This window comes from Xiphophorus hellerii, chromosome 21, assembly GCF_003331165.1.
Source record: "Xiphophorus hellerii strain 12219 chromosome 21, Xiphophorus_hellerii-4.1, whole genome shotgun sequence".
In the NCBI taxonomy this organism is placed as follows: domain Eukaryota; kingdom Metazoa; phylum Chordata; class Actinopteri; order Cyprinodontiformes; family Poeciliidae; genus Xiphophorus; species Xiphophorus hellerii.
In genome coordinates, this window is record NC_045692.1 from 23,959,296 (window position 1) to 24,083,548 (window position 124,253).

The 124,253-nt window shown below is 37.7% G+C and overlaps 6 protein-coding genes, 4 long non-coding RNA genes and 1 pseudogene across 10 annotated transcripts in view; 7 read left to right on the forward strand and 4 right to left on the reverse strand.

Annotated features, from left to right (window-relative positions):
- Window positions 1–6,716, forward strand: part of LOC116712111 (uncharacterized) — a 10,422-nt gene extending 3,706 nt beyond the window's left edge. Inside the window, exons 3-8 of the mRNA XM_032551969.1 lie at window positions 920–1,222; window positions 1,338–1,604; window positions 3,144–3,452; window positions 3,580–3,858; window positions 5,463–5,732; window positions 5,835–6,716. Of these exons, the coding sequence (XP_032407860.1) occupies window positions 920–1,222; window positions 1,338–1,604; window positions 3,144–3,452; window positions 3,580–3,858; window positions 5,463–5,732; window positions 5,835–5,959 (1,553 nt within the window). The 3' untranslated portion in view covers window positions 5,960–6,716. The remainder of the gene's footprint in view (window positions 1–919; window positions 1,223–1,337; window positions 1,605–3,143; window positions 3,453–3,579; window positions 3,859–5,462; window positions 5,733–5,834) is intronic.
- Window positions 6,717–16,415: 9,699 nt separating this feature from the next.
- LOC116712130 (frizzled-7-A-like) lies at window positions 16,416–19,600 on the reverse strand. Its single transcript, XM_032552001.1, is given in 2 exon segments — window positions 16,416–17,877; window positions 17,880–19,600. Coding segments are annotated over 2 exon segments (1,446 nt in total). The 5' UTR covers window positions 18,997–19,600; the 3' UTR covers window positions 16,416–17,548.
- A 2,109-nt stretch (window positions 19,601–21,709) lies between these two features.
- On the forward strand, window positions 21,710–31,881 carry LOC116712191 (uncharacterized). The gene is made up of 3 exons (XR_004337461.1): window positions 21,710–21,721; window positions 24,192–24,194; window positions 31,439–31,881. It is a non-coding gene; the product is annotated as an uncharacterized LOC116712191 (long non-coding RNA).
- A 12,755-nt stretch (window positions 31,882–44,636) lies between these two features.
- Window positions 44,637–56,705, forward strand: LOC116712105 (CD276 antigen-like). The gene is made up of 9 exons (XM_032551962.1): window positions 44,637–45,024; window positions 45,941–46,249; window positions 46,360–46,623; window positions 50,546–50,848; window positions 50,965–51,231; window positions 52,790–53,098; window positions 53,227–53,505; window positions 55,666–55,935; window positions 56,038–56,705. The coding sequence occupies exons 1-9, from the start codon at window positions 44,961–44,963 to the stop codon at window positions 56,160–56,162; spliced, it is 2,190 nt and encodes a 729-aa protein (XP_032407853.1). The 5' UTR covers window positions 44,637–44,960; the 3' UTR covers window positions 56,163–56,705.
- A 2,751-nt stretch (window positions 56,706–59,456) lies between these two features.
- LOC116712193 (uncharacterized) lies at window positions 59,457–61,134 on the forward strand. The gene is made up of 2 exons (XR_004337462.1): window positions 59,457–60,383; window positions 60,942–61,134. It is a non-coding gene; the product is annotated as an uncharacterized LOC116712193 (long non-coding RNA).
- Window positions 61,135–67,233: 6,099 nt separating this feature from the next.
- Window positions 67,234–69,106, reverse strand: LOC116712306 (frizzled-7-A-like; annotated as a pseudogene).
- A 482-nt stretch (window positions 69,107–69,588) lies between these two features.
- LOC116712196 (uncharacterized) lies at window positions 69,589–94,105 on the reverse strand. The gene is made up of 4 exons (XR_004337465.1): window positions 93,961–94,105; window positions 71,356–71,363; window positions 70,470–70,474; window positions 69,589–69,599 (listed from the first exon to the last, which is right to left on the reverse strand). It is a non-coding gene; the product is annotated as an uncharacterized LOC116712196 (long non-coding RNA).
- On the forward strand, window positions 76,331–88,184 carry LOC116712108 (CD276 antigen-like). The gene is made up of 9 exons (XM_032551964.1): window positions 76,331–76,475; window positions 77,392–77,700; window positions 77,811–78,074; window positions 82,022–82,324; window positions 82,441–82,707; window positions 84,270–84,578; window positions 84,707–84,985; window positions 87,146–87,415; window positions 87,518–88,184. The coding sequence occupies exons 1-9, from the start codon at window positions 76,412–76,414 to the stop codon at window positions 87,640–87,642; spliced, it is 2,190 nt and encodes a 729-aa protein (XP_032407855.1). The 5' UTR covers window positions 76,331–76,411; the 3' UTR covers window positions 87,643–88,184.
- Window positions 90,893–92,615, forward strand: LOC116712190 (uncharacterized). Its single transcript, XR_004337459.1, has 2 exons — window positions 90,893–91,864; window positions 92,423–92,615. It is a non-coding gene; the product is annotated as an uncharacterized LOC116712190 (long non-coding RNA).
- Window positions 94,106–97,600: 3,495 nt separating the features above from the next.
- LOC116712129 (frizzled-7-A-like) lies at window positions 97,601–100,666 on the reverse strand. Its single transcript, XM_032552000.1, is given in 2 exon segments — window positions 97,601–99,062; window positions 99,065–100,666. Coding segments are annotated over 2 exon segments (1,446 nt in total). The 5' UTR covers window positions 100,182–100,666; the 3' UTR covers window positions 97,601–98,733.
- A 6,802-nt stretch (window positions 100,667–107,468) lies between these two features.
- On the forward strand, window positions 107,469–119,649 carry LOC116712107 (CD276 antigen-like). Its single transcript, XM_032551963.1, has 9 exons — window positions 107,469–107,943; window positions 108,860–109,168; window positions 109,279–109,542; window positions 113,490–113,792; window positions 113,909–114,175; window positions 115,738–116,046; window positions 116,175–116,453; window positions 118,614–118,883; window positions 118,986–119,649. The coding sequence occupies exons 1-9, from the start codon at window positions 107,880–107,882 to the stop codon at window positions 119,108–119,110; spliced, it is 2,190 nt and encodes a 729-aa protein (XP_032407854.1). The 5' UTR covers window positions 107,469–107,879; the 3' UTR covers window positions 119,111–119,649.
- Window positions 119,650–124,253: the final 4,604 nt, after the last annotated feature.

A 124,253-nucleotide genomic window follows, 5' to 3' on the forward strand; every position in this document is an offset into this window, starting at 1 on the left:
AGAAAAATTTTCCATTAATCATTGTGAAGATTATAAAGTAATTTTAAAATCTATTTTTAATCAAAATGTTAACAAACCAGTTTTTTTTCTCAGATTATTCTCCTTTAACATTAGAGCGATTGTGGCCTCCCGACTGCTAATAAGTGGATGAAAATTGAAAACAGCAGCAACCAGCTAGTTAGACTAGGAGTAAAAATGCAGAGGATAAATGTAAAAGCATCACAGTGAATATAAGTCTTAGGAAGAGATGGAAACAGAGTCTAGGCTAAAAAGGGGAACAGTCCTCTCTGCAGCGCTCGATCCTCCCCAGCCTACGATCCTCATGACCTCGACCTCCAGCTGTGTGTGATCCACTGGTACCAGAACCACGTCCCTCGGACTGGATGCGTGTTGCTCACCCCGTTTTACGTTCTTCCAGTCCTGCTGCTCTGCTAACCTGCCGACCGGATCGTTCCTGGCTGCTGCGTCTCTGATTCTACCCGACCCTCTCACTCAACTGCTGATTTGCTCCTTTTATTGCCCCATTTCTGGCTTGAACGCCATTGCAGCTGATGGAGAATACCTGTGTGAACTGAAGGGGACGTCTCCAGCAACACCAGCCTCAGAAAGAAATCAGCACACATGCAACTCAGCAACTCAAAATAAATCCAAAATGAATATATCACGGCCAAATTTAATAAATCCAAAACAGCAAATGCAAAATACATGAAAATAACTCAAAAAGGCCACATTGCTACACAATGCCTTCCTGTTTTCCTATCAGAACCAGAACTTTTGGTTCAGTGAACATAATCTGGATCATGGAGACTATTTGCTGAGATCTTGTTTCCAGGCAGGTTTTTCTATGATCCTTCAGAGGGATCTGGGTTTCCTCCTCAACACCATTCAACTCAACTTTCATCTGTTTTTATTATTTCAGAGTCTGAGACCAGCATGTCCTGTGTTCTCAACCAGGACTGCATTTTACCATGTCGGTTCAGGAATCGGGTCACCAACATGACATGGGAGCGTGAAAAATCTCTGATTGTAAGTTATGACCAGGGTAACATCAGATACTCTGAGAGCTTCAGATCCAGAGCGTCACTGTTTGAGGATCAGATCTCCAGAGGAAACGGCGACCTGCTGCTGAGAGGAGTGAAGGTTGATGATGAGGGAACATATCGGTGTCATGTATTTACAACTGGGATCTATTATAGACATTCTGTTGTCCTTGCAGTAGAAGGTAGGACATCTTTATTTGAAAACATTTAATACAAATTAGATTTTGATAGTTTGTATTGTGTTGTTGTGGGATGTTTCTTATGTGAAATTGTTCATTTTTATTATGTTATTTTCAGCTCCAGTTTCTACAATCAACATCTATAAGGATGAAAACAGGATCATCTGCAGCTCAGAGGGGATCTACCCTCAACCTGAACTCTGGTGGAAACTCCGGTTTTCATCCAACACGGCTCTGCAGAACAGAACCACAGTCCATCTGACTGAGGAGAAGCTTTATGACATCAGCAGCTCTCTGACGGTTCCAGATGAAGATCCAGGTTTGGTCTACGGTTGCATGATCAGAACCAGGAAGAGCTGGAGGACAGCATATCTAAATGATCCAGGTCAGCAGATGTATAGAAAGTTCTGATATCATTTAATAAGCTGGTATTTTTGTTTCTTGCTTCCATTTAATTTGACTTTTACTTGAAACCTCATGAAACATCCAGAAGTTTGATTCACATTCAGAGAGTGATTTTATTTTAATTCCATTCTAAATCCCATTTTACCCGTCAACATGAAAAGATGACAGGAACCTCATTTAAAATACATTCCCCTGTAAATGAAAAGTATTTGTTCCAACATTATAACTGATGGTTTACAGTGAAACGTTTTCTGTAGTTAAACACTTTAACATTCTGGAAAATGATCTGTTCAGAATCCAGTTTAAGGCTGACTTTGTGGAAACGTTTGTCAAAAATTATCAAAAAGATAAACATAAAAGCAAGATTATAAGTTTTATCCCTATGAAGATGCAGAGATAAAGAAAGAAAACATTTTCTGTAAAATGCTACATGCTAGCTGAGCTACTGCTAGCATCTCTGTGGCAGCCAAGTGTTATTATTATTACAGAAAATGAAATGAGCCAAAAACTCAAACAGTTAAACTAGGAATAAAAAAGAGAAACAATCTCAAGGGTGATTGTCAGAAACCACCTGGTTTCAAAAAGCTGATGGTTTCTAACGTTTATGATTATTTATTAACATATATTCATAAAAAATGCGGTTGGCAGCTGACAAAACCCTGCAGCTGATGGGGAACCAGCGTGAGCCACTAGGGGGCGTTTCCAGCCTCAGACAAATAAACACAACAGAAATTAATCAGCAAAGCAACATGCAGCACAAACCCACATTAATTACAATTATTTAAATAAATCAATAACAAGGGAAAACCAAATAACTTCAAAGTAACACAGCAAAGTTAAATAAATCAAAGACAGAAAACATCAAAGTAAAATAATCTAGTAAATGAAAAAGGCCATGTTGCCACTGCAGACTCTGAGGAAAATGAAACTCTGAAATGATAGTTATTCTGGATTAAAGATCAGTTATATAGCTATTAGGAATGAATTAAATGAACAAAACTGAGGTTCAGGATTTACATTTAGTTCAGTGTTTTAACTGTTAAGCAATAATTTGTTTCTTCATAGATTTGCAGAAATTAGGAAAAGAGGTTTGGATCTCATGACTAAAGATAAATAATCAAAATACCAGCAGGAGCAAACAGAAAGCTGCTCAATAATAATAATAATAATAATAATAATAATAACAATAATAATAATAATAGCTTCATTGCTGGAATGTCAAAAAATATTTTTCCACTAACTGGAAAAATTATATATTATTTTAACATTGTATTTATAAACGGTAATGTAAAATAAAAGTATTTTTCTCAAACATTTTTCCTTCTACATCAGAGTGATTCCTCCCTGTTTTCCTATCAGAACCAGAACTTTTGGTTCAGTGAACATAATCTGGATCATGGAGACTATTTGCTGAAATCTTGTTTCCAGGCAGGTTTTTCTATGATCCTTCAGAGGGATCTGGGTTTCCTCCTCAGCACCATTCAACTCAACTTTCATCTGTTTTTATTTCTTATTGCAGACGTTGTAACCAACATGCCCTGTGTTATTAACCAGGACTGCATTTTACCAAGTCGGTTCAAGAACGGAGTTACTGACATGAGATGGGAACGTGTAGATCCAGAGTTTCTGATTGTATCATATGACCATCGTGGCTCCAGATACTCTGAGAGCTTCAGATCCAGAGCGTCACTGTTTGAGGATCAGATCTCCAGAGGAAACGGCGACCTGCTGCTGAGAGGAGTGAAGGTTGATGATGAGGGAAAATATGAGTGCACTGCAAACATAAATGGCATCTATTATAGACATTATCTTTTCCTTCCAGTAGAAGGTAGGACATTTTCATTTGAAAAAAAAAAACTTTATTGAAATAAGATTATAAAAGTTGTATTTTTATTTTGTGGTTCTTGGATATTTCTTCTGAAAAATTGTTTATTTATTTAATATTTCTCTTGCAGCTCCAGTCTCTACATTCAGAATCCATCAGGATGGAAACAGGATCACCTGCAGCTCAGAGGGGATCTACCCTCAACCTGAACTCACCTGGTCCACTGAGCCTCCATCCAACACGACTCTGCAGAACAGAACCACAGTCCATCAGACTGAGGAGAAGCTTTATGACATCAGCAGCTCTCTGACGGGTCCAGACGGTTCTGATCGGATCTACAGCTGCACCATCAGAACTCAGTTGACGTTTGCCGGGACAAAATGGTGGAGAGCAACTTTAGCTGAACCAGGTCAGCAGATGTACAGAAAGTTCTGATATTTAAAATCTTTGGTACTTTTGTTTCTTTTTACCTTTAATTTTAATTTTATTTTAAACTTCATCATGAAACATGCAAATAACTTTAATTTTCACTAAAAAGCTACTTTATGCCATGATAGTTTTCATAGTGAGGCATTACATCAAGAGCATCACAAACTGAACGTCTGCAGAATGGCAGCTGATTGGTTGGATGCATTTCCTGTTTTATGAAAATGAAACATCTGGTCCATGGATGAAGGTTTCCTGTCCTGGATGGAAACAGCTGGCAGATTTTAGTCACTCAAATGTTTTTATCATCATATTGATGGAAACCAGAGATGATTGAGGAAAATATTTATTAACTGCAGCCAAATTTATTATGAAAATATTCAGCATTTATTTCAAAACTGGATTTTCTTTATTGAGCTGCTTTGATTTATTTTCATTAAATAACTTATTAAACATATTAAACACATTTAACAAGTTAGAACCTTTCAATATGATTTAATGACAGAATCAAACCTGCTTAATAAAATGCAGCTGATTTGTATCATAATTGTAGAAATATTTCCTCAGTCCGTTTGCTTTGCAGAAAGATGGAGCATATTTAGAAGCTTAATTCTAAATATAGTCTTTTATTACATATATTGATATATTTAAAATGTCCATCTTCCATCTCAGAAAGTTTTAAGTGATTCTGATAACTGAACCAGGAAGTTTTATTATGGTTGTTACAGTAATTTGTAGTTTTTTCATGAACAATTAACAATATTTTATTACTTTATTTCAGATTTGGCCTCAGACTGATTCCCGTCTTTGTGCAGAGAGCAGTTTATTACTGAAATATAAAAATGTGGTTAAAAACCACAATAACGTCACAAACAGATTTTGTTTGAACAAACATTTTTTCTGAATTTTATTTAAGCTTCAAAAAGTCTCAGTAAAGTCTGGAAATAAGTTTGAAGCTGAGCCCACTTCTATTTAATATCTACATCCTATTAGCTCATGTAATCAGATTAGTTAGCATAACTACGCAGATGATACTCAGATCTACGTTATGATGTCACCAGGTGACCTTTGAACCCAGCCAATCACTGAACAGATGCAGAGAAAAGATAAATGTGTGGATGAGAGAAAACTTTCTCCAGCTGAACAGAAACAAAACTGAAGTTATTATATATGAACCTAAAGAACAATCTATTGTTATAGATCTAGAGTTATAGATCTAGAGTTATAGATCTAGAGTTATAGATCTAGAGTTATAGATCTAGAGGCATGGCTTCAGTTACTAGAGATCAGCATTCAGCTTCTATGCAACACAAATCTGGAACAAACGTCCAGAAAACTGCAAAACAGCCGAAACACTGAGTTCCTTTAAATCAAGGATAAAAGCCCAGCTGGTTAGAGTTGCTTTTGATTAATAATAACTGGAACATTGATTAGTATATTTCGTTATTATTGATGATTTTGATGCCATTTGGCAAAATGTTTATTGCTTATTTCATCACTGGTTACTGTTTAGAGTTTTTAGAATGTGAAGCTTTTTGAACTGCTTGTTGCTGAAATGTTCTGAACTCATAAACTTTGATTTCTCAGGAGCTGAAGTTACAATCTGCTGCACATCTTCAGATTATTATGGAACCAGTTTGGTCTGGAGGTTCAACCACCATCAGATCATCCTGACCAAGACTGACAGAAACATCTCCAGCATCTCAGAGGAGTGGAGGAAACATGTGAGGAATGTTTCAGCGTCCGGCAGCCTCACCTTACAGGATGTGACCTCAGATCAGGAGGGAGTTTACAGCTGTGAGCTCAGTGGTGATGAGGAGACGATTATAACTCACCTCTATCTGAGGAGGACTGGAGGTAACAGGATTCAGGATTTAAGGTTCATTAGATGGTAAAAATCTCATATTCTAAACTACAAATGAGTCTTTAAGCTAAACTCCTGAACTTGTTTGGTTCCAGAGAATCTGGTGGTTCCTGAACTCATCAGACGGACGGTGGTTTGTGTTGTGATTGCAGCAGCAGCAGCTGGATTCATAATGTTCTACAAGAAGAAAATGGAGGAAAGTGAAGCTCTGCAGCTTTAACCCTTTCATTCACATTCAGAGAGTGGTTTTGTTTTAATGCCATTCTCACATTTTACCCGTCAAGATGATTCATGAGCTTTGATGTAGTTTCACAAAATGATCAGCTCTTCATGTTCTTCAGGTGATTCTCATGTTTGGAGACATTTCTGTTTTTATTTTTATGATGATTTAATCTCCTGCCCAGCAGGGGGCGCAGCTAAATATATTCTTTATATTCTACCAGCTAAACTTTCTCAGAACTTTATCAATAAAATGTTTATTTCTGTAGAAAATGAATTTTTTATACATCAGTTGCTGACTTATGAGCTTTTATGATTTATATGCTTCATGTAGTTTTACAATATTAGTTCTTCATATTCTTTAGTTATTCATCACATTTGTACATATTTCTGTTTAATCTAAATGTGTAGATTTTACTTTGTTTTCATCTCCTGCCCAGCAGGGGGCGCAGCTAAATATATTCTTTATATTCTACCAGCTAAACTTTCTTAGAACTTTATTAATAAAATGTTTGTTTCTGTAGAAAATGAATTTTATTACAAAAATAGCTGATATATGAGCTGTGATGTAGTTTAACAAAACAATTAGTTCTTCATGTTCTTTTGTTGTTTCTCACATTTGTAAATATTTGTTGTTTTTTTCCTAAATATGATGATTTTATAGTTTCATCTCCTGCCCAGCAGGGGGCGCAGCTAAATATATTCTTTATATTCTACCAGTTTCTCATAAATGTATCAATAAAATGTTTATCTCTGAAGATTTTTTCCATTATTTCTTATGTTACATAAATTCTTTGTTCTTCAATAAACCAGCTAAAAATTTCACTGCCTCATTTTTCTAACAATGTAACATCAATCACTAAAAGACATGACAAATTTTGTTTCTGTTTAGAATAAAAGATAAATCTTTTGACATGACATTGTTCATCATTTTGCTACAAAAAATCACTTGATTTATTTTTATTGAAACAGAAATATAAATCTTTCTCCTGTTATGAATAAATGAGGGAAACTTTAGATTCAACAACATCAGCAAACTCAGAGGAGAAACATTTAATTTAAAAGTGATGGAACAATAACAGATCACATCATAAATATGGAATAGTTAAAAACTGAAATGGTCATTAACATAAAAAAATAAAATTGGTCTTTTGTCAGATTAAGTTTAGCTGTGAAATATTTCTCAATCAGCCAAATATTAAATTTCCTGAAATTAATATTTGGTGGCTGCACAGTGGGGCAGTTTGTAGAGCTGTTGCCTTGCAGCAACAAGATCCTGGGTTCGATTCCCGGCCCGGGGTCTTTCTGCATGGAGTTTGCATGTTCTCCCTGTGCATGGTGGGTTCTCTCTGGGTTCTCCGGCTTCCTCCCACAGTCCAAAAACATGACTGTTAGGCTAATTGGTCTCTCTAAATTCTCCCTGGGTGTGTGTGTGCATGGTTGTCTGTTCTGTGTGTTTCTGTGTTGCCCTGCGACAGACTGGCGACCTTTGACCCCGCCTCTCGCCAGGAACGTTATCTGGACATAGGCACCAGCACCTCCTGACCCCACTAGGGACAAGGGTGTAAGAAAATGGATGGATGGATCCAGTTTGGTATATAACCATCAAACCAAAGAGAGATTATCTTCCAGATCCAGTCAAATCTGTTTGATTTAGATCTACAGTTTTATTTTAACTTTGAGAAAACAATCCAAAAAAAACTTTGCCAGCCAAACTAAACTATGGAGTCCTGATTGCAAACTCCAAACATTCACTATAAATGAGTATTTAGGGTTGGATCATTGATGATTTCAAATATAAATTTGGTTTCAGCTGTTGAGGGTTAACTGCATCACTTTAGTCCACTGGGAATAAAATGGAAAATATTTCTTAACAGTTTTCTTCATCACTGTTAAGGGAATCATAATGTTATAATTATCATTAACTTTAAATCTTAGACCAGCCTAAAATGGAAACTTCACCTCCAAACATCAACAACAGGTATGAGACCAGATCAACACAGCTGCCTCCCAAAGTGACCCAGAAACCAAAATTTATGTCCAAAGTTTTAATAGTCATGAAATGAATGAATTGTTTGTTCAGTACAAACAGGATGAAAGTATCTGACTCAGTTATAAAGGCTCAGGTTTGCTGCTGCGCATCAACATGTCATGATGCTGCATGGTGCTGTTTGAACCTGAGGAGAGTAAGGCGCCACCTGGTGGTGAGTTTTTGCCACATTAGGAGATCCAGAGAAATGTGTTCCTGAGTGGTGCCAATGGTTTCACATGTTGTTGATGTGCGTTACTGACTTATAAAGTAATTCTTTACTATTCATTGTACTAAGGTAGTTTCTTCTTGTGTTGTGTTGATATTTATTAAACTGTTATTAGCATGTTATATAAAGCTTTCCACCCTTGAGCACATGTTGTGTAATTAGTGAAATATTTTGGTTATTTTACTTCTGTCTCTATGTGCTGTTATTAGTATTTGTTTCTGCGTTGGTATGCCTGGCAGGGCCGGCCCAAGCCTCCATGGGGCCCAAAGCGAAATGTGGTTTTGGGGCCCTCTAGTTCTGCTGACAATGTAGACCGGCTGCAATCAGCATCCCAATCATTAGATCATTCACTCACCTTCTATAAACTTATTGCATCTCTTGCAGTGCTTTTTACATTATATACATATATATAATATAAGATACATTTATTGGCCAACTGATTGTTTGATCAGTTGATATCTGGGCACCGATTTCCTTCATTTTAGGGGATCGTGATCAGCCCATGTGAAGCCCATCTGATCCCCTAATTTTATCTTCGTTAGCAAAGTTTTAAAAATCAGCCTCTGTCTTCTTCTGCTCTGCAGTGAGAGGTTTGACTGACAGACCGGCTGACAGTTGGTGTAAAAATAATGTTTGTGTCAGGTTTGAATCACCTAGAACATCACAATACAAGACACAGGAAAGACAAAAGAGTTGGTTTCTTTTTACTGGTGAGGAGAACGGACAGAGATGTGTTTCAGTTACATTCTCTGCCTATTCTGGAAACATGATTCTGAAAACACTGATGATGTCATTTTCCAAGCCTCAGAACATCCTGAAGTGGTAAAATTATTCACAGAATTCAGACATCATAGAAATTGGAATGTAATAATGTTGACCCAGAATGTGTTTCACCAGGAGAAATTCAGCCGTACTATAAGTCTGAACAGTAATTATATGGTATTGTTTAAGAATACGAGAGATGTCAAATCTTCCCATCAGCAAAGGGACTTTTCTTAGAGAGTTTTGAAGATGCAACCAGAGAGGCTCATGGTTATTTAATCCTTGACCTTACTCCCACCTGTCCAGAACATTTCAAATTGAGATCGGGTCTGCTAGCTCAACAGTGGCCAGTCGTGTATGTACCTAAAACAAAGTAAGTCATGTCTGCACGGATCAAAAGGAATGTACACATCCTTAGGACTCTGTACCTGCCACTCCCCAGAAGCAAAAAGATATTCTTGGGCACTGCTCACCTGACTTTCTAAAAACTTTGTGTGAAATTGCTCTGAACATTTTAAAAGGTAACATTAAACTTTCAATTTCTCAACACCAGAAACTGAACAAACAGAAGATCATCAGACTGTTTGCTGACATAGAAACAGGTTTAAAATGTAAACAGGCAGCTCTCAGGAGCCAGCGAGGAGGGTTCATTCTCCCTATTTTAGCAGCTCTTACACCTTGATCAGAAACCTGGTGGGTGGAATAATCAGCAAATAAAATGTCTCAACAGATGTATCTGATCTCACCGCATCAGTTCAAGCACTGGAGTCATCCAGAGACTTCTATCAGACAAGCAGCTGAAGAGGATTTGGATTCTAAGATGAGAGCGATATTGAATGAATCAAGACTAACTTCATATGAGAACATTAAAAATATGATGCTTTGCTACAGAGATATTTGACTTTAATCAAACAGGGACAGTTAGAGGAACCTCGGTTAACTGTGACTCTGCAACGTGACCATCTTAAGGATGACCCTGTGCTTGAATCTGGAACTCGCGAAGACGATTCTATTCAGAAACCGCAAGATGAATTAGATGAAACAGCGAATGAAGTTGTAAAAGCCCTCCCTGAAAAGGAACGTAAAATGCTGAATACATTCTGAAAAAACTGTCTAGGAGTAACAGTGGTTGGACATCCAGAGGAGAGTTTGTTTATCAAGGACATGTGACCAAGGGATCTCATCTGGTTGATTTACTAAAAGCCCTTCTGCTCCAAATTAAAAGAAAACATCGAGGTCCCCCGCCTTCAGGTTGGACTTCAGGTTCTACACACTCTGAGTGAACTGATCATCCCTGTTTCTTCAGTGAATAATCCACAAGCAGGTGAACAATATCTAAATGTCAAGACAGAGTCAGATAGCATAAAAATCCCCCAAGAAGCGAAAAAAGATGATCCTTTCCCCAGCAGTTGATAGCGTCGAGCATGATGAAGCTGGAAAAGGTGCGTAAAAGGCCAGAATGTTCAGGGTGGATTCATTTTTCCTCATAAGACTCTGACTCTATAAAAGGCTCTGATATTTTTTGTATTTTATTTTGTAATATTGGTTTCGGAAGTACCCTAGGAAGTGACGTAAGTCTGAGTTAGTGCTGCGTTATCGCTCATGAGAGCAACTTAATATACTTCCGGGTCAGTTTTGCTACATTCTTAGCATGTGAGACCGCATTCCTGGTGTAGTCCTGAGAAGTGATGCTCCGAGTGTTAAGTTGATGACAGAAAGTAAGTACTGCATTTAGCGTGCTGTTTGTTTATTCTAGATTCAGTTTGTTATATGTGTTAACTACGGGAGAACGAGTATGCGATGTTGTGGGGCTCTCTGAGCGCTGGGAACTCAGTTGAACCTGCTCGGCCTTCGTAGGTTTACCTTAAATCCCATTGTTTGTAACTGCATTTCGGCTGCATCTGTTATTACTTTCCATTGAGTTATTGCAGCAGATCTAGTCATTAAGGGCATGCGCTGCCAGCTGCCGCCATTGTGTAGTGATGTTATCTGGCCACATGATGGCGCCAAAGTGCCTCTTATGCTAAACTGAGCCAAAGGGCTGTCTGTGTTCGTGTTTTCACCGAGGCTGCGCCTAATGATGTAACCTTTGCGTAAATTGAGTTATTTGTGTATGTTGTGGATTTACACGCAAATGTGGATGGTTGAGTTTATTTCTCATTAGATATTTTTGTTAGAGTTTGTATTAGTTGAACCTCTATTCCTGTAATATGTTAGACTAATGGCAATTAATTTGTTATTACAGACTGCTGGCAACACTGAGCATCAAGACAAATAAACCAGCTCACATCTGAAGTTAAAGTTTTGATCTCATGTCCTCCTTCCTGCATCCTGACCGATACACCATCCTGTTTGCTGCCAATAACTGAGAACCTAATTAACTCTGACAGAAATGCTTTTTTCTTTTAAACTTCTAAATAAAACATTTATTGATCAGATTTCAGTTGTACATTTTTTTCACAAAATTACAATGAAAAGTTAATAAAAAATAAAAATAATAAATATTACACAGACAATTTGTAACAATCTTTAAACATCTGCATAGAACATGTACTATGGTTAAAGAAGCAAGAGGTGTAATTTCTGATACATCGTTGATACTTTTTCACCAAGTTTGATACCATTACATGATTTTTATGCAAATCACTGTGGTAAGAATCTAATACTTGATGCATTGACAACCGTCTAGCCTGGTGACAGCGGCAATAAACGCAGTGCTGGCCGCACATAGTGGACATGGTGTCCTGAAGCTGTTAATTATGATCAAATATTTCTGAGGATCTCTCTCTTAAAAATGTTACAATGCTTGATGGGTAAAATTCAAAATCCAGAGAGAATCCATATGAGTCAATAAATGATGATCATCATGTTCCAAAGTCATAGCCACCCAGTTTTCTCCAGGCATATGGGAAGGAAGTGTATTGATGATAAAGTAGGCAGGTCCTGTGTACAGTACATTAAGCATTAGTATACTGCTAAAGTATTTGTTATACTGCTTACTTTATTATTTAATAGTTGTGGAGGTTTTGAATGTTGATGCTTTAGAGATTGAGAAAGAACTCACCGTTCATGCTAACCAGTTTGAAAGCTGTCCTTGTCTTGTGATTCATAACTATTAGTCTCATTGGAAGGACAAATTGAAAGATGACCTCAGATTTGCTGTCTTGGAGCTGTAACTGTAATGCATTTTGCAGTTTATAGAATTGGCAAACAGCCTTGAGCTTTCTCCAGCATTTGGCCATCTGTGATAAAGAATTAAAGATGCTTACAGATGGAGCGGGGTAGAGATGCATTTTGTTGAAGGAAGAAAAGAAACAAGCAAATGAAATATAAGTCAGTACAAGACTGGAGGTTTTTTTTTATTTCCATCCACCCACCCATCTACCCAACCATTTTTCCTCAAAGAAAATTCCCATCTTGATCATGTACCCTTACTTGTCAAATGAAAATTCCCACCCAGCCTTACAACATAAATCCAAAGTGTTATGTTATAAGGTTGTGGGTTGGTTTTACCCAACCCACGAAAAAACAAACCCATCTTCTCAAAAAACTATTTTATTGGTTGGTCTGATCTTTGCAACCAAAAAGTAATAGATCAGAAACCAATCTTGTCCACCCAACCAGGCAAAAGCCAATCCCATAAACCTACAAAACCATAAACAACAGTCAACCAAATACCAACCCCATCCCAACGCCACACAGAAAAACCAAAAACTTCCCACCAAAACAAATTTCATCCCTCCAAAACAAAAAACCGATCTCATTCCACCAAAAACCAATCCCTTCCTACCAAAACCTACTCACATTGCACTAAAAACCAATTCCATTTATTCACAAAACCAAAAACCACAATTGAACAAAAACCTAGCAGATTCTCACACTGATCCAAAAATCTCTTCTTTCTAGTCAAAATACAATCTTGAACAAAGATTGGGTCAACCAACATCAAAAACTGAAATACTCCCTTACTCCTCTACAATACTGTAACATCTACACTCTAAAATCAAATCCAAAGTCACCAACCAGGCCACCAAATCAAAAATAAACTCTAAATCCAACCAGTTTGCTTTATTAGTGTACTACTCCTTTCACATAGAGCGTCTTCTTTTCTTAATGTCTAAACATGATACAGGAAAAAAAAATGCAAACATGCGTTTTCAGTGTTCCTCTTTCCTGCCACAAAAGCAGACAAGTTATCTACTTTCAGCTTCCACGTCATTATGACTCCCCACAACTTTATTTTCTGCAAAAGACAAGATTTGGGGTCACAATTTAAATTTGAGGAATACTGATGACTGTGAACATCCCTTCAGTTTCTCGATCTTTGACCCGTCTGTCAAGTAGTCAGTGAGTACGACACCTGTGACTTTATCCGTCAGGATTCTCTCGGGCTTCTGTTTTACCAATGGTAGGTAAAACACTGGGGAAATAAACTACCGATTCCTTATAGTCGTTGTTATTTTAGATCAGATTGGGATCTCTTTTTCTCGCTCTCCGTGTCGGCTACGCTACACAGTCCATGTGTAGCGTAGTCCATGTGTAAAAATTCTTAAAATTAAAGACAACATTGCGTCTTTTTAGAAGTTAAGCTGACATTGCAGGATGTGAAAGTTGGACTCCATAATAAAGTGCTGCTGATGCCTCATTTCTCAATAGCTTAACCCTGGAATGACCTTTGTTAGAGGCATAACAGTAGCAGGTTTACTCCAACCACCAAATTCGTTTCTGTACTCGCATCACGAGTGCAAAGCACGTTGAGATGCCGTTACTTTAGAGGATGACTGCTGAATGGTTAATGCCAAGAACACTGTAAGGAGAAAACTGGTGAAACAACCTTAGAAGAAAGAAGCAGTGGTGCTGCTCACTGAAAATGGAAAACATAACTTACAGCAAGTGAAAACTTCAATACCTCAAAAGAAAATCACACTGCAAAATCTTAAAGTTATTACAAAGTTCCTCTTCAGACATTAAAAAATCCAGGGTGGCACCCAGTATCTTAACGTTCCTGATTGGTACATGTGGACGAAGGTACGTCCAACTCGTTGCAGGAATGTTGGCGTCTCTTCTGGGATTTTGTTTTCAATCTGGGGGACCTCCTTGGATTCTTCTGCCACCCTGGATTGTATATTTTCCGTCTTTAATTTTAATGCCTCAATTTCTCTCTTAAGCTCTTTGTTTTCTGTTTGACGCCAGTGTAGTTGTTTAGATTTTTCATTTAATAAATCCTCAAAATCCTTGTTTAATTCAATCTCTGTCTGTTTCAGTTGTGCATTTCGCTTTACGATAGCGTAATGTTTCCATCTAAGCTTGTAGATTTTCTCTCTTTCTTTGTCCAGGTCCAAGTTCAATGATCTAATCTTGTCCTTGTAGAACTCATTGATGTTATTAAGAACATTATTCTCAGCTTGGTAGTTGTCTGCATTGTTAGAATTTAGCTGTTCAAGTTTTCTCCTGAGTTTTTCAACTGTCCTTTGAAGCTGCGCCTGTTCTTCCTGCAGCTTCCTAAATCTCTTCTCCAAACTTTTGGTCGACAATAAATTCTTTCCTTCCATTGTAACTTTTCTTTCAAATCTTAAACTGCAAATGAATTTCTCTGTGGAATCTGAGAATACAAAGACAGTCGCCTGTGATGTCACAGACAGGATGAGTGACATCACTGCTTGACATCAAAGCCACAAGAAATCTGTTGGGTGAAGGGGGGGGAGAGGGGAGGGAATGTTTTTTTTTAAACTTTATTCGCAGACACACTGTATAACGACAGAGTTATACCTCATTTGTTCTGCCTCAAGAAAAAGCAAATACAGATAAATATATTCAAGAAAAAGAAAAAGCTAAGGGTTCATTTAAAACAATAGAGATTTCAATTGTTTTAATAGCTATTTTTTGTCTTTGATAGTCTGGATATAAAACTTAACTTCATTGTAAAATGCAGCAAGTTGAGCTTTTAGTGAGGCCAAGTAAGACATCTTCCCATAACAGCATAAATTGTGCTTCTACATTGTTGTGGATAAAGTCACATGTAACTAAACAAATGTTATTACTTCAGTGTAAAAACATTAAATTAAATAATTTCTTTGGCAATGCTGCCTAATGACAATGGCTATTTATAGAACTTGCTCCGCGGGCGACTGACAAGGTCCCCTTGGGCCACCGGGGGCCCACGGGCCCCGTGTTGGTGACCCCTGCTTTATAGTATGCAGACATATTTTTCATTTTTTAATAAGTAGTGATAAAATTAACTGAAACTGAGTTTGAATTTTCACTGTAAGATGACCAGAAATAAATGTTTTCTTTTTGATCTGTCGCATAAATAACAATAAAAAAAAATTGTAATTTGAAATTTAATTGAAAACAAAATAAATACAGAGATGTTAAAAACTGGTCTGAAATGAGAGCTTCTGATTTTGTTTCACACCAATTTCTATGTTTGAAATGTCTGGATCAATGTTGAGGTTTCAGATCTGCCTGAAGTGATAAACTTCTCCTGGATACCAGAAAGAAAACTTGTTAATTTGGACAAGTAGACTAAATATTTCTGCTCACGCTCTCTTTCAGCTGGCCATGACTCATCCCAGTCACCACCTCAACTTTGGCATGAATCCCGATCACGCCCGCAACTCGCTGTCCAACTGTGGCATCCGCCAACCGAAATACGGCGACAGGAAGGTCCACCACATGTACATGAGGAAAAAAGGTGGGCTTTACCTAATTTATGGTTGAAACCAAATCTACAAAATATGAAAAGATAACATTTTCTCTTTTGTCTGACAATAAATAATTAACTAGATAATTCTTATGTGTTTTAGGTCAATGATGGGCAATAAAATTATCTGTATTGTGAGAGAAAACCTTCTTTTAAAGTTCAGATGATTATATATATATATAGTGAAATTACTTTAATTATAAATAATTTAGATATGACCGTTTAAGATGTGGCTCTATTGACCATTATACACTGCAAAAACACAAAATCCTACCAAGGATTTTGGCTAATTTTTGGTGCAAACATCTTAGTAGACTTAGTAACTATACAGCAAAATATAGAAACTTGTTTTGAGAAAATTATTTCTTAATATTGATTAAGAAGTACTAGATCCATTTGCAGATTATTTCACTTATAACAAGACAAAGTGAAATAATTTGCCAGTGGAACTCATGCTTTTGCATCAATATTGAGGAATTATTTACATAAAATAAGCTTCTACATCTTGCTGAAAAGTTACTTGTAAGTCAGTTTGATCTTATTTTAAGTATACTAAAAACTAGACCAAAATATACTTTGTAAAATGTTGTGTTTTTGCAGTGCACGGTGAGTACTATGTACTTACTCTGCAAATACACAAAATCTTATCAAGTATTTTTGTCCAGTTTCTATTGCAAATATCTTAATACACTTGAAATAAGAAAAAATAACTTACATATCACTTTTTAGCAAGAACTAGGAGCTTGTTTTAAGTCAATAATTCTTTATTATTGATTTAAAAAGGGTACTAGTTCCATTGGCTGAGTATTTTGCCTAAATATGACATTTTTCCAGGTTCTGCCAGTGAAAGTAGTGCTTTTTCATCAGTAGTAAGGAATTATTTAAATCAAGCTCCTATATCTTGCTTAAAAATGACTTTTAAGTTAGTTTTATGTTGTTTGAAATATTTAGAGGTATTTATACTGAAAACTCAACCAAAAATAGCTATAATGTAGTGTTTTTGTAGTGGATCTAGAAATTAATGTGTTACTAAAACAGACACCCCCATTTTTGAAAAGATTATTTTAAGATGATTAGAACAACTGTCTAACATTAGCTGACTCATGTCAATGACTACCTAGTCAGTAGAGGGCGCTACTGTGAGTGAATGAACAAACGAGGAAACTTCTATACTCTCTGCCCGCGCATGCGCAGTTAATAATAAATCGCTGCCAGCAGAGCAAGGCACAACGTATTAACGTGTCTGTTCCTCATTATTCACAGATCCACAGCGCATCCTGCCTGTGCATCGCTTGTGCCGGCCCAGATTTCCCCTAGGTCTGGGGCCGGTAACAATTGGGGGCTCGTCCGGGATCACCAGTGCCACCTAGTGGGGAGAGTGGGAACTGCTACAGAGAAAACCTGTGTCCAAAGCTTCAAGGAAGGCTGTAGTGCTGTGCGTCATCCAGAGAGTAGAGGTTACAGAGGTTAAAGATGGCTACCACAACCCCGCGAAGGATGCTGGTTTTCAAAATCCGAAAGAGACTGCTTGCATTGAGTATCAGTCAACTACAGGTCATCGCCAGCGCAATTGATGACGGATCGGGGCCAGACGCTGAGGGCCTTATGGCACTGAGTGAACCAGAACTGTTTGATCTGATTGACGATTTCTTAAGAAGCGAGAAGCTAAGTGGCATGGAAGATGAAGGCATGTCTCAGATTCTTCACCTTGACGGCATGCTCGATCACCTGTTACAAGACACGAATGAAGAAGATACGGTGGGGGGAGCGAGAGCAGTCAGTGAGGCTGCACCCCCAGGGGGAGGATAGAGACATTTGTCGACGGATCAGTCCGACTACTGTATCCATGGGCTACCACCTGCTACCATCACCTGGAGAAAGAGACTTTCCCAGCCCTCAACCGACCACAGCCAGAGACGATAATGGACCCCCCAGGAACCTTTCCACCACATCGCCAGTTGAGTCCACCGCCAACAGTGTAGACCGAGCCGAAGACGCCGATCCGCACCATCAGCCTCTCCAGCTTCTCCGTCTCGGTGCCGTTGTGCTTCATGATGGACCGGACCTGGAGCAGCGACACGAAGCCGGCCAGCAGGAAGGAGGCGCCGATGAGGAGGGAGATGGAGAGCGGCGCCAGGATGAATCCCCGCAGGCCCTCCAGGCTGTAGGCTCCCACAGAGCAGACCCCGCTGAGCAGGTCGCCTCCACCCGGCCCACAGCCAGCACCAGGACGGTCTTCAGCGCCGGAACCAGCCAGGCTGCCAGGTGGAAGTACTGAGAGCGGGCCTGGATGGCCTCGTGGCTCCACTTCATCCCGGCGGACAGGAACCAGCTGAAGCCCAGGACGACCCACCACACGGAACCGGACATGCTGAAGTAATAGAGGACGACGAACAGGACGGTGCAGACGTCCTTCTCCGTCCCTTGGACCACCAGCCCGTACCCCTCCTTCCTGAACCGGGCCACACACACCGCCTTGTCCTCCAGCAGGAAGGCGGCGCTGTAGGCCAGCGCCACCATGAAGGAGCAGCCAGACAGGAAGATGATGGGCCGCTGCGGGTAGACGAACCTCCTCCTGTCCAGTAAATACGTCAGGACGGTGAAGAGCGTGCTGACGCAGCATAAAATGGACCAGAACACGACCCAGACCCGGCTGAACTTTAATTCCTCCTGGCTGAAGTGCATCAGTCCGCCGGGTCTGTCGGACTCGCACGGAGCCCCGCAGTCTTCCTCCCCCAGGAAGCGGTAGCTGAGGCGGGACGGAACTTGGAGCTGCGGGGGGCAGGAGAACCGCTGGTCGCTCCGGAGGAACGGAGGCCGGGCGGTCGGGTTTGGCTCGGCCGGACCTTCAGAATCGCTCCTGTTCTGACGCACGCAGATCTCTCCGGCTCCGTGGAGCGGGAAGTTCTGGCAGCGCAGCCGGTCCGGCCACTGGAAGCTGAACTTGTTCATGAGCTCCTCGCAGCCGTTCCGGGCCTGTTCGCACAGAGACCTGCAGGGCGGGATGGCCCGGTCCAACAACGTGCACACCGGCGCGTACATGGTGCACAGGAAGAACCGAAGCTCCGCCGAACATTGGACCTGGGCCAGAGGGTAGAACTGGTGGACCTCCAGGCCCGCGTCCTCCTGGTTGGTGTGACCCAGCAGGTTCGGCATGATGGTCCGGTTGTAGGCGATGTCGGTGCAGAGCGGGATGGAGATGGGCTGGCAGAAGCCGGGCTCCAGAACCGAACTCCCGTCTTCATGCTGAGCCGATCCCGGCTGGAGGAGGAGCGTCAGGCAGAAGGTGGACCTCCAGAACCAGCTGGTTCTCATCACAGGTGTGTAGAAATATTCAGAGAGGAGGAGAAACTTTCAGAGACCGGGGAGACTTTAGTCCTGAGAAAGTGGAGCTGCACAAATTCTTCCTGGTTTCATCCCGAATGACAGAATTTGGGTCAAACATCCAGATTTCAGCTGCTGCTCCTTCCACCCAGGACGGTTCTGGTGCCGCTCCTGCTCCATCCTCCAATCAGAGGCTCGCTCTTCTCTGATTGGTCCATGCAGACATGGAGGTGAGGCTCTGCAGGTGCAGATCAATCCTGAACTGTAAAACACAAAGTTACTGAACCGTCCAGAACTATGAATTAATCTGAGGCAGCAGCTGTCAGTGAGAGGAAAAATCTATATAATATTAGTTTGATTTCACTATTCTGATGATTTTGTGTCATTTATTAAGAACATTTGAAAGACGTTGAGTTTTGCCAATAAACCATTTTTTGTTTTCTTGATATTCATCTTAATTTTCAGGTTTCCAAACCAGTTGACAAGTGTGGTTTTACAAAATATTAACAAAAAACCAACTAACCTTTTTACTAATTTAATATGAATATTAATAAACTGTGGAAGTTGTGATTTGAGGGAGAAAAAAATATCTGTTTAAAAAAAAGAGAAAAGAATTAATAAATTGTTTTATCATATAAACAATAATTTAAAAGAAAATAGCAAAAAAAATAAATAAATTAAATCCCTTTTCCAGATGTTGAACTGAAATCAAATCTGCTCATCAGAATTAAACCCATAAATAAAAGATAAACTTCTCTTTGGTTCAGTTTTTAAATCGTCTTATTGGTCAAATTAAAATTCCTCTCTCTATTTCTGACTGGGGAAAATATTACCATTTTTCTGTTCAGCAGTATATTGTTATTTCTGCTATATTTCCTCATATAAATCATATTCATATTTGAACATAAACAATACATTTACATTTTTAAAATAAAGAAATGTATGCATGTAGGAAACTAAAAATAAAATACATAGTTTTAAAAAATAAAATACATCAGAGAAACAATATGTAGAGATAAACATATTTTTGCTAGGCATCTGATTTTAATTTTTAATCTTTGTTTCTGCTGATAAGGAGGATGAGGAAGAACCGTCTCTCACCTTCACCTCCTCGTCTTCAACTCACTTTTATTATCGACGTTTATCTGAGTAATCAGGTTTTAATGCAGACTGGATTCTGTTGGATGTTGAGGAAGTTTAGATTTAGATTTTGTTGTCCAAAGAAACAAAAAGAACTGCAGGAAAAAAAAGAAAAGTGTCGTTTAAAATAAAATTAGCATCTCAAAGTTCTCAACTCTAAGATGCTGAAAATCAAAGACTTCAGAGCGTTTTGGTTTATTAATTACTCCATTCATTGATGCATTTTATCCCCAGAAACAAACAGACAAAAACAAACAGATTTAAATATGCAGAAAACTTGTTTGGTCTCTTTCATCTCAGCGATCGATCAAACGTCAGTAGATCTGATTTTCTGTCAGTCACTGGGATCTAAGAGTTTTGCTGCCAGATAGAGAATTATACATTTATTATGCATGAACTGTTCAAAACAAAAGAGCAAAAAACTTCTGAAACTTTTGTTTTTCAGCACAAACATGAACATTTGACTCCTTTGATGAATAAAAACTACAAAGAAATGAGAGAAAAGTGATTAATTACAGAATCAGTTGTGAGAGAGAGAGAAATGTTTCTACTCTGGAGATTAGAAATATCACAACAAATAAAAATAAACATAAATGCAGTGTTGTATAGTAACGAAGTAAAAATACTTCACTACTTTACTTAAGTATATTTTGGAGTACTTCATACTTTCCTCGAGTATGAAAATTTTTGATGACTTTCACTTTTACTTCACTATATTTCCGAACTTAATTGCGTACTTTTACTCCGATACATTTTCAATGTGTGGTTTAGTTACTCGTTACAAAAAAGCGAGAGAGAGAAACGCAAGTGTTTTGACCCCACCTACTGATTAGCAAGTAGCAAGTAGGCTACCGAACAAAGTCGGTAGCCTACTTGCCTGGGCTTGTTCATCACCACCAATAGGATACACCTGTTTCGCTTCTCCCATTAAACACAAAGCAAGTCTCGCAATCAGCAGCAGCCACATGGAGGAGGAGACGGAGACCACAACGACTGCAACTACGTCGGACACGGCTCCAGGGGAACCACCAGCTGGTGATGAGAGCCCATGGCCTTATTTAAACACAATACACTCTTTCGTGGGTGTTAAAGATTCGTCGTACCGCATGCAGTTTATGTTATTCTTGCCCGAAGATGTGGAAATTCTATCTTACAAAAACTCCCCGTCCAACTTGAAGAAACACATCGAGGTAACTTCTTATGAAATGGTTATAATCCTCCTGTTTCAGTAACTATAGCTTGGTCACTAGACACTACTGTATTGTGAAATCTTGACCATAAATGAACTTTGTTTGGCATTGTTTCAGTTCCACACGTGGTGTATTTAGCTTAGGCTTAATGTTGACTGTAGCAGGCTACCTAGACTCCTCTGTTCAAGGGGGGACAGAAGCCATAGCGATAGCAATTTAGACTAAATTTAACGAATATAGGAAAGGCATGCAAGTTCAAAACCAGGTTTACAGATGCCAATAAGCTGCATTTCCCTCCCAATTCTTTTTTTCTTTTGCATAATGACCAGTTGTGTGCACCACCTACTGATTGTAGGATTGACTGATTCACTAATTTGTGAAGTAGAGTAATCATAACAGATCTTTTTCTTCATGTTGGCCGCATTTTCTGTACTATTTATTTTTCTCATTTTCAGCACTGACCTTACTTGAAGGGAAAACTTAAGGCTTACAAAAACTTTGTATTTTCTGTCCTGGAGGGTTTACTAAGAAGCTGGTTCAGTTGTAAAGCAGGTTAAGTTAACCTTGTGCTATAGGTAAAGCACCTAATTTTCTTAACTAAATGATGCCTGCAGGTATATCTATTAGCAGGTTTAATTTTGCCTGCACTTGGTTGGGTACATTATTTTAAGTGTATTTGACAAGTTTACCAAAATATAAAAAAAGTCATTCAAACTGCATTTGCCTTGTTTTACTTTTTACTTGTACTTTTCATTACATTACTTGAGTACATCCATTTTTACAGTAATTTCCATACTTAAGTACAAGAAGTTTCAGATACTTTAAGACTTTAACTCAAGTAACATTTCAGTCAGTGACTTGGACTTTTACCAAAGTCATATTTTGGAGAGGTACTTATACTTTTACTTGACTCTGAGATTTCAGTACTTTATACAACACTGCATAAATGTTACAGAAGCCCAACACAGTCTGAGCAATAAAACTTTTAAAGTTAAACTATTTTCAGAAAACTGACAGGATTATCTGAAAATAACGAATTATAGTGACCAAAGTTTAGAAATAAAAGCAGAATTAACTCGCCTGCATTGCTCCACGTGGAGACGAACATGGAACATTTTCATAAATGATTTTTTTAAAAATGTGTCCATGAAACAGGATCACTGAAAACACTGTAGTACACAAGCCAGACCATTTGGGGGCGCTGTAACACTCCTACAGAACAAAACTGAAAACACCGGACAACACAAAACGCCTCCATGTTGTGAGAGTGAGAGTAACATGCTGGTTATGGAGAGATGCAAAAAGATTAAAAGATTTTTTAAAAATGCAGCTTGTGTGTACAGATAAAAACATGAAACCAGCTTTTTGAAACTTTCCACTCAGAGACTCTGTTTCATAAATGATCGTTTCTGGACTCATCAAACAGCCGAAACAACAAAAACCTTTACAGAGGCTCCTAAACTGGCCTCGGTGTTTGCAGAGCCTGAGCCTGAAATGTGTTCATGTTTCTTTAATTGCTCTTTTACTCGTTGGCTTCAAGATTCATGGATTAAAACACAGCAGGTGTCATAATTTCAACAAAAGAAATGTCTCTGTAACAAAGTGACAACATGCATAAAATAAATCAACTTGGCCCAAGCACTGAGCCCTGTGGTACTCCACAAGGAAGCAACGTTTCTCATTATCATACAAACTTCAGTCTGTAGTTTTCATGTGTTTTAAATTACACATTTTTTTAACTGAGTGAGAATTAGACAAAGTTTCATGTAGGAGTTGGAAAGATCTGTCATGATTTGTGTTGGGAGATTTGGACCCGACTGAAGAACTTCTTCATTTAGAAAAAAACAACAACAAACCTAATGAGACGAGAGGAAAACGAAGAACGAGGAAAATTCACCAAAACCATCAAGAAAATGAGAATCAGAAAGACGAGCAAAGGATCTGGAAAGGAAACAAGTGAGTCAAGGAGGGTGATTACTGGAACCAGGACATAAACCAGAGCAGCAGAGGCAGGAAAATGAAAAATCAATAAATATAATTATACTGAAAGATAAAGTAGAAACACAGAATTAAACCGCAGAATGATTAAAACTCCAATCAGAGACGGTTTTTCCCTCCAACATGAACAAACAGTTCAAATCTACTGGATTCATCACTGATAACTTCATTTATTCCTTCAGTATTTATTAGGAAATGTGAGCTTTTCATTAATCAAGAGGCAAGTTCAGACTGCATCAGTATTTAAAGAAGTTTGACTGAATTAGTGACTTTGTACTGAAAGACTGAAACTCTGTAAACTGAACTTGAAACGTTGGATCAGCTTTGCTCCTGTTTTAGCTGTTTTGTTTTTTACAGATTAGTCTTCATTTCTGTTTCAGAGACAAGAAAAGATTTCAAGTTAAACTCAGCGACCAGGTAAAAACTCTGCTCTGTCAGTGAGCGTCTGAAGGGAACTTTAATAAATCATCAGTATTTATTCATGAAGCCGTTCAGAGACAAACATCAGAGGTGTTGTGAAGGAAAAATTTAGTAGAAAAGTTTAAATAAATTTGAATGTACACTTTATGATGTTTTTATTAAAGGTTTGCACTCAGTTGCAGCTCAACAGGATATATGCTCTTCTGACCCTCGTCAAATAAGTGAAGAACAGGATGTTCAGCAGTTAGAAATGTGAAGACATGGCTAAGGTGATAAGCGTAGATTGTAGAAATTCAGTTTCTAGTATCTGTTTAGCCATCAGCAGAGAGGCCTTCTTGGAGAAACGCCTAAAGTTGAGCTGTGAATATGTATGCAACTCTGCTCCACTGAAACTTACAGATAAGTAACGTATAGATTTTTACCTGACACTTGAGCCAGGGGGTGTGACTAAGTAATGTGTGATGTATCTAATGTAAATGAGGGGACGTTCAGCCTCAAGTCAGAACTCATCCGATTCTCACTGAGATGTGAGCTTTGTATGTTTTCTCCATTTGCAAATGTTAATTAAAGCTGAAGTTTGGTCTCGAATTTTGTGCAACTTAACAGTGTGACCAAGTCACTGTGTTGCAAGTCTCAAGTAAGTCTCAAGTCTCTGTCCTCAAGTCCGAGTCAAGTCTCAAGTAAAGACAGGCAAAAGTCGAGTCAAGTCTCAAGTCAGGAACCTTTAATTTCAAGTCATTTCGAGTCGTTTTTATTTATTTTTTTTAAATAATTTGCAATTATACATAAAATTCAAATATTAGACCATTTGTTCTTTTTAAAATATGTATTTGAGGTTCATTTGTGATCCTCTTATTCATCTGGTATTCTTTTCTGACAGATGTCAGAAAATAAATTACAGCCTTTCATGAATTACATTTGACTTCAGTTTACTCCTTCTATTCATAAATAAACATCAACACTACAACAATCATAGTTTTCAAAAAATGAAATAAGTATAAATGAAGTTATCACAAGTAAACTCAGGAAGGTCTGGTGCATTTATTTTTCTGCTTTTATTTCTAAGTATGTTAGTTTCAGTCCTCCGTAAATATGGGACAGATATTCTAAACACAAAATTTATTTGGGACAGTCACTGTATTTGGTCTTTTTTTTTTTCCCAGCAAAGCTATACTACTTGGAAATGGGTTCTGTGCGACATGTGACAGTCACGCCGGTCAGTGCATTAAGTCAAAAACAGTTGACTTAATGCACTGACTGCAGTAAACAATATATTGTCAATATAATTTCCCAACGTAGATGTCTTCAAATACACCAACCATCCTTAGATGATACTAGACCCGGCTCATCATCATGATGGGACAGAGAGACTCTGTTCCCTGTGTTCAGGTCCAGAATCTGCTTTCTGTTCCGGAGCCCCGCTCACTATCCACCGGCTTCCTGAGCTAACACGGTGCACATTATTTGTGGAGGCATTTGAAGGACCGGATTTATGGTAAATCATCACCAATTTAACCCGGAGTACACATGCTAACACGAAGTTAGCTAAAGTCAACTATCTTACAGCAAAAGAAAAGTGCCACCTACCGATCTCTGTGAAGCTTCAAATGCCGGACAAAGTTGGACGTCGTGGCATCTCCATCCGATATTCTCTTCTTGCATGTTTTACAAGTTGCAGTTCGTTTTTTAGTCGAAAGTTCATAACCTACGTAGCCAAAAGAAATTACTCGCGGAAGCATATTCCAGCGGTTATTTCGTATTTCGTTCCCTGAGCTCTGTAGCTTTGCCGCGTTTTTTTAAACGTCCAAATCCTGTTAATTTGATTGGTTGTGCTGCAGCTACGTACACATACATACATAAGGAGAGAGGAAAACCATAGTGACGGTCTGCGCATATTGATACGGAATGAGTGACATTAATTAATGACGCCACTTTATAAATAATGTGTTTTAAATTTTAAGACTTTGAGTAAAAAATATCAAGTCTTTTCAAGTAAACAGCTTCAAGTCGAGTCAAGTCCCAAGTCAATGGCATGAAAGTCAAAGTCAAGTCCGAGTCTTTGAGCATTTTTTCAAGTCAAGTCTCAAGTCGTGATTTTAACGACTCGAGTCTGACTCGAGTCCAAGTCATGTGACTCGAGTCCCCACCTCTGGTAATAATGTTGACCCAGAATGTGTTTCACCAGGAGACATTCAGCCGTACTATAAGTCTGAACAGTAATTATATGGTATTGTTTAAGAATACGAGAGATGTCAAATCTTCCCATCAGCAAAGGGACTTTTCTTAGAGAGTTTTGAAGATGCAACCAGAGAGGCTCATGGTTATTTAATCCTTGACCTTACTCCCACCTGTCCAGAACATTTCAAATTGAGATCGGGTCTGCTAGCTCATCAGTGGCCAGTTGTGTATGTACCTAAAACAAAGTAAGTCATGTCTGCATGGATAAAAAGGAATGTACATGTAACAGAGTTACAAATGTGTTTCTTTGTTAAATTATTATTTCTTATTCATTTTATATTGAGAATTTGTGAATTTTATCTTATTCAGTTATTTTTATTTATTTTGTTGTTTTTGCCTGCGGGGGTCGCCCTTCTGCTCTCCGCCTCGTTTGTGTTTCCTGGGCTTCCGTAGTCTATTCCAGCCCTCGTAGCTCCTCTGCCCCCCCTTTTCCCTCAGGTTGTTCCGCTGCTGTGGGTAAGTCAGAGGAAAGTTCGCTGCTGAGATATGTTTGTTTTTCTGTATGGATGTTGTTCATGTTGAGGTCTTTACCATATGTTGTTTATTATTGTTTGTTAGTGTGTTATTTTGCAGTTTTGACCGTCATTGTGGTTTTTTTTTATAAACAGTTTTATTATAATTTCCTTTTTATTTTGGCGCGAACGACCGGTGCTAGTCCAGCACAGCTCGGTTGAACATTGTTTTTATTTCCACATTTTTAGAGCCGGAGTGCAGGGAGAAGGAGTTGAGGAGGTTGTTCATTTGTTTTCCCTTCTTCCCCCAGGTATGTGTTTTTATTTTTAATTTATACTTTTTATCTCTGTTTATTTAACTCTGTCCCACTGTATTGTGTTGTTGTGGCCACCAGGTGGCGTTTTTCTCCTCTTGTTTTTAGTTTACGATTTTTGTGAGAAGATTTCTTTTTTTTGTTAACTTTTGTTAAGTCTGAGAGAAAAAAAAATGTTAGGAGAGCGTTGTTCTGTGCTGCTGTGGAGCCGGAGTGCAGGGAGAAGGAGTTGAGGAGGTTGTTCATTTGTTTTCCCTTCTTCCCCCAGAATAAAAAAATAAAATATCTGGTTGAGACCCACCTGAACGACTTCTGAGACTCATTGATGCCACCTGTTACATACACATCCTTAGGACTCTGTACCTGCCACTCCCCAGAAGCAAAAAGATATTCTTGGGCACTGCTCACCTGACTTTCTAAAAACTTTGTGTGAAATTGCTCTGAACATTTTAAAAGGTAACATTAAACTTTCAATTTCTCAACACCAGAAACTGAACAAACAGAAGATCATCAGACTGTTTGCTGACATAAAAACAGGTTTAAAATGTAAACAGGCAGCTCTCAGGAGCCAGCGAGGAGGGTTCATTCTCCCTATTTTAGCAGCTCTTACACCTTGATCAGAAACCTGGTGGGTGGAATAATCAACAAATAAAATGTCTCAACAGATGTATCTGATCTCACTGCATCAGTTCAAGCACTGGAGTCATCCAGAGACTTCTATCAGACAAGCAGCTGAAGAGGATTTGGATTCTAAGATGAGAGCGATATTGAATGAATCAAGACTAACTTCATATGAGAACATTAAAAATATGATGCTTTGCTACAGAGATATTTGACTTTAATCAAACAGGGACAGTTAGAGGAACCTCGGTTAACTGTGACTCTGCAACGTGACCATCTTAAGGATGACCCTGTGCTTGAATCTGGAACTCGCGAAGACGATTCTATCCAGAAACCTCAAGATGAATTAGATGAAACAGCGAATGAAGTTGTAAAAGCCCTCCCTGAAAAGGAACGTAAAAATGCTGAATACATTCTGAAAAAACTGTCTAGGAGTAACAGTGGTTGGACATCCAGAGGAGAGTTTGTTTATCAAGGACATGTGACCAAGGGATCTCATCTGGTTGATTTACTAAAAGCCCTTCTGCTCCAAATTAAAAGAAAACATCGAGGTCCCCCGCCTTCAGGTTGGACTTCAGGTTCTACACACTCTGAGTGAACTGATCATCCCTGTTTCTTCAGTGAATAATCCACAAGCAGGTGAACAATATCTAAATGTCAAGACAGAGTCAGATAGCATAAAAATCCCCCAAGAAGAGAACAAAGATGATCCTTTCCCCAGCAGTTGATAGCGTAGAGCAGGGGTGTCAAACTCAATTTCACCGAGGGCCACTTCAGCATATTGGCCACCCTCAACGGGCCACATTGACCGTATAAATCAGGAATGCCCAAGTGCAGTCCTCCAGACGGCAACTTTTAGATGCGTCCCTGCTAAAACATACCCAGGACAAAAAGTTGACTTTCCTCATTAGCAGCAACTCAGTTCTGTAGAGGCCTATGAATGAGTCAATGATCCAGGTGTGTTAGAGAAAGAACGCATCTAAAGTTGCAGAGTGATAGGTCTGGAAAACTAGACTTGGGCAACCCTAGCATAAATGTATAAAAATACAATGTTAAAAATAAATTAAACAACACCTCATATTGTTAAATAACTGATTTTATGTATTCAAGTTTTAAATATTACATTTGAGTTTGCATGGATGTAAAATTACTGCTCAGTTTAAAAATTACAATGTTTTTAAACTGCTCAGCTAAACTTCGCTCTTTAGCTTGTTAGCTTGTCGATGTTTCAGTTTTATTCGCTGGGAAAATTAATCTTTGTCTGCTTTAAAGATAAGCAGACAAAGAATAAAAACAAGTTTTGATATTAACTCTCAACTTCATTCACAAAACGTTTTTGTTATTTATTACACAACGAACATGTATTTCACATAAGAACAAAACAATGAGGTGACGTTGCCTGTCCTTGAACACAAAGCTGATCCCTCTTCACCCTGTCACCAACTCACACACATCCTCATTGTGTTGTGTTCTGTAAATAAACACAAAACAAGCAAAATCAATAAACTATATGCATATTCCAGTATACTGAGTTTTGGTTTTACATTCATTCTATTTAAATTTAGTTTGTTCGTGCTTACCAATGTTTTCCCCTGGTCAGTTCGTCGATGTCTGGTTTTAGTTCTATTCTGTGGAAATCCGCAAAACGGCGTGATGCGCGATCTGGTCTTGGTCTTGTTTAAATTCATTTTTGAAAACATCCGTTCGCACAGATAGGTGCTTCCAAACGTGGACAAAACACGAGCTGCGTGGAGTCGAAGCTGTGACATCAAATCAGGGGGCAGGAGACGGTAAAAGATTGAAACATCACGGAACTTCGCTCTTTAGCTTGTTAGCTTGTCGACGTTTCAGTTTTATTCGCTGGGAAAATTAATAATCAGCTTGAGGTGACTCTGCTGCACTCTAGTGGCGAGAAGCCGTAATGTTGGCTGGTAAGAATCAGAAGGCATTATGGGAGATGTAGTTTGTAGTCAATTCGTGCTCAAAACCTATTTTAAGTCATTCAATGGGGCTGTAAAACGGTGGTGGGGGGGAGAGGGCCACATAAAATGACGTAGCGGGCCACATGTGGCCCGCGGGCCTTGAGTTTGACACATGTGGCGTAGAGCATGATGAAGCTGGAAAAGGTGCGTAAAAGGCCAGAATGTTCAGGGTGGATTCATTTTTCCCCACAAGACTCTGACTGTATAAAAGGCTCTGATATTTTTTGTATTTTATTTTGTAATATTGGTTTCGGAAGTACCCTAGGAAGTGACGTAAGTCTGAGTTAGTGCTGCGCAGAGGTGGGGACTCGAGTCACATGACTTGGACTCGAGTCAAACTCGAGTCGTTAAAATCACGACTTGAGACTTGACTTGAAAAAATGCTCAAAGACTCGGACTTGACTTTGACTTTCATGCCATTGACTTGGGACTTGACTCGACTTGAAGCTGTTTACTTGAAAAGACTTGATATTTTTTACTCAAAGTCTTAAAATTTAAAACACATTATTTATAAAGTGGCGTCATTAATTAATGTCACTCATTCCGTATCAATATGCGCAGACCGTCACTATGGTTTTCCTCTCTCCTTATGTATGTATGTGTACGTAGCTGCAGCACAACCAATCAAATTAACAGGATTTGGACGTTTAAAAAAACGCGGCAAAGCTACAGAGCTCAGGGAACGAAATACGAAATAACCGCTGGAATATGCTTCCGCGAGTAATTTCTTTTGGCTACGTAGGTTATGAACTTTCGACTAAAAAACGAACTGCAACTTGTAAAACATGCAAGAAGAGAATATCGGATGGAGATGCCACGACGTCCAACTTTGTCCGGCATTTGAAGCTTCACAAAGATCGGTAGGTGGCACTTTTCTTTTGCTGTAAGATAGTTGACTTTAGCTAACTTCGTGTTAGCATGTGTACTCCGGGTTAAATTGGTGATGATTTACCATAAATCCGGTCCTTCAAATGCCTCCACAAATAATGTGCACCGTGTTAGCTCAGGAAGCCGGTGGATAGTGAGCGGGGCTCCGGAACAGAAAGCAGATTCTGGACCTGAACACAGGGAACAGAGTCTCTCTGTCCCATCATGATGATGAGCCGGGTCTAGTATCATCTAAGGATGGTTGGTGTATTTGAAGACATCTACGTTGGGAAATTATATTGACAATATATTGTTTACTGCAGTCAGTGCATTAAGTCAACTGTTTTTGACTTAATGCACTGACCGGCGTGACTGTCACATGTCGCACAGAACCCATTTCCAAGTAGTATAGCTTTGCTGGGAAAAAAAAAAAGACCAAATACAGTGACTGTCCCAAATAAATTTTGTGTTTAGAATATCTGTCCCATATTTACGGAGGACTGAAACTAACATACTTAGAAATAAAAGCAGAAAAATAAATGCACCAGACCTTCCTGAGTTTACTTGTGATAACTTCATTTATACTTATTTCATTTTTTGAAAACTATGATTGTTGTAGTGTTGATGTTTATTTATGAATAGAAGGAGTAAACTGAAGTCAAATGTAATTCATGAAAGGCTGTAATTTATTTTCTGACATCTGTTTACTTCTGACAGATTTGAAGAATACCAGATGAATAAGAGGATCACAAATGAACCTCAAATACATATTTTAAAAAGAACAAATGGTCTAATATTTGAATTTTATGTATAATTGCAAATTATAAAAAAAAAATAAAATAAAAACGACTCGAAATGACTTGAAATTAAAGGTTCCTGACTTGAGACTATAGAGGAATATAATTATATTGATAGTTAAAAATTATGTTTGTTGGTCGGTTTCGCACTAAGATATGTTTTAATCTAAAAGAAATGTATTGTGTCAAATGGATTGGGAATATGTAAGAGCGGAAATACTCTTTATGGAGTGTTTTGCTCTGAGGAAATCTGGCGCCATAGAAGGTCAAATTGACCTGGCTCCCAGCTTTCCTTGGCGTGCGAAGCCGAAGTGAGACGGAAAGAATGTCTGGGGAATAAACTGTTTGGATAAATAAGAATAATAATTGACTTGTTTTGCACCTTGAAATGGAGCAGATGTTGGAGGTCAATAGGTCTTAATATTTCCAAGGAACTTCCAATACACATCCAGTGTAAGACGGAGCCAAATGAACTACGTAAATGGAGGAAAGCAACGCCATTGGTCGGGGCTTTCCAATACACACCAGCAGAGCTCGGATCCTATAAAAAACTAATACCAGAAGTAGAAGTCAAGAGATTTTGGGACTACTGTAACGATGTGTATGTGATGTTTAGTTCCACAGATGTGCATTAAAATCTCTTCTCGTTTTGACTATGAGCAGAAGGAGTTCCGAGTCTTATTTAACCTTTATTTATATACTCTATGAGTTTAGGCACCTTTAAATTCCTCAATATAAATGGTGATACCCGACGTGCCAATGAGCCGATTCAGACTTAAAGGGGACGAAAAGGTGTCTCTCTCCAGACTGGCTGCAAGGCAGGGATCCGGGCCAGACACAGAAAAAGAGGTACGATTTTTATCTCTTACTTATTAAATTATAGAAAGGATTCTTGTCTGGTGGCAGTCTGAAGAGCTAAAAAGTGATAAGGTTCTTTTCTGCTCATCATCAAGCGAACCCTTAGCGCTAAGGGGGGTTGCCCAATCACCAAAGGCTCATAGTTACCTTTTACATTCTGGAAATATACGCAACCTTAAAACAAGCACCTTTGTCAGTCTGGCTTTACGCCCTTTTGACGATGTGTAACACTCTAGGAATTTCCATTCCGCGTTATAAGTTACCACATTTCAGCGAGCTGGGTGAAGCTCTTCTGAGGGAGCGCCTTCGCGAGTTGATTAATTAAAACATATCACGATTTGTTAAATACGGCGTGAGGCCGTGGGTTAGGAGAATGGCAAGAGGCCATGAGTTTTAATATTAAGCCAGCTGAATCTGCAAAGAGAGATTGAGATCTCTAGAAAAAGGCCAGGAGGTGATTCCAACCTTCCCCAGAGAAAGCGAGGAACACCTCCAAACGAAATATCAGATTTCTTGGTGAGGCCTTAGATATATGAATAAAGGGAAAGTAAAGATTGAGATCTCCATATATAAGTTGATGTAAAGCGCTAAGAATAAAGTTTAAGGTCACAAATCTTCGATTTCGACTTCGAATTCTCAAACTTTTCCCAAACAAAGAACAGAACATTCGGTCCATCACCGTTTTGAAAGTGATTGCTATGACAGATTAGCTACCCCTGTTATTAGCTAATCTTAACACTGTGGTGGTTGATTAACTACATATGAACACCTGCTCTACTGATGATCTGTCAGATTTGGTGTGTAGGTCACCTTTTTTATTTTTTAACTGAAACAAAACACGTTGAATTCCACAGCAGATCTATATTTTAAGCTTGTCAAAGTCAAGCTAGCACAACTGGACTACTTCCCTCTCCCTCACAATTGTTTACCTAATTAAAATGTTTTCCTGACCTTTATATCTAGTTGTCATAGTGTTGACAATTAGTAGCAAAGCACTGTATCCCTTTTTCTTTTATAAATCAGGCGTACATTTAAGATTTAGCGTATTACATTAATAACTTAACAGCTGAAACCAATGCTAGTCATCGTTGGCGAGCAGCTTTTTGCCCTCCACCAGGAAGGTGGGTTCAGGATCTCGCACGCTGCAATACTCTGCTTCAGTCTCCCGAAGTACCTTTGTACCTTTTAGACCAACGACTGGAGACATTTTCACTGCCTCTTCATGGAGAGGAAAAGAGATTCCACCTTTTAGTAAGATGGTTCTGTGGTTTGGCCGCCCAAACGCCTTTTTAACCAACTTGAATGTTTTTTTTTTTATGAATAAAATTAAAGGCAACATTGCGTCTTTTTAGAAGTTAAGCTGACATTGCAGGATGTGAAAGTTGGACTCCATAATGAAGTGCTGCTGATGCCTCATTTCTCAATAGCTTAACCCTGGAATGACCTTTGTTAGAGGCATAACAGTAGCAGGTTTACTCCAACCACCAAATTCGTTTCTGTACTCGCATCACGAGTGCAAAGCACGTTGAGATGCCGTTACCTTTGCTAAGGAAAATGATTATTTAATGCTAAAAATACACTTAATCTTCCCACATGTGTTAATCACTCGTATTTGAAAAAACAGGCTTTGGGTGACCCTTCGAAAGAGGCCCGAGGAGACAAGCAGACGCCTTCAACTGTCTGTTTAAGAGCATACAAAAGCCATAAAATTAGCATCTCCATGGAAACGGCAGCTGGAATGTGGTAGGAAGAAACTCCAGGAGAGTCGGCGAGATTTATAACAGGACTTCGGTGCGGGGGATATTCGTGCAAGACTGGGGGTTTCCCTCCGGTTTGCTTGGACAAAAAACAGAGCACCTTCGAAGCCATGCGGGTCTCTGAGTGGTCGAACGACAGACCGCCTTCTTTGCATATATTAAATAGGGAAACACCTTTTTAGTTTATAATTCCAGGTCCGTACCCGAGAGTTTGAGTTTTTTTCCATTTTTCCTTCACGTGGGCGCCTTTGTCTGTCTCTGTGTTTCGTGTTGTCTGTTTCTCCTTGTCTGTATAAAATGTATATCTCTGTATCTCTGCAGCTTTGTTGTCGATTGCTTTGTATGAATTAAACTCTGTGATCTGTGACGTCATTGTGCCGCGCCGTCTCCTTGCCAGCCGTGACGACATCAGTTCGGGACCCGGCTAACAGGAGGGAAGGAGAGCCATGCTTTTTCCAAAGTTTAAGCTAACCTAATAACTTTCTTCCTTAACACCTTAGAGGATGACTGCTGAATGGTTAATGCCAAGAACACTGTAAGGAGAAAACTGGTGAAACAACCTTAGAAGAAAGAAGCAGTGGTGCTGCTCACTGAAAATGGAAAACATAACTTACAGCAAGTGAAAACTTCAATACCTCAAAAGAAAATCACACTGCAAAATCTTACCAAGTATTTTTGATCTAGTTTCCGGGGGAAACATCTTGGTGCGCCTAAAATAAGACAAACTAACTTGCATGTAACTTTTCCTTTTGTTTTAAGTCAATGTTTGTTGAATATAAATAAAACATTACTTCACTTATGACGAGACATGTTCTCCCAACAAAACTAATACTTTAAAAATCAATCAGTAATTCATGCAAAAGGAGCCCAGACCAAGTATTGAATCTTTAGATCAGGGTTCACCAACCTTTTTGAGACTGGGAACTACTTCACGGGTCCAGACTAACACGAAGGGTTAGTTCCAAAGTTCCTCTTCAGAAATTAAAAAATCCAGGGTGGCACCCAGTATCTTAACGTTCCTGATTGGTACATTTGGATGAAAGTACGTCCAACTCGTTGCAATATTGTTGGCATCTCTTCTGGGATTTTGTTTTCAATCTGGGGGACCTCCTTGGATTTTTCTGCCACCCTGGATTGTATTTTTTCAGTCTTTAATTTTAATGCCTCAATTTCTTTCTTAAGCTCTTCGTTTTCTGTTTGACGCCAGTTTAGTTCTTTAGATTTTTGTTTTAATAAATCCTCAAAATCCTTTTTCAATTCAGTCTCTGTCTGTTTCAATTGTGCATTTGCCTTTACAATGGCGTCATGTTTCCATCTAAGCTTGTAGATATTCTCTCTTTCTTTGTCCAGGTCCAAATTCAATGATCTAATCTTGTCCTTGTAAAACTCATTGATGTTATTAAGAACATTATTCTCAGCTTGGAAGTTGTTTGCATTGTTTGAATTTAGCTGTTCAAGTTTTTTCCTGAGTTTTTCAACTGTCTTCTGAAGCTGCGCCTGTTCTTCTTGCAGCTTCCTGAATCTCTTCTCCAAACTCTGGTTTTTGGTCGACAATAAATTCTTTCCTTCCATTGTTCCTTTCTCTTTCAAACCTTAAACTGCAAATGAATTTCTCTGTGGAATCTGAGAATACAAAGACAGTCGCCTGTGATGTCACAGACAGGATGAGTGACATCACTGTTTGACATCAAAGCCACAAGAAGTCTGTTGGATGATGGGGGGGGGGGGATGTTTTTTTTTAAACTTTATTCGCAGACACACTGTATAACAACAGAGTTATGCCTCATTTGTTCTGCCTCAAGAAAAAGCAAATACAGATAAATATATTCAAGAAAAAGAAAAAGCTAAGGGTTCATTTAAAACAATAGAGATTTCAATTGTTTTAATAGCTATTTTTTGTCTTTGATAGTCTGGATATAAAACTTAACTTCATTGTAAAATGCAGCAAGTTGAGCTTTTAGTGAGGCCAAGTAAGACATCTTCCCATAACAGCATAAATTGTGCTTCTACATTGTTGTGGATAAAGTCACATGTAACTAAATAAATGTTATTACTTCAGTGTAAAAACATTAAATTAAATAATTTCTTTGGCAATGCTGCCTAATGACAATGGCTATTTATAGAACTTGCTCCGCGGGCGACTGACAAGGTCCCCTTGGGCCACCGGGGGCCCACGGGCCCCGTGTTGGTGACCCCTGCTTTATAGTATGCAGACATATTTTTCATTTTTTAATAAGTAGTGATAAAATTAACTGAAACTGAGTTTGAATTTTCACTGTAAGATGACCAGAAATAAATGTTTTCTTTTTGATCTGTCGCATAAATAACAATAAAAAAAAATTGTAATTTGGAATTTAATTGAAAACAAAATAAATACAGAGATGTTAAAAACTGGTCTGAAATGAGAGCTTCTGATTTTGTTTCACACCAATTTCTATGTTTGAAATGTCTGGATCAATGTTGAGGTTTCAGATCTGCCTGAAGTGATAAACTTCTCCTGGATACCAGAAAGAAAACTTGTTAATTTGGACAAGTAGACTAAATATTTCTGCTCACGCTCTCTTTCAGCTGGCCATGACTCATCCCAGTCACCACCTCAACTTTGGCATGAATCCCGATCACGCCCGCAACTCGCTGTCCAACTGTGGCATCCGCCAACCGAAATACGGCGACAGGAAGGTCCACCACATGTACATGAGGAAAAAAGGTGGGCTTTACCTAATTTATGGTTGAAACCAAATCTACAAAATATGAAAAGATAACATTTTCTCTTTTGTCTGACAATAAATAATTAACTAGATAATTCTTATGTGTTTTAGGTCAATGATGGGCAATAAAATTATCTGTATTGTGAGAGAAAACCTTCTTTTAAAGTTCAGATGATTATATATATATAGTGAAATTACTTTAATTATAAATAATTTAGATATGACCGTTTAAGATGTGGCTCTATTGACCATTATACACTGCAAAAACACAAAATCCTACCAAGGATTTTGGCTAATTTTTGGTGCAAACATCTTAGTAGACTTAGTAACTATACAGCAAAATATAGAAACTTGTTTTGAGAAAATTATTTCTTAATATTGATTAAGAAGTACTAGATCCATTTGCAGATTATTTCACTTATAACAAGACAAAGTGAAATAATTTGCCAGTGGAACTCATGCTTTTGCATCAATATTGAGGAATTATTTACATAAAATAAGCTTCTACATCTTGCTGAAAAGTTACTTGTAAGTCAGTTTGATCTTATTTTAAGTATACTAAAAACTAGACCAAAATATACTTTGTAAAATGTTGTGTTTTTGCAGTGCACGGTGAGTACTATGTACTTACTCTGCAAATACACAAAATCTTATCAAGTATTTTTGTCCAGTTTCTATTGCAAATATCTTAATACACTTGAAATAAGAAAAAATAACTTACAAATCACTTTTTAGCAAGAACTAGGAGCTTGTTTTAAGTCAATAATTCTTTATTATTGATTTAAAAAGGGTACTAGTTCCATTGGCTGAGTATTTTGCCTAAATATGACATTTTTCCAGGTTCTGCCAGTGAAAGTAGTGCTTTTTCATCAGTAGTAAGGAATTATTTAAATCAAGCTCCTATATCTTGCTTAAAAATGACTTTTAAGTTAGTTTTATGTTGTTTGAAATATTTAGAGGTATTTATACTGAAAACTCAACCAAAAATAGCTATAATGTAGTGTTTTTGTAGTGGATCTAGAAATTAATGTGTTACTAAAACAGACACCCCCATTTTTGAAAAGATTATTTTAAGATGATTAGAACAACTGTCTAACATTAGCTGACTCATGTCAATGACTACCTAGTCAGTAGAGGGCGCTACTGTGAGTGAATGAACAAACGAGGAAACTTCTATACTCTCTGCCCGCGCATGCGCAGTTAATAATAAATCGCTGCCAGCAGAGCAAGGCACAACGTATTAACGTGTCTGTTCCTCATTATTCACAGATCCACAGCGCATCCTGCCTGTGCATGGAGGTGAGGCTCTGCAGGTGCAGATCAATCCTGAACTGTAAAACACAAAGTTACTGAACCGTCCAGAACTATGAATTAATCTGAGGCAGCAGCTGTCAGTGAGAGGAAAAATCTATATAATATTAGTTTGATTTCACTATCCTGATGATTTTGTGTCATTTATTAAGAACATTTGAAAGACGTTGAGTTTTGCCAATAAACCATTTTTTGTTTTCTTGATATTCATCTTAATTTTCAGGTTTCCAAACCAGTTGACAAGTGTGGTTTTTCAAAATACTAACAAAAAACCAACTAACCTTTTTACTAATTTAATATGAATATTAATAAACTGTGGAAGTTGTGATTTGAGGGAGAAAAAAATATCTGTTTAAAAAAAAGAGAAAAGAATTAATAAATTGTTTTATCATATAAACAATAATTTAAAAGAAAATAGCACAAAAATAAATAAATAAATTAAATCCCTTTTCCAGATGTTGAACTGAAATCAAATCTGCTCATCAGAATTAAACCCATAAATAAAAGATAAACTTCTCTTTGGTTCAGTTTTTAAATCGTCTTATTGGTCAAATTAAAATTCCTCTCTCTTATTTCTGACTGGGGAAAATATTACCATTTTTCTGTTCAGCAGTATATTGTTATTTCTGCCGTATTTCCTCATATAAATCATATTCATATTTGAACATAAACAATACATTTACATTTTTAAAATAAAGAAATGTATGCATGTAGGAAACTAAAAATAAAATACATCAGAGAAACAATATGTAGAGATAAACATATTTTTGCTAGGCATCTGATTTTAATTTTTAATCTTTGTTTCTGCTGATAAGGAGGATGAGGAAGAACCGTCTCTCACCTTCACCTCCTCGTCTTCAACTCACTTTTATTATCAACGTTTATCTGAGTAATCAGGTTTTAATGCAGACTGGATTCTGTTGGATGTTGAGGAAGTTTAGATTTAGATTTTGTTGTCCAAAGAAACAAAAAGAACTGCAGGAAAAAAAAAGAAAAGTTGTTTAAAATAAAATTAGCATCTCAAAGTTCTCAACTCTAAGATGCTGAAAATCAAAGACTTCAGAGCGTTTTGGTTTATTAATTACTCCATTCATTGATGCATTTTATCCCCAGAAACAAACAGACAAAAACAAACAGATTTAAATATGCAGAAAACTTGTTTGGTCTCTTTCATCTCAGCGATCGATCAAACGTCAGTAGATCTGATTTTCTGTCAGTCGCTGGGATCTAAGAGTTTTGCTGCCAGATAGAGAATTATACATTTATTATGCATGAACTGTTCAAAACAAAAGAGCAAAATACTTCTGAAACTTTTGTTTTTCAGCACAAACATGAACATTTGACTCCTTTGATGAATAAAAACTACAAAGAAATGAGAGAAAAGTGATTAATTACAGAATCAGTTGTGAGAGAGAGAGAAATGTTTCTACTCTGGAGATTAGAAATATCACAACAAATAAAAATAAACATAAATGTTACAGAAGCCCAACACAGTCTGAGCAATAAAACTTTTAAAGTTGAACTATTTTCAGAAAACTGACAGGATTATCTGAAAATAACAAATTATAGTGACCAAAGTTTAGAAATAAAAGCAGAATTAACTCGCCTGCATTGCTGCACGTGGAGACGAACATGGAACATTTTCATAAATGATTTTTTTAAAAATGTGTCCATGAGACAGGATCAGTGAAAACACTGTAGTACACAAGCCAGACCATTTGGGGGCGCTGTAACAGTCCTACAGAACAACACTGAAAACACCGGACAACACAAAACGCCTCCGTGTTGTGAGAGTGAGAGTAACATGCTGGTTATGGAGAGATGCAAAAAGATTAAAAGATTTTAAAAAACGCAGCTTGTGTGTACAGATAAAAACATGAAACCAGCTTTTTGAAACTTTCCACTCAGAGACTCTGTTTCATAAATGATCGTTTCTGGACTCATCAAACAGCCGAAACAACAAAAACCTTTACAGAGGCTCCTAAACTGGCCTCGGTGTTTGCAGAGCCTGAGCCTGAAATGTGTTCATGTTTCTTTAATTGCTCTTTTACTCGTTGGCTTCAAGATTCATGGATTAAAACACAGCAGGTGTCATAATTTCAACAACAGAAATGTCTCTGTAACAAAGTGACAACATGCATAAAATAAATAAACTTGGCCCAAGCACTGAGCCCTGTGGTACTCCACAAGGAAGCAACGTTTCTCATTATCATACAAACTTCAGTCTGTAGTTTTCATGTGTTTTAAATTACTATTTTTTTAACTAAGTGAGAATTAGACAAAGTTTCATGTAGGAGTTGGAAAGATCTGTCATGATTTGTGTTGGGAGATTTGGACCCGACTGAAGAACTTCTTCATTTAGAAAAAAACAACAACAAACCTAATGAGACGAGAGGAAAACGAAGAACGAGGAAAATTCACCAAAACCATCAAGAAAATGAGAATCAGAAAGACGAGCAAAGGATCTGGAAAGGAAACAAGTGAGTCAAGGAGGGTGATTACTGGAACCAGGACATAAACCAGAGCAGCAGAGGCAGGAAAATGAAAAATCAATAAATATAATTATACTGAAAGATAAAGTAGGGAAACACAGAATTAAACCGCAGAATGATTAAAACTCCAATCAGAGACGGTTTTTCCCTCCAACATGAACAAACAGTTCAAATCTACTGGATTCATCACTGATAACTTCATTTATTCCTTCAGTATTTATTAGGAAATGTGAGCTTTTCATTAATCAAGAGGCAAGTTCAGACTGCATCAGTATTTAAAGAAGTTTGACTGAATTAGTGACTTTGTACTGAAAGACTGAAACTCTGTAAACTGAACTTCAGACGTTGGATCAGCTTTGCTCCTGTTTTAGCTGTTTTGTTTTTTACAGATTAGTCTTCATTTCTGTTTCAGAGACAAGAAAAGATTTCAAGTTAAACTCAGCGACCAGGTAAAAACTCTGCTCTGTCAGTGAGCGTCTGAAGGGAACTTTAATAAATCATCAGTATTTATTCATGAAGCCGTTCAGAGACAAACATGCTGATTAATCTGATGAATGCTAATGAATGCTAACAGGAAGTCCAGAGGGACCAGAGAGCAGATTTACATCCAGGAACAGCAGCGACACAGAGGAGGAACATCCAGCAGCGTTTTGTCTCTTTGTCTCTGCAGGGATTGTTTTGCCCCTCTGCTTGTCTGCTCAGGCTCATGCGTGATCTGCAGAAAACTTTAAAATAAATGTTTGGCTCACATGCCTCATGTGTTCATGCAACTTGAATTATTAATTCATTTTCCCTGTTACAACTGCTAACTGTACATTTTATATACTAGACAACCGTTACAACCCAAAGAGTCATTGTTGCCTTCAGTCCAGCAAAATAAAACTTTTTTTTAGAGCCGTTAATGTTACATAACCTGTTAAAAAAAAAAAAAAAGACAACTTATCATTTTGATCAACATAGAGCACGAAATGTTGACAATCTTAAAGAACCATCATTTAATTCCAGTTGAGGGGGTTTAAAATAATGAAAAGCATAAAATATTTGCAAAAGCAGGATGGATACATTTTCTCCAATCGGAATTTATGGATGTTTTGAGAATAAATATATATTAAAACTATTTTTTTAATCAAAACTTTAGATGAAAACTTGTTGCTGTTTTTAGTTCTGTTGTGGAAATTCAAGGCAATTATTCCATGACAAAAATGACTAAAACCAACATTTCCTAAATGTATGTATAGCTGGAAATATTAGCTGGTTCTTTATTATTGTCACTTATGTTGATAAAAGTTATTGGTGATGATATAAACCGAGTTCTGGTCAGTTATTACAATAACACTGTGTTGTTTCTCCGTCAGCAAACAATTCAACAATAACCTTTTAACGTTTAATAAACTTTCTAATTAGCTCAGAAAAGTAAAATTCAAGTGGAAAATTTTCCAGCTAAATGTATTTTAAGCTGTTTTTAGGGGTGACAGTAAATATTATGCTGCTGATTTCATTATGATCCTCATTTTTGAATAATTCTCTCCATTGAAAATGTGTTTATTTTCATCATTTATCTAAAATGATTTATACTGTGGCTCATAAATTAGCTTCAGGTTTTAGCAATAAAGACAATTTCTCATTTTTGTCTGTAAACAAAACTAAGATTTAGAGCAAATGCTTGTTTGATCAGCAGAGTTCAGTCTGGATTTAAAGAAAGATCCAGATCCTCTACGGTGAGAATGTGGAGGTTTATTCTAATAGAGGAATCATGTGTATAAGTTTACATATTTACAGAATGGATGTGATTTCTTTTCAGAAAGCCTCATTCATCCAGCTGCATGATGATCAGTCCAGGCGATCTAAACGTTAATAAACCGTCATCATCATTTCAGATCAATATGATCTCTGATCAATGGCTCCATGTTCTCCATCAGAGCCAAAGCTCCTCAGGTAGCAGCTCACCTTGATGCAGCTACTGATAAACCTGTGATTGTCTCCACACCTGATCAATAATCAAACCTGTTTGGAGTTAATCTGCTGATCCGGATTATTTTTCAGTGAGAATAAATCCATCCCATGAGCTTCGGTGCACAAACCGATGCACAGTTACATCTTTATGTGGCCAGAACTCAGGAAATGCACTATTCACCTACAAGTGAGGTTTTCACATCTTTTTATTTTATTTTGTGTGTTATGTTATTGTCTGAGGATAGATGTTATTCATTTTCATCGTTTGCATTTAAACAAAAGGTTAAAATCATGAAAAACATCTGGTTCGATTGGACTGAATGGACTCAGCTTTCAGTGCTTTTAGGTGAGATTTTGCACTTTGTAGTTTGTTTGTTAATATCCATAAAAATGTTTGCGTGGCTGCAGCACATCTTGACGACAGGTAAAAAGTTAACACCTGTTCACAAACTTTGACGCCACGTTCATTTTTATTCTTGTCAGCTTGTGTGTAAAATACGGCGCTGCATGTTATCTGTGCGTATCACACTTTATGCACAAGGGCCCTGATGCTGGAGCAGTTCGGTTCTTAAAGTTCTGGTTCTGCTGAGCTCAGAATGAAGAGTTTCTGAAACTTTGATCCATTGATGATCAATTCAGAGTCAAACAGGAACTGACAGAGTAACATGCAGCTCTCCATCTTCTTCTTGTTTTTACTGAGATCCAGTTAAAGTGAAAAGCAACATGTGAAAAATGAAATCATGCTAAATGCAGCATGATTTGTTTTGCACCTTAATCAACAGAAAACTTATTGGCTAAAACTAACAGAAAATGTAACATTTTCTTTAACATGTGAATAAAACATTATAAACTGAGAAAAAGAACAGATAGAAATAAACTCAGAAAAGAAACAGATAAAGCAGTAAAAGTTTTTATCTCCTCCATCAGACGGATCAGAAACACTCAGAACTTCATGTCAGATTTTATCTGCTGCTGAAAACATGAATCATCAAAATGTCAGGAAAAATAGAAACTTTATTTCTTCTTTCACCCAGAAAGTTTTACTTTCATATCAACCAAATTTATATAAAGCTAAAAGCTCCTTTAATCTGTTCAATTTGTGTGTTAGGACAGTTTATCAGTAGAACCAGCGTCATTAGAGGCGGTCCAAACTCCTCTGATCTGAATCTGTAAAACTTTGAGGTTTCAGCAGGAAGTCAGAGCTGCAGGTTGTTAAAATTTATCCTTTAACAAGAGAAAAATTATACAAAGATAAAGTTACTTATTGCTCTCCAACTCCATTCCTCTCAAACTGCAGTTATATAAAGTTTATTGTTGATTAAAAAAAACATTTTTAGCTGCTTAAAACAGCTTAAAGCTCAGAGAAACTTCTAGACTGAATAGTTTAGCTATTTATCAGTGATGTTTTAATCTTTATACAGAAGTTGGAAGTTTTGACATTTTCACCAACAAAACATGGAAAAAGAAAAAGAATCATAAAAATGGAGAACAGACAAAGCTTCAATGTTTCTGTCTGGAGGACAACGTGACTGAAGAGGAAAAGTGGCTGATGGGTTTTTTTGAGTTTGCTAACTTTTAAAAGTTTGTTCAAACTTGTTTGCAAGGCACCTGGTGCCGTTACTGTGGCCTGATCCGCAGCGTGCCCTGTGTGCCTCTCTCACATGACGGTTTTCTGTACACTCTGGACACGACGCCAGTCTGTCGCCGGGCAACACAGAGACAGACAGGACACACAACCATACACACACACACACACACCCCCACACACACACACCCACACACACACACACATAACCACACACACACACGCACACACACACTCTCACCTAGGGAGAATTTAGAGACCAAGTAACAGTCATGTTTTTGGACTGATTGTTAACCCACCATGCACAGGGAGAACATGCAAACTCTATGCAGAAATCGAACCCAGGACCTTCTTGCTGCAAGGCAACAGCTCTACCAACTGCTCCACTGTGCAGCCCAACAATCACATTGGACTGTCAAAATAAGAGCGACACATACACTACAAAATAAAACCTTCACATTTTTCATAGCAGGTATTTGCTGTTTTGGGTTTTATATAACTGGTTTAACCCAATCACTGTTACACATGGTATGAGCGTGGCCCTTTAAAATGAAGCTTACGGAACATTTCAAAATAAAAGCCTCATTATTCTTGCATTAACATTGGGGACATTAAACTGGGGAGCAGTGAACATTAGCAGTGCACTGCCTCTGGCTGGTGCACTGCCTTGTGCCGCATTAACATTAGCATTAGCATTAGCATTAGCATTAGCCTTTCCCTAAAATAAGCACTTCAGCAATTTTTTTTACTTAATGTCTTTGTTTATTCATTCATAAATTTGGAAAAAGTAACTGGGTGGATGTTTTTCAGGTCTTAGTTTCAAGATTTGTAGAGAAATAAAAATGTTTGAAAAAGTATTAACTTAATTTGGAGGTGAAAAGATGAAATCAGAAAGATTATATAACTGTGGATTAAGTCAGTGCAGAAGGATAAATAATGTAGATTATTAATGAATATTTACTGAAATGATCTGACAGTTGAAAACTCCTCATCATCTCTAACTAATCTAAAACATTTCTTCCTCCTCCAGAGGTTTTATCATGAAAGCTGATCAGTACATTTATCAGAACAAACTTCCTCCTTCCAACCAGAAGAAACTCTGAGATTAATGAAGCTACATGTCATCAGAGTTATTCTGGATTAAAGACATTTTCTAAGAATAATTTACATTTTTAATAAAACTGAGGAGCAGGATCTATATATAGTTCAGTGTTTTAACAATCATTTGTTTCTTCATAGTTTTGCAGCAAATGTTTGATAATTAGCAGTAAAATGATCAGAACCAGGAGATTCTTGTTTTTATTATTTTTACCGTTTTTGTGGGCTGGTTATGAAGGTGAGTAAAACATTTATTGCTGCCTTTATTTTATTATCATTCAGATGTTAACAGATTATTGCTTTCAAAGTGAGGATGAAACAGGAAATGAAGTGAAAATATTAATAATAAAGAAATGTTGAAACCTGATTGAAAGTTAGAGTAGTAACTCTGTGATCTCTGCTCTCATATTTTAGTGATAATTTACTCACCAACATGTCTCCCTCTGACAAATAATCAGAAAATTATGATTTTGTTGTTTGTGAGAAAATTTAGAAAATTCAAACACAGAAATCTATTTTAGCAAAAACATTTTTATATATTTTTTCTTTTGCCATATTCAAGAAATGAGACTTTTTTATTTGGTGCTTTCACAGATAAATCCAGAATTACTAATAATAGATTGAGGTTAAAACTAATATTTTATTTCTACAAACAAGTTTTTTCTATCTCACAGTAATATTTATATTTTATAGCAGAGCAGCAATAATCCAAACTAGAAGGTGATAAATGAAGGAGCTAAAGATTAGGGTGATGGCAAAGAGCCTCCGAGGTTTGGATTTAATCACTAAAGATAAATAATCAATACCAGCAGGAGCAACAGAAAACTGATCAATAAGAGTTTTATTGATGGAATGTCAAGAAATATGTTTTCATTAATCATTGGAAATGTTATATAGTATTTTTACATTATACTTTTAAGCAGAAACATAAATAAACCAGATTTTTAAAAATGATTTTCCTTCTACATCAGAGTGATTCCTTCCTGTTTTCCTATCAGAACCAGAACTTTTGGTTCAGTGAACATAATCTGGATCATGGAGACTATTTGCTGAGATCTTGTTTCCAGGCAGGTTTTTCTATGATCCTTCAGAGGGATCTGGGTTTCCTCCTCAGCACCATTCAACTCAACTTTCATCTGTTTTTATTATTTCAGTGTCTGAGACCAGCATGTCCTGTGTTCTCAACCAGGACTGCATTTTACCATGTAGGATCAGGAACGAGATTACCTACATGGAATGGTTTCTTTATAAAACATCGTCTCTGATTGTAAGTTATGACCAGGGTAACATCAGATACTCTGAGAGCTTCAGATCCAGAGCGTCACTGTTTGAGGATCAGATCTCCAGAGGAAACGGCGACCTGCTGCTGAGAGGAGTGAAGGTTGATGATGAGGGAGGATATGAGTGTTATGTAAAGATAAATGGCATCTATTATAGACATTATAGTGACCTTACAGTAGAAGGTAGGACACCTTTATTTAAAAACATTTTATTCAAATCATATTTTGAGAGATTTTATTTTTTGGTTCCTTCTTCTGCTTAATAATTCTTCATTTTCTCATATTGTCTGCAGCTCCAGTCTCTGACATCAGAATCCATCAGGATGGAAACAGGATCACCTGCAGCTCAGAGGGGATCTACCCTCAACCTGAACTCACCTGGTCCACTGAGCCTCCATCCAACACGGCTCTGCAGAACAGAACCACAGTCCATCAGACTGAGGAGAAGCTTTATGACATCAGCAGCTCTCTGACGGTTCCAGACGGTTCTGATCGGATCTACAGCTGCACCATCAGAACCAGGAGGAACCAGAGGAGAGCAACTTTAACTAGAGCAGGTCAGCAGATTTACACAAAGTTCTAATTTCATTTCATAAACTGGTATTTTTGTTTCTTGCTTACATTTAATTTGTCTTTAATGTAAACATTACATTAAATGTTTACATTAATATCATGTAAGCATTTAATGTAAAGCTTACATTACATTAAGTATTACTGTAATGCATAAATATTACAAAAATGAAACAACCAGAGGTTTCTTGATATTTGATCAAATTGAGAGATTTTATTTACTACTGTAACCATGGATACAGCTCTTGTTATGTTTAGAGAACCTTAGAGCCTCTTTACCAAACCACCACAGAAAAGTTTATAAGAATCAGAGGAACTGCTTGAAAATTATAAACATTTTATTTGGTTCACAAAAACCCTTTGAGCAAAAGTAGTAATTTATTTTATTATACAAAAATGACAACATTAAAAACCAGACGACTCTGGGAACATTGTAGATGAACCCAATTAAATAAAATAGACTGATTGGGGGAATAATAATAATAATAATAATAATAATAATAATAATAATGATAACCAAATACACCCAAATGCTCCCAAACAAAAACACTAACATAAAAAATCCCTACTTAATACAACAAAGGACAAAAATCTCTCCTTCCTCTCGTCTCTTCAATCTAAATAAAACATCTTGGAACTCAGGGACAGCAAAGGTCCTTTAAAATGAACCAGAGGGCTGAAATAGCAGCTCTCCTTCCCTAAACAAAACCCAAATACTTTAACTATCAAAAAGAAATAATCCTAAACTGAAACAGTAGCAGGCCAACCTGCACATAAAACAGATCAAGTTAGACAAGCAACTTAAGTAGCCAGATGTTACATGCAGTGGTGACTGCCTGCATGTTCCCCCAGTCCAGGTTGCTGCTCCTGCAGCTTCAGCAGACACAGCTGGTTCCACTCGGCCTCTTGAGGATCAGAGTATAAAGCTGGGTGGGAACTGATCTCAGGGCCTCTTGGCCAACTGGGCAGCATCTGTGCTGCAGCTTGTGGTGGGTTGATGGAAGTGTGTTCCTTTGTTCCAGGCTTGTAGCTGAGTGGGGCCTTGTTTATGAAGATGTGAAGTTCATGAAGCAATGAAGCTTTAAAACCCTTTGCTTTGTAAAAAGGTTCATTACTCCATGCTTCATTCATCACTCACTAGTGACATCTGCTGGTGAAACTGTAGCAGCCTTGTCACTCAGTTGGATCACACTTCCAAAAATTAGTAAATGCAATATTGTCACAAAGTTTTCATCAAACTCATGTTTAGTAACAGGAGAATCAATTAAATCATATTTAATTGTCATATGTTTTAATATTAAAATGATTAGTAGCCAATCTAATCCTGTATATGTTGAACATCAGTGGTTGTGTTGGGTTTTCTTTTATGTCAGAGACTGATTTGAAAATAAAGACATTTGATGTTTTAGTTTTTAGTGCTTGTTGGGGCTTTTGATTTTTCTTGGATTTCTGATTGGATCTGATCTTTTATATTTTGCTACATGCAGAATTTTAGTCCTGCAACAGCATTAAATCTGTTTCTGCTGTGTAAGACTGATATATCTTTGCTGATCAGGCTACAAATAATAGTGGAAATTTCCAGAAGGTGAGAAAGGGTTAATTATTTTTATTTAAGAAGAATTTTATTGTGAGTGATCATCTCAAAGTTTTCCCAGATGTCAGAGATTTTCCTCTTGTTGGTTCCATTTCAGATAATCAATCGAGTTTATTTGTGAGGCAGATTTCAGCAACAATGTAGTTCAAAGAGCTTTACATCATAAAATGATAAAAATATAAAGTCATAAAAAACACCATAATCAACAATTAAGAAAACCAGTAACAAACATTTTGATGAGAGCCATCATCAAATATGTTGGTCAATGTTCCTTTTATTTTGGCCACTGAAGACAAATATTCTCCTCTGATTCGCAACCAAATGACCTACAACAACCCATGAAGCAGCACGGCTTATCGTGCTTTTATTTTGAAAACCGACACGCAAAACGAAGCAGTCACGTGTCCCAGGTGATGCGAGGCGTCGTTTGTTGCCAGTCACATAGTTTTCAGCAAGGCGACACAAGCATCGAAGCCTGGCTTCAGACGTCCATCTCTAGTTCATGGTCTCTCCCAAGTTAGTTTGCTGGAGGATTGTCTCTTATTAGAAACCCTTTGTTTTGGTATTTACTCTTCTTTTTTCTTTAGGGTTTTTGCCTCCACACTCAAGATTCTTCTTGGATTATTTTAAATGAAACATTAACTCCACCCTCTTTGTTTTGCCTCTTTATTCGCTGGTCATTTGTTACATTGCCCCCCTCCCACCCAACCGGACACCCAGACTTCCTTGGGTCATAACAATTGGGGGCTCGTCCGGGATTATATTTTTGTTGAGGTAACTTGTGAGAATTAATTTTGTTTTGTGGTGGGTTCAAGTGTCCCATTTTCCATGACTTTGTTTCTTTTATTTTGTAATGGAAACGGGTCACTGTTGTGGCACAGTAGAAGGAGATTGACCAGAACTGATGGTCCTGTGAGCCGATTGGTCTGTGTGTCTCCCTCCTTTGTTCATTTTGGCTGTCCTATCACACCTTTTTATTTATTTTTACATAGGTTATCCTCTTAACATGGCATCCTTTGACTTGGTTTCTTTTGTAGCTAATTCTTCCATTAGTCAGTTGGGCAACTGCAGGAAACAAGATCTGTGGGAAATGGCTCATAATTTCAGCTCACCGTTCTCTAGTGCTTTGGACCTGCGGTTAGTTTTCACTCTGCAATCAGATTACAAACACATTTTAATATTAAATGAGAATATTAACAAATCCTAGATATTTATGCTGCAGTGGGTGTGACATACAAATGAAAACTCAGAGAAAATGTGTTGGTGTGTGGAACCACCATCTGTAACCATGACAACCTCCAAGGTCTGGATCTCATCACTACAGATAAATAATTAAAATACCAGCAGGAGCAAACAGAAAGCTGCTCAGTCATATTAGCTTCATTGTTGAAATGTCAAGAAAAAATTTCATTAATCATTGTGAAGATTATAAAGTAATTTTACAATCTGTTTTTAATCAAAATGTTAACAAACCAGTTTTTTTTCTCAAATTATTCTCCTTTAACATTAGAGCGATTGTGGCCTCCCGACTGCTAATAAGTGGATGAAAATTGAAAACAGCAGCAACCAGCTAGTTAGACTAGGAGTAAAAATGCAGAGGATAAATGTAAAAGCATCACAGTGAATATAAGTCTTAGGAAGAGATGGAAACAGAGTCTAGGCTAAAAAAGGGAACAGTCCTCTCTGCAGCGCTCGATCCTCCCCAGCCTACGATCCTCATGACCTCGACCTCCAGCTGTGTGTGATCCACTGGTACCAGAACCACGTCCCTCGGACTGGATGCGTGTTGCTCACCCCGTTTTATGTTCTTCCAGTCCTGCTGCTCTGCTAACCTGCCGACCGGATCGTTCCTGGCTGCTGCGTCTCTGATTCTACCCGACCCTCTCACTCAACTGCTGATTTGCTCCTTTTATTGCCCCATTTCTGGCTTGAACGCCATTGCAGCTGATGGAGAATACCTGTGTGAACTGAAGGGGACGTCTCCAGCAACACCAGCCTCAGAAAGAAATCAGCACACATTAAACTCAGCAACTCAAAATAAATCCAAAATAAATATATCACGGCCAAATTGAATAAATTCAAAACAGCAAATGCAAAATACATGAAAATAACTCAAAAAGGCCACATTGCTACACAATGCCTTCCTGTTTTCCTATCAGAACCAGAACTTTTGGTTCAGTGAACATAATCTGGATCATGGAGACTATTTGCTGAGATCTTGTTTCCAGGCAGGTTTTTCTATGATCCTTCAGAGGGATCTGGGTTTCCTCCTCAGCACCATTCAACTCAGCTTTCATCTGTTTTTATTATTTCAGAGTCTGAGACCAGCATGTCCTGTGTTCTCAACCAGGACTGCATTTTACCATGTCGGTTCAGGAATCGGGTCACCAACATGACATGGGAGCGTGAAAAATCTCTGATTGTAAGTTATGACCAGGGTAACATCAGGTACTCTGAGAGCTTCAGATCCAGAGCGTCACTGTTTGAGGATCAGATCTCCAGAGGAAACGGCGACCTGCTGCTGAGAGGAGTGAAGGTTGATGATGAGGGAACATATCGGTGTCATGTATTTACAACTGGGATCTATTATAGACATTCTGTTGTCCTTGCAGTAGAAGGTAGGACATCTTTATTTGAAAACATTTAATTCAAATTAGGTTTTGATAGTTTGTATTGTGTTGTTGTGGGATGTTCCTTATGTGAAATTGTTCATTTTTTATTATGTTATTTTCAGCTCCAGTCTCTACAATCAGAATCCATCAGGATGAAAACAGGATCACCTGCAGCTCAGAGGGGATCTACCCTCAACCTGAACTCACCTGGTCCACTGAGCCTCCATCCAACACGACTCTGCAGAACAGAACCACAGTCCATCAGACTGAGGAGAAGCTTTATGACATCAGCAGCTCTCTGACGGTTCCAGATGAAGATCCAGGTTTGATCTACCGCTGCATCATCAGAACCAGGAAGAACAGGAGGAGAGCATATCTAAATGATCCAGGTCAGCAGATGTATAGAAAGTTCTGATATCATTTAATAAGCTGGTATTTTTGTTTCTTGCTTCCATTTAATTTGACTTTTACTTGAAACCTCATGAAACATCCAGAAGTTTTATTCACATTCAGAGAGTGATTTTATTTTAATTCCATTCAAAATCCCATTTTACCCGTCAACATGAAAAAATGACAGGAACCTAATTTAAAATACATTCCCCTGTAAATGAAAAGTATTTGTTCCAACATTATAACTGATGGTTTACAGTGAAACGTTTTCTGTAGTTAAACACTTTAACATTCTGGAAAATGATCTGTTCAGAATCCAGTTTAAGGCTGACTTTGTGGAAACGTTTGTCAAAAATAATCAAAAAGATAAACATAAAAGCAAGATTATAAGTTTTATCCCTATGAAGATGCAGAGATAAAGAAAGAAAACATTTTCTGTAAAATGCTACATGCTAGCTGAGCTACTGCCAGCATCTCTGTGGCAGCCAAGTGTTTTTATTATTACAGAAAATGAAACGAGCCAAAAACTCAAACAGTTAAACTAGGAATAAAAAAGAGAAACAATCTCAAGGGTGATTGTCAGAAACCACCTGGTTTCAAAAACCTGATGGTTTCTAACGTTTATGATTATTTATTAACATATATTCATAAAAAATGCGGTTGGCAGCTGACAAAACCCTGCAGCTGATGGGGAACCAGCGTGAGCCACTAGGGGGCGTTTCCAGCCTCAGACAAATAAACACAACAGAAATTAATTAGCAAAGCAACATGCAGCACAAACCCACATTAATTACAATTATTTAAATAAATCAATAACAAGGGAAACCAAATAAGTTCAAAGTAACACAGCAAAGTTAAATAAATCAAAGACAGAAAACATCAAAGTAAAATATTCTAGTAAATGAAAAAGGCCATGTTGCCACTGCAGACTCTGAGGAAAATGAAACTCTGAAATGATAGTTATTCTGGATTAAAGATCAGTTATATAGCTATTAGGAATGAAGTAAATGAACAAAACTGAGGTTCAGGATTTACATTTAGTTCAGTGTTTTAACTGTTAAGCAATAATTTGTTTCTTCATAGATTTGCAGAAATTAGGAAAAGAGGTTTGGATCTCATGACTAAAGATAAATAATCAAAATACCAGCAGGAGCAAACAGAAAGCTGCTCAATAATAATAATAATAATAATAATAATAATAATAATAATAATAATAATAATGATAATAATAATAATAATAGCTTCATTGCTGGAATGTCAAGAAATATTTTCCAATAACTGGAAAAATTATATATTATTTTAACATTGTATTTATAAACGGTAATATAAAATAAAACGTTTTTTCTCAAATATTTTTATTTCTACATCAGAGTGATTCCTCCCTGTTTTCCTATCAGAACCAGAACTTTTGGTTCACTGAACATAATCTGGATCATGGAGACTATTTGCTGAGATCTTGTTTCCAGGCAGGTTTTTCTATGATCCTTCAGAGGGATCTGGGTTTCCTCCTCAGCACCATTCAACTCAACTTTCATCTGTTTTTATTTCTTATTGCAGACTTTGTAACCAGCGTGTCCTGTGTTATTAACCAGGACTGCATTTTACCATGTCGGTTCAAGAACGGGATTACTGACATGAGATGGGAAAGTGAATATCCAAAATCTCTGATTGTATCATATGACCATCGTGGCTCCAGATACTCTGAGAGCTTCAGATCCAGAGCGTCACTGTTTGAGGATCAGATCTCCAGAGGAAACGGCGACCTGCTGCTGAGAGGAGTGAAGGTTGATGATGAGGGAAAATATGAGTGCACTGCAAACATTAATGGCGTCTATTATAGACATTATGTTGACCTGCCAGTAGAAGGTAGGACATTTTCATTTGAAAAAAAAAAAACTTTATTGAAATAAGATTATAAAAGTTGTATTTTTATTTTGTGCTTCTAAAATTTTTCTTCTGAAAAATTGTTCATTTGTTTAATATTTTTCTTGCAGCTCCAGTCTCTACATTCAGAATCCATCAGGATGGAAACAGGATCACCTGCAGCTCAGAGGGGATCTACCCTCAACCTGAACTCACCTGGTCCACTGAGCCTCCATCCAACACGACTCTGCAGAACAGAACCACAGTCCATCAGACTGAGGAGAAGCTTTATGACATCAGCAGCTCTCTGACGGTTCCAGACGGTTCTGATCGGATCTACAGCTGCACCATCAGAACTTATTTGGAGTTTGTCGGGACAAAATGGTGGAGAGCAACTTTAGCTGAACCAGGTCAGCAGATGTACAGAAAGTTCTGATATTTAAAATCTTTGGTACTTTTGTTTCTTTTTACCTTTAATTTTAATTTTATTTTAAACTTCATTATGAAACATGCAAATAACTTTAATTGTCACTAAAAAGCTACTTTATGCCATGATAGTTTTCATAGTGAGGCATTACATCAAGAGCATCACAAACTGAACGTCTGCAGAATGGCAGCTGATTGGTTGGATGCATTTCCTGTTTTATGAAAATGAAACATCTGGTCCATGGATGAAGGTTTCCTGTCCTGGATGGAAACGGCTGGCAGATTTTAGTCCCTCAAAAGTTTTTTATCATCATATTGATGGAAACCAGAGATGATTGAGGAAAATATTTATTAACTGCAGCCAAATTTATTATGAAAATTGTTAGGAAAATTATCCTCCTGTTCATTTACTCATGAGTTTATTTTACAAGTTATCTTTTCATATTATTCTTTTCATATTATTCTTTTATATTATTACTCTCATATTATTCTTCCTTTTATATTTACTTAACTTCTCTTTCTTTTGTAGTATATTATTAACTTTGTTTAGGATGTTTGCTTAGAAGCTAAAAACGTTAAACATTCATGTGTTATTAGTTCCATATGTAACTGATTAGTTGTGGTCAGCCACATGCCCTTATAAGGGCATGTCCATAGGAGGTTTCAGAACGTAAAGACGGTTGGTCAATTATCTGTGTGACTGTGTGAAGAGAAGCCCAACCTCCTTTTTCTATACAATAAAGAGAAATGCAAAGAAAGAACTGGCAGAATTGAGTCCAGACAGTGTTTGACAGCGATTCGTCGCGTCTGTTCTCAATTCTCCTATTCTGCAGAAAAGAAATCAAAAGAAACCTAATCTCTGTCTCTGGCTGATTCTTTGCAGGTTGTGACAAAATAAACCTATCATTTATTAACTGCAGCCAAATTTATTATGAAAATATTCAGCATTTATTTCAAAACTGGATTTTCTTTATTGAGCTGCTGTGATTTATTTTCATTAAATAACTTATTAAACATATTAAACACATTTAACAAGTTAGAACCTTTCAATATGATTTAATGACAGAATCAAACCTGCTTAATAAAATGCAGCTGATTTGTATCATAATTGTAGAAATATTTCCTCAGTCCGTTTGCTTTGCAGAAAGATGGAGCATATTTAGAAGCTTAATTCTAAATATAGTCTTTTATTACATATATTGATATATTTAAAATGTCCATCTTCCATCTCAGAAAGTTTTAAGTGATTCTGATAACTGAACCAGGAAGTTTTATTATGGTTGTTACAGTAATTTGTAGTTTTTTCATGAACAATTAACAATATTTTATTACTTTATTTCAGATTTGGCCTCAGACTGATTCCCGTCTTTGTGCAGAGAGCAGTTTATTACTGAAATATAAAAATGTGGTTAAAAACCACAATAACGTCACAAACAGATTTTGTTTGAACATTTTTTCTGAATTTTATTTAAGCTTCAAAAAGTCTCAGTAAAGTCTGGAAATAAGTTTGAAGCTGAGCCCACTTCTATTTAATATCTACATCCTATTAGCTCATGTAATCAGATTAGTTAGCATAACTACGCAGATGATACTCAGATCTACATTATGATGTCATCAGGTGACCTTTGAACCCAGCCAATCACTGAACAGATGCAGAGAAAAGATAAATGTGTGGATGAGAGAAAACTTTCTCCAGCTGAACAGAAACAAAACTGAAGTTATTATATATGAACCTAAAGAACAATCTATTGTTATAGATCTAGAGTTATAGATCTAGAGTTATAGATCTAGAGTTATAGATCTAGAGTTATAGATCTAGAGGCATGGCTTCAGTTACTAGAGATCAGCATTCAGCTTCTATGCAACACAAATCTGGAACAAACATCCAGAAAACTGCAAAACAGCCGAAACACTGAGTTCCTTTAAATCAAGGATAAAAGCCCAGCTGGTTAGAGTTGCTTTTGATTAATAATAACTGGAACATTGATTAGTATATTTCGTTATTATTGATGATTTTGATGCCATTTGGCAAAATGTTTATTGCTTATTTCATCACTGGTTACTGTTTAGAGTTTTTAGAATGTGAAGCTTTTTGAACTGCTTGTTGCTGAAATGTTCTGAACTCATAAACTTTGATTTCTCAGGAGCTGAAGTTACAATCTGCTGCACATCTTCAGATTATTATGGAACCAGTTTGGTCTGGAGGTTCAACCACCATCAGATCATCCTGACCAAGACTGACAGAAACATCTCCAACATCTCAGAGGAGTGGAGGAAACATGTGAGGAATGTTTCAGCGTCCGGCAGCCTCACCTTACAGGATGTGACCTCAGATCAGGAGGGAGTTTACAGCTGTGAGCTCAGTGGTGATGAGGAGACGATTATAACTCACCTCTATCTGAGGAGGACTGGAGGTAACAGGATTCAGGATTTAAGGTTCATTAGATGGTAAAAATCTCATATTCTAAACTACAAATGAGTCTTTAAGCTAAACTCCTGAACTTGTTTGGTTCCAGAGAATCTGGTGGTTCCTGAACTCATCAGACGGACGGTGGTTTGTGTTGTGATTGCAGCAGCAGCAGCTGGATTCATAATGTTCTACAAGAAGAAAATGGAGGAAAGTGAAGCTCTGCAGCTTTAACCCTTTCATTCACATTCAGAGAGTGGTTTTGTTTTAATGCCATTCTCACATTTTACCCGTCAAGATGATTCATGAGCTTTGATGTAGTTTCACAAAATGATCAGCTCTTCATGTTCTTCAGGTGATTCTCATGTTTGGAGACATTTCTGTTTTTATTTTTATGATGATTTCATCTCCTGCCCAGCAGGGGGCGCAGCTAAATATATTCTTTATATTCTACCAGCTAAACTTTCTCAGAACTTTATCAATAAAATGTTTATTTCTCTTTATTTTTCTAGAAAGCAAATATTTTATTACATAAATAACTGATATATGAGCTTTGATGTAGTTTAACAAAACAATTAGTTCTTCATGTTCTTTTGTTGTTTCTCACATTTGTAAATATTTGTTGTTTTTTTCCTAAATATGATGATTTTATAGTTTCATCTCCTGCCCAGCAGGGGGCGCAGCTAAATATATTCTTTATATTCTACCAGTTTCTCATAAATGAATCAATAAAATGTTTATCTCTGAAGATTTTTTCCATTATTTCTTATGTTACATAAATTCTTTGTTCTTCAATAAACCAACTAAAAATTTCACTGCCTCATTTTTCTAACAATGTAACATCAATCATTAAAAGACATGACAAATTTTGTTTCTGTTTAGAATAAAATGATGAAACTTTTGACATGATATTGTTCATCATTTTGCTACAAAAAGTCTCTTGATCTATTTTTATTGAAACAGAAATATAAATCTTTCTGCTGTTATGAATAAATGAGGGAAACTTTAGATTCAACAACATCAGCAAACTCAGAGGAGAAACATTTAATTTAAAAGTGATGGAACAATAACAGATCACATCATAAATATGGAATAGTTAAAAACTGAAATGGTCATTAACATAAAAAAATAAAATTGGTCTTTTGTCAGATTAAGTTTAGCTGTGAAATATTTCTCAATCTGCCAAATATTAAATTTCCTGAAATTAATATTTGGTGGCTGCACAGTGGGGCAGTTTGTAGAGCTGTTGCCTTGCAGCAACAAGATCCTGGGTTCGATTCCCGGCCCGGGGTCTTTCTGCATGCAGTTTGCATGTTCTCCCTGTGCATGGTGGGTTCTCTCTGGGTTCTCCGGCTTCCTCCCACAGTCCAAAAACATGACTGTTAGGCTAATTGGTCTCTCTAAATTCTCCCTGGGTGTGTGTGTGCATGGTTGTCTGTTCTGTGTGTTTCTGTGTTGCCCTGCGACAGACTGGCGACCTTTGACCCCGCCTCTCGCCCGGAACGTTATCTGGACATAGGCACCAGCACCTCCTGACCCCACTAGGGACAAGGGTGTAAGAAAATGGATGGATGGATCCAGTTTGGTATATAACCATAAAACCAAAGAGAAATTATCTTCCAGATCCAGTCAAATCTGTTTGATTTAGATCTACAGTTTTATTTTAACTTTGAGAAAACAATCCTAAAAAAAACTTTGCCAGCCAAACTAAACTATGGAGTCCTGATTGCAAACTCCAAACATTCACTATAAATGAGTATTTAGGGTTGGATCATTGATGATTTCAAATATAAATTTGGTTTCAGCTGTTGAGGGTTAACTGCATCACTTTAGTCCACTGGGAATAAAATGGAAAATATTTCTTTACAGTTTTCTTCATCACTGTTAAGGGAATCATAATGTTATAATTATCATTAACTTTAAATCTTAGACCAGCCTAAAATGGAAACTTCACCTCCAAACATCAACAACAGGTATGAGACCAGATCAACACAGCTGCCTCCCAAAGTGACCCAGAAACCAAAATTTATGTCCAAAGTTTTAATAGTCATGAAATGAATGAATTGTTTGTTCAGTACAAACAGGATGAAAGTATCTGACTCAGTTATAAAGGCTCAGGTTTGCTGCTGCGCATCAACATGTCATGATGCTGCATGGTGCTGTTTGAACCTGAGGAGAGTAAGGCGCCACCTGGTGGTGAGTTTTTACCACATTAGGAGCTCCAGAGAAATGTGTTCCTGAGTGGTGCCAATGGTTTCACATGTTGTTGATGTGCGTTACTGACTTATAAAGTAATTCTTTACTATTCATTGTACTAAGGTAGTTTCTTCTTGTGTTGTGTTGATATTTATTAAACTGTTATTAGCATGCTATATAAAGCTTTCCACCCGTGAGCACATGTTGTGTAATTAGTGAAATATTTTGGTTATTTTACTTCTGTTTCTATGTGCTGTTATTAGTATTTGTTTCTGCGTTGGTATGCCTGGCAGGGCCGGCCCAAGCCTCCATGGGGCCCAAAGCGAAATGTGGTTTTGGGGCCCTCTAGTTCTGCTGACAATGTAGACCGGCTGCAATCAGCATCCCAATCATTAGATCATTCACTCATCTTCTATAAACTTATTGCATCTCTGGCAGAGCTGTTTACATTATATACATATATATAATATAAGATACATTTATTGGCCAACTGATTGTTTGATCAGTTGATATCTGGGCACCGATTTCCTTCATTTTAGGGGATCGTGATCAGCCCATGTGAAGCCCATCTGATCCCCTAATTTTATCTTCGTTAGCAAAGTTTTAAAAATCAGCCTCTGTCTTCTTCTGCTCTGCAGTGAGAGGTTTGACTGACAGACCGGCTGACAGTTGATGTAAAAATAATGTTTGTGTCAGGTTTGAATCACCTAGAACATCACAATACAAGACACAGGAAAGACAAAAGAGTTGGTTTCTTTTTACTGGTGAGGAGAACGGACAGAGATGTGTTTCAGTTACATTCTCTGCCTATTCTGGAAACATGATTCTGAAAACACTGATGATGTCATTTTTCAAGCCTCAGAACATCCTGAAGTGGTAAAATTATTCACAGAATTCAGACATCATAAAAATTGGAATGTAATAATGTTGACCCAGAATGTGTCTCACCAGGAGAAATTCAGCCGTACTATAAGTCTGAACAGTAATTATATGGTATTGTTTAAGAATACGAGAGATGTCAAATCTTCCCATCAGCAAAGGGACTTTTCTTAGAGAGTTTTGAAGATGCAACCAGAGAGGCTCATGGTTATTTAATCCTTGACCTTACTCCCACCTGTCCAGAACATTTCAAATTGAGATCGGGTCTGCTAGCTCAACAGTGGCCAGTTGTGTATGTACCTAAAACAAAGTAAGTCATGTCTGCACGGATAAAAAGGAATGTACACATCCTTAGGACTCTGTACCTGCCACTCCCCAGAAGCAAAAAGATATTCTTGGGCACTGCTCACCTGACTTTCTAAAAACTTTGTGTGAAATTGCTCTGAACATTTTAAAAGGTAACATTAAACTTTCAATTTCTCAACACCAGAAACTGAACAAACAGAAGATCATCAGACTGTTTGCTGACATAGAAACAGGTTTAAAATGTAAACAGGCAGCTCTCAGGAGCCAGCGAGGAGGGTTCATTCTCCCTATTTTAGCAGCTCTTACACCTTGATCAGAAACCTGGTGGGTGGAATAATCAACAAATAAAATGTCTCAACAGATGTATCTGATCTCACCGCATCAGTTCAAGCACTGGAGTCATCCAGAGACTTCTATCAGACAAGCAGCTGAAGAGGATTTGGATTCTAAGATGAGAGCGATATTGAATGAATCAAGACTAACTTCATATGAGAAAATTAAAAATATGATGCTTTGCTACAGAGATATTTGACTTTAATCAAACAGGGACAGTTAGAGGAACCTCGGTTAACTGTGACTCTGCAACGTGACCATCTTAAGGATGACCCTGTGCTTGAATCTGGAACTCGCGAAGACGATTCTATCCAGAAACCTCAAGATGAATTAGATGAAACAGCGAATGAAGTTGTAAAAGCCCTCCCTGAAAAGGAACGTAAAAATGATGAATACATTCTGAAAAAACTGTCTAGGAGTAACAGTGGTTGGACATCCAGAGGAGAGTTTGTTTATCAAGGACATGTGACCAAGGGATCTCATCTGGTTGATTTACTAAAAGCCCTTCTGCTCCAAATTAAAAGAAAACATCGAGGTCCCCCGCCTTCAGGTTGGACTTCAGGTTCTACACACTCTGAGTGAACTGATCATCCCTGTTTCTTCAGTGAATAATCCACAAGCAGGTGAACAATATCTAAATGTCAAGACAGAGTCAGATAGCATAAAAATCCCCCAAGAAGAGAAAAAAGATGATCCTTTCCCCAGCAGTTGATAGCGTAGAGCATGATGAAGCTGGAAAAGGTGCGTAAAAGGCCAGAATGTTCAGGGTGGATTCATTTTTCCCCACAAGACTCTGACTGTTTATTCTAGATTCAGTTTGTTATATGTGTTAACTACGGGAGAACGAGTATGCGATGTTGTGGGGCTCTCTGAGCGCTGGGAACTCAGTTGGACCTGCTCAGCCTTCGTAGGTTTACCTTAAATCCCATTGTTTGTAACTGCATTTCGGCTGCATCTGTTATTACTTTCCATTGAGTTATTGCAGCAGATCTAGTCATTAAGGGCATGCGCTGCCAGCTGCCGCCATTGTGTAGTGATGTTATCTGGCCACATGATGGCGCCAAAGTGCCTCTTATGCTAAACTGAGCCAAAGGGCTGTCTGTGTTCGTGTTTTCACCGAGGCTGCGCCTAATGATGTAACCTTTGCGTAAATTGAGTTATTTGTGTATGTTGTGGATTTACACGCAAATGTGGATGGTTGAGTTTATTTCTCATTAGATATTTTTGTTTGAGTTTGTATTAGTTGAACCTCTATTCCTGTAATATGTTAGACTAATGGCAATTAATTTGTTATTACAGACTGCTGGCAACACTGAGCATCAAGACAAATAAACCAGCTCACATCTGAAGTTAAAGTTTTGATCTCATGTCCTCCTTCCTGCATCCTGACCGATACACCATCCTGTTTGCTGCCAATAACTGAGAACCTAATTAACTCTGACAGAAATGCTTTTTTCTTTTAAACTTCTAAATAAAACATTTATTGATCAGATTTCAGTTGTACATTTTTTTCACAAAATTACAATGAAAAATTAATAAAAAATAAAACTAATAAATATTACACAGACCATTTGTAACAATCTTTAAACATCTGCATAGAACATGTACTATGGTTAAAGAAGCAAGAGGTGTAATTTCTGATACATCGTTGATACTTTTTCACCAAGTTTGATACCATTACATGATTTTTATGCAAATCACTGGTAAGAATCTAATACTTGATGCATTGACAACCGTCTAGCCTGGTGACAGCGGCAATAAACGCAGTGCTGGCCGCACATAGTGGACATGGTGTCCTGAAGCTGTTAATTATGATCAAATATTTCTGAGGATCTCTCTCTTAAAAATGTTACAATGCTTGATGGGTAAAATTCAAAATCCAGAGAGAATCCATATGAGTCAATAAATGATGATCATTATGTTCCAAAGTCATAGCCAACCAGTTTTCTCCAGGCATATGAGAAGGAAGTGTATTGACGATAAATTAGGCAGGTCCTGTGTACAGTACATTAAGCATTAGTATACTGCTAAAGTATTTGTTATACTGCTTACTTTATTATTTAATAGTTGTGGAGGTTTTGAATGTTGATGCTTTAGAGATTGAGAAAGAACTCACCGTTTATGCGAACCAGTTTGAAAGCTGTCCTTGTCTTGTGATTCATAACTATTAGTCTCATTGGAAGGACAAATTGAAAGATGACCTCAGATTTGCTGTCTTGGAGCTGTAACTGTAATGCATTTTGCAGTTTATAGAATTGGCAAACAGCCTTGAGCTTTCTCCAGCATTTGGCCATCTGTGATAAAGAATTAAAGATGCTTACAGATGGAGCGGGGTAGAGATGCATTTTGTTGAAGGAAGAAAAGAAACAAGCAAATGAAATATAAGTCAGTACAAGACTGGAGGTTTTTTTTTATTTCCATCCACCCACCCATCTACCCAACCATTTTTCCTCAAAGAAAATTCCCATCTTGATCATGTACCCTTACTTGTCAAATGAAAATTCCCACCCAGCCTTACAACATAAATCCAAAGTGTTATGTTATAAGGTTGTGGGTTGGTTTTACCCAACCCACGAAAAAACAAACCCATCTTCTCAAAAAACTATTTTATTGGTTGGTCTGATCTATGCAACCAAAAAGTAATAGATCAGAAACCAATCTTGTCCACCCAACCAGGCAAAAGCCAATCCCATAAACCTACAAAACCATAAACAACAGTCAACCAAATACCAACCCCATCCCAACGCCACACAGAAAAACCAAAAACTTCCCACCAAAACAAATTTCATCCCTCCAAAACAAAAAACCGATCTCATTCCACCAAAAACCAATCCCTTCCTACCAAAACCTACTCACATTGCACTAAAAACCAATTCCATTTATTCACAAAACCAAAAACCACAATTGAACAAAAACCTAGCAGATTCTCACACTGATCCAAAAATCTCTTCTTTCTAGTCAAAATACAATCTTGAACAAAGATTGGGTCAACCAACATCAAAAACTGAAATACTCCCTTACTCCTCTACAATACTGTAACATCTACACTCTAAAATCAAATCCAAAGTCACCAACCAGGCCACCAAATCAAAAATAAACTCTAAATCCAACCAGTTTGCTTTATTAGTGTACTACTCCTTTCACATAGAGCGTCTTCTTTTCTTAATGTCTAAACATGATACAGGAAAAAAAAATGCAAACATGCGTTTTCAGTGTTCCTCTTTCCTGCCACAAAAGCAGACAAGTTATCTACTTTCAGCTTCCACGTCATTATGACTCCCCACAACTTTATTTTCTGCAAGAGGCAAGATTTGGGGTCACAATTTAAATTTGAGGAATACTGATGACTGTGAACATCCCTTCAGTTTCTCGATCTTTGACCCGTCTGTCAAGTAGTCAGTGAGTCCGACACCTGTGACTTTATCCGTCAGGTTTCTCTCGGGCTTCTGTTTTACCAATGGTAGGTAAAACACTGGGGAAATAAACTACCGATTCCTTATAGTCGTTGTTATTTTAGATCAGATTGGGATCTCTTTTTCTCGCTCTCCGTGTCGGCTACGCCACACATGGACTGTGTAGCGTAGTCCATGTGTAAAAATTCTTAAAATTAAAGACAACATTGCGTCTTTTTAGAAGTTAAGCTGACATTGCAGGATGTGAAAGTTGGACTCCATAATGAAGTGCTGCTGATGCCTCATTTCTCAATAGCTTAACCCTGGAATGACCTTTGTTAGAGGCATAACAGTAGCAGGTTTACTCCAACCACCAAATTCGTTTCTGTACTCGCATCACGAGTGCAAAGCACGTTGAGATGCCGTTACCTTAGAGGATGACTGCTGAATGGTTAATGCCAAGAACACTGTAAGGAGAAAACTGGTGAAACAACCTTAGAAGAAAGAAGCAGTGGTGCTGCTCACTGAAAATGGAAAACATAACTTACAGCAAGTGAAAACTTCAATACCTCAAAAGAAAATCACACTGCAAAATCTTAAAGTTATTACAAAGTTCCTCTTCAGACATTAAAAAATCCAGGGTGGCACCCAGTATCTTAACGTTCCTGATTGGTACATGTGGACGAAGGTACGTCCAACTCGTTGCAGTAATGTTGGCGTCTCTTCTGGGATTTTGTTTTCAATCTGGGGGACCTCCTTGGATTCTTCTGCCACCCTGGATTGTATATTTTCCGTCTTTAATTTTAATGCCTCAATTTCTCTCTTAAGCTCTTTGTTTTCTGTTTGACGCCAGTTTAGTTGTTTAGATTTTTCATTTAATAAATCCTCAAAATCCTTGTTTAATTCAATCTCTGTCTGTTTCAGTTGTGCATTTCGCTTTACGATAGCGTAATGTTTCCATCTAAGCTTATAGATTTTCTCTCTTTCTTTGTCCAGGTCCAAGTTCAATGATCTAATCTTGTCCTTGTAAAACTCATTGATGTTATTAAGAACATTCTGCTCAGCTTGGTAGTTGTCTGCATTGTTAGAATTTAGCTGTTCAAGTTTTCTCCTGAGTTTTTCAACTGTCCTTTGAAGCTGCGCCTGTTCTTCCTGCAGCTTCCTAAATCTCTTCTCCAAACTTTTGGTCGACAATAAATTCTTTCCTTCCATTGTAACTTTTCTTTCAAATCTTAAACTGCAAATGAATTTCTCTGTGGAATCTGAGAATACAAAGACAGTCGCCTGTGATGTCACAGACAGGATGAGTGACATCACTGCTTGACATCAAAGCCACAAGAAATCTGTTGGGTGAAGGGGGGGGGGGAGAGGGGAGGGAATGTTTTTTTTTAAACTTTATTCGCAGACACACTGTATAACGACAGAGTTATACCTCATTTGTTCTGCCTCAAGAAAAAGCAAATACAGATAAATATATTCAAGAAAAAGAAAAAGCTAAGGGTTCATTTAAAACAATAGAGATTTCAATTGTTTTAATAGCTATTTTTTGTCTTTGATAGTCTGGATATAAAACTTAACTTCATTGTAAAATGCAGCAAGTTGAGCTTTTAGTGAGGCCAAGTAAGACATCTTCCCATAACAGCATAAATTGTGCTTCTACATTGTTGTGGATAAAGTCACATGTAACTAAACAAATGTTATTACTTCAGTGTAAAAACATTAAATTAAATTATTTCTTTGGCAATGCTGCCTAATGACAATGGCTATTTATAGAACTTGCTCCGCGGGCGACTGACAAGGTCCCCTTGGGCCACCGGGGGCCCACGGGCCCCGTGTTGGTGACCCCTGCTTTATAGTATGCAGACATATTTTTCATTTTTTAATAAGTAGTGATAAAATTAACTGAAACTGAGTTTGAATTTTCACTGTAAGATGACCAGAAATAAATGTTTTCTTTTTGATCTGTCGCATAAATAACAATAAAAAAAAATTGTAATTTGGAATTTAATTGAAAACAAAATAAATACAGAGATGTTAAAAACTGGTCTGAAATGAGAGCTTCTGATTTTGTTTCACACCAATTTCTATGTTTGAAATGTCTGGATCAATGTTGAGGTTTCAGATCTGCCTGAAGTGATAAACTTCTCCTGGATACCAGAAAGAAAACTTGTTAATTTGGACAAGTAGACTAAATATTTCTGCTCACGCTCTCTTTCAGCTGGCCATGACTCATCCCAGTCACCACCTCAACTTTGGCATGAATCCCGATCACGCCCGCAACTCGCTGTCCAACTGTGGCATCCGCCAACCGAAATACGGCGACAGGAAGGTCCACCACATGTACATGAGGAAAAAAGGTGGGCTTTACCTAATTTATGGTTGAAACCAAATCTACAAAATATGAAAAGATAACATTTTCTCTTTTGTCTGACAATAAATAATTAACTAGATAATTCTTATGTGTTTTAGGTCAATGATGGGCAATAAAATTATCTGTATTGTGAGAGAAAACCTTCTTTTAAAGTTCAGATGATTATATATATATAGTGAAATTACTTTAATTATAAATAATTTAGATATGACTGTTTAAGATGTGGCTCTATTGACCATTATACACTGCAAAAACACAAAATCCTACCAAGGATTTTGGTTAATTTTTGGTGCAAACATCTTAGTAGACTTAGTAACTATACAGCAAAATATAGAAACTTGTTTTGAGAAAATTATTTCTTAATATTGATTAAGAAGTACTAGATCCATTTGCAGATTATTTCACTTATAACAAGACAAAGTGAAATAATTTGCCAGTGGAACTCATGCTTTTGCATCAATATTGAGGAATTATTTACATAAAATAAGTTTCTACATCTTGCTGAAAAGTTACTTGTAAGTCAGTTTGATCTTATTTTAAGTATACTAAAAACTAGACCAAAATATACTTTGTAAAATGTTGTGTTTTTGCAGTGCACGGTGAGTACTATGTACTTACTCTGCAAATACACAAAATCTTATCAAGTATTTTTGTCCAGTTTCTATTGCAAATATCTTAATACACTTGAAATAAGAAAAAATAACTTACATATCACTTTTTAGCAAGAACTAGGAGCTTGTTTTAAGTCAATAATTCTTTATTATTGATTTAAAAAGGGTACTAGTTCCATTGGCTGAGTATTTTGCCTAAATATGACATTTTTCCAGGTTCTGCCAGTGAAAGTAGTGCTTTTTCATCAGTAGTAAGGAATTATTTAAATCAAGCTCCTATATCTTGCTTAAAAATGACTTTTAAGTTAGTTTTATGTTGTTTGAAATATTTAGAGGTATTTATACTGAAAACTCAACCAAAAATAGCTATAATGTAGTGTTTTTGTAGTGGATCTAGAAATTAATGTGTTACTAAAACAGACACCCCCATTTTTGAAAAGATTATTTTAAGATGATTAGAACAACTGTCTAACATTAGCTGACTCATGTCAATGACTACCTAGTCAGTAGAGGGCGCTACTGTGAGTGAATGAACAAACGAGGAAACTTCTATACTCTCTGCCCGCGCATGCGCAGTTAATAATAAATCGCTGCCAGCAGAGCAAGGCACAACGTATTAACGTGTCTGTTCCTCATTATTCACAGATCCACAGCGCATCCTGCCTGTGCATCGCTTGTGCCGGCCCAGATTTCCCCTAGGTCTGGGGCCGGTAACAATTGGGGGCTCGTCCGGGATCACCAGTGCCACCTAGTGGGGAGAGTGGGAACTGCTACAGAGAAAACCTGTGTCCAAAGCTTCAAGGAAGGCTGTAGTGCTGTGCGTCATCCAGAGAGTAGAGGTTACAGAGGTTAAAGATGGCTACCACAACCCCGCGAAGGATGCTGGTTTTCAAAATCCGAAAGAGACTGCTTGCATTGAGTATCAGTCAACTACAGGTCATCGCCAGCGCAATTGATGACGGATCGGGGCCAGACGCTGAGGGCCTTATGGCACTGAGTGAACCAGAACTGTTTGATCTGATTGACGATTTCTTAAGAAGCGAGAAGCTAAGTGGCATGGAAGATGAAGGCATGTCTCAGATTCTTCACCTTGACGGCATGCTCGATCACCTGTTACAAGACACGAATGAAGAAGATACGGTGGGGGGAGCGAGAGCAGTCAGTGAGGCTGCACCCCCAGGGGGAGGATAGAGACATTTGTCGACGGATCAGTCCGACTACTGTATCCATGGGCTACCACCTGCTACCATCACCTGGAGAAAGAGACTTTCCCAGCCCTCAACCGACCACAGCCAGAGACGATAATGGACCCCCCCAGGAACCTTTCCACCACATCGCCAGTTGAGTCCACCGCCAACAGTGTAGACCGAGCCGAAGACGCCGATCCGCACCATCAGCCTCTCCAGCTTCTCCGTCTCGGTGCCGTTGTGCTTCATGATGGACCGGACCTGGAGCAGCGACACGAAGCCGGCCAGCAGGAAGGAGGCGCCGATGAGGAGGGAGATGGAGAGCGGCGCCAGGATGAATCCCCGCAGGCCCTCCAGGCTGTAGGCTCCCACAGAGCAGACCCCGCTGAGCAGGTCGCCTCCACCCGGCCCACAGCCAGCACCAGGACGGTCTTCAGCGCCGGAACCAGCCAGGCTGCCAGGTGGAAGTACTGAGAGCGGGCCTGGATGGCCTCGTGGCTCCACTTCATCCCGGCGGACAGGAACCAGCTGAAGCCCAGGACGACCCACCACACGGAACCGGACATGCTGAAGTAATAGAGGACGACGAACAGGACGGTGCAGACGTCCTTCTCCGTCCCTTGGACCACCAGCCGGTACCCCTCCTTCCTGAACCGGGCCACACACACCGCCTTGTCCTCCAGCAGGAAGGCGGCGCTGTAGGCCAGCGCCACCATGAAGGAGCAGCCAGACAGGAAGATGATGGGCCGCTGCGGGTAGACGAACCTCCTCCAGTCCAGTAAATACGTCAGGACGGTGAAGAGCGTGCTGACGCAGCATAAAATGGACCAGAAACACGACCCAGACCCGGCTGAACTTTAATTCCTCCTGGCTGAAGTGCATCAGTCCGCCGGGTCTGTCGGACTCGCACGGAGCCCCGCAGTCTTCCTCCCCCAGGAAGCGGTAGCTGAGGCGGGACGGAACTTGGAGCTGCGGGGGGCAGGAGAACCGCTGGTCGCTCCGGAGGAACGGAGGCCGGGCGGTCGGGTTCGGCTCGGCCGGACCTTCAGAATCGCTCCTGTTCTGACGCACGCAGATCTCTCCGGCTCCGTGGAGCGGGAAGTTCTGGCAGCGCAGCCGGTCCGGCCACTGGAAGCTGAACTTGTTCATGAGCTCCTCGCAGCCGTTCCGGGCCTGTTCGCACAGAGACCTGCAGGGCGGGATGGCCCGGTCCAACACCGTGCCACACCGGCGCGTACATGGTGCACAGGAAGAACCGAAGCTCCGCCGAACATTGGACCTGGGCCAGAGGGTTAGAACTGGTGGACCTCCAGGCCCGCGTCCTCCTGGTGGTGTGACCCAGCAGGTTCGGCATGATGGTCCGGTTGTAGGCGATGTCGGTTGCAGAGCGGGATGGAGATGGGCTGGCAGAAGCCGGGCTCCAGAACCGAACTCCCGTCTTCATGCTGAGCCGATCCCGGCTGGAGGAGGAGCGTCAGGCAGAAGGTGGACCTCCAGAACCAGCTGGTTCTCATCACAGGTGTGTAGAAATATTCAGAGAGGAGGAGAAACTTTCAGAGACCGGGGAGACTTTAGTCCTGAGAAAGTGGAGCTGCACAAATTCTTCCTGGTTTCATCCCGAATGACAGAATTTGGGTCAAACATCCAGATTTCAGCTGCTGCTCCTTCCACCCAGGACGGTTCTGGTGCCGCTCCTGCTCCATCCTCCAATCAGAGGCTCGCTCTTCTCTGATTGGTCCATGCAGACATGGAGGTGAGGCTCTGCAGGTGCAGATCAATCCTGAACTGTAAAACACAAAGTTACTGAACCGTCCAGAACTATGAATTAATCTGAGGCAGCAGCTGTCAGTGAGAGGAAAAATCTATATAATATTAGTTTGATTTCACTATTCTGATGATTTTGTGTCATTTATTAGAACATTTGAAAGACGTTGAGTTTTGCCAATAAACCGTTTTTTGTTTTCTTGATATTCATCTTAATTTTCAGGTTTCCAAACCAGTTGACAAGTGTGGTTTTACAAAATATTAACAAAAAACCAACTAACCTTTTTACTAATTTAATATGAATATTAATAAACTGTGGAAGTTGTGATTTGAGGGAGAAAAAAAATATCTGTTTAAAAAAAGAGAAAAGAATTAATACATTGTTTTATCATATAAACAATAATTTAAAAGAAAATAGCAAAAAAAAAAATAAATTAAATCCCTTTTCCAGATGTTGAACTGAAATCAAATCTGCTCATCAGAATTAAACCCATAAATAAAAGATAAACTTCTCTTTGGTTCAGTTTTTAAATCGTCTTATTGGTCAAATTAAAATTCCTCTCTTATTTCTGACTGGGGAAAATATTACCATTTTTCTGTTCAGCAGAATATTATTATTTCTGCTATATTTCCTCATATAAATCATATTCATATTTGAACATAAACAATACATTTACATTTTTAAAATAAAGAAATGTATGCATGTAGGAAACTAAAATAAAATACATAGTTTTAAAAAATAAAATACATCAGAGAAACAATATGTAGAGATAACATATTTTGCTAGGCATCTGATTTTAATTTTTAATCTTTGTTTCTGCTGATAAGGAGGATGAGGAAGAACCGTCTCTCACCTTCACCTCCTCGTCTTCAACTCACTTTTATTATCGACGTTTATCTGAGTAATCAGGTTTTAATGCAGACTGGATTCTGTTGGATGTTGAGGAAGTTTAGATTTAGATTTTTGTTGTCCAAAGAAACAAAAAGAACTGCAGGAAAAAAAAGAAAAAGTGTCGTTTAAAATAAATTAGCATCTCAAAGTTCTCAACTCTAAGATGCTGAAAATCAAAGACTTCAGAGCGTTTTGGTTTATTAATTACTCCATTCATTGATGCATTTTATCCCCAGAAACAAACAGACAAAAACAAACAGATTTAAATATGCAGAAAAACTTGTTTGGTCTCTTCATCTCAGCGATCGATCAAACGTCAGTAGATCTGATTTTCTGTCAGTCGCTGGGATCTAAGAGTTTTGCTGCCAGATAGAGAATTATACATTTATTATGCATGAACTGTTCAAAACAAAAGAGCAAAAACTTCTGAAACTTTTGTTTTTCAGCACAAACATGAACATTTGACTCCTTTGATGAATAAAAACTACAAGAAATGAGAGAAAAGTGATTAATTACAGAATCAGTTGTGAGAGAGAGAGAATGTTTCTACTCTGGAGATTAGAAATATCACAACAAATAAAAATAAACATAAATGTTACAGAAGCCCAACACAGTCTGAGCAATAAAACTTTTAAAGTTAAACTATATCAGAAAACTGACAGGATTATCTGAAAATAACGAATTATAGTGACCAAAGTTTAGAAATAAAAGCAGAATTAACTCGCCTGCATTGCTCCACGTGGAGACGAACATGGAACATTTTCATAAATGATTTTTTTTAAAATGTGTCCATGAAACAGGATCACTGAAAACACTGTAGTACACAAGCCAGACCATTTGGGGGCGCTGTAACAGTCCTACAGAACAACACTGAAAACACCGGACAACACAAAACGCCTCCATGTTGTGAGAGTGAGAGTAACATGCTGGTTATGGAGAGATGCAAAAAGATTAAAAGATTTTTAAAAAACGCAGCTTGTGTGTACAGATAAAAACATGAAACCAGCTTTTTGAAACTTTCCACTCAGAGACTCTGTTTCATAAATGATCGTTTCTGGACTCATCAACAGCCGAAACAACAAAAACCTTTACAGAGGCTCCCTAAACTGGCCTCGGGTGTTTGCAGAGCCTGAGCCTGAAATGTGTTCATGTTTCTTTAATTGCTCTTTTACTCGTTGGCTTCAAGATTCATGGATTTAAAACACAGCAGGTGTCATAATTTCAACAAAAGAAATGTCTCTGTAACAAAGTGACAACATGCATAAAATAAATAAACTTGGCCCAAGCACTGAGCCCTGTGGTACTCCACAAGGAAAGCAACGTTTCTCATTATCATTACAAACTTCAGTCTGTAGTTTTCATGTGTTTTAAATTACTATTTTTTTAACTAAGTGAGAATTAGACAAAGTTTCATGTAGGAGTTGGAAAGATCTGTCATGATTTGTGTTGGGAGATTTGGACCCGACTGAAGAACTTCTTCATTTAGAAAAAACAACAACAAAACCTAATGAGACGAGAGGAAAACGAAGAACGAGGAAAATTCACCAAAACCATCAAGAAAATGAGAATCAGAAAGACGAGCAAAGGATCTGGAAAGGAAACAAGTGAGTCAAGGAGGGTGATTACTGGAACCAGGACATAAACCAGAGCAGCAGAGGCAGGAAAATGAAAAATCAATAATATAATTATACTGAAAGATAAAGTAGAAACACAGAATTAAACCGCAAAGAATGATTTTAAAACTCCAATCAGAGACGGTTTTTCCCTCCAACATGAACAAACAGTTCAAATCTACTGGATTCATCACTGATAACTTCATTTATTCCTTCAGTATTTATTAGGAAATGTGAGCTTTTCATTAATCAAGAGGCAAGTTCAGACTGCATCAGTATTTAAAGAAGTTTGACTGAATTAGTGACTTTGTACTGAAAGACTGAAACTCTGTAAACTGAACTTCAAACGTTTGATCAGCTTTGCTCCTGTTTTAGCTGTTTTGTTTTTTACAGATTAGTCTTCATTTCTGTTTCAGAGACAAGAAAGATTTCAAGTTAAACTCAGCGACCCAGGTAAAAACTCTGCTCTGTCAGTGAGCGTCTGAAGGGAACTTTAATAAATCATCAGTATTTATTCATGAAGCCGTTCAGAGACAAACATGCTGATGAATCTGATGAATGCTAATGAATGCTAACAGGAAGTCCAGAGGGACCAGAGAGCAGATTTACATCCAGGAACAGCAGCGACACAGAGGAGGAACATCCAGCAGCGTTTTGTCTCTTTGTCTCTGCAGGGATTGTTTTGCCCCTCTGCTTGTCTGCTCAGGCTCATGCGTGATCTGCAGAAAACTTTAAAATAAATGTTTGGCTCACATGCCTCATGTGTTCATGCAATTTGAATTATTTATTCATTTTCCCTGTACAACTGCTAACTGTACATTTTATATACTAGACAACCGTTACAACCCAAAGAGTCATTGTTGCCTTCAGTCCAGCAAAATAAAACTTTTTTTAGAGCCGTTAATGTTACATAACCTGTTAAAAAAAAAAAGACAACTTATCATTTTGATCAACATAGAGCACGAAATGTTGACAATCTTAAAGAACCATCATTTAATTCCAGTTGAGGGTTTAAAATAATGAAAAGCATAAACTATTTGCAAAAGCAGGATGGATACATTTTCTCCAATCAGATTTTATGGATGTTTTGAGAATAAATATATATTAAAACTATTTTTTAATCAAAACTTTAGATGAAAACTTGTTGCTGTTTTAGTTCTGTTGTGGAAATTCAAGGCAATTATTCCATGACAAAAATGACTAAAACCAACATTTCCTAAATGTATGTATAGCTGGAAATATTAGCTGGTTCTTTATTATTGTCACTTATGTTGATAAAAGTTATTGGTGATGATATAAACCGAGTTCTGGTCAGTTATTACAATAACACTGTGTTGTTTCTCCGTCAGCAAACAATTCAACAATAACCTTTTAACGTTTAATAAACTTTCTAATTAGCTCAGAAAAGTAAATTCAAGTGGAAAATTTTCCAGCTAATGTATTTTGAGCTGTTTTTAGGGGTGACAGTAAATATTATGCTGCTGATTTCATTATGATCCTCATTTTTGAATAATTCTCTCCATTGAAATGTGTTTATTTTCATCATTTATCTAAAATGATTTATACTGTGGCTCATATATTAGCTTCAGGTTTTAGCAATAAAGACAATTTCTCATTTTTGTCTGTAAACAAAACTAAGATTTAGAGCAAATGCTTGTTTGATCAGCAGAGTCAGTCTGGATTTAAAGAAAGATCCAGATCCTCTACGGTGAGAATGTGGAGGTTTATTCTAATAGAGGAATCATGTGTATAAGTTTACATATTTACAGAATGGATGTGATTTCTTTTCAGAAAGCCTCATTCATCCAGCTGCATGATGATCAATCCAGGCGATCTAAACGTTAATAAACCGTCATCATCATTTCAGATCAATATGATCTCTGATCAATGGCTCCATGTTCTCCATCAGAGCCAAAGCTCCTCAGGTAGCAGCTCACCTTGATGCAGCTACTGATAAACCTGTGATTGTCTCCACACCTGATCAATAATCAAACCTGTTTGGAGTTAATCTGCTGATCCGGATTATTTTTCAGTGAGAATAAATCCATCCCATGAGCTTCGGTGCACAAACCGATGCACAGTTACATCTTTATGTGGCCAAAACTCAGGAAATGTACTATTCACCTACAAGTGAGGTTTTCACATCTTTTTTATTTTATTGTGTGTGTTATGTTATTGTCTGAGGATAGATGTTATTCATTTTCATCGTTTGCATTTAAACAAAAGGTTAAATCATGAAAAACATCTGGTTCGATTGGACTGAATGGACTCAGCTTTCAGTGCTTTTAGGTGAGATTTTGCACTTTGTAGTTTGTTTGTTAATATCCATAAAAATGTTTGCGTGGCTGCAGCACATCTTGACGACAGGTAAAAAGTTAACACCTGTTCACAAACTTTGACGCCACGTTCATTTTTATTCTTGTCAGCTTGTGTGTAAAATACGGCGCTGCATGTTATCTGTGCGTATCACACTTTATGCACAAGGGCCCTGATGCTGGAGCAGTTCGGTTCTTAAAGTTCTGGTTCTGCTGATCTCAGAATGAAGAGTTTCTGAAACTTTGATCCATTGATGATCAATTCAGAGTCAAACAGGAACTGACAGAGTAACATGCAGCTCTCCATCTTCTTCTTGTTTTTACTGAGATCCAGTTAAAGTGAAAAAGCAACATGTGAAAAATGAAATCATGCTAAATGCAGCATGATTTGTTTTGCACCTTAATCAACAGAAAACTTATTGGCTAAAACTAACAGAAAATGTAACATTTTCTTTAACATGTGAATAAAACATCATAAACTGAGGAAAAAGAACAAATAGAAATAAAACTCTGAGAAAAGAAACAGATAAAGCAGTAAAAGTTTTTATCTCCTCCATCAGACGGATCAGAAACACTCAGAACTTCATGTCAGATTTTATCTGCTGCTGAAAACATGAATCATCAAAATGTCAGGAAAAATAGAAACTTTATTTCTTCTTTTACCCAGAAAGTTTTACTTTCATATCAACCAAATTCATATAAAGCTAAAAGCTCCTTTAATCTGTTCAATTTGTGTGTTAGGACAGTTTATCAGTAGAACCAGCGTCATTAGAGGCGGTCCAAACTCCTCTGATCTGAATCTGTAAAACTTTGAGGTTTCAGCAGGAAGTCAGAGCTGCAGGTTGTTAAAATTTATCCTTTAACAAGAGAAAAATTATACAAAGATAGAGTTACTTATTGCTCTCCAACTCCATTCCTCTCAAACTGCAGTTATATAAAGTTTATTGTTGATTAAAAAAAACATATTTAGCTGCTTAAACAGCTTAAAGCTCAGAGAAACTTCTAGACTGATAGTTTTAGCTATTTATCAGTGATGTTTTAATCTTTATACAGAAGTTGGAAGCTTTGACATTTTTTACCAACAAAACATGGAAAAGAAAAAGAATCATAAAAATGGAGAACAGACAAAGCTTCAATGTTTCTGTCTGGAGGACAACGTGACTGAAGAGGAAAAGTGGCTGATGGGTTTTTTTGAGTTTGCTAACTTTTAAAAGTTTGTTAAAACTTGTTTGCAAGGCACCTGGTGCCGTTACTGTGGCCTGATCCGCAGCGTGCCCTGTGTGCCCTCTCTCACATGACGGTTTTCTGTACACTCTGGACAGGACGCCAGTCTGTCGCCGGGCACACAGAGACAGACAGGGACACACACACACACGCACACACACGCACACACACCCCCCCCCCCACACACACACACACACACACACGCACACACACACACCCACACGCCCACACACACACACACACACTCTCACCTAGGGAGAATTTAGAGACCAGTAACAGTCATGTTTTTGGACTGATTGTTAACCCACCATGCACAGGGAGAACATGCAAACTCTATGCAGAAATCGAACCCAGGACCTTCTTGCTGGCAAGGCAACAGCTCTACCAACTGCTCCACTGTGCAGCCCAACAATCACATTGGACTGTCAAAATAGAGCGACACACACACTACAAAATAAAACCTCCACATTTTTCATAGCAGGTATTTGCTGGTTTTGGGTTTTATATAACTGGTTTAACCCAATCACTGTTACACATGGTATGAGCGTGGCCCTTTAAAATGAAGCTTACGGAACATTTCAAAATAAAGCCTCATTATTCTTGCACTAACATTGGGGACATTACAGCAGTGAAACATTAGCAGTGCACTGCCTCTGACTGGTGCAATGCCTTGCGCCACATTAGCATTAGCCTTTCCCTAAAATAAGCACTTCAGCAATTTTTTTTTACTTAATGTCTATGTTTATTCATTCACTTGATTTAGCAACAAGAAGGTTTTGGATGGAAAATGTTTCTTATTTTGCCAATTTATGGTTTTCAATTCAATATGATAAACAAATTACAGACCCTGTAGTTAACATGACACAAATTTTATACTAGTTTTAAAATATATTTTATGGTAAATTTGGAAAAAGTAACTGGGTGGATGTTTTTCAGGTCTTAGTTTCAAGAGCTGTAGAGAAATAAAAATGTTTGAAAAAGTATTAACTTAATTTGGAGGTGAAAAGATGAAATCAGAAAGATTATATAACTGTGGATTAAGTCAGTGCAGAAGGATAAATAATGCAGATTATTAATGAATATTTACTGAAATGATCTGACAGTTGAAAACTCCTCATCATCTCTAACTAATCTAAAACATTTTCTTCCTCCTCCAGAGGTTTTATCATGAAAGCTGATCAGTACATTTATCAGAACAAACTTCCTCCTTCCAACCAGAAGAAACTCTGAGATTAATGAAGCTACATGTCATCAGAGTTATTCTGGATTAAAGACATTTTCTAAGAATAATTTACATTTTTAATAAAACTGAGGGAGCAGGATCTATATATAGTTCAGTGTTTTAACAATCATTTGTTTCTTCATAGTTTTGCAGCAAATGTTTGATAATTAGCAGTAAAATGATCAGAACCAGGAGATTCTTGTTTTTATTATTTTTACCGTTTTTGTGGGCTTATTATGAAGGTGAGTAAAACATTTATTGCTGCCTTTATTTTATTACCATTCAGATGTTAACAGATTATTGCTTTCAAAGTGAGGATGAAACAGGAAATGAAGTGAAAATATTAATAATAAAGAAATGTTGAAACCTGATTGAAAGTTAGAGTAGTAACTCTGTGATCTCTGCTCTCATATTTTAGTGATAATTTACTCACCAACATGTCTCCCTCTGACAAATAATCAGAAAATTATGATTTTGTTGTTTGTGAGAAAATTTAGAAAATTCAAACACAGAAATCTATTTTAGCAAAAACATTTTTATATATTTTTTCTTTTGCCATATTCAAGAAATGAGACTTTTTTATTTGGTGCTTTCACAGATAAATCCAGAATTACTAATAATAGATTGAGGTTAAAACTAATATTTTATTTCTACAAACAAGTTTTTTCTATCTCACAGTAATATTTATATTTTATAGCAGAGCAGCAATAATCCAAACTAGAAGGTGATAAATGAAGGAGCTAAAGATTAGGGTGATGGCAAAGAGCCTCCGAGGTTTGGATTTAATCACTAAAGATAAATAATCAATACCAGCAGGAGCAACAGAAAACTGATCAATAAGAGTTTTATTGATGGAATGTCAAGAAATATGTTTTCATTAATCATTGGAAATGTTATATAGTATTTTTACATTATACTTTTAAGCAGAAACATAAATAAACCAGATTTTTAAAAATGATTTTCCTTCTACATCAGAGTGATTCCTTCCTGTTTTCCTATCAGAACCAGAACTTTTGGTTCAGTGAACATAATCTGGATCATGGAGACTATTTGCTGAGATCTTGTTTCCAGGCAGGTTTTTCTATGATCCTTCAGAGGGATCTGGGTTTCCTCCTCAGCACCATTCAACTCAACTTTCATCTGTTTTTATTATTTCAGTGTCTGAGACCAGCATGTCCTGTGTTCTCAACCAGGACTGCATTTTACCATGTCGGATCAGGAACGAGATTACTGACATGAAATGGTTTCTATATAAAACATTGTCTCAGATTGTATCATATGACCATCGTGGCTCCAGCTACTCTGAGAGCTTCAGATCCAGAGCGTCACTGTTTGAGGATCAGATCTCCAGAGGAAACGGCGACCTGCTGCTGAGAGGAGTGAAGGTTGATGATGAGGGAAAATATGGGTGCACTGTAAAGATAAATGGCAGCTATTATAGTAATCATGTTGTCCTTACAGTAGAAGGTAGGACACCTTTATTTGAAAACATTTTATTTAAATCATATTTTGAGAGATTTTATTTTTTGGTTCCTTCTTCTGCTTAATAATTCTTCATTTTCTCATATTGTTTGCAGCTCCAGTCTCTGACATCAGAATCCATCAGGATGGAAACAGGATCACCTGCAGCTCAGAGGGGATCTACCCTCAACCTGAACTCACCTGGTCCACTGAGCCTCCATCCAACACGACTCTGCAGAACAGAACCACAGTCCATCAGACTGAGGAGAATCTTTATGACATCAGCAGCTCTCTGACGGTTCCAGACGGTTCTGATCGGATCTACAGCTGCACCATCAGAACCAGGAGGAACCAGAGGAGAGCAACTTTAACTAGAGCAGGTCAGCAGATTTACACAAAGTTCTGATTTCATTTCATAAACTGGTATTTTTGTTTCTTGCTTACATTTAATTTGTCTTTAATGTAAACATTACATTAAATGTTTACATTAATATCATGTAAGCATTTAATGTAAAGCTTACATTACATTAAGTATTACTGTAATGCATAATTATTACAAAAATGAAACATCCAGAGGTTTCTTGATATTTGATCAAATTGAGAGATTTTATTTACTACTGTAACCATGGATACAGCTCTTGTTATGTTTAGAGAACCTTAGAGCCTCTTTACCAAACCACCACAGAAAAGTTTATAAGAATCAGAGGAACTGCTTGAAAATTATAATCTTTTTATTTGGTTCACAAAAACCCTTTGAGCAAAAGTAGTAATTTATTTTATTATACAAAAATGACAACATTAAAAACCAGACGACTCTGGGAACATTGTAGATGAACCCAATTAAATAACATAGACATACTGGGGGAATAATAATAATAATAATAATAATAATAATAATAATAATAATAATAATAATAATAATAATAATAATGATAACCAAATACACCCAAATGCTCCCAAACAAAAACACTAACATAAAAATCCCTACTTAATACAACAAAGGACAAAAATCTCTCCTTCCTCTCGTCTCTTCAATCTAAATAAAACATCTTGGAACTCAGGGACAGCAAAGGTCCTTTAAAATGAACCAGAGGGCTGAAATAGCAGCTCTCCTTCCCTAAACAAAACCCAAATACTTTAACTATCAAAAAGAAATAATCCTAAACTGAAACAGTAGCAGGCCAACCTGCACATAAAACAGATCAAGTTAGACAAGCAACTTAAGTAGCCAGATGTTACATGCAGTGGTGACTGCCTGCATGTTCCCCCAGTCCAGGTTGCTGCTCCTGCAGCTTCAGCAGACACAGCTGGTTCCACTCGGCCTCTTGAGGATCAGAGTATAAAGCTGGGTGGGAACTGATCTCAGGGCCTCTTGGCCAACTGGGCAGCATCTGTGCTGCAGCTTGTGGTGGGTTGATGGAAGTGTGTTCCTTTGTTCCAGGCTTGTAGCTGAGTGGGGCCTTGTTTATGAAGATGTGAAGTTCATGAAGCAATGAAGCTTTAAAACCCTTTGCTTTGTAAAAAGGTTCATTACTCCATGCTTCATTCATCACTCACTAGTGACATCTGCTGGTGAAACTGTAACAGCCTTGTCACTCAGTTGGATCACACTTCCAAAAATTAGTAAATGCAATATTGTCACAAAGTTTTCATCAAACTCATGTTTAGTAACAGGAGAATCAATTAAATCATATTTAATTGTCATATGTTTTAATATTAAAATGATTAGTAGCCAATCTAATCCTGTATATGTTGAACATCAGTGGTTGTGTTGGGTTTTCTTTTATGTCAGAGACTGATTTGAAAATAAACACATTTGATGTTTTAGTTTTTAGTGCTTGTTGGTGCTTTTGATTTTTCTTGGATTTCTGATTGGATCTGATCTTTTATATTTTGCTACATGCAGAATTTTAGTCCTGCAACAGCATTAAATCTGTTTCTGCTGTGAAAGACTGATATATCTTTGCTGATCAGGCTACAAATAATAGTGGAAATTTCCAGAAGGTGAGAAAGGGTTAATTATTTTTATTTAAGAAGAATTTTATTGTGAGTGATCATCTCAAAGTTTTCCCAGATGTCAGAGATTTTCCTCTTGTTGGTTCCATTTCAGATAATCAATCGAGTTTATTTGTGAGGCAGATTTCAGCAACAATGTAGTTCAAAGAGCTTTACATCATAAAATGATAAAAATATAAAGTCATAAAAAACACCATAATCAACAATTAAGAAAACCAGTAACAAACATTTTGATGAGAGCCATCATCAAATATGTTGGTCAATGTTCCTTTTATTTTGGCCACTGAAGACAAATATTCTCCTCTGATTCGCAACCAAATGACCTACAACAACCCATGAAGCAGCACGGCTTATCGTGCTTTTATTTTGAAAACCGACACGCAAAACGAAGCAGTCACGTGTCCCAGGTGATGCGAGGCGTCGTTTGTTGCCAGTCACATAGTTTTCAGCAAGGCGACACAAGCATCGAAGCCTGGCTTCAGACGTCCATCTCTAGTTCATGGTCTCTCCCAAGTTAGTTTGCTGGAGGATTGTCTCTTATTAGAAACCCTTTGTTTTGGTATTTACTCTTCTTTTTTCTTTAGGGTTTTTGCCTCCACACTCAAGATTCTTCTTGGATTATTTTAAATGAAACATTAACTCCACCCTCTTTGTTTTGCCTCTTTATTCGCTGGTCATTTGTTACATTGCCCCCCTCCCACCCAACCGGACACCCAGACTTCCTTGGGTCATAACAATTGGGGGCTCGTCCGGGATTATATTTTTGTTGAGGTAACTTGTGAGAATTAATTTTGTTTTGTGGTGGGTTCAAGTGTCCCATTTTCCATGACTTTGTTTCTTTTATTTTGTAATGGAAACGGGTCACTGTTGTGGCACAGTAGAAGGAGATTGACCAGAACTGATGGTCCTGTGAGCCGATTGGTCTGTGTGTCTCCCTCCTTTGTTCATTTTGGCTGTCCTATCACACCTTTTTATTTATTTTTACATAGGTTATCCTCTTAACATGGCATCCTTTGACTTGGTTTCTTTTGTAGCTAATTCTTCCATTAGTCAGTTGGGCAACTGCAGGAAACAAGATCTGTGGGAAATGGCTCATAATTTCAGCTCACCGTTCTCTAGTGCTTTGGACCTGCGGTTAGTTTTCACTCTGCAATCAGATTACAAACACATTTTAATATTAAATGAGAATATTAACAAATCCTAGATATTTATGCTGCAGTGGGTGTGACATACAAATGAAAACTCAGAGAAAATGTGTTGGTGTGTGGAACCACCATCTGTAACCATGACAACCTCCAAGGTCTGGATCTTATCACTACAGATAAATAATTAAAATACCAGCAGGAGCAAACAGAAAGCTGCTCAGTCATATTAGCTTCATTGTTGAAATGTCAAGAAAAAATTTCATTAATCATTGTGAAGATTATAAAGTAATTTTACAATCTGTTTTTAATCAAAATGTTAACAAACCAGTTTTTTTTCTCAAATTATTCTCCTTTAACATTAGAGCGATTGTGGCCTCCCGACTGCTAATAAGTGGATGAAAATTGAAAACAGCAGCAACCAGCTAGTTAGACTAGGAGTAAAAATGCAGAGGATAAATGTAAAAGCATCACAGTGAATATAAGTCTTAGGAAGAGATGGAAACAGAGTCTAGGCTAAAAAAGGGAACAGTCCTCTCTGCAGCGCTCGATCCTCCCCAGCCTACGATCCTCATGACCTCGACCTCCAGCTGTGTGTGATCCACTGGTACCAGAACCACGTCCCTCGGACTGGATGCGTGTTGCTCACCCCGTTTTATGTTCTTCCAGTCCTGCTGCTCTGCTAACCTGCCGACCGGATCGTTCCTGGCTGCTGCGTCTCTGATTCTACCCGACCCTCTCACTCAACTGCTGATTTGCTCCTTTTATTGCCCCATTTCTGGCTTGAACGCCATTGCAGCTGATGGAGAATACCTGTGTGAACTGAAGGGGACGTCTCCAGCAACACCAGCCTCAGAAAGAAATCAGCACACATTAAACTCAGCAACTCAAAATAAATCCAAAATAAATATATCACGGCCAAATTGAATAAATTCAAAACAGCAAATGCAAAATACATGAAAATAACTCAAAAAGGCCACATTGCTACACAATGCCTTCCTGTTTTCCTATCAGAACCAGAACTTTTGGTTCAGTGAACATAATCTGGATCATGGAGACTATTTGCTGAGATCTTGTTTCCAGGCAGGTTTTCTATGATCCTTCAGAGGGATCTGGGTTTCCTCCTCAGCACCATTCAACTCAGCTTTCATCTGTTTTTATTATTTCAGAGTCTGAGACCAGCATGTCCTGTGTTCTCAACCAGGACTGCATTTTACCATGTCGGTTCAGGAATCGGGTCACCAACATGACATGGGAGCGTGAAAAATCTCTGATTGTAAGTTATGACCAGGGTAACATCAGGTACTCTGAGAGCTTCAGATCCAGAGCGTCACTGTTTGAGGATCAGATCTCCAGAGGAAACGGCGACCTGCTGCTGAGAGGAGTGAAGGTTGATGATGAGGGAACATATCGGTGTCATGTATTTACAACTGGGATCTATTATAGACATTCTGTTGTCCTTGCAGTAGAAGGTAGGACATCTTTATTTGAAAACATTTAATTCAAATTAGGTTTTGATAGTTTGTATTGTGTTGTTGTGGGATGTTCCTTATGTGAAATTGTTCATTTTTTATTATGTTATTTTCAGCTCCAGTCTCTACAATCAGAATCCATCAGGATGAAAACAGGATCACCTGCAGCTCAGAGGGGATCTACCCTCAACCTGAACTCACCTGGTCCACTGAGCCTCCATCCAACACGACTCTGCAGAACAGAACCACAGTCCATCAGACTGAGGAGAAGCTTTATGACATCAGCAGCTCTCTGACGGTTCCAGATGAAGATCCAGGTTTGATCTACCGCTGCATCATCAGAACCAGGAAGAACAGGAGGAGAGCATATCTAAATGATCCAGGTCAGCAGATGTATAGAAAGTTCTGATATCATTTAATAAGCTGGTATTTTTGTTTCTTGCTTCCATTTAATTTGACTTTTACTTGAAACCTCATGAAACATCCAGAAGTTTTATTCACATTCAGAGAGTGATTTTATTTTAATTCCATTCAAAATCCCATTTTACCCGTCAACATGAAAAAATGACAGGAACCTAATTTAAAATACATTCCCCTGTAAATGAAAAGTATTTGTTCCAACATTATAACTGATGGTTTACAGTGAAACGTTTTCTGTAGTTAAACACTTTAACATTCTGGAAAATGATCTGTTCAGAATCCAGTTTAAGGCTGACTTTGTGGAAACGTTTGTCAAAAATAATCAAAAAGATAAACATAAAAGCAAGATTATAAGTTTTATCCCTATGAAGATGCAGAGATAAAGAAAGAAAACATTTTCTGTAAAATGCTACATGCTAGCTGAGCTACTGCCAGCATCTCTGTGGCAGCCAAGTGTTTTTATTATTACAGAAAATGAAACGAGCCAAAAACTCAAACAGTTAAACTAGGAATAAAAAAGAGAAACAATCTCAAGGGTGATTGTCAGAAACCACCTGGTTTCAAAAACCTGATGGTTTCTAACGTTTATGATTATTTATTAACATATATTCATAAAAAATGCGGTTGGCAGCTGACAAAACCCTGCAGCTGATGGGGAACCAGCGTGAGCCACTAGGGGGCGTTTCCAGCCTCAGACAAATAAACACAACAGAAATTAATTAGCAAAGCAACATGCAGCACAAACCCACATTAATTACAATTATTTAAATAAATCAATAACAAGGGAAAACCAAATAACTTCAAAGTAACACAGCAAAGTTAAATAAATCAAAGACAGAAAACATCAAAGTAAAATATTCTAGTAAATGAAAAAGGCCATGTTGCCACTGCAGACTCTGAGGAAAATGAAACTCTGAAATGATAGTTATTCTGGATTAAAGATCAGTTATATAGCTATTAGGAATGAATTAAATGAACAAAACTGAGGTTCAGGATTTACATTTAGTTCAGTGTTTTAACTGTTAAGCAATAATTTGTTTCTTCATAGATTTGCAGAAATTAGGAAAAGAGGTTTGGATCTCATGACTAAAGATAAATAATCAAAATACCAGCAGGAGCAAACAGAAAGCTGCTCAATAATAATAATAATAATAATAATAATAATAATAATAATAATAATAATAATAATGATAATAATAATAATAATAGCTTCATTGCTGGAATGTCAAGAAATATTTTCCAATAACTGGAAAAATTATATATTATTTTAACATTGTATTTATAAACGGTAATATAAAATAAAACGTTTTTTCTCAAATATTTTTATTTCTACATCAGAGTGATTCCTCCCTGTTTTCCTATCAGAACCAGAACTTTTGGTTCACTGAACATAATCTGGATCATGGAGACTATTTGCTGAGATCTTGTTTCCAGGCAGGTTTTTCTATGATCCTTCAGAGGGATCTGGGTTTCCTCCTCAGCACCATTCAACTCAACTTTCATCTGTTTTTATTTCTTATTGCAGACTTTGTAACCAGCGTGTCCTGTGTTATTAACCAGGACTGCATTTTACCATGTCGGTTCAAGAACGGGATTACTGACATGAGATGGGAAAGTGAATATCCAAAATCTCTGATTGTATCATATGACCATCGTGGCTCCAGATACTCTGAGAGCTTCAGATCCAGAGCGTCACTGTTTGAGGATCAGATCTCCAGAGGAAACGGCGACCTGCTGCTGAGAGGAGTGAAGGTTGATGATGAGGGAAAATATGAGTGCACTGCAAACATTAATGGCGTCTATTATAGACATTATGTTGACCTGCCAGTAGAAGGTAGGACATTTTCATTTGAAAAAAAAAAAACTTTATTGAAATAAGATTATAAAAGTTGTATTTTTATTTTGTGCTTCTAAAATTTTTCTTCTGAAAAATTGTTCATTTGTTTAATATTTTTCTTGCAGCTCCAGTCTCTACATTCAGAATCCATCAGGATGGAAACAGGATCACCTGCAGCTCAGAGGGGATCTACCCTCAACCTGAACTCACCTGGTCCACTGAGCCTCCATCCAACACGACTCTGCAGAACAGAACCACAGTCCATCAGACTGAGGAGAAGCTTTATGACATCAGCAGCTCTCTGACGGTTCCAGACGGTTCTGATCGGATCTACAGCTGCACCATCAGAACTTATTTGGAGTTTGTCGGGACAAAATGGTGGAGAGCAACTTTAGCTGAACCAGGTCAGCAGATGTACAGAAAGTTCTGATATTTAAAATCTTTGGTACTTTTGTTTCTTTTTACCTTTAATTTTAATTTTATTTTAAACTTCATTATGAAACATGCAAATAACTTTAATTGTCACTAAAAAGCTACTTTATGCCATGATAGTTTTCATAGTGAGGCATTACATCAAGAGCATCACAAACTGAACGTCTGCAGAATGGCAGCTGATTGGTTGGATGCATTTCCTGTTTTATGAAAATGAAACATCTGGTCCATGGATGAAGGTTTCCTGTCCTGGATGGAAACGGCTGGCAGATTTTAGTCCCTCAAAAGTTTTTTATCATCATATTGATGGAAACCAGAGATGATTGAGGAAAATATTTATTAACTGCAGCCAAATTTATTATGAAAATTGTTAGGAAAATTATCCTCCTGTTCATTTACTCATGAGTTTATTTTACAAGTTATCTTTTCATATTATTCTTTTCATATTATTCTTTTATATTATTACTCTCATATTATTCTTCCTTTTATATTTACTTAACTTCTCTTTCTTTTGTAGTATATTATTAACTTTGTTTAGGATGTTTGCTTAGAAGCTAAAAACGTTAAACATTCATGTGTTATTAGTTCCATATGTAACTGATTAGTTGTGGTCAGCCACATGCCCTTATAAGGGCATGTCCATAGGAGGTTTCAGAACGTAAAGACGGTTGGTCAATTATCTGTGTGACTGTGTGAAGAGAAGCCCAACCTCCTTTTTCTATACAATAAAGAGAAATGCAAAGAAAGAACTGGCAGAATTGAGTCCAGACAGTGTTTGACAGCGATTCGTCGCGTCTGTTCTCAATTCTCCTATTCTGCAGAAAAGAAATCAAAAGAAACCTAATCTCTGTCTCTGGCTGATTCTTTGCAGGTTGTGACAAAATAAACCTATCATTTATTAACTGCAGCCAAATTTATTATGAAAATATTCAGCATTTATTTCAAAACTGGATTTTCTTTATTGAGCTGCTGTGATTTATTTTCATTAAATAACTTATTAAACATATTAAACACATTTAACAAGTTAGAACCTTTCAATATGATTTAATGACAGAATCAAACCTGCTTAATAAAATGCAGCTGATTTGTATCATAATTGTAGAAATATTTCCTCAGTCCGTTTGCTTTGCAGAAAGATGGAGCATATTTAGAAGCTTAATTCTAAATATAGTCTTTTATTACATATATTGATATATTTAAAATGTCCATCTTCCATCTCAGAAAGTTTTAAGTGATTCTGATAACTGAACCAGGAAGTTTTATTATGGTTGTTACAGTAATTTGTAGTTTTTTCATGAACAATTAACAATATTTTATTACTTTATTTCAGATTTGGCCTCAGACTGATTCCCGTCTTTGTGCAGAGAGCAGTTTATTACTGAAATATAAAAATGTGGTTAAAAACCACAATAACGTCACAAACAGATTTTGTTTGAACATTTTTTCTGAATTTTATTTAAGCTTCAAAAAGTCTCAGTAAAGTCTGGAAATAAGTTTGAAGCTGAGCCCACTTCTATTTAATATCTACATCCTATTAGCTCATGTAATCAGATTAGTTAGCATAACTACGCAGATGATACTCAGATCTACATTATGATGTCATCAGGTGACCTTTGAACCCAGCCAATCACTGAACAGATGCAGAGAAAAGATAAATGTGTGGATGAGAGAAAACTTTCTCCAGCTGAACAGAAACAAAACTGAAGTTATTATATATAAACCTAAAGAACAATCTATTGTTATAGATCTAGAGTTATAGATCTAGAGTTATAGATCTAGAGTTATAGATCTAGAGTTATAGATCTAGAGGCATGGCTTCAGTTACTAGAGATCAGCATTCAGCTTCTATGCAACACAAATCTGGAACAAACATCCAGAAAACTGCAAAACAGCCGAAACACTGAGTTCCTTTAAATCAAGGATAAAAGCCCAGCTGGTTAGAGTTGCTTTTGATTAATAATAACTGGAACATTGATTAGTATATTTCGTTATTATTGATGATTTTGATGCCATTTGGCAAAATGTTTATTGCTTATTTCATCACTGGTTACTGTTTAGAGTTTTTAGAATGTGAAGCTTTTTGAACTGCTTGTTGCTGAAATGTTCTGAACTCATAAACTTTGATTTCTCAGGAGCTGAAGTTACAATCTGCTGCACATCTTCAGATTATTATGGAACCAGTTTGGTCTGGAGGTTCAACCACCATCAGATCATCCTGACCAAGACTGACAGAAACATCTCCAACATCTCAGAGGAGTGGAGGAAACATGTGAGGAATGTTTCAGCGTCCGGCAGCCTCACCTTACAGGATGTGACCTCAGATCAGGAGGGAGTTTACAGCTGTGAGCTCAGTGGTGGTGAGGAGACGATTATAACTCACCTCTATCTGAGGAGGACTGGAGGTAACAGGATTCAGGATTTAAGGTTCATTAGATGGTAAAAATCTCATATTCTAAACTACAAATGAGTCTTTAAGCTAAACTCCTGAACTTGTTTGGTTCCAGAGAATCTGGTGGTTCCTGAACTCATCAGACGGACGGTGGTTTGTGTTGTGATTGCAGCAGCAGCAGCTGGATTCATAATGTTCTACAAGAAGAAAATGGAGGAAAGTGAAGCTCTGCAGCTTTAACCCTTTCATTCACATTCAGAGAGTGGTTTTGTTTTAATGCCATTCTCACATTTTACCCGTCAAGATGATTCATGAGCTTTGATGTAGTTTCACAAAATGATCAGCTCTTCATGTTCTTCAGGTGATTCTCATGTTTGGAGACATTTCTGTTTTTATTTTTATGATGATTTCATCTCCTGCCCAGCAGGGGGCGCAGCTAAATATATTCTTTATATTCTACCAGCTAAACTTTCTCAGAACTTTATCAATAAAATGTTTATTTCTCTTTATTTTTCTAGAAAGCAAATATTTTATTACATAAATAACTGATATATGAGCTTTGATGTAGTTTAACAAAACAATTAGTTCTTCATGTTCTTTTGTTGTTTCTCACATTTGTAAATATTTGTTGTTTTTTTCCTAAATATGATGATTTTATAGTTTCATCTCCTGCCCAGCAGGGGGCGCAGCTAAATATATTCTTTATATTCTACCAGTTTCTCATAAATGAATCAATAAAATGTTTATCTCTGAAGATTTTTTCCATTATTTCTTATGTTACATAAATTCTTTGTTCTTCAATAAACCAACTAAAAATTTCACTGCCTCATTTTTCTAACAATGTAACATCAATCATTAAAAGACATGACAAATTTTGTTTCTGTTTAGAATAAAATGATGAAACTTTTGACATGATATTGTTCATCATTTTGCTACAAAAAGTCTCTTGATCTATTTTTATTGAAACAGAAATATAAATCTTTCTGCTGTTATGAATAAATGAGGGAAACTTTAGATTCAACAACATCAGCAAACTCAGAGGAGAAACATTTAATTTAAAAGTGATGGAACAATAACAGATCACATCATAAATATGGAATAGTTAAAAACTGAAATGGTCATTAACATAAAAAAATAAAATTGGTCTTTTGTCAGATTAAGTTTAGCTGTGAAATATTTCTCAATCTGCCAAATATTAAATTTCCTGAAATTAATATTTGGTGGCTGCACAGTGGGGCAGTTTGTAGAGCTGTTGCCTTGCAGCAACAAGATCCTGGGTTCGATTCCCGGCCCGGGGTCTTTCTGCATGCAGTTTGCATGTTCTCCCTGTGCATGGTGGGTTCTCTCTGGGTTCTCCGGCTTCCTCCCACAGTCCAAAAACATGACTGTTAGGCTAATTGGTCTCTCTAAATTCTCCCTGGGTGTGTGTGTGCATGGTTGTCTGTTCTGTGTGTTTCTGTGTTGCCCTGCGACAGACTGGCGACCTTTGACCCCGCCTCTCGCCCGGAACGTTATCTGGACATAGGCACCAGCACCTCCTGACCCCACTAGGGACAAGGGTGTAAGAAAATGGATGGATGGATCCAGTTTGGTATATAACCATAAAACCAAAGAGAAATTATCTTCCAGATCCAGTCAAATCTGTTTGATTTAGATCTACAGTTTTATTTTAACTTTGAGAAAACAATCCTAAAAAAAACTTTGCCAGCCAAACTAAACTATGGAGTCCTGATTGCAAACTCCAAACATTCACTATAAATGAGTATTTAGGGTTGGATCATTGATGATTTCAAATATAAATTTGGTTTCAGCTGTTGAGGGTTAACTGCATCACTTTAGTCCACTGGGAATAAAATGGAAAATATTTCTTTACAGTTTTCTTCATCACTGTTAAGGGAATCATAATGTTATAATTATCATTAACTTTAAATCTTAGACCAGCCTAAAATGGAAACTTCACCTCCAAACATCAACAACAGGTATGAGACCAGATCAACACAGCTGCCTCCCAAAGTGACCCAGAAACCAAAATTTATGTCCAAAGTTTTAATAGTCATGAAATGAATGAATTGTTTGTTCAGTACAAACAGGATGAAAGTATCTGACTCAGTTATAAAGGCTCAGGTTTGCTGCTGCGCATCAACATGTCATGATGCTGCATGGTGCTGTTTGAACCTGAGGAGAGTAAGGGCGCCACCTGGTGGTGAGTTTTTACCACATTAGGAGCTCCAGAGAAATGTGTTCCTGAGTGGTGCCAATGGTTTCACATGTTGTTGATGTGCGTTACTGACTTATAAAGTAATTCTTTACTATTCATTGTACTAAGGTAGTTTCTTCTTGTGTTGTGTTGATATTTATTAAACTGTTATTAGCATGCTATATAAAGCTTTCCACCCGTGAGCACATGTTGTGTAATTAGTGAAATATTTTGGTTATTTTACTTCTGTCTCTATGTGCTGTTATTAGTATTTGTTTCTGCGTTGGTATGCCTGGCAGGGCCGGCCCAAGCCTCCATGGGGCCCAAAGCGAAATGTGGTTTTGGGGCCCTCTAGTTCTGCTGACAATGTAGACCGGCTGCAATCAGCATCCCAATCATTAGATCATTCACTCATCTTCTATAAACTTATTGCATCTCTGGCAGAGCTGTTTACATTATATACATATATATAATATAAGATACATTTATTGGCCAACTGATTGTTTGATCAGTTGATATCTGGGCACCGATTTCCTTCATTTTAGGGGATCGTGATCAGCCCATGTGAAGCCCATCTGATCCCCTAATTTTATCTTCGTTAGCAAAGTTTTAAAAATCAGCCTCTGTCTTCTTCTGCTCTGCAGTGAGAGGTTTGACTGACAGACCGGCTGACAGTTGATGTAAAAATAATGTTTGTGTCAGGTTTGAATCACCTAGAACATCACAATACAAGACACAGGAAAGACAAAAGAGTTGGTTTCTTTTTACTGGCGAGGAGAACGGACAGAGATGTGTTTCAGTTACATTCTCTGCCTATTCTGGAAACATGATTCTGAAAACACTGATGATGTCATTTTTCAAGCCTCAGAACATCCTGAAGTGGTAAAATTATTCACAGAATTCAGACATCATAAAAATTGGAATGTAATAATGTTGACCCAGAATGTGTCTCACCAGGAGAAATTCAGCCGTACTATAAGTCTGAACAGTAATTATATGGTATTGTTTAAGAATACGAGAGATGTCAAATCTTCCCATCAGCAAAGGGACTTTTCTTAGAGAGTTTTGAAGATGCAACCAGAGAGGCTCATGGTTATTTAATCCTTGACCTTACTCCCACCTGTCCAGAACATTTCAAATTGAGATCGGGTCTGCTAGCTCAACAGTGGCCAGTTGTGTATGTACCTAAAACAAAGTAAGTCATGTCTGCACGGATAAAAAGGAATGTACACATCCTTAGGACTCTGTACCTGCCACTCCCCAGAAGCAAAAAGATATTCTTGGGCACTGCTCACCTGACTTTCTAAAAACTTTGTGTGAAATTGCTCTGAACATTTTAAAAGGTAACATTAAACTTTCAATTTCTCAACACCAGAAACTGAACAAACAGAAGATCATCAGACTGTTTGCTGACATAGAAACAGGTTTAAAATGTAAACAGGCAGCTCTCAGGAGCCAGCGAGGAGGGTTCATTCTCCCTATTTTAGCAGCTCTTACACCTTGATCAGAAACCTGGTGGGTGGAATAATCAGCAAATAAAATGTCTCAACAGATGTATCTGATCTCACCGCATCAGTTCAAGCACTGGAGTCATCCAGAGACTTCTATCAGACAAGCAGCTGAAGAGGATTTGGATTCTAAGATGAGAGCGATATTGAATGAATCAAGACTAACTTCATATGAGAAAATTAAAAATATGATGCTTTGCTACAGAGATATTTGACTTTAATCAAACAGGGACAGTTAGAGGAACCTCGGTTAACTGTGACTCTGCAACGTGACCATGTTAAGGATGACCCTGTGCTTGAATCTGGAACTCGCGAAGACGATTCTATCCAGAAACCTCAAGATGAATTAGATGAAACAGCGAATGAAGTTGTAAAAGCCCTCCCTGAAAAGGAACGTAAAAATGATGAATACATTCTGAAAAAACTGTCTAGGAGTAACAGTGGTTGGACATCCAGAGGAGAGTTTGTTTATCAAGGACATGTGACCAAGGGATCTCATCTGGTTGATTTACTAAAAGCCCTTCTGCTCCAAATTAAAAGAAAACATCGAGGTCCCCCGCCTTCAGGTTGGACTTCAGGTTCTACACACTCTGAGTGAACTGATCATCCCTGTTTCTTCAGTGAATAATCCACAAGCAGGTGAACAATATCTAAATGTCAAGACAGAGTCAGATAGCATAAAAATCCCCCAAGAAGAGAACAAAGATGATCCTTTCCCCAGCAGTTGATAGCGTAGAGCATGATGAAGCTGGAAAAGGTGCGTAAAAGGCCAGAATGTTCAGGGTGGATTCATTTTTCCCCACAAGACTCTGACTGTTTATTCTAGATTCAGTTTGTTATATGTGTTAACTACGGGAGAACGAGTATGCGATGTTGTGGGGCTCTCTGAGCGCTGGGAACTCAGTTGGACCTGCTCAGCCTTCGTAGGTTTACCTTAAATCCCATTGTTTGTAACTGCATTTCGGCTGCATCTGTTATTACTTTCCATTGAGTTATTGCAGCAGATCTAGTCATTAAGGGCATGCGCTGCCAGCTGCCGCCATTGTGTAGTGATGTTATCTGGCCACATGATGGCGCCAAAGTGCCTCTTATGCTAAACTGAGCCAAAGGGCTGTCTGTGTTCGTGTTTTCACCGAGGCTGCGCCTAATGATGTAACCTTTGCGTAAATTGAGTTATTTGTGTATGTTGTGGATTTACACGCAAATGTGGATGGTTGAGTTTATTTCTCATTAGATATTTTTGTTTGAGTTTGTATTAGTTGAACCTCTATTCCTGTAATATGTTAGACTAATGGCAATTAATTTGTTATTACAGACTGCTGGCAACACTGAGCATCAAGACAAATAAACCAGCTCACATCTGAAGTTAAAGTTTTGATCTCATGTCCTCCTTCCTGCATCCTGACCGATACACCATCCTGTTTGCTGCCAATAACTGAGAACCTAATTAACTCTGACAGAAATGCTTTTTTCTTTTAAACTTCTAAATAAAACATTTATTGATCAGATTTCAGTTGTACATTTTTTTCACAAAATTACAATGAAAAATTAATAAAAAATAAAACTAATAAATATTACACAGACCATTTGTAACAATCTTTAAACATCTGCATAGAACATGTACTATGGTTAAAGAAGCAAGAGGTGTAATTTCTGATACATCGTTGATACTTTTTCACCAAGTTTGATACCATTACATGATTTTTATGCAAATCACTGGTAAGAATCTAATACTTGATGCATTGACAACCGTCTAGCCTGGTGACAGCGGCAATAAACGCAGTGCTGGCCGCACATAGTGGACATGGTGTCCTGAAGCTGTTAATTATGATCAAATATTTCTGAGGATCTCTCTCTTAAAAATGTTACAATGCTTGATGGGTAAAATTCAAAATCCAGAGAGAATCCATATGAGTCAATAAATGATGATCATTATGTTCCAAAGTCATAGCCAACCAGTTTTCTCCAGGCATATGAGAAGGAAGTGTATTGACGATAAATTAGGCAGGTCCTGTGTACAGTACATTAAGCATTAGTATACTGCTAAAGTATTTGTTATACTGCTTACTTTATTATTTAATAGTTGTGGAGGTTTTGAATGTTGATGCTTTAGAGATTGAGAAAGAACTCACCGTTTATGCGAACCAGTTTGAAAGCTGTCCTTGTCTTGTGATTCATAACTATTAGTCTCATTGGAAGGACAAATTGAAAGATGACCTCAGATTTGCTGTCTTGGAGCTGTAACTGTAATGCATTTTGCAGTTTATAGAATTGGCAAACAGCCTTGAGCTTTCTCCAGCATTTGGCCATCTGTGATAAAGAATTAAAGATGCTTACAGATGGAGCGGGGTAGAGATGCATTTTGTTGAAGGAAGAAAAGAAACAAGCAAATGAAATATAAGTCAGTACAAGACTGGAGGTTTTTTTTTATTTCCATCCACCCATCTACCCACCATTTTTCCTCAAAGAAAATTCCCATCTTGATCATGTACCCTTACTTGTCAAATGAAAATTCCCACCCAGCCTTACAACATAAATCCAAAGTGTTATGTTATAAGGTTGTGGGTTGGTTTTACCCAACCCACGAAAAAACAAACCCATCTTCTCAAAAAACTATTTTATTGGTTGGTCTGATCTATGCAACCAAAAAGTAATAGATCAGAAACCAATCTTGTCCACCCAACCAGGCAAAAGCCAATCCCATAAACCTACAAAACCATAAACAACAGTCAACCAAATACCAACCCCATCCCAACGCCACACAGAAAAACCAAAAACTTCCCACCAAAACAAATTTCATCCCTCCAAAACAAAAAACCGATCTCATTCCACCAAAAACCAATCCCTTCCTACCAAAACCTACTCACATTGCACTAAAAACCAATTCCATTTATTCACAAAACCAAAAACCACAATTGAACAAAAACCTAGCAGATTCTCACACTGATCCAAAAATCTCTTCTTTCTAGTCAAAATACAATCTTGAACAAAGATTGGGTCAACCAACATCAAAAACTGAAATACTCCCTCTACAATACTGTAACATCTACACTCTAAAATCAAATCCAAAGTCACCAACCAGGCCACCAAATCAAAAATAAACTCTAAATCCAACCAGTTTGCTTTATTAGTGTACTACTCCTTTCACATAGAGCGTCTTCTTTTCTTAATGTCTAAACATGATACAGGAAAAAAAAATGCAAACATGCGTTTTCAGTGTTCCTCTTTCCTGCCACAAAAGCAGACAAGTTATCTACTTTCAGCTTCCACGTCATTATGACTCCCCACAACTTTATTTTCTGCAAGAGGCAAGATTTGGGGTCACAATTTAAATTTGAGGAATACTGATGACTGTGAACATCCCTTCAGTTTCTCGATCTTTGACCCGTCTGTCAAGTAGTCAGTGAGTCCGACACCTGTGACTTTATCCGTCAGGTTTCTCTCGGGCTTCTGTTTTACCAATGGTAGGTAAAACACTGGGGAAATAAACTACCGATTCCTTATAGTCGTTGTTATTTTAGATCAGATTGGGATCTCTTTTTCTCGCTCTCCGTGTCGGCTACGCCACACATGGACTGTGTAGCGTAGTCCATGTGTAAAAATTCTTAAAATTAAAGACAACATTGCGTCTTTTTAGAAGTTAAGCTGACATTGCAGGATGTGAAAGTTGGACTCCATAATGAAGTGCTGCTGATGCCTCATTTCTCAATAGCTTAACCCTGGAATGACCTTTGTTAGAGGCATAACAGTAGCAGGTTTACTCCAACCACCAAATTCGTTTCTGTACTCGCATCACGAGTGCAAAGCACGTTGAGATGCCGTTACCTTAGAGGATGACTGCTGAATGGTTAATGCCAAGAACACTGTAAGGAGAAAACTGGTGAAACAACCTTAGAAGAAAGAAGCAGTGGTGCTGCTCACTGAAAATGGAAAACATAACTTACAGCAAGTGAAAACTTCAATACCTCAAAAGAAAATCACACTGCAAAATCTTAAAGTTATTACAAAGTTCCTCTTCAGACATTAAAAAATCCAGGGTGGCACCCAGTATCTTAACGTTCCTGATTGGTACATGTGGACGAAGGTACGTCCAACTCGTTGCAGTAATGTTGGCGTCTCTTCTGGGATTTTGTTTTCAATCTGGGGGACCTCCTTGGATTCTTCTGCCACCCTGGATTGTATATTTTCCGTCTTTAATTTTAATGCCTCAATTTCTCTCTTAAGCTCTTTGTTTTCTGTTTGACGCCAGTTTAGTTGTTTAGATTTTTCATTTAATAAATCCTCAAAATCCTTGTTTAATTCAATCTCTGTCTGTTTCAGTTGTGCATTTCGCTTTACGATAGCGTAATGTTTCCATCTAAGCTTATAGATTTTCTCTCTTTCTTTGTCCAGGTCCAAGTTCAATGATCTAATCTTGTCCTTGTAGAAACTCATTGATGTTATTAAGAACATTCTGCTCAGCTTGGTAGTTGTCTGCATTGTTAGAATTTAGCTGTTCAAGTTTTCTCCTGAGTTTTTCAACTGTCCTTTGAAGCTGCGCCTGTTCTTCCTGCAGCTTCCTAATCTCTTCTCCAAACTTTTGGTCGACAATAAATTCTTTCCTTCCATTGTAACTTTTCTTTCAAATCTTAAACTGCAAATGAATTTCTCTGTGGAATCTGAGAATACAAAGACAGTCGCCTGTGATGTCACAGACAGGATGAGTGACATCACTGCTTGACATCAAAGCCACAAGAAATCTGTTGGGTGAAGGGGGGGGGGAGAGGGGAGGGAATGTTTTTTTTTAAACTTTATTCGCAGACACACTGTATAACGACAGAGTTATACCTCATTTGTTCTGCCTCAAGAAAAAGCAAATACAGATAAATATATTCAAGAAAAAGAAAAAGCTAAGGGTTCATTTAAAACAATAGAGATTTCAATTGTTTTAATAGCTATTTTTTGTCTTTGATAGTCTGGATATAAAACTTAACTTCATTGTAAAATGCAGCAAGTTGAGCTTTTAGTGAGGCCAAGTAAGACATCTTCCCATAACAGCATAAATTGTGCTTCTACATTGTTGTGGATAAAGTCACATGTAACTAAACAAATGTTATTACTTCAGTGTAAAAACATTAAATTAAATTATTTCTTTGGCAATGCTGCCTAATGACAATGGCTATTTATAGAACTTGCTCCGCGGGCGACTGACAAGGTCCCCTTGGGCCACCGGGGGCCCACGGGCCCCGTGTTGGTGACCCCTGCTTTATAGTATGCAGACATATTTTTCATTTTTTAATAAGTAGTGATAAAATTAACTGAAACTGAGTTTGAATTTTCACTGTAAGATGACCAGAAATAAATGTTTTCTTTTTGATCTGTCGCATAAATAACAATAAAAAAAAATTGTAATTTGGAATTTAATTGAAAACAAAATAAATACAGAGATGTTAAAAACTGGTCTGAAATGAGAGCTTCTGATTTTGTTTCACACCAATTTCTATGTTTGAAATGTCTGGATCAATGTTGAGGTTTCAGATCTGCCTGAAGTGATAAACTTCTCCTGGATACCAGAAAGAAAACTTGTTAATTTGGACAAGTAGACTAAATATTTCTGCTCACGCTCTCTTTCAGCTGGCCATGACTCATCCCAGTCACCACCTCAACTTTGGCATGAATCCCGATCACGCCCGCAACTCGCTGTCCAACTGTGGCATCCGCCAACCGAAATACGGCGACAGGAAGGTCCACCACATGTACATGAGGAAAAAAGGTGGGCTTTACCTAATTTATGGTTGAAACCAAATCTACAAAATATGAAAAGATAACATTTTCTCTTTTGTCTGACAATAAATAATTAACTAGATAATTCTTATGTGTTTTAGGTCAATGATGGGCAATAAAATTATCTGTATTGTGAGAGAAAACCTTCTTTTAAAGTTCAGATGATTATATATATATAGTGAAATTACTTTAATTATAAATAATTTAGATATGACTGTTTAAGATGTGGCTCTATTGACCATTATACACTGCAAAAACACAAAATCCTACCAAGGATTTTGGTTAATTTTTGGTGCAAACATCTTAGTAGACTTAGTAACTATACAGCAAAATATAGAAACTTGTTTTGAGAAAATTATTTCTTAATATTGATTAAGAAGTACTAGATCCATTTGCAGATTATTTCACTTATAACAAGACAAAGTGAAATAATTTGCCAGTGGAACTCATGCTTTTGCATCAATATTGAGGAATTATTTACATAAAATAAGTTTCTACATCTTGCTGAAAAGTTACTTGTAAGTCAGTTTGATCTTATTTTAAGTATACTAAAAACTAGACCAAAATATACTTTGTAAAATGTTGTGTTTTTGCAGTGCACGGTGAGTACTATGTACTTACTCTGCAAATACACAAAATCTTATCAAGTATTTTTGTCCAGTTTCTATTGCAAATATCTTAATACACTTGAAATAAGAAAAAATAACTTACATATCACTTTTTAGCAAGAACTAGGAGCTTGTTTTAAGTCAATAATTCTTTATTATTGATTTAAAAAGGGTACTAGTTCCATTGGCTGAGTATTTTGCCTAAATATGACATTTTTCCAGGTTCTGCCAGTGAAAGTAGTGCTTTTTCATCAGTAGTAAGGAATTATTTAAATCAAGCTCCTATATCTTGCTTAAAAATGACTTTTAAGTTAGTTTTATGTTGTTTGAAATATTTAGAGGTATTTATACTGAAAACTCAACCAAAAATAGCTATAATGTAGTGTTTTTGTAGTGGATCTAGAAATTAATGTGTTACTAAAACAGACACCCCCATTTTTGAAAAGATTATTTTAAGATGATTAGAACAACTGTCTAACATTAGCTGACTCATGTCAATGACTACCTAGTCAGTAGAGGGCGCTACTGTGAGTGAATGAACAAACGAGGAAACTTCTATACTCTCTGCCCGCGCATGCGCAGTTAATAATAAATCGCTGCCAGCAGAGCAAGGCACAACGTATTAACGTGTCTGTTCCTCATTATTCACAGATCCACAGCGCATCCTGCCTGTGCATCGCTTGTGCCGGCCCAGATTTCCCCTAGGTCTGGGGCCGGTAACAATTGGGGGCTCGTCCGGGATCACCAGTGCCACCTAGTGGGGAGAGTGGGAACTGCTACAGAGAAAACCTGTGTCCAAAGCTTCAAGGAAGGCTGTAGTGCTGTGCGTCATCCAGAGAGTAGAGGTTACAGAGGTTAAAGATGGCTACCACAACCCCGCGAAGGATGCTGGTTTTCAAAATCCGAAAGAGACTGCTTGCATTGAGTATCAGTCAACTACAGGTCATCGCCAGCGCAATTGATGACGGATCGGGGCCAGACGCTGAGGGCCTTATGGCACTGAGTGAACCAGAACTGTTTGATCTGATTGACGATTTCTTAAGAAGCGAGAAGCTAAGTGGCATGGAAGATGAAGGCATGTCTCAGATTCTTCACCTTGACGGCATGCTCGATCACCTGTTACAAGACACGAATGAAGAAGATACGGTGGGGGGAGCGAGAGCAGTCAGTGAGGCTGCACCCCCAGGGGGAGGATAGAGACATTTGTCGACGGATCAGTCCGACTACTGTATCCATGGGCTACCACCTGCTACCATCACCTGGAGAAAGAGACTTTCCCAGCCCTCAACCGACCACAGCCAGAGACGATAATGGACCCCCCAGGAACCTTTCCACCACATCGCCAGTTGAGTCCACCGCCAACAGTGTAGACCGAGCCGAAGACGCCGATCCGCACCATCAGCCTCTCCAGCTTCTCCGTCTCGGTGCCGTTGTGCTTCATGATGGACCGGACCTGGAGCAGCGACACGAAGCCGGCCAGCAGGAAGGAGGCGCCGATGAGGAGGGAGATGGAGAGCGGCGCCAGGATGAATCCCCGCAGGCCCTCCAGGCTGTAGGCTCCCACAGAGCAGACCCCGCTGAGCAGGTCGCCTCCACCCGGCCCACAGCCAGCACCAGGACGGTCTTCAGCGCCGGAACCAGCCAGGCTGCCAGGTGGAAGTACTGAGAGCGGGCCTGGATGGCCTCGTGGCTCCACTTCATCCCGGCGGACAGGAACCAGCTGAAGCCCAGGACGACCCACCACACGGAACCGGACATGCTGAAGTAATAGAGGACGACGAACAGGACGGTGCAGACGTCCTTCTCCGTCCCTTGGACCACCAGCCGGTACCCCTCCTTCCTGAACCGGGCCACACACACCGCCTTGTCCTCCAGCAGGAAGGCGGCGCTGTAGGCCAGCGCCACCATGAAGGAGCAGCCAGACAGGAAGATGATGGGCCGCTGCGGGTAGACGAACCTCCTCCTGTCCAGTAAATACGTCAGGACGGTGAAGAGCGTGCTGACGCAGCATAAAATGGACCAGAACACGACCCAGACCCGGCTGAACTTTAATTCCTCCTGGCTGAAGTGCATCAGTCCGCCGGGTCTGTCGGACTCGCACGGAGCCCCGCAGTCTTCCTCCCCCAGGAAGCGGTAGCTGAGGCGGGACGGAACTTGGAGCTGCGGGGGGCAGGAGAACCGCTGGTCGCTCCGGAGGAACGGAGGCCGGGCGGTCGGGTTCGGCTCGGCCGGACCTTCAGAATCGCTCCTGTTCTGACGCACGCAGATCTCTCCGGCTCCGTGGAGCGGGAAGTTCTGGCAGCGCAGCCGGTCCGGCCACTGGAAGCTGAACTTGTTCATGAGCTCCTCGCAGCCGTTCCGGGCCTGTTCGCACAGAGACCTGCAGGGCGGGATGGCCCGGTCCAACACCGTGCACACCGGCGCGTACATGGTGCACAGGAAGAACCGAAGCTCCGCCGAACATTGGACCTGGGCCAGAGGGTAGAACTGGTGGACCTCCAGGCCCGCGTCCTCCTGGTTGGTGTGACCCAGCAGGTTCGGCATGATGGTCCGGTTGTAGGCGATGTCGGTGCAGAGCGGGATGGAGATGGGCTGGCAGAAGCCGGGCTCCAGAACCGAACTCCCGTCTTCATGCTGAGCCGATCCCGGCTGGAGGAGGAGCGTCAGGCAGAAGGTGGACCTCCAGAACCAGCTGGTTCTCATCACAGGTGTGTAGAAATATTCAGAGAGGAGGAGAAACTTTCAGAGACCGGGGAGACTTTAGTCCTGAGAAAGTGGAGCTGCACAAATTCTTCCTGGTTTCATCCCGAATGACAGAATTTGGGTCAAACATCCAGATTTCAGCTGCTGCTCCTTCCACCCAGGACGGTTCTGGTGCCGCTCCTGCTCCATCCTCCAATCAGAGGCTCGCTCTTCTCTGATTGGTCCATGCAGACATGGAGGTGAGGCTCTGCAGGTGCAGATCAATCCTGAACTGTAAAACACAAAGTTACTGAACCGTCCAGAACTATGAATTAATCTGAGGCAGCAGCTGTCAGTGAGAGGAAAAATCTATATAATATTAGTTTGATTTCACTATTCTGATGATTTTGTGTCATTTATTTAGAACATTTGAAAGACGTTGAGTTTTGCCAATAAACCGTTTTTTGTTTTCTTGATATTCATCTTAATTTTCAGGTTTCCAAACCAGTTGACAAGTGTGGTTTTACAAAATATTAACAAAAAACCAACTAACCTTTTTACTAATTTAATATGAATATTAATAAACTGTGGAAGTTGTGATTTGAGGGAGAAAAAAATATCTGTTTAAAAAAAAGAGAAAAGAATTAATACATTGTTTTATCATATAAACAATAATTTAAAAGAAAATAGCAAAAAAAAAAAATAAATTAAATCCCTTTTCCAGATGTTGAACTGAAATCAAATCTGCTCATCAGAATTAAACCCATAAATAAAAGATAAACTTCTCTTTGGTTCAGTTTTTAAATCGTCTTATTGGTCAAATTAAAATTCCTCTCTTATTTCTGACTGGGGAAAATATTACCATTTTTCTGTTCAGCAGAATATTATTATTTCTGCTATATTTCCTCATATAAATCATATTCATATTTGAACATAAACAATACATTTACATTTTTAAAATAAAGAAATGTATGCATGTAGGAAACTAAAAATAAAATACATAGTTTTAAAAAATAAAATACATCAGAGAAACAATATGTAGAGATAAACATATTTTTGCTAGGCATCTGATTTTAATTTTTAATCTTTGTTTCTGCTGATAAGGAGGATGAGGAAGAACCGTCTCTCACCTTCACCTCCTCGTCTTCAACTCACTTTTATTATCGACGTTTATCTGAGTAATCAGGTTTTAATGCAGACTGGATTCTGTTGGATGTTGAGGAAGTTTAGATTTAGATTTTGTTGTCCAAAGAAACAAAAAGAACTGCAGGAAAAAAAAGAAAAGTGTCGTTTAAAATAAAATTAGCATCTCAAAGTTCTCAACTCTAAGATGCTGAAAATCAAAGACTTCAGAGCGTTTTGGTTTATTAATTACTCCATTCATTGATGCATTTTATCCCCAGAAACAAACAGACAAAAACAAACAGATTTAAATATGCAGAAAACTTGTTTGGTCTCTTTCATCTCAGCGATCGATCAAACGTCAGTAGATCTGATTTTCTGTCAGTCGCTGGGATCTAAGAGTTTTGCTGCCAGATAGAGAATTATACATTTATTATGCATGAACTGTTCAAAACAAAAGAGCAAAAAACTTCTGAAACTTTTGTTTTTCAGCACAAACATGAACATTTGACTCCTTTGATGAATAAAAACTACAAAGAAATGAGAGAAAAGTGATTAATTACAGAATCAGTTGTGAGAGAGAGAGAAATGTTTCTACTCTGGAGATTAGAAATATCACAACAAATAAAAATAAACATAAATGTTACAGAAGCCCAACACAGTCTGAGCAATAAAACTTTTAAAGTTAAACTATATTCAGAAAACTGACAGGATTATCTGAAAATAACGAATTATAGTGACCAAAGTTTAGAAATAAAAGCAGAATTAACTCGCCTGCATTGCTCCACGTGGAGACGAACATGGAACATTTTCATAAATGATTTTTTTTAAAAATGTGTCCATGAAACAGGATCACTGAAAACACTGTAGTACACAAGCCAGACCATTTGGGGGCGCTGTAACAGTCCTACAGAACAACACTGAAAACACCGGACAACACAAAACGCCTCCATGTTGTGAGAGTGAGAGTAACATGCTGGTTATGGAGAGATGCAAAAAGATTAAAAGATTTTTAAAAAACGCAGCTTGTGTGTACAGATAAAAACATGAAACCAGCTTTTTGAAACTTTCCACTCAGAGACTCTGTTTCATAAATGATCGTTTCTGGACTCATCAAACAGCCGAAACAACAAAAACCTTTACAGAGGCTCCTAAACTGGCCTCGGTGTTTGCAGAGCCTGAGCCTGAAATGTGTTCATGTTTCTTTAATTGCTCTTTTACTCGTTGGCTTCAAGATTCATGGATTAAAACACAGCAGGTGTCATAATTTCAACAAAAGAAATGTCTCTGTAACAAAGTGACAACATGCATAAAATAAATAAACTTGGCCCAAGCACTGAGCCCTGTGGTACTCCACAAGGAAGCAACGTTTCTCATTATCATACAAACTTCAGTCTGTAGTTTTCATGTGTTTTAAATTACTATTTTTTTAACTAAGTGAGAATTAGACAAAGTTTCATGTAGGAGTTGGAAAGATCTGTCATGATTTGTGTTGGGAGATTTGGACCCGACTGAAGAACTTCTTCATTTAGAAAAAAACAACAACAAACCTAATGAGACGAGAGGAAAACGAAGAACGAGGAAAATTCACCAAAACCATCAAGAAAATGAGAATCAGAAAGACGAGCAAAGGATCTGGAAAGGAAACAAGTGAGTCAAGGAGGGTGATTACTGGAACCAGGACATAAACCAGAGCAGCAGAGGCAGGAAAATGAAAACTCAATAAATATAATTATACTGAAAGATAAAGTAGAAACACAGAATTAAACCGCAGAATGATTAAAACTCCAATCAGAGACGGTTTTTCCCTCCAACATGAACAAACAGTTCAAATCTACTGGATTCATCACTGATAACTTCATTTATTCCTTCAGTATTTATTAGGAAATGTGAGCTTTTCATTAATCAAGAGGCAAGTTCAGACTGCATCAGTATTTAAAGAAGTTTGACTGAATTAGTGACTTTGTACTGAAAGACTGAAACTCTGTAAACTGAACTTCAGACGTTGGATCAGCTTTGCTCCTGTTTTAGCTGTTTTGTTTTTTACAGATTAGTCTTCATTTCTGTTTCAGAGACAAGAAAAGATTTCAAGTTAAACTCAGCGACCAGGTAAAAACTCTGCTCTGTCAGTGAGCGTCTGAAGGGAACTTTAATAAATCATCAGTATTTATTCATGAAGCCGTTCAGAGACAAACATGCTGATGAATCTGATGAATGCTAATGAATGCTAACAGGAAGTCCAGAGGGACCAGAGAGCAGATTTACATCCAGGAACAGCAGCGACACAGAGGAGGAACATCCAGCAGCGTTTTGTCTCTTTGTCTCTGCAGGGATTGTTTTGCCCCTCTGCTTGTCTGCTCAGGCTCATGCGTGATCTGCAGAAAACTTTAAAATAAATGTTTGGCTCACATGCCTCATGTGTTCATGCAATTTGAATTATTTATTCATTTTCCCTGTTACAACTGCTAACTGTACATTTTATATACTAGACAACCGTTACAACCCAAAGAGTCATTGTTGCCTTCAGTCCAGCAAAATAAAACTTTTTTTAGAGCCGTTAATGTTACATAACCTGTTAAAAAAAAAAAAGACAACTTATCATTTTGATCAACATAGAGCACGAAATGTTGACAATCTTAAAGAACCATCATTTAATTCCAGTTGAGGGTTTAAAATAATGAAAAGCATAAAATATTTGCAAAAGCAGGATGGATACATTTTCTCCAATCAGATTTTATGGATGTTTTGAGAATAAATATATATTAAAACTATTTTTTTAATCAAAACTTTAGATGAAAACTTGTTGCTGTTTTTAGTTCTGTTGTGGAAATTCAAGGCAATTATTCCATGACAAAAATGACTAAAACCAACATTTCCTAAATGTATGTATAGCTGGAAATATTAGCTGGTTCTTTATTATTGTCACTTATGTTGATAAAAGTTATTGGTGATGATATAAACCGAGTTCTGGTCAGTTATTACAATAACACTGTGTTGTTTCTCCGTCAGCAAACAATTCAACAATAACCTTTTAACGTTTAATAAACTTTCTAATTAGCTCAGAAAAGTAAAATTCAAGTGGAAAATTTTCCAGCTAAATGTATTTTGAGCTGTTTTTAGGGGTGACAGTAAATATTATGCTGCTGATTTCATTATGATCCTCATTTTTGAATAATTCTCTCCATTGAAAATGTGTTTATTTTCATCATTTATCTAAAATGATTTATACTGTGGCTCATATATTAGCTTCAGGTTTTAGCAATAAAGACAATTTCTCATTTTTGTCTGTAAACAAAACTAAGATTTAGAGCAAATGCTTGTTTGATCAGCAGAGTTCAGTCTGGATTTAAAGAAAGATCCAGATCCTCTACGGTGAGAATGTGGAGGTTTATTCTAATAGAGGAATCATGTGTATAAGTTTACATATTTACAGAATGGATGTGATTTCTTTTCAGAAAGCCTCATTCATCCAGCTGCATGATGATCAATCCAGGCGATCTAAACGTTAATAAACCGTCATCATCATTTCAGATCAATATGATCTCTGATCAATGGCTCCATGTTCTCCATCAGAGCCAAAGCTCCTCAGGTAGCAGCTCACCTTGATGCAGCTACTGATAAACCTGTGATTGTCTCCACACCTGATCAATAATCAAACCTGTTTGGAGTTAATCTGCTGATCCGGATTATTTTTCAGTGAGAATAAATCCATCCCATGAGCTTCGGTGCACAAACCGATGCACAGTTACATCTTTATGTGGCCAAAACTCAGGAAATGTACTATTCACCTACAAGTGAGGTTTTCACATCTTTTTTATTTTATTGTGTGTGTTATGTTATTGTCTGAGGATAGATGTTATTCATTTTCATCGTTTGCATTTAAACAAAAGGTTAAAATCATGAAAAACATCTGGTTCGATTGGACTGAATGGACTCAGCTTTCAGTGCTTTTAGGTGAGATTTTGCACTTTGTAGTTTGTTTGTTAATATCCATAAAAATGTTTGCGTGGCTGCAGCACATCTTGACGACAGGTAAAAAGTTAACACCTGTTCACAAACTTTGACGCCACGTTCATTTTTATTCTTGTCAGCTTGTGTGTAAAATACGGCGCTGCATGTTATCTGTGCGTATCACACTTTATGCACAAGGGCCCTGATGCTGGAGCAGTTCGGTTCTTAAAGTTCTGGTTCTGCTGATCTCAGAATGAAGAGTTTCTGAAACTTTGATCCATTGATGATCAATTCAGAGTCAAACAGGAACTGACAGAGTAACATGCAGCTCTCCATCTTCTTCTTGTTTTTACTGAGATCCAGTTAAAGTGAAAAGCAACATGTGAAAAATGAAATCATGCTAAATGCAGCATGATTTGTTTTGCACCTTAATCAACAGAAAACTTATTGGCTAAAACTAACAGAAAATGTAACATTTTCTTTAACATGTGAATAAAACATCATAAACTGAGAAAAAGAACAAATAGAAATAAACTCTGAGAAAAGAAACAGATAAAGCAGTAAAAGTTTTTATCTCCTCCATCAGACGGATCAGAAACACTCAGAACTTCATGTCAGATTTTATCTGCTGCTGAAAACATGAATCATCAAAATGTCAGGAAAAATAGAAACTTTATTTCTTCTTTTACCCAGAAAGTTTTACTTTCATATCAACCAAATTCATATAAAGCTAAAAGCTCCTTTAATCTGTTCAATTTGTGTGTTAGGACAGTTTATCAGTAGAACCAGCGTCATTAGAGGCGGTCCAAACTCCTCTGATCTGAATCTGTAAAACTTTGAGGTTTCAGCAGGAAGTCAGAGCTGCAGGTTGTTAAAATTTATCCTTTAACAAGAGAAAAATTATACAAAGATAGAGTTACTTATTGCTCTCCAACTCCATTCCTCTCAAACTGCAGTTATATAAAGTTTATTGTTGATTAAAAAAAACATATTTAGCTGCTTAAAACAGCTTAAAGCTCAGAGAAACTTCTAGACTGAATAGTTTAGCTATTTATCAGTGATGTTTTAATCTTTATACAGAAGTTGGAAGCTTTGACATTTTTACCAACAAAACATGGAAAAAGAAAAAGAATCATAAAAATGGAGAACAGACAAAGCTTCAATGTTTCTGTCTGGAGGACAACGTGACTGAAGAGGAAAAGTGGCTGATGGGTTTTTTTGAGTTTGCTAACTTTTAAAAGTTTGTTAAAACTTGTTTGCAAGGCACCTGGTGCCGTTACTGTGGCCTGATCCGCAGCGTGCCCTGTGTGCCTCTCTCACATGACGGTTTTCTGTACACTCTGGACAGGACGCCAGTCTGTCGCCGGGCAACACAGAGACAGACAGGACACACACACACACGCACACACACGCACACACACCCCCCCCCCCCACACACACACACACACACACACGCACACACACACACCCACACGCCCACACACACACACACACACTCTCACCTAGGGAGAATTTAGAGACCAGTAACAGTCATGTTTTTGGACTGATTGTTAACCCACCATGCACAGGGAGAACATGCAAACTCTATGCAGAAATCGAACCCAGGACCTTCTTGCTGCAAGGCAACAGCTCTACCAACTGCTCCACTGTGCAGCCCAACAATCACATTGGACTGTCAAAATAAGAGCGACACACACACTACAAAATAAAACCTCCACATTTTTCATAGCAGGTATTTGCTGTTTTGGGTTTTATATAACTGGTTTAACCCAATCACTGTTACACATGGTATGAGCGTGGCCCTTTAAAATGAAGCTTACGGAACATTTCAAAATAAAAGCCTCATTATTCTTGCACTAACATTGGGGACATTACAGCAGTGAACATTAGCAGTGCACTGCCTCTGACTGGTGCAATGCCTTGCGCCACATTAGCATTAGCCTTTCCCTAAAATAAGCACTTCAGCAATTTTTTTTACTTAATGTCTATGTTTATTCATTCACTGATTTAGCAACAAGAAGGTTTTGGATGGAAAATGTTTCTTATTTTGCCAATTTATGGTTTTCAATTCAATATGATAAACAAATTACAGACCCTGTAGTTAACATGACACAAATTTTATACTAGTTTTAAAATATATTTTATGGTAAATTTGGAAAAAGTAACTGGGTGGATGTTTTTCAGGTCTTAGTTTCAAGAGCTGTAGAGAAATAAAAATGTTTGAAAAAGTATTAACTTAATTTGGAGGTGAAAAGATGAAATCAGAAAGATTATATAACTGTGGATTAAGTCAGTGCAGAAGGATAAATAATGCAGATTATTAATGAATATTTACTGAAATGATCTGACAGTTGAAAACTCCTCATCATCTCTAACTAATCTAAAACATTTCTTCCTCCTCCAGAGGTTTTATCATGAAAGCTGATCAGTACATTTATCAGAACAAACTTCCTCCTTCCAACCAGAAGAAACTCTGAGATTAATGAAGCTACATGTCATCAGAGTTATTCTGGATTAAAGACATTTTCTAAGAATAATTTACATTTTTAATAAAACTGAGGAGCAGGATCTATATATAGTTCAGTGTTTTAACAATCATTTGTTTCTTCATAGTTTTGCAGCAAATGTTTGATAATTAGCAGTAAAATGATCAGAACCAGGAGATTCTTGTTTTTATTATTTTTACCGTTTTTGTGGGCTTATTATGAAGGTGAGTAAAACATTTATTGCTGCCTTTATTTTATTACCATTCAGATGTTAACAGATTATTGCTTTCAAAGTGAGGATGAAACAGGAAATGAAGTGAAAATATTAATAATAAAGAAATGTTGAAACCTGATTGAAAGTTAGAGTAGTAACTCTGTGATCTCTGCTCTCATATTTTAGTGATAATTTACTCACCAACATGTCTCCCTCTGACAAATAATCAGAAAATTATGATTTTGTTGTTTGTGAGAAAATTTAGAAAATTCAAACACAGAAATCTATTTTAGCAAAAACATTTTTATATATTTTTTCTTTTGCCATATTCAAGAAATGAGACTTTTTTATTTGGTGCTTTCACAGATAAATCCAGAATTACTAATAATAGATTGAGGTTAAAACTAATATTTTATTTCTACAAACAAGTTTTTTCTATCTCACAGTAATATTTATATTTTATAGCAGAGCAGCAATAATCCAAACTAGAAGGTGATAAATGAAGGAGCTAAAGATTAGGGTGATGGCAAAGAGCCTCCGAGGTTTGGATTTAATCACTAAAGATAAATAATCAATACCAGCAGGAGCAACAGAAAACTGATCAATAAGAGTTTTATTGATGGAATGTCAAGAAATATGTTTTCATTAATCATTGGAAATGTTATATAGTATTTTTACATTATACTTTTAAGCAGAAACATAAATAAACCAGATTTTTAAAAATGATTTTCCTTCTACATCAGAGTGATTCCTTCCTGTTTTCCTATCAGAACCAGAACTTTTGGTTCAGTGAACATAATCTGGATCATGGAGACTATTTGCTGAGATCTTGTTTCCAGGCAGGTTTTTCTATGATCCTTCAGAGGGATCTGGGTTTCCTCCTCAGCACCATTCAACTCAACTTTCATCTGTTTTTATTATTTCAGTGTCTGAGACCAGCATGTCCTGTGTTCTCAACCAGGACTGCATTTTACCATGTCGGATCAGGAACGAGATTACTGACATGAAATGGTTTCTATATAAAACATTGTCTCAGATTGTATCATATGACCATCGTGGCTCCAGCTACTCTGAGAGCTTCAGATCCAGAGCGTCACTGTTTGAGGATCAGATCTCCAGAGGAAACGGCGACCTGCTGCTGAGAGGAGTGAAGGTTGATGATGAGGGAAAATATGGGTGCACTGTAAAGATAAATGGCAGCTATTATAGTAATCATGTTGTCCTTACAGTAGAAGGTAGGACACCTTTATTTGAAAACATTTTATTTAAATCATATTTTGAGAGATTTTATTTTTTGGTTCCTTCTTCTGCTTAATAATTCTTCATTTTCTCATATTGTTTGCAGCTCCAGTCTCTGACATCAGAATCCATCAGGATGGAAACAGGATCACCTGCAGCTCAGAGGGGATCTACCCTCAACCTGAACTCACCTGGTCCACTGAGCCTCCATCCAACACGACTCTGCAGAACAGAACCACAGTCCATCAGACTGAGGAGAATCTTTATGACATCAGCAGCTCTCTGACGGTTCCAGACGGTTCTGATCGGATCTACAGCTGCACCATCAGAACCAGGAGGAACCAGAGGAGAGCAACTTTAACTAGAGCAGGTCAGCAGATTTACACAAAGTTCTGATTTCATTTCATAAACTGGTATTTTTGTTTCTTGCTTACATTTAATTTGTCTTTAATGTAAACATTACATTAAATGTTTACATTAATATCATGTAAGCATTTAATGTAAAGCTTACATTACATTAAGTATTACTGTAATGCATAATTATTACAAAAATGAAACATCCAGAGGTTTCTTGATATTTGATCAAATTGAGAGATTTTATTTACTACTGTAACCATGGATACAGCTCTTGTTATGTTTAGAGAACCTTAGAGCCTCTTTACCAAACCACCACAGAAAAGTTTATAAGAATCAGAGGAACTGCTTGAAAATTATAATCTTTTTATTTGGTTCACAAAAACCCTTTGAGCAAAAGTAGTAATTTATTTTATTATACAAAAATGACAACATTAAAAACCAGACGACTCTGGGAACATTGTAGATGAACCCAATTAAATAACATAGACATACTGGGGGAATAATAATAATAATAATAATAATAATAATAATAATAATAATAATAATAATAATAATAATAATAATGATAACCAAATACACCCAAATGCTCCCAAACAAAAACACTAACATAAAAATCCCTACTTAATACAACAAAGGACAAAAATCTCTCCTTCCTCTCGTCTCTTCAATCTAAATAAAACATCTTGGAACTCAGGGACAGCAAAGGTCCTTTAAAATGAACCAGAGGGCTGAAATAGCAGCTCTCCTTCCCTAAACAAAACCCAAATACTTTAACTATCAAAAAGAAATAATCCTAAACTGAAACAGTAGCAGGCCAACCTGCACATAAAACAGATCAAGTTAGACAAGCAACTTAAGTAGCCAGATGTTACATGCAGTGGTGACTGCCTGCATGTTCCCCCAGTCCAGGTTGCTGCTCCTGCAGCTTCAGCAGACACAGCTGGTTCCACTCGGCCTCTTGAGGATCAGAGTATAAAGCTGGGTGGGAACTGATCTCAGGGCCTCTTGGCCAACTGGGCAGCATCTGTGCTGCAGCTTGTGGTGGGTTGATGGAAGTGTGTTCCTTTGTTCCAGGCTTGTAGCTGAGTGGGGCCTTGTTTATGAAGATGTGAAGTTCATGAAGCAATGAAGCTTTAAAACCCTTTGCTTTGTAAAAAGGTTCATTACTCCATGCTTCATTCATCACTCACTAGTGACATCTGCTGGTGAAACTGTAACAGCCTTGTCACTCAGTTGGATCACACTTCCAAAAATTAGTAAATGCAATATTGTCACAAAGTTTTCATCAAACTCATGTTTAGTAACAGGAGAATCAATTAAATCATATTTAATTGTCATATGTTTTAATATTAAAATGATTAGTAGCCAATCTAATCCTGTATATGTTGAACATCAGTGGTTGTGTTGGGTTTTCTTTTATGTCAGAGACTGATTTGAAAATAAACACATTTGATGTTTTAGTTTTTAGTGCTTGTTGGTGCTTTTGATTTTTCTTGGATTTCTGATTGGATCTGATCTTTTATATTTTGCTACATGCAGAATTTTAGTCCTGCAACAGCATTAAATCTGTTTCTGCTGTGAAAGACTGATATATCTTTGCTGATCAGGCTACAAATAATAGTGGAAATTTCCAGAAGGTGAGAAAGGGTTAATTATTTTTATTTAAGAAGAATTTTATTGTGAGTGATCATCTCAAAGTTTTCCCAGATGTCAGAGATTTTCCTCTTGTTGGTTCCATTTCAGATAATCAATCGAGTTTATTTGTGAGGCAGATTTCAGCAACAATGTAGTTCAAAGAGCTTTACATCATAAAATGATAAAAATATAAAGTCATAAAAAACACCATAATCAACAATTAAGAAAACCAGTAACAAACATTTTGATGAGAGCCATCATCAAATATGTTGGTCAATGTTCCTTTTATTTTGGCCACTGAAGACAAATATTCTCCTCTGATTCGCAACCAAATGACCTACAACAACCCATGAAGCAGCACGGCTTATCGTGCTTTTATTTTGAAAACCGACACGCAAAACGAAGCAGTCACGTGTCCCAGGTGATGCGAGGCGTCGTTTGTTGCCAGTCACATAGTTTTCAGCAAGGCGACACAAGCATCGAAGCCTGGCTTCAGACGTCCATCTCTAGTTCATGGTCTCTCCCAAGTTAGTTTGCTGGAGGATTGTCTCTTATTAGAAACCCTTTGTTTTGGTATTTACTCTTCTTTTTTCTTTAGGGTTTTTGCCTCCACACTCAAGATTCTTCTTGGATTATTTTAAATGAAACATTAACTCCACCCTCTTTGTTTTGCCTCTTTATTCGCTGGTCATTTGTTACATTGCCCCCCTCCCACCCAACCGGACACCCAGACTTCCTTGGGTCATAACAATTGGGGGCTCGTCCGGGATTATATTTTTGTTGAGGTAACTTGTGAGAATTAATTTTGTTTTGTGGTGGGTTCAAGTGTCCCATTTTCCATGACTTTGTTTCTTTTATTTTGTAATGGAAACGGGTCACTGTTGTGGCACAGTAGAAGGAGATTGACCAGAACTGATGGTCCTGTGAGCCGATTGGTCTGTGTGTCTCCCTCCTTTGTTCATTTTGGCTGTCCTATCACACCTTTTTATTTATTTTTACATAGGTTATCCTCTTAACATGGCATCCTTTGACTTGGTTTCTTTTGTAGCTAATTCTTCCATTAGTCAGTTGGGCAACTGCAGGAAACAAGATCTGTGGGAAATGGCTCATAATTTCAGCTCACCGTTCTCTAGTGCTTTGGACCTGCGGTTAGTTTTCACTCTGCAATCAGATTACAAACACATTTTAATATTAAATGAGAATATTAACAAATCCTAGATATTTATGCTGCAGTGGGTGTGACATACAAATGAAAACTCAGAGAAAATGTGTTGGTGTGTGGAACCACCATCTGTAACCATGACAACCTCCAAGGTCTGGATCTTATCACTACAGATAAATAATTAAAATACCAGCAGGAGCAAACAGAAAGCTGCTCAGTCATATTAGCTTCATTGTTGAAATGTCAAGAAAAAATTTCATTAATCATTGTGAAGATTATAAAGTAATTTTACAATCTGTTTTTAATCAAAATGTTAACAAACCAGTTTTTTTTCTCAAATTATTCTCCTTTAACATTAGAGCGATTGTGGCCTCCCGACTGCTAATAAGTGGATGAAAATTGAAAACAGCAGCAACCAGCTAGTTAGACTAGGAGTAAAAATGCAGAGGATAAATGTAAAAGCATCACAGTGAATATAAGTCTTAGGAAGAGATGGAAACAGAGTCTAGGCTAAAAAAGGGAACAGTCCTCTCTGCAGCGCTCGATCCTCCCCAGCCTACGATCCTCATGACCTCGACCTCCAGCTGTGTGTGATCCACTGGTACCAGAACCACGTCCCTCGGACTGGATGCGTGTTGCTCACCCCGTTTTATGTTCTTCCAGTCCTGCTGCTCTGCTAACCTGCCGACCGGATCGTTCCTGGCTGCTGCGTCTCTGATTCTACCCGACCCTCTCACTCAACTGCTGATTTGCTCCTTTTATTGCCCCATTTCTGGCTTGAACGCCATTGCAGCTGATGGAGAATACCTGTGTGAACTGAAGGGGACGTCTCCAGCAACACCAGCCTCAGAAAGAAATCAGCACACATTAAACTCAGCAACTCAAAATAAATCCAAAATAAATATATCACGGCCAAATTGAATAAATTCAAAACAGCAAATGCAAAATACATGAAAATAACTCAAAAAGGCCACATTGCTACACAATGCCTTCCTGTTTTCCTATCAGAACCAGAACTTTTGGTTCAGTGAACATAATCTGGATCATGGAGACTATTTGCTGAGATCTTGTTTCCAGGCAGGTTTTCTATGATCCTTCAGAGGGATCTGGGTTTCCTCCTCAGCACCATTCAACTCAGCTTTCATCTGTTTTTATTATTTCAGAGTCTGAGACCAGCATGTCCTGTGTTCTCAACCAGGACTGCATTTTACCATGTCGGTTCAGGAATCGGGTCACCAACATGACATGGGAGCGTGAAAAATCTCTGATTGTAAGTTATGACCAGGGTAACATCAGGTACTCTGAGAGCTTCAGATCCAGAGCGTCACTGTTTGAGGATCAGATCTCCAGAGGAAACGGCGACCTGCTGCTGAGAGGAGTGAAGGTTGATGATGAGGGAACATATCGGTGTCATGTATTTACAACTGGGATCTATTATAGACATTCTGTTGTCCTTGCAGTAGAAGGTAGGACATCTTTATTTGAAAACATTTAATTCAAATTAGGTTTTGATAGTTTGTATTGTGTTGTTGTGGGATGTTCCTTATGTGAAATTGTTCATTTTTTATTATGTTATTTTCAGCTCCAGTCTCTACAATCAGAATCCATCAGGATGAAAACAGGATCACCTGCAGCTCAGAGGGGATCTACCCTCAACCTGAACTCACCTGGTCCACTGAGCCTCCATCCAACACGACTCTGCAGAACAGAACCACAGTCCATCAGACTGAGGAGAAGCTTTATGACATCAGCAGCTCTCTGACGGTTCCAGATGAAGATCCAGGTTTGATCTACCGCTGCATCATCAGAACCAGGAAGAACAGGAGGAGAGCATATCTAAATGATCCAGGTCAGCAGATGTATAGAAAGTTCTGATATCATTTAATAAGCTGGTATTTTTGTTTCTTGCTTCCATTTAATTTGACTTTTACTTGAAACCTCATGAAACATCCAGAAGTTTTATTCACATTCAGAGAGTGATTTTATTTTAATTCCATTCAAAATCCCATTTTACCCGTCAACATGAAAAAATGACAGGAACCTAATTTAAAATACATTCCCCTGTAAATGAAAAGTATTTGTTCCAACATTATAACTGATGGTTTACAGTGAAACGTTTTCTGTAGTTAAACACTTTAACATTCTGGAAAATGATCTGTTCAGAATCCAGTTTAAGGCTGACTTTGTGGAAACGTTTGTCAAAAATAATCAAAAAGATAAACATAAAAGCAAGATTATAAGTTTTATCCCTATGAAGATGCAGAGATAAAGAAAGAAAACATTTTCTGTAAAATGCTACATGCTAGCTGAGCTACTGCCAGCATCTCTGTGGCAGCCAAGTGTTTTTATTATTACAGAAAATGAAACGAGCCAAAAACTCAAACAGTTAAACTAGGAATAAAAAAGAGAAACAATCTCAAGGGTGATTGTCAGAAACCACCTGGTTTCAAAAACCTGATGGTTTCTAACGTTTATGATTATTTATTAACATATATTCATAAAAAATGCGGTTGGCAGCTGACAAAACCCTGCAGCTGATGGGGAACCAGCGTGAGCCACTAGGGGGCGTTTCCAGCCTCAGACAAATAAACACAACAGAAATTAATTAGCAAAGCAACATGCAGCACAAACCCACATTAATTACAATTATTTAAATAAATCAATAACAAGGGAAAACCAAATAACTTCAAAGTAACACAGCAAAGTTAAATAAATCAAAGACAGAAAACATCAAAGTAAAATATTCTAGTAAATGAAAAAGGCCATGTTGCCACTGCAGACTCTGAGGAAAATGAAACTCTGAAATGATAGTTATTCTGGATTAAAGATCAGTTATATAGCTATTAGGAATGAATTAAATGAACAAAACTGAGGTTCAGGATTTACATTTAGTTCAGTGTTTTAACTGTTAAGCAATAATTTGTTTCTTCATAGATTTGCAGAAATTAGGAAAAGAGGTTTGGATCTCATGACTAAAGATAAATAATCAAAATACCAGCAGGAGCAAACAGAAAGCTGCTCAATAATAATAATAATAATAATAATAATAATAATAATAATAATAATAATAATAATGATAATAATAATAATAATAGCTTCATTGCTGGAATGTCAAGAAATATTTTCCAATAACTGGAAAAATTATATATTATTTTAACATTGTATTTATAAACGGTAATATAAAATAAAACGTTTTTTCTCAAATATTTTTATTTCTACATCAGAGTGATTCCTCCCTGTTTTCCTATCAGAACCAGAACTTTTGGTTCACTGAACATAATCTGGATCATGGAGACTATTTGCTGAGATCTTGTTTCCAGGCAGGTTTTTCTATGATCCTTCAGAGGGATCTGGGTTTCCTCCTCAGCACCATTCAACTCAACTTTCATCTGTTTTTATTTCTTATTGCAGACTTTGTAACCAGCGTGTCCTGTGTTATTAACCAGGACTGCATTTTACCATGTCGGTTCAAGAACGGGATTACTGACATGAGATGGGAAAGTGAATATCCAAAATCTCTGATTGTATCATATGACCATCGTGGCTCCAGATACTCTGAGAGCTTCAGATCCAGAGCGTCACTGTTTGAGGATCAGATCTCCAGAGGAAACGGCGACCTGCTGCTGAGAGGAGTGAAGGTTGATGATGAGGGAAAATATGAGTGCACTGCAAACATTAATGGCGTCTATTATAGACATTATGTTGACCTGCCAGTAGAAGGTAGGACATTTTCATTTGAAAAAAAAAAAACTTTATTGAAATAAGATTATAAAAGTTGTATTTTTATTTTGTGCTTCTAAAATTTTTCTTCTGAAAAATTGTTCATTTGTTTAATATTTTTCTTGCAGCTCCAGTCTCTACATTCAGAATCCATCAGGATGGAAACAGGATCACCTGCAGCTCAGAGGGGATCTACCCTCAACCTGAACTCACCTGGTCCACTGAGCCTCCATCCAACACGACTCTGCAGAACAGAACCACAGTCCATCAGACTGAGGAGAAGCTTTATGACATCAGCAGCTCTCTGACGGTTCCAGACGGTTCTGATCGGATCTACAGCTGCACCATCAGAACTTATTTGGAGTTTGTCGGGACAAAATGGTGGAGAGCAACTTTAGCTGAACCAGGTCAGCAGATGTACAGAAAGTTCTGATATTTAAAATCTTTGGTACTTTTGTTTCTTTTTACCTTTAATTTTAATTTTATTTTAAACTTCATTATGAAACATGCAAATAACTTTAATTGTCACTAAAAAGCTACTTTATGCCATGATAGTTTTCATAGTGAGGCATTACATCAAGAGCATCACAAACTGAACGTCTGCAGAATGGCAGCTGATTGGTTGGATGCATTTCCTGTTTTATGAAAATGAAACATCTGGTCCATGGATGAAGGTTTCCTGTCCTGGATGGAAACGGCTGGCAGATTTTAGTCCCTCAAAAGTTTTTTATCATCATATTGATGGAAACCAGAGATGATTGAGGAAAATATTTATTAACTGCAGCCAAATTTATTATGAAAATTGTTAGGAAAATTATCCTCCTGTTCATTTACTCATGAGTTTATTTTACAAGTTATCTTTTCATATTATTCTTTTCATATTATTCTTTTATATTATTACTCTCATATTATTCTTCCTTTTATATTTACTTAACTTCTCTTTCTTTTGTAGTATATTATTAACTTTGTTTAGGATGTTTGCTTAGAAGCTAAAAACGTTAAACATTCATGTGTTATTAGTTCCATATGTAACTGATTAGTTGTGGTCAGCCACATGCCCTTATAAGGGCATGTCCATAGGAGGTTTCAGAACGTAAAGACGGTTGGTCAATTATCTGTGTGACTGTGTGAAGAGAAGCCCAACCTCCTTTTTCTATACAATAAAGAGAAATGCAAAGAAAGAACTGGCAGAATTGAGTCCAGACAGTGTTTGACAGCGATTCGTCGCGTCTGTTCTCAATTCTCCTATTCTGCAGAAAAGAAATCAAAAGAAACCTAATCTCTGTCTCTGGCTGATTCTTTGCAGGTTGTGACAAAATAAACCTATCATTTATTAACTGCAGCCAAATTTATTATGAAAATATTCAGCATTTATTTCAAAACTGGATTTTCTTTATTGAGCTGCTGTGATTTATTTTCATTAAATAACTTATTAAACATATTAAACACATTTAACAAGTTAGAACCTTTCAATATGATTTAATGACAGAATCAAACCTGCTTAATAAAATGCAGCTGATTTGTATCATAATTGTAGAAATATTTCCTCAGTCCGTTTGCTTTGCAGAAAGATGGAGCATATTTAGAAGCTTAATTCTAAATATAGTCTTTTATTACATATATTGATATATTTAAAATGTCCATCTTCCATCTCAGAAAGTTTTAAGTGATTCTGATAACTGAACCAGGAAGTTTTATTATGGTTGTTACAGTAATTTGTAGTTTTTTCATGAACAATTAACAATATTTTATTACTTTATTTCAGATTTGGCCTCAGACTGATTCCCGTCTTTGTGCAGAGAGCAGTTTATTACTGAAATATAAAAATGTGGTTAAAAACCACAATAACGTCACAAACAGATTTTGTTTGAACATTTTTTCTGAATTTTATTTAAGCTTCAAAAAGTCTCAGTAAAGTCTGGAAATAAGTTTGAAGCTGAGCCCACTTCTATTTAATATCTACATCCTATTAGCTCATGTAATCAGATTAGTTAGCATAACTACGCAGATGATACTCAGATCTACATTATGATGTCATCAGGTGACCTTTGAACCCAGCCAATCACTGAACAGATGCAGAGAAAAGATAAATGTGTGGATGAGAGAAAACTTTCTCCAGCTGAACAGAAACAAAACTGAAGTTATTATATATAAACCTAAAGAACAATCTATTGTTATAGATCTAGAGTTATAGATCTAGAGTTATAGATCTAGAGTTATAGATCTAGAGTTATAGATCTAGAGGCATGGCTTCAGTTACTAGAGATCAGCATTCAGCTTCTATGCAACACAAATCTGGAACAAACATCCAGAAAACTGCAAAACAGCCGAAACACTGAGTTCCTTTAAATCAAGGATAAAAGCCCAGCTGGTTAGAGTTGCTTTTGATTAATAATAACTGGAACATTGATTAGTATATTTCGTTATTATTGATGATTTTGATGCCATTTGGCAAAATGTTTATTGCTTATTTCATCACTGGTTACTGTTTAGAGTTTTTAGAATGTGAAGCTTTTTGAACTGCTTGTTGCTGAAATGTTCTGAACTCATAAACTTTGATTTCTCAGGAGCTGAAGTTACAATCTGCTGCACATCTTCAGATTATTATGGAACCAGTTTGGTCTGGAGGTTCAACCACCATCAGATCATCCTGACCAAGACTGACAGAAACATCTCCAACATCTCAGAGGAGTGGAGGAAACATGTGAGGAATGTTTCAGCGTCCGGCAGCCTCACCTTACAGGATGTGACCTCAGATCAGGAGGGAGTTTACAGCTGTGAGCTCAGTGGTGGTGAGGAGACGATTATAACTCACCTCTATCTGAGGAGGACTGGAGGTAACAGGATTCAGGATTTAAGGTTCATTAGATGGTAAAAATCTCATATTCTAAACTACAAATGAGTCTTTAAGCTAAACTCCTGAACTTGTTTGGTTCCAGAGAATCTGGTGGTTCCTGAACTCATCAGACGGACGGTGGTTTGTGTTGTGATTGCAGCAGCAGCAGCTGGATTCATAATGTTCTACAAGAAGAAAATGGAGGAAAGTGAAGCTCTGCAGCTTTAACCCTTTCATTCACATTCAGAGAGTGGTTTTGTTTTAATGCCATTCTCACATTTTACCCGTCAAGATGATTCATGAGCTTTGATGTAGTTTCACAAAATGATCAGCTCTTCATGTTCTTCAGGTGATTCTCATGTTTGGAGACATTTCTGTTTTTATTTTTATGATGATTTCATCTCCTGCCCAGCAGGGGGCGCAGCTAAATATATTCTTTATATTCTACCAGCTAAACTTTCTCAGAACTTTATCAATAAAATGTTTATTTCTCTTTATTTTTCTAGAAAGCAAATATTTTATTACATAAATAACTGATATATGAGCTTTGATGTAGTTTAACAAAACAATTAGTTCTTCATGTTCTTTTGTTGTTTCTCACATTTGTAAATATTTGTTGTTTTTTTCCTAAATATGATGATTTTATAGTTTCATCTCCTGCCCAGCAGGGGGCGCAGCTAAATATATTCTTTATATTCTACCAGTTTCTCATAAATGAATCAATAAAATGTTTATCTCTGAAGATTTTTTCCATTATTTCTTATGTTACATAAATTCTTTGTTCTTCAATAAACCAACTAAAAATTTCACTGCCTCATTTTTCTAACAATGTAACATCAATCATTAAAAGACATGACAAATTTTGTTTCTGTTTAGAATAAAATGATGAAACTTTTGACATGATATTGTTCATCATTTTGCTACAAAAAGTCTCTTGATCTATTTTTATTGAAACAGAAATATAAATCTTTCTGCTGTTATGAATAAATGAGGGAAACTTTAGATTCAACAACATCAGCAAACTCAGAGGAGAAACATTTAATTTAAAAGTGATGGAACAATAACAGATCACATCATAAATATGGAATAGTTAAAAACTGAAATGGTCATTAACATAAAAAAATAAAATTGGTCTTTTGTCAGATTAAGTTTAGCTGTGAAATATTTCTCAATCTGCCAAATATTAAATTTCCTGAAATTAATATTTGGTGGCTGCACAGTGGGGCAGTTTGTAGAGCTGTTGCCTTGCAGCAACAAGATCCTGGGTTCGATTCCCGGCCCGGGGTCTTTCTGCATGCAGTTTGCATGTTCTCCCTGTGCATGGTGGGTTCTCTCTGGGTTCTCCGGCTTCCTCCCACAGTCCAAAAACATGACTGTTAGGCTAATTGGTCTCTCTAAATTCTCCCTGGGTGTGTGTGTGCATGGTTGTCTGTTCTGTGTGTTTCTGTGTTGCCCTGCGACAGACTGGCGACCTTTGACCCCGCCTCTCGCCCGGAACGTTATCTGGACATAGGCACCAGCACCTCCTGACCCCACTAGGGACAAGGGTGTAAGAAAATGGATGGATGGATCCAGTTTGGTATATAACCATAAAACCAAAGAGAAATTATCTTCCAGATCCAGTCAAATCTGTTTGATTTAGATCTACAGTTTTATTTTAACTTTGAGAAAACAATCCTAAAAAAAACTTTGCCAGCCAAACTAAACTATGGAGTCCTGATTGCAAACTCCAAACATTCACTATAAATGAGTATTTAGGGTTGGATCATTGATGATTTCAAATATAAATTTGGTTTCAGCTGTTGAGGGTTAACTGCATCACTTTAGTCCACTGGGAATAAAATGGAAAATATTTCTTTACAGTTTTCTTCATCACTGTTAAGGGAATCATAATGTTATAATTATCATTAACTTTAAATCTTAGACCAGCCTAAAATGGAAACTTCACCTCCAAACATCAACAACAGGTATGAGACCAGATCAACACAGCTGCCTCCCAAAGTGACCCAGAAACCAAAATTTATGTCCAAAGTTTTAATAGTCATGAAATGAATGAATTGTTTGTTCAGTACAAACAGGATGAAAGTATCTGACTCAGTTATAAAGGCTCAGGTTTGCTGCTGCGCATCAACATGTCATGATGCTGCATGGTGCTGTTTGAACCTGAGGAGAGTAAGGGCGCCACCTGGTGGTGAGTTTTTACCACATTAGGAGCTCCAGAGAAATGTGTTCCTGAGTGGTGCCAATGGTTTCACATGTTGTTGATGTGCGTTACTGACTTATAAAGTAATTCTTTACTATTCATTGTACTAAGGTAGTTTCTTCTTGTGTTGTGTTGATATTTATTAAACTGTTATTAGCATGCTATATAAAGCTTTCCACCCGTGAGCACATGTTGTGTAATTAGTGAAATATTTTGGTTATTTTACTTCTGTCTCTATGTGCTGTTATTAGTATTTGTTTCTGCGTTGGTATGCCTGGCAGGGCCGGCCCAAGCCTCCATGGGGCCCAAAGCGAAATGTGGTTTTGGGGCCCTCTAGTTCTGCTGACAATGTAGACCGGCTGCAATCAGCATCCCAATCATTAGATCATTCACTCATCTTCTATAAACTTATTGCATCTCTGGCAGAGCTGTTTACATTATATACATATATATAATATAAGATACATTTATTGGCCAACTGATTGTTTGATCAGTTGATATCTGGGCACCGATTTCCTTCATTTTAGGGGATCGTGATCAGCCCATGTGAAGCCCATCTGATCCCCTAATTTTATCTTCGTTAGCAAAGTTTTAAAAATCAGCCTCTGTCTTCTTCTGCTCTGCAGTGAGAGGTTTGACTGACAGACCGGCTGACAGTTGATGTAAAAATAATGTTTGTGTCAGGTTTGAATCACCTAGAACATCACAATACAAGACACAGGAAAGACAAAAGAGTTGGTTTCTTTTTACTGGCGAGGAGAACGGACAGAGATGTGTTTCAGTTACATTCTCTGCCTATTCTGGAAACATGATTCTGAAAACACTGATGATGTCATTTTTCAAGCCTCAGAACATCCTGAAGTGGTAAAATTATTCACAGAATTCAGACATCATAAAAATTGGAATGTAATAATGTTGACCCAGAATGTGTCTCACCAGGAGAAATTCAGCCGTACTATAAGTCTGAACAGTAATTATATGGTATTGTTTAAGAATACGAGAGATGTCAAATCTTCCCATCAGCAAAGGGACTTTCTTAGAGAGTTTTGAAGATGCAACCAGAGAGGCTCATGGTTATTTAATCCTTGACCTTACTCCCACCTGTCCAGAACATTTCAAATTGAGATCGGGTCTGCTAGCTCAACAGTGGCCAGTTGTGTATGTACCTAAAACAAAGTAAGTCATGTCTGCACGGATAAAAAGGAATGTACACATCCTTAGGACTCTGTACCTGCCACTCCCCAGAAGCAAAAAGATATTCTTGGGCACTGCTCACCTGACTTTCTAAAAACTTTGTGTGAAATTGCTCTGAACATTTTAAAAGGTAACATTAAACTTTCAATTTCTCAACACCAGAAACTGAACAAACAGAAGATCATCAGACTGTTTGCTGACATAGAAACAGGTTTAAAATGTAAAACAGGCAGCTCTCAGGAGCCAGCGAGGAGGGTTCATTCTCCCTATTTTAGCAGCTCTTACACCTTGATCAGAAACCTGGTGGGTGGAATAATCAGCAAATAAAATGTCTCAACAGATGTATCTGATCTCACCGCATCAGTTCAAGCACTGGAGTCATCCAGAGACTTCTATCAGACAAGCAGCTGAAGAGGATTTGGATTCTAAGATGAGAGCGATATTGAATGAATCAAGACTAACTTCATATGAGAAAATTAAAAATATGATGCTTTGCTACAGAGATATTTGACTTTAATCAAACAGGGACAGTTAGAGGAACCTCGGTTAACTGTGACTCTGCAACGTGACCATGTTAAGGATGACCCTGTGCTTGAATCTGGAACTCGCGAAGACGATTCTATCCAGAAACCTCAAGATGAATTAGATGAAACAGCGAATGAAGTTGTAAAAGCCCTCCCTGAAAAGGAACGTAAAAATGATGAATACATTCTGAAAAAAACTGTCTAGGAGTAACAGTGGTTGGACATCCAGAGGAGAGTTTGTTTATCAAGGACATGTGACCAAGGGATCTCATCTGGTTGATTTACTAAAAGCCCTTCTGCTCCAAATTAAAAGAAACATCGAGGTCCCCCCGCCTTCAGGTTGGACTTCAGGTTCTACACACTCTGAGTGAACTGATCATCCCTGTTTCTTCAGTGAATAATCCACCAAGCAGGTGAACAATATCTAAATGTCAAGACAGAGTCAGATAGCATAAAAATCCCCCAAGAAGAGGAAACAAAGATGATCCTTTCCCCAGCAGTTGTATAGCGTAGAGCATGATGAAGCTGGAAAAGGTGTCGTAAAAGGCCAGAATGTTCAGGGTGGATTCATTTTTCCCCACAAGACTCTGACTGTTTATTCTAGATTCAGTTTGTTATATGTGTTAACTACGGGAGAACGAGTATGCGATGTTGTGGGGCTCTCTGAGCGCTGGGAACTCAGTTGGACCTGCTCAGCCTTCGTAGGTTTACCTTAAATCCCATTGTTTGTAACTGCATTTCGGCTGCATCTGTTATTACTTTCCATTGAGTTATTGCAGCAGATCTAGTCATTAAGGGCATGCGCTGCCAGCTGCCGCCATTGTGTAGTGATGTTATCTGGCCACATGATGGCGCCAAAGTGCCTCTTATGCTAAACTGAGCCAAAGGGCTGTCTGTGTTCGTGTTTTCACCGAGGCTGCGCCTAATGATGTAACCTTTGCGTAAATTGAGTTATTTGTGTATGTTGTGGATTTACACGCAAATGTGGATGGTTGAGTTATTCTCATTAGATATTTTTGTTTGAGTTTGTATTAGTTGAACCTCTATTCTGTAATATGTTAGACTAATGGCAATTAATTTGTTATTACAGACTGCTGGCAACACTGAGCATCAAGACAAATAAACCAGCTCACATCTGAAGTTAAAGTTTTGATCTCATGTCCTCCTTCCTGCATCCTGACCGATACACCATCCTGTTTGCTGCCAATAACTGAGAACCTAATTAACTCTGACAGAAATGCTTTTTTCTTTTAAACTTCTAAATAAAACATTTATTGATCAGATTTCAGTTGTACATTTTTTTCACAAAATTACAATGAAAAATTAATAAAAAATAAAACTAATAAATATTACACAGACCATTTGTAACAATCTTTAAACATCTGCATAGAACATGTACTATGGTTAAAGAAGCAAGAGGTGTAATTTCTGATACATCGTTGATACTTTT

Coding starts and splice junctions, on each gene's coding strand:
- LOC116712105 (XM_032551962.1), top strand. CDS start 44,961: ATGATCAGAACCAGGAGATTCTTGTTTTTATTATTTTTACCGTTTTTG. Junction 51,232..52,789: donor AGCATATCTAAATGATCCAG/GTCAGCAGATGT, acceptor TTCTTATTGCAG/ACTTTGTAACCAGCGTGTCC. Junction 53,506..55,665: donor AGCAACTTTAGCTGAACCAG/GTCAGCAGATGT, acceptor TTGATTTCTCAG/GAGCTGAAGTTACAATCTGC.
- LOC116712107 (XM_032551963.1), top strand. CDS start 107,880: ATGATCAGAACCAGGAGATTCTTGTTTTTATTATTTTTACCGTTTTTG. Junction 109,169..109,278: donor TGTTGTCCTTACAGTAGAAG/GTAGGACACCTT, acceptor TATTGTTTGCAG/CTCCAGTCTCTGACATCAGA. Junction 116,047..116,174: donor TGTTGACCTGCCAGTAGAAG/GTAGGACATTTT, acceptor TTTTTCTTGCAG/CTCCAGTCTCTACATTCAGA.
- LOC116712108 (XM_032551964.1), top strand. CDS start 76,412: ATGATCAGAACCAGGAGATTCTTGTTTTTATTATTTTTACCGTTTTTG. Junction 82,708..84,269: donor AGCATATCTAAATGATCCAG/GTCAGCAGATGT, acceptor TTCTTATTGCAG/ACTTTGTAACCAGCGTGTCC. Junction 87,416..87,517: donor CTATCTGAGGAGGACTGGAG/GTAACAGGATTC, acceptor GTTTGGTTCCAG/AGAATCTGGTGGTTCCTGAA.